The following is a 121,896-nucleotide window of genomic DNA, read 5'->3' as shown; positions in this document are numbered from 1 at the left end:
TATCCCTCCGTTAACTATTGTGTTGTCTGAACACAGTCTGCCTGTCTATCATACACCCTTAGGAGCAATTGTCCACACAAGAGATTAGCCCAGGATCCATCCTCATGGGAAGAAGCACTTTGCACCCAAAACTGTAAGCACATAAGGCTCCTTTGCTCAGCCACTGAACATGACATTTTGCTGTCCAAGACACTTTGTTGCCTGAGGTGAAGAGCAAGGTGCATCCCATTCCATGTACAAAGACTGGCAAGTGAATCTGTCTTCAACACTAATGATGGGACAGCATCTTTTACCGCACCTGAATACAGCAAGCTAACTAAGGGGCTGCAGAGCAGACCACATGACACACAGGTCTCTCCTCCAAGACCTTGCTGCTGCCTCCTAGTATCTGCAGCCTGAAATGATTGCTTTAGTCTTCTTAATGGTAGGGCCAGCCCTGGCCTTTCACCCATGTCAACAGCAGAGGATAAGGCTAGCCTGTGTAGCCCCCATACCCTCATCTCTTATTCTTTCAGAGCCTGAAAGGGTAACATATGCTGGACATCACCATTCTTTTCACTGTTTCTACAACGTGTTGGGCCTTGCCAACCTCATAGACCAGAACCTGTTTAACCTAAAAATTGTCTGTAAGTACTAGACTTTTATTTCTGCTTCTGTTGTAGTAGTTCTGGATCGATGGCCTCCTGAGCCTGTGTTCCTATGGCTACAGAGGTAAGTTAGTTGTTTCCAGAGGTGACTCTTGGTAACAGGCCAAAACAGCATTATGGACAACTGGCAGATTTAAGGCCAGGTTGGAGGAAGGGCCATCCTCTAACTCCTCAGAAGGCTGAAAAGAATATTTTCCCTACACATTATTCCCTACACATTATCACATTATTTGTTTTACTAACCAAGCACTTTAATAAGGTTAGGCTAAAGTGTTTCTTTTAAAACAAAACCTAATTATCATTTCAGATTTCTGACTCCTTGGCAATTAGATTAGATCATTATTTTCCTGTAACTGTTGCAAAGTCTGCCTTGCTGAAAATTCTACTTTTGCTTTCTGGAAATTAATCTTATTCCTCATTACTCCCAAATAGGCATAGTCCCCCTTACTCATGTTCCTCTGCAGCATTTCAACCACCCTCCTCTGTAATTAAATATTTCTAAGTGATGTCTACAATGTTGTAACCTGAGAGCCGAAAGTCCAATAAAGGTTTTAGCGAGATTGAGTGGAACAATTCTTATGGAATTTCTATCCTTGTTTCCAGAGGATACTGCCCCCATGCATCCTATGCAATGTTAGCATGGGGAGACCTGTACCAGTCAGTACCAGAAGATAAGGTTGTTAGCATGAATTTTGCACTTAAATGCAATTTCCAAATTCAAGGTTTTATAAAAAATAGGAAAAAAGAGGCTCCTCTGTGACATCCCATATTTAAAATTCTATTGAATGTTTATTGTTTATCCTGAAGTCCACATTGAACCAAAATGCATGTGAAAGTAATGATTATAATGCAGGTTAATCTTGCAGGAGTCAAGGAGACAGATATTTGGGAATTGCCTGCCTTGTTAACATTTATTGCATGCTGAAACCTCACTTAATGAAAAGAAAGAAATTAAGCGGCAGCGTTCTGTTCATTTCTGCGTGTAAAAGCAGAGGTTAGGCCCCATTGACTCTTTTGTTTGTCAGGAAATGTCTGACAGCTGTGAAAAGGTTGAAACAGTAAAGTCACCTAATTAGTAACAGGGATAAGCTGGTAATTAAGCAAAAAAAGAAAAGAAAAAGAAAGAAAAGGTTTCATTTTGTGCACAATAAAGTTGCTCAACTATCTATTACTAATCCCACTCTTTCTGGATAATATTCCAACCCAGTCCTATAGATTGAGTGACTTTCAAGCCATCTACTAGCACTGGACTCCCTCAGGAGGGTTGACTCATTACACAAGATTCCCTGGCATTAAGAATGTAGAAGGTGAATATGATACTGGCCTGGTTCAGGTGATCATATCATAGCTTAATAAGCTACTGTACTGGAACCTTTTGCCAGCCCACACAGTCTGTTTGTGCAACTGCAATTAAGCCAGGAAGTTCCTAGTTAACCACAGTTTCATATTTTGTCCACATTGGGAAGCTAGAGCAATCAGCTTCAGCACAAGTTTTGGTTTCATAACCTGGCCTGTTCTGAAAGTTTCATTTTTCAGACAATAGTTTCATTGTTCAGATGAGATGGGAAAGAAATTATGGGTAATTAAAGAGGTTTTGGTTTAATCATGGTGTGAGTGATCGGTATGCATGAGTGGGCTAAAGGCTTCATGACATTGCATATTTATCAGGGATATGGACAATGTAGGGTACCATTTCATATTTCAGTAAGTGGCTGGGAGGGGAGTGAGTGGGAATAAAGATTCAGCTATGCCTAGAGGCCAGATTTTCAACAAACATGTATTTTAAGAGCATTTGTTGTTTTCTTTTGTTGTTTGTATACCTCACACAAATCCCACTCAGGTCTTTGGATCAGGTCATAGGCCATATCCCCATGTACACTCTCGTAAGAAATAGTCACTCCATGTGTAGAACCAATGAGCTGGCCAGCCTACAGGTGAAGCCAAGGAATATAATTAATCACATGTGATGTGAAATACAGCAGCAAGCTCTTTATTTGCTCCCACCTCTCTAGCACCCTTCAGTATTCAAGATTCAGTGATGTTCATTCAAGTTTCCCTGTTAAATACTTCTACAGAAGTTAGGGTGACCATATGGAAAGGAGGACAGAGTTCCTGTATCTTTAACAGTTGTATATAAAAAGGAATTTCAGCAGGAGTCTGTTGTATGTATGCAGCACCTGTTGACATTCCCTCTTCATCACAACAGTTAAAGCTGCAGGAGCTCTGCTCAGAGTGACCAGATACAAAAGAGGGTAGGGCTCCTGCAGCTTTAACTATTGTGATGAAGTGGGCATTTCACCAGGTGCTGCATGAATACAAATGACACCTGCTGAAATTCCATTTTATATGCAACTGTTGAAGATACAGGAGCCCTCTCCTCCTTTCTGTATGATCACCCTACAGAAGTATAACCCCTTGCACTTCCAAATGGTGGGGTTTTAAGTGATGCCATCCTAAATAGCACAAACAATTCTGCAAATAAATGTATCTTTTTAAAAATATCTGGAGTGCTTTATTGCCCAATTAATAATGTTTTGGTCATGTAAATGAAGTGGCATTTCAAACTAAATGTGAATGCAGCAATGTGAGGGGGATATAACCCAAAGAGGAGATCTAACTCCCTTCACATCTGTTCTGCTATTTGTTCAATTTACATTTTTAAATTAATTCCATTATTCTTAGGAAGCCCCCACCTCCCCTCCTGTCCTTCCAACATCTGTCCTCCTGACACCTTTTGTTGATTCCGTACACAGAAAAATAAAAGCAACTTTGTGGACCAGCTGGTAGAAGAGAACTCTGTAGCCTTCCTTCTATTCCCCTGTGGGCCCCTGTGAGCGATCTTCTTTTGAAACACTAATGACATCCTCTGGGTTGCTCCAGATTCTTGATTAAACCCAGCCTTTGTAGGCAACAGCTGAAAGGGGCAACATCTTTAATAATTTCTTTAATTCGTGTTTGGTTAGGAAAGTGGAAAATCAAAGTCCACCTAGTTTTTGTTCCCTGGAGAGAGCTAAAGCTTTTAAGTGTTCACCGAAGGGAAAGAAGTAATAAATTAATCTGTATATATATTACACACACAGTATTATTTAAATCTGTAACAGGTGTCTAAAGGTTATGTGAGAGGGGCATGTCAAGAGTGGGCTATAGTTACCTATTAGACTTTATATTGTGTCTAATATAGTCTCAACAGTCATTGTATTTGATTTATGCAAATTTTGCCCTACCCTTCATCACAAGTGCTCTCAGGGCAGCTAGGAAATCCAAGTGTTCTTCTATGCCCCTTTTATCTTCACAACTACTCTTTGTGCTTAGGTCAAGAGATGGTGACTGGGCTAAATTCACCCAGTGCTGAATGAGGATCTGAACCCAAGTCTGTTCACTTGTAGTTTGGCATTCTGATCACTATACTGATGTTACATAATCCAAGCCATGGCTGAAGCAAACCATGGAAGGATGGGGGGTATTAGCATACAAAAAGAGCAGGAAAAGGATGTCCACAAGCCATGGTTTGTAAGGCACTGAATGATGTCTGCACTGGGCCAGAAACTCAAAGACATAGCATCGTGTGATTTCATTTTGGAAAGAGCGGGAAACTGAAGGATTTTATGACACAACATACTAGCTGTATTCACGTGACAGCTATGGGAAGAGCTAATATGTGAGCAACGAGAGCAGGGTGGTGCGACTGACTGTAGCTGGTTGCATCTCAACCTCTGAGCATTGGGAAAGGTCAGAGGAGTGACCTGGCTGTACTTGTGTCGGGTCCTCCATGGGAGCTACATGAATACAGCTATTCCTTCCGACCTTCACTTAACAGTGACCAGGGATTGGAGGTGTGCGGACAGGCAATTTTAGGTGCAGCCCCAGATGAGCAGTCTCATTTCCTTTCCATGTTCTAGCCCTGTATGTGGAGGGTGATGCCTGAACAGAGCTAATATTGGCCTCATTCAGAGGACACCTTAAACCACAGCTTTAACCACTGTGAATAAAGCTTTTTTGCCTTATTTACTGTGGTTAAAGCCATAGTTTAAGGAGTTTTCTGAACAGGGGCGTGGTGTTCTTGCTGGTGAATAGGTTGCATGATTCTCTTGTTGGCTTTACCACTGACTTATTATGTATCACTTGTCAAGGAAACACTTGCTCTGTTTGCTCCAAGATTTTCAACTGGCCACTTTTGCCCCAGGCTTTCAAAATTAATATGGGGGCAAATTATTATGGTACCAGTCAGATTTTTGAGAACCCTCTATTCACTGGGAGTCAGAAGTTGGAAAACATAAAGGATCCAAATGCTGACTAAAAAGTGAGAAAGCAAATCAGTCCAACCAGCAGTAATTTACAGCTCAGCCCTATGCATGATTTTATAGAGGTCATTTGAACTCTTTTCAGTGGGACTGGCTTAGTTCAATATATGTGCGCATAGGGTTGTAGCTAAGGATCTTTTCACAAAGGACTTAAATTGGCTTTGTTTGGTTGAACTGATCCATTCTGCAAATGTAAAACTAACTCTGGCTAGAAAGCACAGTTCCTATTGTGTGTCTTTATCCCTCATTAACATGTCTGAACATGGCAGATATAGGCCCTTTCTACACCTAAGGGTTATCCTAGGAAAATGGAGGGATTGTCCTTGCCTGCTCCCAGGATCCCCTGTGTGAATGCACAGGGATGATCCATGGACAATCCCAGAAAAAAAGGCAGGTGTAGAAACGACCGATAATCTGCTCAAAGGCATATTTAAAACTCAGGTGTAAAAACCCTTTAAGACAGAAGGCCTATCAACAACTGATGGGATTTGACTGGTTTTGAACATGGTAATCCAATGGTGAAGTGAAGGTTGTTGTTGAACCACTGGTTAGCTTGTTGTCTGAACCCAGGACATTTCCCACTGGTGGCTTGTTAACCATGTAGTGTGGCTTATTTTTCTTGAACAAGCCATCTTGAGAATCCAAGGTTTATTGTTGCATTGTTCAGAGTTGTTAACCAGCCACACGGCAGAGAATATCCTGGGTTCAGACAACACTAATCTATGGTTCAACAACAACACACACTCAACCACTGAATGTGGGTTAGCATGTTGTATGAACAACTCCATTACGTTGTGATTGTTCTTCAGTTCTGAAGGAAATCTTTCTAGGGAACCATGAATAGCACCAATGCAGACTCCTCTCCATTCATTTTTTTTGGGGTGGGTGGGATTTATCTTAACTAGGTAAAATGAACGTGGCATAACCTCTTCTGTCCCAATGCAATAGATGTTTTGACATATATACACACACACACACACACACACACACACACACAGAGTTGTGTGAAAAAGAAAGTACATCCTCTTGGAATTGTGTGAGTTTACATATCAGGACATAATAACAACCATCTGTTCCTTAGCAGGTCTAAAAATTAGGTAAATACAACCTCAGATGAACAACAACACATGACATATTACACCGTGTCATGATTTATTTAACAGAAATAAAGCCAAAATGGAGAAGCCATGTGTGAAAAAGTAAGTACACCCTTACTGCTTCCATAGGAATTAAGATGCTAAGTAGCAGACAGGTGCTGCTAATCAAATGCCCGTGATTAACTGATCATCAGCATGTATGACCACCTCTATAAAAGCCAAAGTTTTTTCAGTTTGCTGGTCTGGAGCATCCAGGTGTGTGTTAACACAATACCAAGGAGGAAAGACATCAGCAATGATCTTAGCGAAGCAATTGCTGCTGCCCATCAATCTGGGAAGGGTTATAAGGCCATTTCCAAACAATTTGATTTTGAAGTCCATCATTCTACAGTGAGAAAGATGATTCAAAAGTGGAAAACATTCAAAACTGTTGCCAATCTTCCCAGGAGAGGATGTCCCAGCAATATCACCCCAAGGTCAGACCATGCAATGCTCAGAGAAATGGCAAAAAACCCAAGAGTTACATCTCAGACTCTATAGGCGTCAGTGAACATGCTAAATGTTAAAGTTCATGACAGTACAATTAGAAAAAGACTGAACAAGTATGGTTTGTTTGGAAGGGTTGCCAGGAGGAAGCTTCTTTTCTCTAAAAAGAACGTGGCAGCATGGCTTAGGTTTGCAAAATTGCATCTGAACAAACCACAAGACTTCTGGAACAATGTCCTTTGGACAGACGAGACCAAAGTGGAGATGTTTGGCCATAATGCACAGCGCCACGTTTGGCAAAAAACAAACACAGGATATCAGCACAAACACCTCATACCAACTGTCAAGCATGGTGGTGGAGGGATGATGATTTGGGCTTGTTTTGCAGCCACAGGACCTGGGAACCTTGCAGTCATTGAGTCGACCATGAACTCCTCTGCATACTAAAGTATTCTAGAGTCAAATGTGAGGCCATCTATCCGACAGATAAAGCTTGGCCGAAATTGGGTCATGCAACGGGACAATGATCCCAAGCACACCAGCAAATCTACAACAGAGTGGCTGAAAAAGAAAAGAATCAAGGTGTTGCAATGGCCCAGTCAAAGTTCAGATCTCAACCCGATTGAAATGCTGTGGCGGGACCTTAAAAGAGCTGTGCATAAACAAATGCCCTCAAACCTCAATGAACTGAAGCAACATTGTAAAGAAGAGTGGGCCAAAATTCCTCCACAACGATGTGAGAGACTGATAAAGTCATACAGAAAACGATTACCAACTTATTGCTGCTAAAGGTGGTTCTACAAGCTATTGAATCAGAAGGTGTACTTACTTTTTCACACATGGCTTCTCCATTATGGCTTTATTTCTGTTAAATAAATCATGACACGGTGTAATATGTCATGTGTTGTTGTTCATTTGAGGTTGTATTTACCTAATTTTTAGACCTAATTTTTAACAGATGATTGTTATTATGTACTGATATGTAAAATCATACAATTCCAAGAGGGTGTACTTTCTTTTTCACACGACTGTATAGGAAGGAAGTGAGGCAGGTGGCTACCAGGAGGACCTTCTCTGCTGTGGCACCCCAGTTGTGGAATGAGCTTCCTAAGGAGGTTTGCTTGGCACCTACATTATATGCCTTTAGACGCCAGGTGAAGACCTTTTTATTCTCCCAGTATTTTAACAGTCTATAAATACATTTTAACTTGGTGTTTTAAATTTGTAAATTTTGCATTGCTGCTGTTTTTATCTAGTTGAGCTTTTATATTATGGTTTTATACTGTTGTTTTATACTTTGAATGGTTTAAATTTTTTGGAACCACCCAGAGAGCTCCAGCTATTGGGCAGTATAGAAATGTAATAAATAAATAAATAAATATTGTGTGCTTCTTTCCCTAATTCTGAAGGTAATTCTCCTTCAGTCTATTGCAGGGGCACAAGTAATGGTGGACCATGCTTGCACCAAGAACAAAGATCAAAGTGTGTGTGTGTTTTGTTGTTGTTTTGTTTTTGATGGTCAAGAAGGCTCTACAATGACAGGTGAAAATGAAATGGAATCTTAAAAAAGGATGAGAGGATGTGAAGAGGGTATGGTTGCTACAAGAATTAAGCTAGAATTTAGAGTTTAAAATCAGGCCATTTGCTAGGGAACTTGGGAAATGGGCATTTTGTACTTTGAATTTTGTAGCCATTATTCCGTTAAATAAATCTCTCTTAACTGTTTAACCATATATTTAGAATTTGCAGAATACTAGGGAGACAGCTAACATCATGCAAACAGACCTCTGCTTGCACAGTGACTTCTCTTCAATCTCTTCTTCTTCCCTACCTCATTCTTGTGCATCTCCTAAACTTGTTCCAGAGTTCCTGAACCCTCTGGAGCAGATCTGGGAGTGTGCAGTCGGCTGCAGGGGAGAGGGTGAATCTATTCTTCCAGCCTTGTTCAGATGATGGAAAGGAAGGATTGGATACAACCTGTGTTCAATGCATAAATGCAATAAACCAATGCAATTTAAATCAGTGATTTAAATCAGCAAGAAAAAAAGGTTGATTTAAACTTTACTCAGGGAAACAGAAACTTAAAGCTCACAACTTTTAAGAAGCAAGAGCTGGTAGTCAGGCTGCCCAGAGCTATTTTCACAAGATGAAAACTTAAAATGAATGCCCATGTTTGACTGAATTTCTTACTAATGCATGTGAGAGTGATAGAGGCATTTATTCATTTTTATGAGACTGTAAATATAGGTTTACCATGTTTATGAGTCTTAATTGTAATATCTTATTTTTGAGTAAGAAATTTAGTATTTATGATTTTAAATGCCAAAATGCGATTTACATTCAATTTTTTTAAAAAACAAGAAAACGATTTTCATCCACTGTACCATTAAGCATACTTGTTTTTATATTATATCTGTGTGTGTTATCAGAAGGCATCCCGTTTTTTCTCTCATACAAGAGGCAACAGCTTTTCTAAGATAGTATTTTCCATCTGCACTTTCTATAGTAAATATGGTAAAGCATATGCATTAAAATTATAACTTGCATACACAAACAATATTGCAGCCCATCTTAAACATCAGTCCCATGGAAGTGTTAGTGACTTAGAAGATGCACATCCATGTACATTAAAAATGTACATTCATTCTGTTCACTGGAGTCTGGATAAGCACTGTGGTGCAGATGCAAATCCTGATCTGCTGTATGTGTTTGCATGTAGCTGTATATAAGCTTACTCCTACACATGGATGGCCCTTGTTGCATCAGAGCATTTCTATTTGGAATTCTGAAATCTTGTTGCTCTCAAGTCTAGTAAGCACTTCTTTAATGATGCAAACCCATTTTAAGTAACCACCTGGCTTCTGAATAGAATTTCATTTTCATATTTTAAATGTTCTTACAAACCACAGAGGAAAAGATGACAATTTATTCCCTTTAGCAGTCCAGCCAGCTTAATGATGTCAGACTGTAATGATCTGTGCTAGAGCTGCCAAGTCCTGCTTGCATTCAAACAGGCAATGTTGAATTGTTTAACGTTATTACTGATTACTGTAACGATCATTCCATTTCTCACATTGTTTTAAGGCAGGTATGGAAGACATGCGGCTTCCATCACTTAAAACATTAACAGATCACTTCTGCAAGACGAATGGGACTTTTTAATATTCCTCTACAATGCAGGGTCTACCTTACCCTGTAAGGAGAGGCTGATGCAACATGTACATCATCAGCAATGCCCTCAATCTTCAGCAAGTCACTGCCCTCCTGCAAGTTTGGAGTGATGCGCTGGGGATTGTGGCTCTACACCAAGCTACTCACATGGTCCTGTTATCCAGTGCCTATGTTAGTTTTTCCTTACCCTGTGCCTGCTTACCCTTCCCTGTACCTGTTGGCATTCTCTTCCCCTCCTTATTGTTTTACTATGATTTTATTAGATTGTAAGCCTATGCGGCAGGGCCTTGCTATTTACTGTTTTACTCTGTACAGCACCATGTACATTGATGGTGCTATATAAATAAATAATAATAATAATAATAATAATAATAATAATAATAATAATTTTGTAGCATGGAGTGATGAAAAAGGTAGGGGCCATAGTTCAGTGACAGAATACATGCTTTGGGTGTAAAAGATTCAGTCCATGACATTTCTAGTTAAAATGTCAGGCTTGCTGCCAATTAGAGTAGATGTTACTGGGTTAAATGGACTCAGTTTCTGACTTATGTTCATTTAGTAAGTGTCGTAGTGGAAATAACCAACCAGCAAAACCAGCTTGGGTTCTCTATCTTTACACATTTTACTCTTTTTAAAAGAACTTTCACACTTATACTGTTTCAGTGACCATAAAGATGTGAAAAAACATATCTGCCAAAATAAAAGGATGTATTAAAAGGCTTTATTCACAATAGATTTTTTTTTTTACAAATATAGTTCTTAAAAATTAAACATTTTGATCTCTTATAACTTCAGAGATTTCTATAAAGGTGGAAAAAGACTAAGTGGGAAATGCACAAATTAAAATGAAACATTTTAAGTACACAAAATGACTGCATGATAAGTATACCATATCAACAAGGTGTCATTGGGGATCATAGAGCTGTCATACAACACACATGGCATTTAAATTAGTAATTTCCAAGATTTTATATATATTTGAACAACTGCATTGTGATATGCTGAAGAGCAATGGAAGTTTAGACACTGTCTAAACAGGGAGAAACTTTTAAAAAACCAAACCTGCCTTAATTTTAAATGACATCTACATTGGTCAGCATTAGCTCAGTCACCCCACAGTTATCTCCTATGAATGTCAAGGGCAACAGAGTTACTTCCAGCTTGGTTGCGTGACAATTGCTAGTCAATACAAAAAGGTAATTCTGAAACCATTTATGCTATTGTAATAAATAATTTCAGGATTGTAGGTACACCTTTTTCAAATGTTGATCTACTCTGAAGTTTTATACTTTGGTGTTTCTGTGGTAAACACAACATCACTGCTTTTGAAGATATAAAACATGTTTCTCTTATACTTTTGCAATTCTACACGGTATACAATCTTCTTGTCTACTTACATCACTTTACAAAAGGTACATTATAGTGCAGCTTGTACACACAACCTGATTACCGTATGTTATAGAACCATAGAAACTTTGTGCTCTTTCAAATAATAACACCCATGAGAAAATAACCATATGTAACTCATTGAAACATTTGTGTAGATAACTTTAAGGAGATAACACCCAGTTAAGTTGTCTCTGAATTGCCTCCATGGGGGAAAGAAAATGGCATCTCCAGTACAATTCTTGCTGCATTTATAAACTTATTTTCCCATTGTATATAGTGAGAGGTATAGATTTGTCACTGGAGAACAATATCCGTATCACACACTGAGTCAGGATTCTTCAAAATGGTAGTAGAGGCCTTGATGGGACACACACTAGACTTGCGCAACAAAAAAGGGGGCTAATCCATTTATTAGGCAATAAAATATGTCAACTGAACCTGAACCACAAATTAAGTATTATTTGTGTAATACTTAGAGTAGGGTCTGTGTGGATCATAACAAACTGTGGCAAGTTCTTGATGGTATGGGGATACCAAGTCATCTTGTCTGCCTCCTGAGGAATCTGTATAACGAACAAGTAGCAATGGTAAGAACAGACCACGGAACAATGGACTGGTTTAAGATTGGGAAAGGAGTACGGCAGGGCTGTATACTCTCACCTTAACTATTCAACTTGTACGCAGAACACATCATGCGACGAGCTGGGCTTGACGAATCCAAGGCTGGAGTTAAAATCGCAGGAAGAAACATTAACAATCTCAGATATACAGATGACACCACTTTGATGGCTGAAAGCGAGGCGGAGCTGAGGAGCCGAAGGTGAAAGAAGAAAGTGCAAAACCTGGGTTGCAGTTAAACCTCAAAAAAACCAAGATTATGGCAACCAGCTTGATTGATAACTGGCAAATAGAGGGAGAAAACATGGAGGCAGTGACAGACTTTGTATTTCTGGGCGCAAAGATTACTGCAGACGCTGACTGTAGCTAGGAAATCAGAAGACATTTACTCCTTGGGATGAGAGCAATGACAAATCTTGATAAAATAGTTAAGAGCAGAGACACCACACTGACAACAAAGGTCCGCATAGTTAAAGCAATGGTATTCCCCGTAGTAACCTATGGCTGCGAGAGCTGGACCATAAAGAAAGCTAAGCGAAGGAAGATAGATGCTTTTAAACTGTGGTGTTGGAGGAAAATTCTGAGAGTACCTTGGACTGCAAGAAGATCAAACCAGTTCATACTCCAGGAAATAAAGCCAGACTGCTCACTTGAGGGAATGGTATTAAAGGCAAAACTGAAGTACTTTGGCCACATAATGAGAAGACAGGATACCCTGGAGAAGATCCTGATGCTAGGGAAAGTGGAGGGCAAAAGGAAGAGGGGCCGACCAAGGGCAAGATGGATGGATGATATTCTGGAGGTGACAGACATGACCTCGGGGAAGCTAGGGGTGGCAACGGCCGACAGAAAGCTCTCGCGTGGGCTGGTCCATGAAGTCACGAAGAGTCGGAAGCGACTGAACGAATAAACGACAAGGGTAAAGAACTCTCTTTAAAAAGCTTTTATTGTTTTTTGGGAACAGGATGCTTAATATGTAGAGTACCCTGCTTTAGGTAATGTGGCTAGACTATTTTTTAAAATCAAACTTGGAATTCCTCGCATATGCCATTAGTCGGTTCTTAAAAATGAACCAATACATAGTTTGAGGGGTTAAATATTTCACTGAGGTTTGCTTAGTCGAACTAGACACTTTTATGCATGAAGACCTTCAACAGTTCAGATGCTAAATCCCTGCAGAACATTTCTTCAAAAGGCTACTTAATGATAAGCATACTCTTGGAATGTCCAAAAGTCTATTAAGTAAATGGACATTTTTCTCTAGAGTCTGGCCTTAAAATCAGGACATTTTTTCTGAACTAAGTATCTTTTTATAGGTACTGGTGAAGTAGGGATCTATGGAAATTTTTAAACGAAATGTTCTAGATTTATGTGCAAGGGGGAGAAGCAATTGATTAAACCAGGCTTGATACAACAAGACAACATATCCAAATGGAGGCTCGGAGGACTTCACACAGAAGGCAGAAATGGATTACTATATTAGAGAACTGAAAACCATATTTGATCAACATGGAACACTGCTATTTTTATTGGTTCAGTCTTAGGAAATAAAAACATTCAGAGAAAGCACTCCTGCCCTTTGACTGATATTTATTCCGCTTGTAGAATCTCAAACAGGGGTAGGGATATTTCATGCTCACTGGAGTGAATGGTACTAGCAGTGGGTTGAAGCAAGGAAACAACTGTTGGTGCATGGAGCTATAATGTGGAATTGTCAGACTGGTATTTTACCATGTGTTTTTAGTGGAAAGGATCTTGAGGAGAGATAAGCCATGATGGCATCATGAACTCCAACATCAATAGTAACTTCCACAGAAAGTAAACAGTGGTGCTTCATTTGAAACAATACCAAGCTTAGAAAATGGACACAAGTCATCATTGCTGAATTAAAGCTGCTATACAGATTGCAACATTCTCAAATTAAGATGTGGTTGCTCTCCAGCCAACAGCATTGCACATGATTAGTCTACAGAAGTAATTTTGAAAAGTGCATTTACCTTAAAAACAGGTTTGTCAATCAATACCAGTAGACTTATATCATGCCAAATTACAAGACGAGAAACCCTATACAGCAGTGTATATTTCGATCCTATTTCCTGAACATGTTTATGTACTGCAGATCTTTTCCTTTACTGTACAACTACAGAAGCCACTATTAATTGCTCAAAAATTTAAGGTCATTTAATTTCAAAAGTTAATCTTACTTTGATTTTAACCATAGCAGTGTTTTGTGTGATACAACAGAATATTTACTGTTGTCTGAGAAACATATTACTGCGACCAGTAGAAACTATAGTGCCTACGTGAAAATAAATATGTTAGGTATGGGTTATTTTAAAAGAGATTAAATTGAATTACATTTGGCTTTCTTTCTGTCACACTTACATAGACATAAAGAAATGAATTTGTCCCCAATGTCCCCACCAGGAAAAATAGACATTGAGATAAAGTGAGACAACACATTTCTTATCTCACAAGGAAGAGTGCAAGTAATTTTAGATTAACAATTTACCACAAAATTGTTTTTTGTGTGTGTGTGTGCCTATCAGGCTTTCAAACAGCTTTGTAATGTTTTTTTAACAAGATACATAAATGTGTAAAGAATTAAGCAAACACAAAAACACAAGAGCTCAACATATGAAAACCTTCTTTAAATTTGACGGAGTTTCTGGATAAGGATGTTAGGAAGTACGAATCCAAAATCAGAAGCTGGCACTAGCTCTAGTTAAATAAGATAAAAAGCTTGCACTGTCAGGATTATGCTTTTTATACGGCTTTTTGATGGCCAAAAGGAGCCACACCCCAATGGCATTTTGAACTATTTGAATCACAATCTTGAACAATCAAGTTATGCCTTTATAAACAGCATTAATTTATGAGCCAAATCCTACATAATAGCTGTAATCCAGAGATACAAGCATGCATGCTGGCTCTTCACTTTTTGTTCCCTTCTGATTCTTCAAGCTGCCATGCCTAATTCTTCTGAATAGCTTTGCAAATTTGGAGGGTAGGTGGGAGCAGTTTAAGTAACTTGGCATGGAGAGACACAGAAAAGGAAGCAGATGAAAACTAAGTTAAGGGAAAGAGGTTATTGCTTGGGTGTTCTCATTCAGATTGCCACATCACAGGTAATGGATTTCATTCTTATGTACTTAATGGAACCATAATGATGCAATAGAATTATAGTATGACTAATATTGTAGGGCATGGAAAAATCAATTATGTTGTGATGCAGCATTATGGAAAACTGGACAAAAACTGATGCAGATGATATACGACTGGGTTGTGTCTACGGTTGGCTCATTTTATGCACAAAAGAAGTCACTTATGTTAGCTCAAACCCATGGCTCTATATTTGAAAGCATAAACAAGTTTGCCATCGATGACCAGAATGACAGTTTTAACCTGTTTCAGATTCTTACAGGATGCCACTGTAGCTACATGGTGTACAAAGTGTGCAATATTAAAAGGACCTGTGCAGAAGACCCCTTAAACCACAGCTTTATTCACCATGGTTAAAGCCATGGTTTCATAAGATATCTTCTGAACAGGGCCAAAGGTACATGTGGATTCCTGCATTGAGCAGGGGGTTGGACTCGATGGCCTTGTAGGCCCCTTCCAACTCTGCTATTCTATGTATCTTTTAGGACTGGATAGCCAAAATAGAGTTTTAAAAGCAACTGATGTAACTTTGACCCCAATCTTTTAAATTTCTATAATAATTCTCTCTCTAACAACATGGTCAATTTCCATTCTGCTTTGTGCATGGAAGTTGTTAAAAGTGACTGATCATACAACATCACCCCGTAGATATGTTTAATTATCATTCATTAAAACCATTTTGCTCACAGAAGCATCCCAAATGGTAAGCAGGAAAAAGAACAGTTTCATGACAGAATTGGGCCAGGCCATATCAAACAACATTTCATTTGTCATTTTCATTAACAAGGGCGAGTAGAAGATTTATTTAAGCAAACCACTAAAAGCAATAGTTGTCTGTTTCATATGTCAAAAGTTGAGTAAAGAAGCTGAAATGTTAATTTCTAAACATGATACCTTTGAGACGTTATTCTCATCATACTTTCACAACATTGTTCCTGGTATCTGCCAGGTGTTCAATGGAATGTTTGAAATGGCAATAACAGAGAATTAGCTTGTCTCAATCTCTAAATAGGGTAAAAACCTATTTAGAGATGAAGGGTTTCACATATTAAATCAACCCAGCTCATATTAAACATTTACAGAAAAAAGTTTCTGCCTTCTAATGCAAACTCTGTTGAAGCTCCACTTGCACTAAGAGAGGACATTGAGAATTGCAGTTTCAAACTACATATAGGTAATGCTATGTCCAAATGGCAGCTTCTGTTTGGTGGCTGCTTGTGAAATTAAATATAGGAACAGAAAAAATTGGATATCCAAATCTACTGGTGCTTAGGTTTCATTTGCAGTTATGTTCTAAAATTGTATTAGAAAAGGTTTTCAGAATCCAGGCATTTCCTTTCAAGACAAGCCATAGTTTAACATAATGTGCACAGATAAGATGAAAATAATCTTATGTAATTTTCATAAACAGTACACCTTCTTAAATATTCAAATTACCAATTAATGATAGACCCGCATAAGAAGAGGCTGTCACAGTTAGATTTGTCTCTAGTGATCAGAGAAACCACATTAACACAGATTAAAAAAGAAAAAGCTCTTCATATTTAATTCTTTATGGCTTTTTGCAACACAGCAAAGTATTACAGCTTAAAGCAGACATCTCCTCACAGAGGAGGAAAGAATTTTGCAGTCAAAAATAAAATAAAAACCAAGTTGCATGCTGACCTCTTTGGCCAGATGCACACTGCAGCCTAATTTTTTTTAGAGATGACAAGTGACTACTATTCCTGTCAAAATTTAAATAAAATTAATTATAATTAATTAGTTTAGGTCCCTTGATAAATATTGTACAGATAGACTGCAAAAAATGGTTCAAAACTAAAAAAAAATGACAATTCTGGAATATTAATAACTATATCATGTGCCCCAAACAAAATCCAGCATTATTTTATTTGCTTTTTCTTTTTTCCTCTTCTTCTCTTGTGAGAACTGGGAGAGGGTGTGCCTCAGTGTTAAAGACCCAATGATCAAATGGAAGAAGATCATCTTCAGAGAATAATAAGTATAGGTACCTGGCAAGGAATAAAAAAAGGTATTTAACTCACCACAAAATCAGAAGGCTACACAGGAATAGTAATGGCATCCTTTGTATTTATATCTATGAAAAATAACACTATGGTGCAATGAATGTAAGAAGTAGGATGTAAAGAAATAGGCTGGTATGTTCTGGTGACAGCTGGTTGGCCACTGTGCGAACAGAGGGCTGGACAAGGTGGCCCCTTGATCTGATCCAGCACGTCTCTTATTATGTTCTTATATGGCTGCATCTACATTTTATTTCTATTTCTTTGCATCTTCAAGATCACAAAATTCCAGTGCAAAGCAGCAGAGTGCTATTCCTCCCGACTCACTATTCCTCCCACCCCCTGCCAAACAAGCTCTCCAATCCCTGTCTTTGTTTTTGAGGTCTTTTTCTGATGCCCACTGCTCCAACCCAAATGAAGATTATTAAACCATAGCTCTTTAACTTTTCAATTGAAGAATTTTAATTGCTTACTTGAGCGTTTCTGAAAGGAAGAAACTCTGCTGCACATCATCATGGCTTTGATGGTTGCTGTAAACATCCCTAACACCAGAATAGCCTCCATCTACTTTGCAATATTTCTCTAATGCCTAAATTCCAAGAGGAAAGATAGTTTGGTAAGATATAATTTTTATAAATTATCATGTCCTTCAATGTAAAATAATTCCAGCAAAGTGATAAAAATAAAAAGTCAGCATCCAACACTGTCCGCATCAAGCAGGACCCATTGCTAGTGCAACAGGAATCCAGTGGAACTCAAGTGCAACACTCATTTCCAGAATGAGGCAGGTCAGCAGAGCTTGAAGAAGGGAGCTCCTCTGCTGACCTATCCCTATTGTCATGTCTGCTCTCCTTGGGTTGGGGGAAGGTGTTTCAGGTGATCAATCAGAATCAAACTCTGAAATAGAGGAGACAGCGCCAGAAACATGCCAGATTATACTAGTGGAGGAGGCAGCTCTCACAAGCTCTTCATCAGCTGGGAATGAACTTCTTCTAGAGCTTATTTCTCCAAGGGTAAACAACATACAGTCAGTGGGAAGCAAGTATTCTTTTGAAGGGGAGGGCACAGAGAAGTTAGCTGATCCTAGAGTACGCTGCAGACTAAAACGAGCAGAGCTTAAGGAAGGTGAGAGAAAGTCGGCCCAGTTGGCATCTCCTCAGAAGCAGCATCACAACCAGTTTCTCTGAAGTTAATGCATTTTAGGAAAGGGATTTCCATTCTTCTTGAAAATACAATTGTCTCGCTTAGTTTGCATAGTTTTGCCTAGAAGAAAGTTCCTAGAGATTAGACTCCCTTCAGGTGGGAAGGGATGTTTATTTATTTATTTATTACATTTCTATACCGCCCAATAGCCGGAGCTCTCTGGGCGGTTCATAAATTTATTGCTTGAATAAAGCTTTGTAGATTACTTAGCAGTCCTCGTTATTGTCTCCCAAGAAGTCAGGAGGACTTAGGAAACATGACACCTATCCAATTTCGGAAATGAGCATTCCGCATGCTTCGAGAATTGTGTTGGAAAGTGTTAGTTCCTGTTGCACAAGCAGTGGGGTCCACTAGAGCAACAGAAACAGTGGGAACACAGCAGCAATATTGGATACTTCTCAAGTAATAAAGTTGTAATCAGAACAGCAGCAGATAAAACAGAAGGATTAAAACTAATTCTTTCAAGCAATCAAATCCAGTTGAATCAATAGAACAAGTTAATCATAACCATCTCAAGTCCCATTTGCAACTTAAGCATGATTATTTTCTCTGGATCTGCATGGTATTACCAGCTGAAATAAAATAATGGCCTAGGTAGGACTTTATTAAAAAAAAAAGCACCTGGGAGCAAGTGAGCACACATGCTGGCTTCTGCCACCTGACTGCTCCTGCTGCAAGGGGGAGGAGCTAAAACACATGGGTTTCAATTCTGGGTTGTCTCTCCCCCAACAACCCAGATTTCCCAGTTTGGACATATGCTAAACAATCCAGGGACAGAGCATCCCTAAGTTGTTTAGTCCCAGTGGAAGCAATTGTGTGGTAGAAGCTAACACATAAACAAAGTAGGAGCAAGTGAACAACAATCCTGGATTTTTAAAAAAACTCTGAGTTGTTGTGACATCCCAGCAGGGCCATCATGTAGTGGTACTTAACCACACTAGCTCCATCAAGTATATTTCCCCACACAATACCAATTACTAGTAAGTCTGTTTCTATTCACTCTTTCAATTTCATCACATTTGATGCACAAAACATGAACTACACAGTTCGATAGAACTAGTGTGTTAAACTCACTTCAGTAAAAATACAAACATGGGTAAAGAAGACAATTATGAGTGCAATCAAAAGGGTCCAGGCATGGTAGAAATGAAGTGCCAGATTGCCTGCCACTTCCCTGCCATTGAAAGCAATGTGGTGATGGTGGTGGGGAAATTAGTTACACCAGCTCCAGGGTGGCTTACAGGCCGGTGTAGTGGATGGGTTTGGGATCCAGTGGATCCGAAGCCACTCTTCCCCTGCACCCAGAACACCCTGGTTTGGGCCACCCTTGGAAGAAATCCAGTAACTTTACACTTGCGAAATTTTCTGAATCCTTTTGCTGGTAAATCTGCCTTATGATGGATTCTAATTCCCCCTCAGACAGCTGTCCAAGATGATTTAGGATTGCTCTGCATATTTATAATGCTGATTCAAGGTTGTTGAAATACTCAAGGCCATGATGAATCTTTGTAGCAACAACAGAAAGAGAAAGGCAGAGCAGACTTTAATGCAGGAACCATCAACATTTACCTACCTAAGAATGATAAAACACTGACTAGGATCTTGTCCCCACAATTAAATGAATTTGTTATTAATTATATTACCCTAGACCAGATGGGATTTATAAAAGCAAGAAAGTTAAGTGACAATATTAGGCAATTTGAATCAATAGGGGAGATGATTGTGGTACAGGGGAAATTGATATAATGTTCACCTTGCTACATGTTCATGCTCTTAATCAGAAGCAAGGAACTTTCTAGCAATACTTTTTTTTTGAGGATTTAAACTTATTTTTAGAGGAAAATGTGTGGCCTCTTGAAGTGTGATTTCAATGGTTTATTTAATCCTTAAATTGACAGCTTCAAAATAAAGAACCCTCAAATTCTGTATCTTGATTTTTCAGAGGGATACAATCCCTGCATTTAATAAACCCCGACAGAGAAACTATTCTTTTTATTACTGACATGCTTTTCAGTTCACCAACCTTTCTGACCAAGTCAAGGATACTGAAATTGTGTGGAATACTGTAACAGATCACACCCATATTTATATAAATTGGAGGAAACCAGCATCTAACTGGTTTCCAGTTAGAGCAAATGAAGGCTGAATATGTTCTTATTGAAAAAGAGTGAGGGACTGATGCATACTGAGTGTTAGCTATTTTTCAAGCAGAATTTAATAGGAGACTTGTGGAGAACTACTTGGGATACCCCCAAGGCCTATTCAAGGGGAGAATTTGTTTCTAGTTAGTATAAGATAGACAAGGAGTGCTAAAGATGAATTTAAGTCAAATCAAAGAGTTAGAAGCTATGCATGAGGACATAGTTAATGAGAAATTATTTAAAGAACTGGGTAATTATAAAACATTAGATCTGCAGAATACATATAAAATAAAAAAGTCATTAGCCTTTACTAGAAAAAAATATATTGAGAGGGGAAATAAACAAGCTGTTAGCCAATAGACTGAAAAAAGCACACACACACACACACACACACAGAGAGAGAGAGAGAGAGAGAGAGAGAGAGAGACTGATCTTGTGAATAATTCCATTAATTTTATTAGAGAGACAAAATCGAATGGTGGTGAATAATCATGTGTCTTGTGTCTTCTATAAAAGGTTACATAAGTTGGACAAACCAAATCCATCAAGAATTCAAGAATTTTTAGTCAAGTTAAATATCACATCACTGACTGAAGAAGATAGAAATGAACTAAATGCCCAGTAAAAGTCCAGGAAGTTCAAGCCCTAATGAGATCATTAAAAGCAAATAAGTCTCCAGAAAGAGGTGGACTTCTACTTGAATTTTATAAGACTTTTAAAGAACTGTTCGTAACACTATTAAAGCTGCAATCCTATGCATGCTTAACTGAGAGTAGGAACTACTGAACTGAATGGGACTTACTACTCAATAGACATGTAAAAGATTGCACCATAAAGCACCGAATAATCTTTGTAAACCACCTAGAGACCTTTGGCTATGGGGTAGGATATAAATGTAATAAATAAATAAATAAATAAATAAATAAAATAATAATAATAATGATGATGATGTTGATTTGAAGCCAGATAAAATTCTGGTTTCACAGAAAGAGGTCAATATTGTATTGGAAAAGAAGAAAGTAAAGATAGCCACTTTACAGTACTGTGACAATCTTTCTTCTTAATCAAGATTTTAGCTGCAATACTAACAACAAGATCAGAGTTGTATTAAAATATAGTATTATCAGAAGGGTTTCGTAACAGGGAAACTACTTTTAGACAATACAAGAGCATTAGAATGTAAGCCTATGAGGCAGGGTTTTGCTATTTTATTGTTTTACTCTGTACAGCACCATGTATAGTGAGGGTGCTATATAAATAAATAAATAAATAAATAATAATAGTAATTAACCTTATCAATTAGAGCTAATGGGAGATGGAGAGAGACAGACATTTTAGATGCTTAAAAAAGGTTATGGTAGGGAGGAGATATGTTTTATTTAAGATCCTAGAAGAATTTAGTTTTGGGGAGACTTTATGTTAAAGCTTTATCATCAACTACCATTAGCATCTATTGTCAGACATCAGGATTTTGGAATTACAAATGGATAGGAGATGGGCTTGTCCCCTCCTGGCCTTATTATCTGTAATTTGTATCGAACCTCTGGACATGTCTTTGAGAAGATCAGAGGATAAAAAATGAGTCAGAACAGGACACTATGAATTTTAAAATAGTTTAGATGCAACTGACATATTGTAGTCACTAATAAATCCTAGAATCAGTTCACAAGACATTAAAAAATATTAGGGTATGGAACAGTCTCAGTCAGTGAGGTATTTAGGGATTAATTTATCCCTAGTAGATCTATTAAATTTAAATTACCAATTCCTAATAGAGTAACTAAGTAAATGTACATAAAAAGGGAGAGAACTCTGAGGATGCTGTAGAGAAGTTTACTGTACAAAAGCCCACTGTACAAAAGCCCATCTAGATTCCTTTCTCTTTTTGTAAGTGTTGCTGTGAAGACCTCAGAAAGTAATTTGAGAACCTGGCAGAACATACTGCTAAGATGTACTTGGGAAAACATAAAACATAAAAGCCAAGGGTAGAGGTAATCTTATTAAAAAAAGAATTGTTTGTAATTTAAAAATTTACTATGAAATTATGTTAAAGTCATTTGCCTAATAGAAAAAACAAGAAGGAAGGACCCAAAGGCTGAAATTAGAATAGGCATGTGAAAGCATCCCAACATCAGTTTTTCCATGGTCAAATAAAGAATACTAGCTGTACCCGGCGTAACATATCTTAAAGTTTATTAATTAAATACCATCGCATTTTATTTATTTTTTCATTCAAATATTTCATTGTAAACACAACAATCTCGTTCTTCTCAGATACAACACTTAATGAGCCCAATGATTGAACTCTTGAGAGAGCAACATATAGTTGCCCGTGACTGAATACAAGTTTCAGAAGGTATAGGCAGATTCTGCCAAAAGTCTGTCCCTGTGACTTATTAATGGTCATTGAAAAGGCTAAATGTATAGGAAACCTGGAGGGCAGGGAGGTCGGGGGGAGATTAGGCTGGGGCCTGGGCTCGCAGCAGACGAGCGGCCTCTCACCTGGCCACCAAGGGCCCCGGCCGTGCCTCTCTCATGATCCGGACCCTCTCCCCAACCACCAAGGGCCCCGGCCATGCCTTGCTCATGCTCCGGACCATGGCACTGCCTCCTTCGTGGGGGGGGGGAGCGAAGAGGCAGAAAGGGGGGGTAGGATTACCTTGGAAAGCTCGGAGGAGTCGGGCGAGGGGCTTAGCAACCTGTATCAGCTGACATTACACGTTGTTACTGTTGCTTAGCAACCTGTATCAGCTGAAGCCTGTACGGAAACATACCTAAGCGTTTTATATATATAGATATGATAAGAGATCCAATCCATGTATTGAGGATGTCCTGGCAATTTTAGGATCGTTGCTATTGCCTATAATGACCTCATTGATTTAGGAGGTGATTGTAGAAAGTGAATGAATAAAGATGTAGTTTTACATGAACACCTAGTAAGAGAAGTAATCTTGTCTATCGTATATCAAAGTCACTAAGCATTCAGGGGGAGATGCACCATTTTGGTTCCAGCATTCTCACTTTAAGTTTTATTCAAAGTGCTGGTATTGACATTTAAAGCCCTAAACGGTTTGGAGCCAGGTTATTTGAAGGAACACCTCCTCCCATATGTACCTGCCTGGACCTTAAGATCATCTACAGGGGCCCTTCTCCGTGAGCCCCTACCAAAGGAAGTGAGGCAGGTGGCTACTAGAAGGAGGGCTTTCTCCGCTGTGGCACCCCGGTTGTGGAATGAGCTCCCCAGAGAGGTCCGCCTGGCACCTACACTGTACTGCTTTCGTCGCCAGCTGAAGACCTTTTTATTCTCTCAGTATTTTAACACTTAATTTTAACTTAAATTTAAATTTTACTGTTCTAATTCTGTATTTTAATCTTATATCAAATTTGTTGCGTGGTTTTATCCTGGTTGTGCTTTTTATACTGTATTTTGTAATTGTGCTTTTAACATGTTGGTTGTTTTATTATGGTTTTAACTTTTGTGAACCGCCCAGAGAGCTTCAGCTATTGGGCGGTATAAAAATGTAATAAATAAATAAATAATAAATAAGTTTTTTTAACAATAATTTGTATCCCACCTTTTACCCAATGCTGGGACTTAAAGCGGCTTTACAAAATTAAAACATATACAGTTAAAACCTATAAATAGAAATATACAAAAGTTTAAAATATAATTAAAGTACACCTCAATATTAAAACATTTAAAACATTTGAAATACATAAAATTAAAATGATTAATAATTTAAAAATTATTAGTAATTTAACAAATATTGGATTAAACTTGTACTGGCACAATAATTATAATACTACACAAGGACACAGGTCACATGCTACACCAATTCTTGGGTTGCTTATTTAACCCACGAATTGGCAGGGCTGGGTGATTGCTTGAGTAAACTCTGGGTTATTTAACCCCTAAACTACCCAGAGTTCAGGTTCAGATGTCACGATAACAAGCACATTCCTGGGTTGTCAATTACAGTTGATTGAAAGCAGAAGCAACAATTTGTTACACTTATATATACCGCCCCATAACTGAAGCTCTCTGGGTGGTTTACAAAAGTTAAAAACATAAAAATAACAGTATAAAAACAACAGTATCCATTTAAAAACAACAGTTCAGGGGATCCGTTAAAAAACAAACTTAGCGCTGTTAAATGGTGTTAAATGCCTGGGAGAAGAGAAAAGTCTCGACCTGACGCCTGAAAGATAACCGTGTTGGCACCAGGTGAGCCTCATGGGGAGATCATTCCACATGCGGACACAGCACACTCTCAACAGTCATGAGTATTGGCTATTGTGGAGAATATTCAAAATTCACATGTCCAGTAACATCTTAATTAGTTAACTTGAAGTAGGTGTAGGCCTATATTCAGCTGAAACTGTACATCCATTTAAGCAGGATATTATCTATTGCTATTACTGAATGGACATGCTTCAAAGTGAAAAAAAAATTAAGTTACACAATTTTTAAATAAAAAGCTTTTAAAGAAATAAACCTAAAATGTATTACCTCAACAGCTTCCCAGCCCCACTGCCGGTACTTTGGGTCATGAGTGAATCTCCACATATACATGTAGGTTTCTATAACTTCAGGCCGCAAAATATAGTATTTTTCATTCTGTCTGGTAGCAATTGCCTCAACTCCACCATCAAACCTGAAGGCTTCTGGTCCCAGCTTCATGCCTAGGCAGAATATTATACATCCAACAAAATCAGTGGCTGCATGAAGGACTTTCAACTATTCAACACGCAGAAGAGCCATCTTGATTTATGTGAATTATTGATATCAGCTTATTACGACAATACAGAAATGTTTTGGCATTTCTGAACTCCAACATTCAATACATGTGTTGTTATACAAAATTCCAGACCTTTGTGTAAAGGCATCAATATTTTGAAAACTATCTCAATTAAACAAAATGCACAACATTAACCATAAGTGTAGAAACAAGAAAGTTTGAAAGAATACTCTGGAACAAAGCTACTCCAAAGTTGTAAAATACTTACTTGTGCGATCATAAGACTCATGACATGTGCGGGCAATTTCAGCACCAAGTTCAATGTGACGTCCAGTTTTATCAGCTGGTGCTCCATCTGCACCCAGAACAAACATCCCTCCAGCAAAACAAGTGAGATGACCCATTTTGTGTTCAAGCAAGCCACCCTTCCACTCAGCAATGTACATCAAACCATTGCTAGATTTCCTGATCAGATGAGTCTCTATGGACTAGAAAAGTTAAAAATTGGGTATCAGTATGCAATAAACAAATACAAGAAAAATATATATCTAAATGTTTTCGTTTCTGCATAGATTTTTTCAGTATAATGTTGTATATGATTTTATGTTACTTATGCAATACATATCCATGGATAAGTAATGCTTAAAAAGCAGATGTAGAAACAATCCAAGAAACTTATTGCTGTTATGGAAACCTGCACTGCAATGATTCAACAGGATTGTAGCCCTGATATGGGCATCTAGACATTAAGGGCCCAATAACAATCCTGGGGGTGCTGCTGAGAATGCATCTTTAAAAACATTCTTATATTTCAGGTACATACCAGTTTAAGGAAAAGAAGTTGTGAGAACCTTGCCGGGAGTATAAAAATTAAGGATCTCTATGAGTTTAACAACAGGGCAAAGAGACCGCCGGTACAGTCGACCCACCCTGTTTTTTGATCTTATAAATCCAAATTTTCTAAGTCAGCAAGCCCAATAAACAAATAAGTAATGAAGATATAACCCCATCCCCAGCAGGGGTATTGTGGATTATCCTGTGTATTGTACAGAATGTCACATGGATTATTTATTTGCCTGCAGGACAGAAGTCACGGGTGTGTGCTTGGTGCAATGAGCTTCTGGCTCTCAAGGAACAAATTTATTCACTAGAGCCAAAAGAAGCTGACCTGGAGAAGTTGAGGGAGGCAGAGAGATTTGTGGACAAGACCTTCAGGGACATGATAGTGGCATCCCATTTCCAGGGTGATGGCTCTTCTGCTGTTAAGGAGAATGAGCATATCACTCTGAGGAAGGGGAAAACCACCTTCTAGAAGGGACCCTTTCCTTGGAGGATGAAGCGATAGCGGGTCACACTGAGGATATGCCTCCAGGTGTGTGGGGCTCCTAATAATGAGTCGAACATTAGAATGAGCTTCCTTCAATAAACAAAGATTATATACACCCAGACGACATTTGCGATCTTCAGAGGAGGTCTTGCTAGACATTCCAAAACGAACGGAATGTTCCCAGGAAGAACCTCAATGGTGGGCATTGTCTGTAGTACCACCCACCATCTGGAAAACCCTCCCTCGTGTGGTCTGGGAGGCTGAAAATGTAACATCCTTTAAATCTCTCCTGAAAATATAGCTTCTCACACAGGGTTTCCCTGGACTGAAATTTATTTGATTTTATATGGCATTTAGTTTTAAATCTACTCAGATACTTGTTGAATTTTTGGTTTTAATTGTGCACTGCCCAGAGATCCTTGGCTACTGGGCAGTATAAAAATGTAAATAAATAAATAGGGCTGTCAACTGATTAACTGCTGTAACCTTAAGTTTTTGCCTTGCTGGTTAAAACCGAACCTCAATAATTAACTAATTTTTCTTCTCCGAGTTCCTTTGCCAGGGAAAGCTTGTTGTGAAGAAAGGAGGTGGAGGGCCTTTTTTGTGGTGGCACCTTGTCTTTGGAATGCGTCCTCCCCCGTTGAAGCTTGACTGGCAGCATTGTTTTGCTGCAAGTTTAAAAAGCATTTGTACCTGCAATTTAAAGTGTTGTGCCGGTTTGTTTAGTTTGCTTTGCTGTTTTTATACCTTTGATTTGTTTTTGTTCTGATGTCATTTTATATGTTTATTATTTATTATATTACACGTTTGGGATTTTTTGCCTCTTGTATCCCTCCCTGATAACCTATGATGAAGGTAGGTTAAAATATTTCTATTAACTAAATCAAGCCAGAGGCTCGGATCTAATAGGCCACTGCATAAACAGGAATTTTTCAGTCTTTCTGGCAGCAGTCATCACCCCAGCTGCTTGAGGGACATTAAGAGCAGTATTACAGAGGAGTGAATGTCTGCCACAGCAAGGGCAGATTGGCCAACAACCATGTGTGCAGAAGTGCACTGCATGTGCGGTGGCCTCTTTGGAGTCTGGTCTTAGTAGATGAATCTCATTAAACTTAAGAGGTGGCAGCCTGACTTATTATGCTTTCTTTTATTTGAGAGCAAGAGCCACATTTAGTACAATATTTCAGAATATTACACGTATTTTCTTTTTGCTTATTCAATCCCCCCTCCAAGCCCTATCTTCACTGAACAGCCATAAAAATACATCTTAGACACAACAGCCAGAAAGGGCTTCATTCAAAAATAAAGATTTTCCATAGTTATTCCTCTTCCCTGTAGTGATGGGGGGGGGGGGGAGAAACAATGCTGCAAGGTCACTGCTGATATTCTGAAGAGCAAGTATTTTAACATACAAGCAATTGAAAAAGCTAAGCGTTACCATAATGTTTAAAGGCAAAATCTTAACTGACAAATTCTTCTCGCTTTCATTAAATTTACAATGTTTTCCCTTTTGCCAAGCAGCCGAGAAGACCAAGTGTCATGTTTTATTAGTACTGCAGCACTTTTGGCAGATAAATAGGCTTGAACTAACCTTACAACTCAGAGAAACTGAGAATATGACCTCTTGACAAAGGTACATAATCAATACAATGTGAAGAAAGATATAGGAGAGTCTTTTTCCAACTCCAGTCCCCGCTCAGATGCAAATGGAAGGGCTCTTTCCATCCATGGAAGACGTTTGATCCAGCAGAGGGATCTTGCTGGCAGAACGTGGGGAGCGTAATATAGCTGAATGCCTTTCCCCCAGCAGACCGTACTACTAACTCCACCACTATTTTGGAGAATACTCCAACCCTCTGAAGCAGATTTTCTGAAGGCACTCAGAGCTACCATGAAATAGGGCGGCTAGGAAAAAGTTCCCTTCCAACAATGGGAATGCCCCCTGAGTGGAACTATGCTCAGGTGATGCTGCTGCCTGCCAGTGGGAGCTAAGTCTGGAGTCAGGCTATCAATTAAAAATGTGAGATTTATAGAAAGGCATACTAACACTTGTAGATGAAGCTACGTAAAACATTTTTTTAAAAAAATATATCTTTTCTTTAGGAGCAGTTTTATATTAGATAATCTTAAGTAGATTTATGTTTCCTTTTTTACCTGAACAGCATCATAATACATTTGCTTGCCTTCTTCATCTGTCTTGTCTGACATCAACCAAGCCTTAAGCAAGTATTCATAAAAGCTATCTCCAAGCCCACCAATGGAGACATGATCTGAAAAAAGCAGCAGAAAAGCCCTTTATAGTCATTCCACCTTCAATTTAGGCATGCATACACACACCTAATTCTAAAGTAAGATAGATGAACTGCAAATAAATTTGTATAGCAAAGTCTGAAACCTTACAAAATAGTTTTAACCTTCTTTTCAGCATGAGGTGCTTCACACAAAACACTTTTTGTATGATAAGCCGATTCTGTATAAATCCAATCAGACCATGCTACTTCAAAATAGAGCACTTTGCAGGCATGAAAGAACTCCAAGTGTTTGTCCATTTATTTGAATTCTCCCTCCAGATAAGGTTCTCTCATTGGGCCAACTTGACTTGAATTAACTTATTTTATTATTTTTATGATGGTGATGTTGGTGGGAGCAACTGACAATCAAATGCAATGTATAGAGAGAGTCATCTGAGTTCAAATGGTGAACCAGACTAAATGTTCAAGTTGACTTTTTAGGCTTGATTTTAAATTCTGTGGTGTAACTTTGCAAATTGATGGTTCTTTATATTAAAAGGGGGCTAGAGTACTCATGTACCAAGTATTATTATTTTTTGGATCAAATCCTATTAGCAATAGACACACAGTATTAGCTTGACTAGGTTAAGTTGAAGATCCAATACACTATGAAGTATAAATGTAAAGTAATAACATGGAAATAAATCTTTATTAAATATTAATAGTGAAGAATTCCCATGAAATGCTATATTGCATGCATTCTGTTTTGACATTAGATATGATCAATTTTTTTAAGAGTGGAGTTCACAATGAATACAGAATCGCCTAAGCGTGATTCAAATTCCATTTCTCCCCTAGATAATAGCAGTCTTGAATTTCAAATGAGCACATTGCTTTCCTTCCCTTTTAAAAAGGTTGTACTTTAAAATAGGGATGGGGAATGTGTGTCCCTCGAGATGTCGTTGGACTGCAACTCCCATGAGACCTTACCAGCATTGTCAATTTTATGTATTTAATTAATCAATTTGTATGCTACCCAACTGGCAAATGTCCTTGGAGCAGTTTATAATAATAAAACCAAACAAAACTAACAACAGAGTAACAAAAAACACAAGAAAAGTATAAAAAAATATTAAAGATTGAAAACATTGAGGAGCTAAGAGTAAAATTAATAATCAAACAACATATTAAAGAGTAAATGCCTGCTTAAAGAGCAAGATCTTAGCACTGTGTCTAAGGCCGCAAACTTATGCAGGTTTAGTCAGAAAAAGTCCTGCAACTTGCCTGGCTGGGGAATTCTGGGAACTGTAGGTCTTTTTTCTGTCTAAACATGCATCAGCTTCTCTCTTAAACGTATACAATAGTGAGCAGTCCAGCAACATCTTGAGGGCTATACATTCTCCATCCTTGCCTTAAAAGACCCCCAAAGATGTGGACAGACATGCTTTTTTAAAAAACGCCTGGAAACCAAACACACAGATAATCTACTTTCTTTTTCCTATTAAAGGGTTCACCTTTAGAGTGTGCTTCTTTGTCCATCAGACTGTGACCTGGTATTTAGTTTTCTAAATGTTACCTTTGCTATCCTTTTCCAAAGAAATGTTCTAAATTTATTCTGTGATGGCAAGGTAGGATTATAAAGAGCTAACAAAATAGAACACTTTTTAAAAGCAAAGAAATACCTCATTAATTACGCAAGTGTCCACAATATAAAGAGGAAAGTAGCTCTCCTCAAAGGAATGAGTACGTCCTCTGTGATGGAAGGCTGATCTCTGAATAGCAGCATTTAAATGACCTTTACAGTTTCCTAAATGAATTACCTCAGAAACTCTTGACATTTGCAGACTAAATAGCACAAGCAGAGGCTCATCAATAATAAGCCTTGCTATTATATACGTTATTGGTAGAGACAAATCTAATTGACCCATGATGCTGCAAATCACTTTCAATTTACTACTGAAGTAACAAAGGCTAAATAAATGTACAGGAACAATAGCTATAAAACTAGTAGTGACCTTCAGAGATCTTATGCAGCTAATCTAGCAGAAACAGAAGATATTGCCCTGGGTTACCTGTAATGAGATCCTGGAGTATGGTTTGCGTATGGTTTGTTGTTTTGTATGAACCCTGTACTATAGTTTAACTATGGATTAACTGTGAACAACCTAGGAAGAGAACTCATGGTTTATTGTTGGGTTGTAAACTCTGGGGTGTTTGTGTTAACAACCCATAGTTAAACCATAGTGTAGGGTTTGCATGTAACAACCCATGATTCAATGACAAGCCATATTCAAATCCATTCTTTACCTATACATGCAAATCAGGTCACTGAGTTGTAGCCAAAGTTAGTTTATTTAAATCCCATTCATGTCAATGAGTATTCTAAGTAGGACTAATATTGGATGCAACCCATTGTGGCTGATGTATGAGTTTAATGATGCTTAACTTGCAGTGGTAACTTTATGGAGTATTCCATATAAGGGGATCATAACACTTCAGTGAATTTTTAAAATATCCCATCAGTATGAAAGCCTTTCTTTAGATTGGTAATATTTATTAGCAACAAATAAATACATGTGTGAAGATGTTTACTGTATTCAGAATCCTTTAAATTAAACAAATGCTTTCAAACTTTCAGAAAACAAAACTGTTAGATTTTTTGTGCTGAACATATTCAGTGTTAACATTATTTTATATAAAACACAAGCAGTGAGAGGAGAATGAAAGACCCACATTGACAACGTAACTCAAAAGACTTAATTTTTCCCCATTTGTGTGCCCCTCCCTCACATTAAAGTGATGTACTTACGTTGACCCCATTGACCACTGTTAGGATTTAGATAATTAGGGTAAAGACCTTCTGGTTTATTCAGCCGATTTAAAACTTTTCGAATGTTCATAACCTATTGCAGAAGCAAAAATGGTAACTATATTTCATTTAAATATACATATATACACAACACTTTTCAGTGTATGTTTACACTAAAATGAGAATTTATTTCTTGGGGGGAAAAAACCTCTTGTTAGGAAACAAGAGGGACCAACTTTTAAAAGACCCTTTTTTACACTGGCTTAGAACCCCCGACACCTACCCATACATTATGCTGGGGTAGTTATTGCCCAGAGCACATTTGTGGTACCAATGTAATAGCTTCTAGCTAGAATGCATACCTTTAAAAAAAAAGAAAAAAAAGGAAGCCTATTAATCATGGCTGTAGAAATAAAAATCTGATAAATGTTGGTGATATATTGAATATACCTTCTTCTGTCTGTGGAAGTAATGTTTGTGGCAATAACATTTTTACAACCCCTCCATGCAAGATAGCTGGAGCATATTTTCTCTGGCACACCAACTAAAACAGACTGTTGTGCCCCAATAGGCACTATGGAAGCCCAGCATGATTTAAGTTGGATTTCTAACTGTGAAACTGCAGACAGTTGCAGATATAAAGACTTAATGCAGACAAAAGCCACATTGCATTTTGGCATGGTTCATATAATGCTAAGCCTGATATTAGCACGACATGCTCAAGCTGGAACAAGCCTAAGTGAAGCCTCAGACTTGAATCCTCCCCCTTCTCTTCTGGGCCTGCATTCTATTCACACAGTGGTCAACCAGCTGTCAACCAGGAACCCACAAGTAGGACACAAGTGCAACAGCTCCATCCTGCCCATGTTCCCCAGCACGTGCTGTACATAGGCATACTGCCTCTCAAACTGCAGGTAGCAGATAGCACATAGAGGGAAGGGGAGAGTGTGAGAATTAAGGCTTTGCTTGAGCTTCTTCCAGCTCATGCAAATAGTGCTAAATCCTGGCTTAGTGTTACGTGCAAACTTCCTCAATGTTTCCCTTGTTTACAGTGCAAGGACAACCTAAGGTACTTAACAGAAAGCTCTTTAATCTTTCACCCAGGTGTATAATAACACTACATTTGTCAAGACTGCCACAAAGTGCAAGTTTTTTGTTCTTTCAGAATAATACATTCAGGGGAACAAAGGTTATAAGAAAAAAGAGGGTATTCCAGACTTTTGACAACCATCACTTTTCCAAAACTTTGATGTGCTACTTGCAAAACACTTATGTTAAGAATCTAACCTTTTCAGCAAACACTGGATTTCCAGACAAGTAGCTTAGATGTATAAACTCCAAATGCAGTGTTCCAAATTCTGCCAAAATACTGCTTCCCCCTGAAGCCCAGGGCCAGTTCCGACCAATGCCACTAAAAATAAGTGAGAAAAAGTTAAATGTGATTGAAATATAAAACTGTTTTAAATTCATGCACTATATAACAGCTTGACAAGAAAAGTAGAAGCACAACATGTGGTCCTTCAGATAATGTTGGACTCCAGCTCCCATCATCCCTGACTGCTGGACATGCTGGCTGGGGCTGAAGTCCAACATGATTTGGAGGGCTGTTGGACGTATTAGTCAACATGCAATAGGATCAAGACATACTAGGCAACCTCTCATTTGATTAGTTCAATATACAGTCACTGTCCATCTTGGCTTTTTCTTCCCTAGCATTGCTGTTAAATGATTAGCTAGAATGGTAATTGGTAGAGAGTACACATAGTTCAAAACCCTTAGAGGAGTTGGATTAACAAATCATTTTTCTGTGATCCTAAATACTCTCACCAATGGAGTACTATTAACTTAGATGAAGTATCTGTGACTCTAAAATAGAGCCAAAACAAAGGTAATTGTCAGCAAGAATTTAAACAAGTGGGAAACTGATTTGTGAACCACAAATCCAAATACTGAAATGCAACAGTCCGAAGGATTTGAAGCCACTTAATTGCATTTGAATTGAACCATTTTACGAACTTTCAAGTATCAGCAGATTTTCTATGTTTTTGATATTATGATCAACAAGTCTAAAAGGATTTGGCAATTTTCTGACAGCAACATTTGCAACTTAGCCAGAACTGGTAGGAAACTAGAATCATTCATTATCTTATAGAGCTGGAAGTAGACCTCTATGCTCTGTAGCAAGACTCTACTGAGATCACGTCAAAGATTCAGTTACAACGATTCTTGATAGAAACCAGGAGGCTTTTCTGGTAAAACCATAGTTGCCTTGAGACCCCACCACTATCACAGAAGGCTCTGTAGCTACTTAATTAATAAAAAAAGGTATGTAGTTAAGGATTTTGACATCAAATTAATAAAAAAAAGTAGTGGCCAGACACAATGTATCATACAATTAACCCAGACTGTCTACTAACTGTGCAGATTAATAAAAACCTTCTTCAATATGTAAGGCATGGGTGGGCAACCAGTGGCCCTCTGGATGAATTGGCCTGCAACTCCCATCATGCCTCACCATTGGCTAAGCTGGCTAGGGCAGATGGGAGTTGTAGATCAAACTTCTGGAGGGACACAAGTTGGAAACTTTATACTCCACCAATTGTAAATCTGCAACATCAATAATTTTTTTTATATTTAACCTTTAAATTCATTGATTTAACTTCGTTTGTGTTTTACACAGGAAAAGTTAAATATATCTGAACTATACAACAAAGTGTTGATTTTAAAACTTCAAAATGGAACACTGGCTTGGGAAGAGTATAGCTGATCAGTGTGAAAAAACAGTTGACTCCAATTCTCAAAAAGAGATATTAATAGAAACTGTCATTTGATATGATTAGCAATTATGAGTAACATGTTTCAGATGCAGCAAGTTTAAAAACGAGTTTCCATTTCAAATATTTGCATTTGAAACTTTGGTACGTTTTGGTGATCTGCATTCAGCACCTTTGAGAATGTTGTTCAGAGAAGACCTATTACAACCTAGGACCAACATGGGTATCTGTCTTTTTCCTCCAGTGAGGCTACTGACAATTTCAGTCAGGAAATAGCCCTGATCCAATCCCTTCCAGTTCTTTGTAAGCATTGAAAAAGACATTTGGAGATCAGTGATCCTCCTTCACATCTAGTTTTGCACTTTTAGAACTTCTCAGAGTACCACTGATGACAGTGGCATTGCTGATGCAGTTAAACACATGAATTCCAAAGTTTCTATCAATTCAGCTGTGTAGCTGAATAAAGTAAAGCAATTTAGTGTAAAATTATCATCTAAGGGTAACTCAGCTTTGATTACACACTATTCAGTTCCATTTCAATATTAGAATACTGAATTCATCTATACTGCTTTGCTACTATTGAAACGTGAGGAATATCCAATATATTGACGTTAAAGCCTCTTACATGCATCAGCAATAAAAATACTCTCTCTGTCAAGCAAATTAGATTTATCTTTCCTTCAGAGTAGCATACATTACTGCCACATGCTCTCCTGCAGGGAATTGTCTAACAGCAACAATCCTATAAAATAAGTCTAACTGAGTTCAACTGTGTTTATTCCCAAGTAAGTGTGCGAAGGATTACATCTGAAACTGTGACAGCATCCATCATCGCTATTCCCTTCTACCTTTAGTTTGGAACTTACTCCTTGTTCAACTCAGGCTGGATAAGAACATGACTCAGTTATCACATTAGTGAACTCTTGACATGTCAGTGATTTGTACAAATTTTTTGTTTTCTTCAAAGGGAGGGATTTGAAGCTAACACATGGCAGAAAACTTGTGTAGTTTTTTTTTCAGAGTGGAGAGTTCTATAAAAATGGTGTCTCTCTTCAAAATTCTAAAAACTATCATTATATACTTGGAACAGAAGAAACATTCTGGAGCAAAGAATCGACTAAACAAAAGCTTGACCTTCAGTGATGTAAGCCTGACACTACAATAAGAAAAGGAAAACAAAACTTTCTGCATAAAGCTGTTAGAAATATTTTAATTTTACATTACATTGGGATTATAGTTAACAGAATGAACTTCCAAAACAGGAAGCCACGAAAGACTGCCCAGGTCAACATGTCTCAATGCAATAATTCACAGAATGTTTTTTTAAAAAAATTTTTTTTAATGATGAATGCTATTAGTGGAAGTAATCCATAAAACCCTTTCAAAAGTTAGGTGAGAAAAAACTGAATTCAGGTTTGGGGTCTCTCAGAAATGTTTAGTATAAAATACTAGGTAAGATACTCCCCACTTTTTTTTACAATAACCGTGATATAGTCTCAGTATGTTTAGTGTGCTTATGCATTTTCATACAAGTACTGGAATTAACAGCAAGAGATCCAGGGTTGTATCCAATGGTGTCCTTCCACCGGCAGAGTAGACACTGTTGGAAGATTAAAATATGCCTTCCCACTGCAGCCCAACCTGAACCCCCCAAATCTGACCTAGGCTGGATCTACACTACTGCTTTAAAGCGCTTTATAACAGTTATAAAGCACTTTAACTGCTTTAAAGCACTATAAAACTGTTATAAAGCGCTTTAAAGCAATAGTGTAGATCCGGCCCTGGAGCAGATTGAGAGGCATGCAGGTGGCTGCAGGGGGAGGAGGGAAAGGGAAACTCCCACTGTGTGAGTGGAAGTACAATTGGATTTACTCCATAGGCTGCACATTTTCTGGGAATAAACCCCATCGAATATAGTGGGTCTTCTAAGTAAAGCATGCAGAGGATTGCACTGTTAAGTTATGTATATCTTCACCAAGTTATATATGATTCAATATTCTCTCTCAACAGAACAACGCAGTTCAACCCAAAGAAAAATGTGCAGCGCTTCATGTTTGGGATTAATTTTACTGCTTCATCAAAAGATTATTCTTTAAGATGCTAGCATCTATTTTTACTAATAGTTTGAAATAAAGATAGTGAACTAAACTATTAAAAGATGAAAATATTACAGAGACTGAGAATTGCACTTTCTTCAGATATTTTATGCTGGCAAAGTATAAGGGCTTAAGTTTAGCTTTCTGCTACAAATTACAGAAACTGTTACTGAAGGGTGTTTCAGATCATCAACTGCAGTAACTTGGTATGAAACTCATTAAATTTGGAACAGGTCCACTGGCAAATGAAAAGTTCTTAAAAATCCAACACTATATTTGCATATATTTCACACACCTTTATCTATGTTGGCCAATCAAATGACTCAATCAAATATCATAAAGAGCTTATCTAACCTGACTTCATTTGGATACTTCAAAATTATAAAAATGTATGTGCTAAGTACTGGAGTAACCCACAGAAGCAGGAATCAACAGACTAGTGTAAAAGTTCTTGCTTTAACTGATACTTCTACCAAACCATTGCAGCCTGCTGGTACAACTGAAACAGAGAACCAATCAAACTAAGATACAACTACAACACGGGCTATATACATTCCAGGAATACAGCATTCACAACACAGAAAGTTTGCTTGCTTTAAAAAAAGGGAGGGGTGTGGAAGAAGCAGAGTGATTACTTTGATTAATTACAATGCTGCAAGGCTAGCATATAGCAAAGCAAATTAGCAGCCTTCAGAGCTGCAGCATGTGGACCTCAGAGGCATTCTTAGAAAATAAAAATGAGGATTGGCTGCAACTCAGTGCTTTGTTTTGAACCATGCCGTCACCAAGGAAAAAAAAATAGATGGAGATAGTAGGGAGCATCTGGGGGGCGGGGTGGTGGCAGCAGCTAAACTGATAGTGGGGAGCAAGGAGATGGTTTGCCTGTGCAGTGAGTTTGGTTTGCCTGATTTTTTAAAAAATGTGGTATGTGTGTTTGCTGGTTTGTTTTGGTGTGGTGTATGTTTTGCCCAGAGCTGCTTTGCATGCTTTTGTGATGATGATGATGGTATGCTTGGAAGGTGTTTTTGTGTGTGGGTGTATCTCTGAGCACCACCAGATTATCATCTGTGAAATGGGTATTTTGTTGCTTTGAGGGAGCACACGCGTGATTTGGCATTTGTGGCTCAGATCCCACTTCTGCCTTGTACTACTTTCTTAGCGAAGTTATTTGTCTCTTTGCCTTCTGCAAAATGGATGTGCATTTAAGGGTGGCTTTGTGTTTTGGAACTCTGACCCTACCTTTGCCTTGTACTTAGGTCTCGTGAAAGTTAGTTTTCTTTTCACTTCATCAGTTTTTGTCGTAGGGTGTTTTATGACTGGCCATGTCTACTATGACATCCATTTGTTGAATTGGTTGGCCCACCTTCTGGCAGCCATTTTGTGAGAGCACCCACAACATGTTTCCAAATATGTCCACAAGCCCCGAAAGGTTGAAGTTACAGAACTGAAAGCATGTAAGACAATGCTGGGTAAAAAAAATAGCTTGGGGTGGTGGTGAGCAAGGTTCCAATAGTGAGGGATCAAGTGACAGTGTTGTTCCACTACAGTGCTATTGAGAAGCCTCATTGAATTCAAATAGGACTTCCTTCCTTGAAAGTGAGTATAGGATTCATTTCCTTTCCCCACGCCCATGGCTAGTGGAAATGTAATTATGCAAAGTAAATATATGAACATTTTGCAAATTTGCATTAAGATTTTACAGACCACAGAATCGTGGATTACCTTGGTGCACTAACCCAACAGCAACCATGGATTATTACAACTTTTGTTATTTTAGCACAAGGATAAAAAATTGACTGTAAGTGGATTTCACTTGTGGTATGCATGTAGTGAATACAGGCATGCCCAGTTCACACGCAGCCTGCAAAGCTGAGGTCTGAGACAAATTATTTTAATCAATCCCAACCTTTACAAAAATAAACTGCTTATGGTACAGTTTGTTTTCCCAGGTGACTCCTAGCAAAGGACTGTAAGTAGGAATTCTCAGTCTTTCTAGTTTCTAGCATAGATATTTTCATTTAGAAAGACATGAACAAAGTATAAAAGGGAGGAAATGCTTTACAGTGTGGTATTTGCACACAACATGTAAATGTGCAACAGTTCTCAGTGTTCTGTGCTCTCTTATCTCTTTCCCCTGCCTTTCCTACTCTTCTTGTGTGCTTCTGGGGAGTTGATAAGGTGGTTCCATGGAAGGCATGCCTTTTGCAGCATTGTGAGATTTAACTATCACTTACAATTGCATCTATACTCCTTTAAACCGTGAACTACAAGATCTAAATCCAAGTGAAAATCTTGTATAGAAATTATTGAGAAGATTCAAGTTTTATGTAAGAATAAGGAAGGGTGTTTGTGGAGAAGGGGCAAATCATGGCTCCTTCCCATCCATCCATCTGCTGTTGCAATACATTCCTCCACTCGCCCAATTAACTTTCTGTTAAACTAGTTCACTCTGACTGAGTTGACACTAGGGTAAGAGGTCTATCAATCACCTCAGATGTAGAGAGGATATAGTTTTTAACTCAACTTTGGCTTACTGTTCATGTTTGCTAACAAATGCGTTACGTATACAAGCGATGCATCAAATGAGCACACACATAATATGAGTAGAGTGGTACAGTCAAACAAAATGTCTTTTAAAAATATTATTATTCAATGCTTTTCAAAGTTACCACAATCACCATTTCAATTGACAAGCATTCAAGAAAAAGACAATTTAATTGCTATAAAATTCAAGTCCCAGTGTATTTTAAGCATGAATACACTTATTTAAGTAATAAGCTTATAGTTCGGTTTCTCATTAGGTAGTGTATGCCAACTTCTATAAAGCTCATGCATACATTTTACCAGCATTCGAAAGACTTACGTAGCACTGATGAATAAAAGTAAACAATACACATTTCCTATTGCTTTATACACTAAGAGTTTAATTAATCACTTCTTCCAGGTTTTAAACACACGAGGAGGGAATAAAATACAAGGAAACTGAAAGATAATATGCACAAGTGAGAACCAGTCTTAAATCAGGTCCCTTAAGAAAAAGCAGAACACTAAATCAGAAAGCTATGAATATACGAGTCTACTGTTTTATCATCCAAGTGATGATAATAAATTAGACTATCTGAAAGAGAGAAAACAGTTAGATTAATATTCCCTACAGTAGCAACTTCTGTAATTGGTTAAAATGGGATGATTCAATATCAGAACCATAGTACTGCACTATGAAGCCACTAGACTCTCCATGTAATTCACTGACCATAGTCAAGAGGATTGTCCGGGCATATGAATATACCATACTATCTCTAAATTAAGACTAGCAAAGCAAATGTTTGAGAGGCCCTGCTTCAGATGGAATATATGCTGTAAAATGCTATTCTCCAACTCCATGCAAGGGGTCAAATTAACGTTCAAACCTGAAATAGAATAGTGCCTTGAACATGTGTACCAATTTTCATTTTCAAATGTCCAAGTCAAGGAAGATAGTGTGTTACAAACAAAATACCAAATATAGACGTTTCAAACTGAAGGCCTCCACTTTGCCTAGCTGAGAAGCAGATACTGTTTACCATAACTGGCACTTTTGATATATTGGAAACTGATATTCAGAAGCAAATATCCAAAGAGCAAATTACGACTACCACTGCATGGGACAAGCTCATTTTTACAGTATATTTATGACTACTCTGTACATGGAGATCAGATGTCTGGCCTATGATGCTTGCTTCAATACAGCCTAGGGTGCTAGGAATAGGTGATGCTCACTTTGGAAATACGAGACCTTCAAGTAGCATCAATCATAAGCCTTCCTTCCTTCCCCATCCATCAGGCCATTTCCCCACCCCCAGGGGTCATGCGGGTAGCAGCAGTTCCCACAATGCAGCAGCATGTTGGATAGAAGAAGCCCACCTAGCCTCTCCTTCCTTCCCTTACAAAAAATAATAGGAGACACCGCCAGCAATCTTGACACTGTGGCATCTCCTTCAGATTGGAAAATTGAGCTGTAACTCCCATCATTTCTGGCATAAAATGCCAATGGCTAGAAATAATGGGAGTTTTAGTTCAATCTTCACAATGTATAAACACACAGTCAGTGCATCTCATTTTGCCTTTCAAAGAAACCCAGGAAAGAAGAGAGAGGCTAGGTGTCCAAATAGCCATTTGCACTGTCAGAACCACTGTCTGCCTAGCCCACCTTGTGTGTGAGTGCGTGTATAGATTTAGGGTAGGCACCCTGCTCAAGATTGGCTGTGCTGCATCCTCCTTTTCCTGGCAGTAATCTTCTCATGACACCTGTAGATGTTATAGGGAGTGATACCAAGTTCAATCAGTAGCTAAATCAAGTATCAAAAGGCAAATTAGGACACCAATTTACAGCTTGACCTTTTTTCTTTTTGCCAGAAGTAGTCACTTGGCATTTCCTTCATGCATAAACTGGCAAGATTTTTAAGCATTATCTCAGCTCTTAACACTTGTAAAGTTTTTAAGAGGGTTGATTCTGCATATGCGTGCCTTAAAAGGGACAAGGATCATAAGGTTTTATAGGCAGAAACAAGAGAGGTTTGAAATAAATGTATTTAGCCAATTTAGGATGCGAGGAGGAGGAGGACCAGTTTTTGACTAGACAGTAGTTTTAGCGCATATATCTACAAATCAATTAATGGATGGAAATATGGTCTACTGCATAATTTAGTAAATACTCCAAACTCTAGATAATCTGTTTTTTTTAAAAAATGTTTTGAACCATTATGGTAGCCAGAACACTGAAGATGTGTAAAAATGTAAAAGGGTCTGAATGAGAGGACTTGAACTGGACTAAAAATTTTAATCCATGTATTTTGTGACATTTGCGTTTATGTTGTACCCTGCCTCGATCTGGAGGGAGAGGCAGGTAACAAATAAATATATGATGATGATGTATTTTGGGGGTGGGGAGTTAAATAAAATAAAGCAAGAGATACTGGAAGAAGGCAGCACTTCAGTGAAAAGTATGGATGGAAACAGGTGAGCGAGTGACTTTCGTAGATTGGCCAGCCAACTGGATGAACTAGTATAGGGAGGGCTGGCAGTCCTATTGTACATAAAAAGTTTAGTGTTAGATAGCATAGATAAGGAAATATTAGAAGAGTTCAGGCAGAGAGATAAAAGTACAGTGTAAATGAGCACTTAGATCTTCTCTAATATATCCTGCATGCTGAAAGAGTTATTGGGTTACTCTTACCCAGTTTTGCCCTCCTGGGTACTCGGTACAGCACTTGAGGGCTGAGGAGAGGGGGTTGCCATGGTCTATAGAAATATGATGGTGGTTCTGAGGGATTTCAACTTCCATGCGAAGGCTGCTGTATCAGGAGTGGCTCGATTTCATGGCTGCTTTAACAACCATGGGGCTGTCTCAACATGTAATTGGCCCAATGCATGCAAAAGGACACACACTTAATCTGATCTTCTCGACTGGGCAGGAGGATGGTGATCTGAAAGTGGGGGAATTAATATCTATCCCCTTGTCAGGTTTAGACTCTGCAAGGGTGGGTGGGTGGGCTATTAAAGTGGTCCGCCCCCAGAGGCTAATGGACTGCAATGGATACCAGAGGTCTGGGGGATTTTCCTGCTGGTATGGCCGGTGCTCCTGTGGAAGCCCAGGTTGCTTTGTTGAATACAGAGATGACTCAGGTGGTTAACATGATCATGCCCAAGCACCCTCTCCCTCTGAGCAGAGCCCGGCCAGCTCCTTGATATACACCTGAGCTGAGGGCAATGAAGCAAGAGGAGAGATGGCTAGAACGTAGGTGAAAGCATGGGCTGAGTTTGACTGAATATGGGCTAGAGCTCACTATCGAGCCTACTCTGGCGGTGAGGGTTGCAAAGAGACAGTTCTTTTCCACCAACATTGCATCTCTAAGTGTCATCCAGCAGAGCTTTTCTGGGTGGGTTGTGGCCTGTTACATTCTGAGCCAGGGTAAGAGACAGTGGAACACTCGGTAGCACACTGTGATGAGTTTGCATGGCATTGTGAAGATAAAGTTGCTCAGATTCATCATGAATTCAACACCATGCTTAATGCAGTTCCTCCAGTAGAGACGTTCAGAGCAATGTCTGGCTCAGTTTTATTGGATGAGTTTCAGTTATTGAGGCCTGAGGATGTGGACAAGGTGACTGGCCAAGTCCGGTCGACCACCTGTGTGCTTGACCCTTGCCCTTCATGGCTAATTACATCAAATAAGGAAGGGATCACTGGCTGGGTCCAGGAAGTTGTAAATTCCTCCCTGAGAGTGATGCAGGCCTAGCCTGAAAAAGCTTAACCTGGACGGGGAGGATGTTCAATATAGGCCGGTGGCTAACATCCCCTTCCAGGCAAGGTGCTTGAGCTGGTGGTTGCAGGGCAACTCCAGGCACTCTTCAATGAAACAGATTATCTAGATCCATTTCAATTGGGCTTCTGGCCTGGTTTTGGAATGGAAACTGTCTTGGTCGCCCTGTGGGATGGCTTTTGCCAGGAGAGAGACAAGGGGAGCATGTCCCTGTTGATTTTCTTGGACCTCTCAGCATCTTTCAGTACCATCGACCATGGTATTCTTTTGAATAGGATATCTGGGTTGGGAGTTGGAGGTACTGTGTTGCAGTGGTTCTGCTCCTACTTTGATGGCTGATTCCAAAAGGTGGGGGTTGGGGAATTATTGCTCAGTGCCTTGCCAACTATGCTATGGGGTTCCACAGGGTTCTATTTTTATCCCCTATGCTGTTTAACATTTACATGAAGCTGCTGGGAGGTTATCTGGAGATGTGGGCTGAGCTGTCATCAATATACAGATGACACCCAGCTCTACCTTTCCTTTTCATCAAATTCAGGTGAGGCAGTAGCTGTTCTGAATCAGTGCCTGGGCATGGTAATGGACTGGATGATGGCCGACCAACTGAGACTCAATCTAGACAAGACGGAGGTACTGTTAGTGGGTGGTTCATCTGTCCAGCGAGGTGATGTTCAACCTGTTCTGGAGGGGGTTGCACTCACCCTAAAGGATCAGGTTCATAGTTTGGGGGATGCTCTTGGATCCAAAACTGTCACTTGAGGTGCAAGGTGGACTCAGTGGCAAGGAGCACCTTTTATCAGGGTAGGCTGATAAAACTATATTTATCCATGCTCTGATAACCTATCGTCTGGATTACTGCAATGTGCAGTAATGGGGCTGCCTTTGAAAACTGTCTGGAAACTTCAGCTTATGCAAAACAGGGCAACACATTTGTTAACAGGGACTGGCCAATGAGATCACATCACACCTGTCCTTTTCCAGCTTCACTAGCTGCCAGTCCAGGTCTGGGCCCGATTCAAAGTGCTGGTACTAACACTCAGGCTTGGGGCCAGGCTATCTGAAGGAACGCCTCCTCCCATATATGTACCTGCCCGGACCCAAAGGTCATCCTCAGGGGTCCTTCTCTGTGAACCACTGCCAAAGGAAGTGAGGCAGGTGGCTTCCAGGAGGAGGGCCTTCTCTGCTGTGGCACCTGTCTGTAGAATGAGCTCCCTAGAGAGGATTGCCTGGCTCCTATGTTATACACTTTTGGATGCGAGGTGAAGACTTTCTTATTTTCTCAGTACTTTAACAGTTTGTAATCTTCATTTTTAAAACTTTGCTGTTTTAAATTTGTATTTTAAATTTGTATTAATCTCTGCATTGCTGCTTGGTTTTATCCTGGTTGTGTTTTTATACTGTTGTTTGATTTATACTTTATATAGTCTTCATGGTTTAATTTTTGTGAACTGCCCAGAGAGCTTTGTCTATTTGGGAAGTATAGAAATGCAAAAATAAATAAATAAGAATAATATAATTATAGAGATAATGCACCCACACCCTCCTCAGCACAGCATTATGGTTCTTCAATTGATCTTTGCATGGTCCATGATAAAGGGCTTATTACAATGCATCAGTCTTTGTGAATTTTTTAAGAGAACATCTCCATGCACCCTGATAATGCTGGTTACTGTATTGTCCATTTTGCAATAACATTTTATGGTAGAATAGTGAAACTTTTCTCTAGTTACTAGCAACCTGTTTATAGCAAGTTTGTTTTATAACTCTTAGAACTTATTTTCATGACACAACATGGCAGTTTTTTTATGTTCCCAATGATGTATATATCCTAGGTTTTTTAACTGACATCCAATAAATTTTCTTTAATGCAGAAATTGCAAGAATGTTAAGTTGTGAATAGTGGATCATCTGTCATTAAACTTACAACTATGACATTATGACTAATTTATAACTGACAACTCATTCTTCCATTATATACAGTCCTCTCCACTAGATTAATCTTGACACACTAGTGTGTTTTTAATTCTATCAGATACATAATAGCAATTCTGTAGAAGACAACTACTTGACTTTTGCTTTGCTATGGAAGTTCTTGTGATAGAAATACCTTAATTTACTGTAACAGATGTCTCGTTAGATGGCAGTTATGTCACACCTTGTCTTCAGACAAACCATTTTCCATCTACATTTTCAGGATTCATGATTGTTCTATACAAGACAGCACCTTTGTTTATATTTTTCCTGCTGTCTAAAGATTCCTTCTTGTTACAAATGCATTAAAAAGGCACTGAACACACAAGGAGAAACATTAAGGTTGGTAATGAATGTTGGACAAGGAGCAGTTACTTGATTGGATCAAGCCTTAGTCATGCTTCAGTAGATCCACTGAAATCAGTGGAACCTGATCCCTTTTGATTTCAGTGCATCAACTCTAAGCATGACTAAGGCTGGAATCCACCCACTGTAATTATTTCTCTCTCAAAACTGATGCCACATGGGAGCTCTTTAGTTAATAATAAAATGCATGTAAGCAGTTGCCCCATCAAGAGTAAGAAAGAGCACACACTTCTCTGATTCTCATAACAAAAGTCCGGGCCTAATTGAATAGTTATCTTGTCAGAGTGTGGAACTGCTTTCATGAAGCATCAGCCAGCTGGGAAAGAATTTATCTTGCCAAATATGGATTAACGGTACTGATACAGATATTAAGTAGTTTGTACAATCCTTCTGGGTTGCAGAAAAACTTGAAAATAGAACAAACATAAGTGGGACCTGCACAAAATGTAGTGCAGTGTGGTCCTGTTCAGGATTCTCAGCCAGCCACGCCTTTTCCAGGGTACTCCCCCCTCCCACCACGCACCACTTAGTTAATGTTCTGTGCACACTGAACAAACTGTTTTCACTGAGCTGCACTGGAATTGTACAAGCTTTGTTTTCTACTTCTGCAAACCTTGAGATTTCCCCAAACCTGCTGATGCCTTTTTTGTTCACAGGTGTTGCTGTTTTACTACATAAAGATCCCCACAGAAAATGAGTTCACTGTTACTAAATAGAATTAACTCAATACCTGTATCAAGTGAAGCATTTGCTCTGTTTTGGCGTAAAAAGTTGCAAGCACTGTATTTGCTATAGTATAAGAGACAAAGCGGACACCTAAGACAATAAGAAGAGCCAGGCTGGATCAGACCAAGAGTCCATCTAGTTCACACAGTGGCCAACCAACTGCCCATGGGAAACCCATAAGCAGGATATGAGTGCAACAGCACCCTCCTGCCCATGTTCTCCAGCAACTGATGTTCACAGGCATATTGCCTCTGATACTGGAGGTAGCATGTAACCAGGACTAGCAGTCATCGCTTATCCATCATGAATTTGTCCAATCCCCTTTTAAATCCATTCAAACTGGTGGCCATCACTACCTATTGCGGAAGCAAATTCCAGTTTAAGTATGCGCTGGGTGAAGAAGTGCTTTTATCTGCCCTGAATCTCCCCAGGTTTTAGTATTATGAGAGAGGGAGAAAAATGTTTTCCTATCCACTTTCCTCACACCTTGTATAATTTTGTACATCTCTGTTATGTCCCTCTTACTTGCCTTTTTTCTAAGCTAAACAATCCCAACTGCTGTAATCTTCCCTCATAGCAGAGTTGCTCTAGCTCCTTCATCACTTTAATTGCGCTTTTCTGCACTTTTTCCAGCTCTACAATATTCTTTTTGAAGTGTGGTGACCAGAATTGTACAGAGTAGTCTAAGTGTGGTCGAACCATAGATTCGTATAAGGGGAGTATGATCTTGGTGGTTTTATTTTCAAATCCCTTTCTAATTATACCTAACATGGAATCTGCTTTTTTCACAGCCACCACACATTTGGTTGACATTTTCATCAGGCTGACCAACACAACCCCAAGTTCTCTTTCTTGGTTAGTCATAAGAGTGCAAGTGTGTGTAACACACCTATACAACCTAGTTAATTCATCTAATATTTGTCAATGAAGTCAGTACAGGAAGTGAGTCAGAAATATAATGAAAATACCCCCAATTTTAATAAGTCCCAGTGTGAATTTCAGGAAGATTAACATTCAACCTAGAATACTGTTGGCTTGGCTAGCTTTACTACCTCCTTGTAGGTCAGAGGTGGGCAACTTGTGGCCAACAATTCCCATTACTTCTCACCAGTGGTCATGCTGGCTAAAGCTGATGGGAAATGTAGGCCAAAACATCCGGAGAGCCACAAGTCACCCACCCCTATTGCAGATATTCAGAACAGAATTTAAAAGAGCAGGCTGGCGGAGTGTCTGCAACTTATAAGGGAAAAGGAAAGACACTGATATTGATTCACAGAATCCAGGAATCTAAATGGTGAGACAATATGGTAAAGTTTGCCCAGTTATCCAGCACAAACTGTAAAGGACAAACAGAAACTATTTCTTTCACAACTGGTATATTTTTTACCTTTTGATATTTAACAATGCCCAAGGAATTCCTGTGGGAGTATTAAAGGCTGGAAGCAACTTCTCTCCTAGTTCCACTGCTTTTTTCCGAAATATCTGTAAGTTAAGATAAGCAAGAGGCATGAGATAGAGGGAACAAGGAAAACTAAGTTTCTAATTCAACCAGGAGCTATGAATTGAGCTCTGTTCAGAAATATCATTAAACTGCCAAACCATGGTATGTAGGATTTGGAATGTACTGCAGGCTCATGTTCTCCTTCTTTCCCTCCTGAGTACCAATTCTTTAATTCTTTAGCCACAGCTTTCCTAATTTCAGCTGACAGGGCAAACCTAAGCTTTATAATCATTGGCTGGAACACTAGAAAAATATTTCCTTCAAAGAGAGCAAGGAGGTATAATACTGCCTGCACATTTGCTACAGGCTCCATAATCGAGAGCGTTAGAAGCTTTCTTTTTTAAAATGAAAGTTGAACATTCTGGAAAATGACCTGGAAACAGAAATACTGCCCTTGTCCATCAGCTAATGGTCAATAGTGGTGTGCACTCCGCCCTGGAATTATGTGGTAACCGCAAACATCCTCAGAGCATTCCATCTTCCAGAGCAGAGATTGGCCGCTTCCAAACCCACTGATTAATATCAGAGCAGAGATGCGCCCAATCAGTGCTTCTAAAGTCTCTGCAATTATTTGACCGTGTATGTGTGTGTGTGTCTGAATTAAATATCTCCATATTTGGAAGATGGTGAGTGGGGTAGAATGATACTGACATCTGTGACTAACCAATTAGGAATTGCCACAGTGCTGTCTGTGACCATGTTCTGTTCTCCTCCAATCGCAGTGTTTGGGGGAGGGAATTTTCTCGTGGTCCTTTATTCCATGCACTCACTGCTGTTCTTGGTCTTGCAGTGTTCGTTAGGGTCAGAGAGAGAGATTATTTTATTTATTTATTACATTTTTATACCGCCCAATAGCTGAAGCTCTCTGCACACACAGCTATCTTTGCACACACAGTGCAGAGTGAGATGGGGGCATTCGTTTGCAAACAGATTTAGAGGAGAGAGAGACAGAGAAAGATCTACAACATCTCGAGATGACTTTCTTTGTAGAGAGAGGAGAAAGAGAGGCAAGAGTTCCACCTGTTCCACCCCCACTGTGTGCACATGTGCCTGCCTGTTCTGTTAAAGCTTTTTCCTTCAATGTGCCTGCCCATTCCTCCTTGCAGGGCTGGGTTGCATGATTATTATTATTTCCCCTTAATGGTTTGATGTGCTGTAGCTCTCCTTCTTCAAAGTTGAGCTTTCCCTGCAGCACTGGGCTTCAAAGTTACAAGTGTCTTCTTCTTGTACTTGTATATTTGTGTGTTTTAGGGTTGTGTAGTGCACACAAGCAGTACATAATTAATAAAGCGCACTTTGACAACGTTCCATGAGGCATGGGAAACACTGACTGCTGCTGCTGTTGTGCTGGTTCTGGCCGTGAGGGGAGACGGAGTGTAGGGCTTGTTGATTTGTTGCGCCTTTCTGCTTGGACTTATGGAAGTCAGCCACAGTGTGAAAGTGCTGCTGGGCTGGCATCATCAGTGAGTAAGCTTCTACACCTGAGTCAGGCATGCTGTTTATTTCTCAGTTAAACTATTACTCCTATTGGCTGGCTGGGCTTCTAGTGCAGGCTGGGGGTCGTCGTCATCCTCCTGCCGTGTAGGGAAGTTGCCTTGACTTACTCCAATGTGCCCGACCGACAGTGGGGGAGGGGTGCCTCCTCCTCTCTGAGGTTGGGCAAACTGTGTGCTGCTGTTGTGGCATTTATTAATATATTTACTTTATTATTGCACTAAGTGCTTTCCCGCTGCTTCATTTCCCTCCCCCCTGTGAGAGGTGTGTGAGAGAAGACATTTGAGTTCAGACTTAAAAAAAATCCCTATAAATCACTGAATACAGGGATCTGCTCTAAAATTGGCATGCCTAAAGCCCTCTTTAAAAGCTGTCACAGTGCCAGTTTTCATGTGTTTACCTTTAAAACTGAGGGAGCTGTAAGCACTTCTGTTAATACTGGTTACCCAAATACGGAATGGTTCTTCGCTGGGTAACTCGATGAGGCGGAGAGAGGGACACACCCCAGAAATCGAGGCAAAGAAACACCTCTATGGATTTCCAGATCTAATTTCGAGGCAGAGAAGACTCACTTTGCACACCCCTAATGCCAAACACTTTTATTCCAACTGAACAAAAGTTGCAGGTTCAATAAAACAAAAGTTGTATTTTCTTTGGTTTTCAATAAGCTTGTAAGGTAAGTCATTAATGTTGAAATAAAATGTTCTGAACCACTGTACCTTTTAAGCAACAATTCAGTTCAGTATATACGTGTTAAAAGTTAATTGGAACATCACTTTCCTATTCTTCTCTCTGGCAGGTGGTTAAAGTAATTTATTTTATCAGCGAGAGACACTAGAAGATATATTTTTAAAGTCAAATTATATTTAGGTCGAATCAGATTACGTAACCATTTCAGAGATTCTAATAAAACATGGCTACAATATAGATGATCACATAATAATACAATGGGTGAAGCTTAATGAGAATTTGCTGTGGAACCAGAAGACTGGACTGTATGTGTGTGTGTGGGGTGAAGGGCAGTGTTCAGAGAGGAAAAACAAGAGGTAAGGAGGCTGTCAGTTGCAGAAACCCGATAGGAAGTGCTGATGTCACCACAGGCAGGAGGGCATCTACAACATTTTACAATACTTTTAGTATGCTCTTAGGATGTTTAACAATGTATACTATGTTTTTAATCAGTATTTTATGTATTTTATACTTACTGTTGTTCCCTGCCTCAATCAAAATGGAGAGGCGAGTAAGAAATTATTATTATTATTATTATTATTATTATTATTATTATTACATCTGGATTCAATCGCTTATGAGGTAATATATTCGAGTACAACATGTGGTGTTCATTTTAGGCAGCATGATACAGAAGATATATACTTCACTTAACCCACCCTACACAATATCTCTCAAAGAAAAGCAGAACAAATGCCTAATTTATCCTTTCATGTACTGTGCATTTAAAAATAGTAGAGGGAGAGAAAGAAAACGGAGATGTTCTCCTTCCAAAGTTCCCATCATAATTCATGTATTCATTATGGGGGATAGAATGTTTTCCCTTAGCCCTCCTCATTTCCTTGTTCCCTAACTTAGCACCCTTTCTGCAATTGTTCAGCTGTGGTGGCTGGCTCATGAGGGAAACTTCCCCATCTCCTGAGTATCAGATTGTCAAATCTGCTTCTATATGTTTGGTTAAGGGGAGGGGGGAAGGAGCAACCAATGAACTGAAGGGAGAAACAGAAGGGGTGGTGGAGTGGAAAAGCAAATAAGTGAAAGACTAGTGTATTCAGGTGAAAGGGACCATAAGCTTGATGCGCTTCTGCATCAGAGGTAAAAAACGTGAAGGGAAACCAGGGGAAAAAATTACGTGTGATGGGGCTCATACACATAGGTTACGGAGCAGCCACATGGACCAGTAAAGATATGCACATTTCAAAGCAGAGAAGTGATGGGGACTGGTAAAGAGTGTGCATTTCAAGACAGAGCAGGGAGTGAGAGAGATCAGTAACAATACACAAATTTCAAGGCAAACAAGCGGGGAAGATTAGAAAATATATACAAATTTCAAGGCAAGACCAGTGAAGAGGATCAGTAGATATATATGAAAATTTCATAAAAGACCAGTAAAGTGGAGGGGGAAATTAAGCAAATTTCATAGCAGCAAACTTCTGAATGTGTGCACTTGCACAAGACCTCCCCACTTATTTTTTTCTTTTAAAGTTAAAGAACGTGTTTGGGGACACTCTCTGGTGTCAATTCTTCTCGATTTTTAGGAGCACTGGAAAGAGGGCACTGACAAAGAATGAGGGAGGATGGAGGTGTTACTAGTGAGATCACAAGGAATGGCAGTACTTTCACTGTTCTTGCTGGGGCTCTAGCTATTCCCAACAACCCACAAACTTGATGGGTTTGGACATCAGAATAAGCCACCCTGAACAAGCCACGGGTTCTCATGGTGGCCTGTTCACAGAAAATAATCCACAATTAAAAAAAACTGTTTCTAGTTCAGACGTTAGGTGACAACCCAAAGGTGACAACCCACCATGGTGTACTGTGTTGGGTGAGCTAAGTCTTTGTCTTTAAATAATTTTACAGCTTTCGGTAAATATCCAAGATGCAAGATCTAACATTTTATCTCAAGACTGCCATTTCTTTAGGAAAATTCTTTTAGTCCAGATTATGCTCAGAGCTGAATGAAGTTTAAAGACAACATATTCAACAGGTCTATTTGCTTCCTCAGATTTCCAGTATTATTCACTATTTATTAACTCTTTTGGCCAATACAGGCTATGAGCTTCTCCACAATTTTTATTTTAAATAACACTGTTTCCCACTTCCTTTTTTGTTCTGGGATTGCAATCGGCTCATTATATGGGCGGCCATGGGGCTTGGATTGAATACTTCCTATCGCTGCATCCTCCATTCAAGTCAACAAAATACTTCCTATCGCTGCATCCTCCATTCAAGTCAACAAAACAGTGCCATCTAGTGGTGGAATCATAGCAAAATGTCACCTTTACACAGGGCAGATTTTATGGACTTTTTTTTTTTTTAAAAAAAGTTGATTATCTCTGTTTTCTGACAGCTGGATAAGCACAGGAGATCTCTTGGTTGTTGATGACATCATGTAACCGACCTGCAAACTTTCATGAGTGGCCAGTCACTAGTGTGCTAGAAATCACTTACTTAGAGACGCCTTACAGCTAGTTCTTAAATAATCCTCTCGTCTCCATGAATCTATGTACTATGCAGAGTTAACACACACTTTTGCATGACAAGATGACAAAGGTTATCTTTCTTCACTTGTTAATTAAGTTGTTAATTCTATTTGTGGAGCCAGAGTTTAATAGAGAGTTGGTTCTCTTTTCAGACCACACTTGTGCACAAATGACACAAAGACATGTATTGGTAATCAGTCAATATTTTAAAATTCCTATGGATGTATTCGTAAACTTAAACTAATATTCCCAGAGAACACTATTCCACCACCATTTTGTGTGTCCCCTCATGAGCATCCTGATTCAAAAGATGACACTTTGTCTAGTATAGAAAGGATCTAATAAATGAGGCAAATAGCATTTAAAAGTTTTCTTCCAACCCCTGGATGGTAGGCAAATTGTGGCTCTCCAGAAGTTTTGGCCTGCAACTCCCATCATCCCTAGCAAGCATAGGCAATGATCAGGGATAACAGGAGCTGTAGTTCAAAACTTCTGGAGGATTCTTGGCTGGGGAACGCTGTTCTGTACACAAAAACTGTTAAACGTTCAATCTTCTTCAGATTCCTAATCTAATCAAAGCAACATATCAGCTATTGATGGTCTATAGAAGACACATAGATTAAAAGTCTTTTACAACATGGGCAGGGAACTCTTTTGGCTAATTTATAGTCACTCTTGCAGAACTTTGTACTTTAACCTCTAACTCTGTAGTATAATTAGTTTCCATGTATTCTTACCTCTTCTCCAGAAAGATAGTATGCTGAAAGCAGGCCACCAACAAAACGGATATTCACTTCAAAAACAGAAACTTCTGCATTCTAGGAATACAAATACATTTTAAGTTTTAAGATAATTTTTCAACACTGAAAGGTTAAAAAAGGCAACAGTGGTATCCAATAGCTTTTATTACTTCTGATATATCTTTCTTAAGCTTATGTTATAAAAGATACTGTGTTTTATTATTACAATTATTGTGACAACCTTGGACTTTATCAAAGAAATGAGCTAGTCACTGTGAACTTTTCCTTTCCTCTCAGATGCTAAGCCATCCAAGGATTTATGCAGTAATTTTTGCTCAGTTGCACATCAACTTCAAGCTTCAAAATGCAATATGAAAACGTTTCTATTCAGAAGCAGAATTTTAAGAAAGCTTCAGAATATCAGGGGTATCAACAAACTTAATCACACATACACTGACCCTCTGGCTTTTCACCATCTAAAAACAATTTTTAAGAGCATAACAATACATTTAAGAAAGATGTCTCCCGAGGCTCTAGATGAAGTGAATCTCTTACTTAAATGAGTAATCTTTCAATCAAATAATTTGAAACTGGTAGTATCATGATTAATGCTCTGATTTTTTTTTAAAAAAATCCAAGTGTAGAACTATTGCTAGAAGCTCTGCATGTGATAATGCTAGAAGCTCTATAAGTGATAATGGTACAATCCAAATAATAACATTTTGAAAAGTTGTTTCTACAATGACTTTGTAGGAAGAAACCCCCTACTAGATTCAACCCTGTTTCTATAAATTGCAACTACTCACATGGTTTGATAGCATTAATGAGGTATGTAGAGAGCTTAGGCTATTAGGTGGTATAGAAATGTAACAAATACATAAATATGTGTGATTTTTTACATTATTCACATTTTTTAAAAAAGCATGGTTACGTGGACAACGTTTTGAAAGAAAACAAGCTGTGTGGGGCTCTGCTCCAGAATGTGTTCAAGATCTGGATTAGAGGCTCTGCACCCATTTTTGGTTTCTAGCAAACTGCCTTTATTATTATTATTATTATTATTATTATTATTATTATTATTTATTTATATAGCACCATCAATGTACATGGTGCTGTACAGAGTAAAACAGTAAATAGCAAGACCCTGCCGCATAGGCTTAGTGAACTGGCAACTGAACTCTATGCTGTAAAGAGAGATGCTTTTCTTTCTCATACATTAAATGAGTACTGAATTACTCAACTATCAAACCAACTGAGGATTCTATCATTTTAAATTTCAGCTCCACATAAACCTTCCAGTAGATTTGCTGAGGCTAACCATTGTATAAACCACAGCTCTTGCAGAGTATGTTATACAATCCACTAAGGCATGTGGAACAAATGAAGCAAGAGATTGTATTCAGTGTAGATTTGAAAGCTCTATCTTTAATAGGATAGTTATCCTTAAGCTCATTATGGCAAGCTAGCATCACCCTGGGAAAGCATGTGGATGAGAGAGATTTGAAGAGCAGCTGAAGAGGCTTTACCTTACTTCTAGGAAGCCAGTCTGCATCAGACAAGGGAGTGGAGGTGGGTGAAGAGAATGAGGAATCTATTGAACACTATCAGATTTCCTTACAAGCAGATAATGTACTGAGTCTCAGAAGGCAAAGTGTTTTAAAATTTTAAATTTTGTATACTCGTTTTTATCTCAATTTTAGAATTTCTGTAAACTGCCCAGAGAGCTCTGGCTATGGGGGCGGTACATAAGTGTAATAAATAAATAAATAAAGTCTTTCTGAAAAAAAGCACTTTAAATATTCTCTCTCTAGCTGAACAAGTTTGAGCAAGCTATAACTATCTAGCCTACATAACATGTAAAAAGTATCTGTCAACACAGTCAATCAATATGCCCTATAAAGAAAAAAGCTAAAATGCACAACCCTGGGGTCATGGATTTTAAGACTAGTTGTGGTATGACCACCACCACCATTTTCACTCTCAACTACACATTCCTGTATCAAATATAGCATTGACAGGAAAGAGAAAGGCCATAAGAGAGTATTTGGGTAAAAGCTGGAGGAGGAGCAGGTCACAAATCAGCAGGCTGCAGTGAAGCCTGTAGAGCCTCATGACACTCACCCATGAATTGGTAAAGTTGCAGGGCAAGCATTTTTTTTTAGCTGCTGGGATTTGGATTCTCTCCTCCAGCCAACCCAGCACTGGCTGCCACTACTGGCATCTGCCCACCAGTCAAGCTTGTGTTTGTCTGCAATCACATGTGTATGGTCATGGGCACTAGTAATGGAACAAATGTAATGTTTTTCTCATGGCAATTCTCTGTCCCAAAAAGGCTTCTCTTGCTGTCTTCTTCTTAGCACCCTTGGATTCTGGCTGTTCATTAGACATTTTCTTTTTGGGATCAGCATTCATCATATTCCTTCACACTGGGATTTTCTAGGTTTGCTTCAAGCTGCCTCACGAATTTCAATAAAATGAAAACAAAACAGTTTGTTTGCTTAAGAAGAACCTTTGGCTTTTTGTGAACTGTGGGAACAGATTTTGAACCAATGCTCAGCTAAGTGTGTATTTTTATTTAAGCCCTTAATTTGCTGGGTGACGGGACGGACCTATGTAACTAGTAAAAATCACCATGTTTACATACATCTTGCAAGACTGGAAACATACATGAAAGAGATCACAGAACCACTAATAGCAGACAAAGAAACAATCCAGAATATGGGACTGAAAATTAAGCTGATTACCAGCACACAAGCTTTAATAGCATGCTTTTTTGCATCCATTTCTGTTACAGCTATTACTGTTCCAAACGCATTGCAAAAAGATAAGATTTTTTAAAAACACGCATACGTGTAATAAAAAATGTGAGAATTGCCAACTTCAAGCAAATCCGGAAACATTTCTATGAAGCTATTTCAACAACTGCTCAGGGAATGTTTTATTAACTTCATCTTTGTTTTGCTTAAAATCAGATAATTTAATGGGCCTGAGCCCTAAACCCTTGTTCACTCTCTGAAGATGGTATCCTTGGCTAATTTTGAGCTGAGCCCACCAAATGTAATGGCCATAGTACTGATTATATAGACAGAGGACCAATTTAGATGATTGAAAACATGGGACAGCTGTTCAAGGCTATCATATGGTAACTGTAACAGGTAGTGTAGCCTTCAACCACATAATTAAAGCCCAGGATTGGCACCCTGCCACAGCTGCTTAGCAATCTGGAGAAGCAGAGGGACAATAGTCCTAGTCTTAAATACATGTTGGAGGCTATAGCTGAGAATCTATAGCTGATGTCTTTAAGTAGCTATCACATTGCTCTTGGTTGTCCAAATCTATCCTACCTTCTAGCTAACATCATGGCTATTTTTCAATGTATCCTGAAGTTCATATAATAGAAATGGAAAGAGTCCACAATTACCCAAGGAGTTTGTCCTCTCCTCTTGACTTCCACTGAGACTGACTTCCATTTAGAGTAAAATAAAATAAAACTCTCAAATTGAAGTGAATTAAGGTGTTCTGTCTGCCTTCTACAACTAGATTTGAAGCATCATCACACAAGGGAAATCACATTTCCTTACTGTCACTTCTCTGCCCCCGCTTTTGTCCTTCAATACTTTCTCTTTCCTCCCGGAGAGGAAAGAGGAAGTAAACACAGACCACGTGGCCCATTCTGGGGCCATTTTTATCATGCTGTTTTTCCTGCACACAGCAGGAGATTGAGGCACATTCCATATTAAAAAAAGAAGTTGGATTAAAAGGGGTCTATTTTGAGATGGAAAAATGAGCTGAAGGAGCAGGAGGCACGAAGGAGGCAGACATCATTGTCTAAAGGACGCGCAAACATCCGTAAGTGGACAGTAGTGAGTGATAAAACGCTCGTCTGATGATGCCCTTGGACTGCAATTCTATGCACTTACTTGGGAGTAAATCCCATTAAACTCAGTGGTACTTCTGAGTAGAGAAATATGGGATTGCACTGTTAAGCATATAAAGATTTCTGGACAACAGTTCGGTCATTATAAATTCTAATTCTACAGTGATATGACAAGCAATATCTTGGCAAAACAATTTATCTTTCCACAAAACATTATGGAGGAAACAGATGAATGAAGAAAGGTGATGCCAGTTGCGTCAATGAGATTTCCTGCCATTTGAATTGCAACATGTTTAAAAAGATTGTGGTAGAAAACTTCTTTATGACTTTTGCAAGGATAGACTGAAACTTTAACAATAATGAAGTGATCATTAGTTGCTGCCTTGGTCTAACAACAACAAAATATTGTTCATATCCTAGCTTTATATTCACTGCCTTTCTCCAGCCCCATGAAAAAACAACCTCATGGCATTTCTGTGCTACAGCTCTTGGGAGAGAGATAATTTTGAAGGCCTTTAAAAATACATTTCTATATCATTGATAATAAAAACACAATTTCCAAGTTTTTTTAAAAACCTCAAAATACACATTTCTGCACAATTACCTATATTTGTTTCAATACCTGAAAAGCATTTGGTATTCTAAATAGGTAGTCAAAAACGTCATGAAATAAGTCTTCTGTGTTACCTAGTTAAGGATTTAAAGTTTAATTATCCACGTCACATGAAGAGAAAGAGAAAAAAGACATAAAGCGAAGGCCAGTTAGATGTTAGAATGAAGCTTGTCTGTTCCTTCTGAGAAGACCGTTCAAGGTATCTGAACCTTCTTTAAATCATAGCAGTACATTGCCCCTATGCAAGTTGCATGAAAGTTTAATACTCACTACATTGAAATCTAGATTTTTCTCCACCCATTCTTTGGCTTCTTTGAAGTCATCTTTCATTTCCATGATATATAGTGTATCCAAGGCATCGACAATTGTTGCTCCTTGAATGTTTCCTGAAAACAACCATTAAGATAATTACTGATGAGATTCCTTGCAGCTATATCTGCAAATATTGACTAAGTAGGCAATCGTTCTAGCAACTTTTTTGTGAACCGCCCAGAGAGCTCTGGCTATTGGGCGGTATAGAAATGTAATAAATAAATAAATAAATAAAACTTCCATGCTTCTCAATCTGGAACATTATATACAATTGAGTTATATTATGAAAGGAAATTCAAATTCTTTAAAAGTTATTAGACTATTTTGCTTGCTTTATAGAACACTGTCCAGTGCTCTATTAAGCTGAATTGGAGATCTGGTGCATTTTGCAATTTCTTGTATCACACTCACTTTTGTGCTTTGCTACAGCTGCATACATTTGTGAGACTTAATTTTTCATCAATAAGCCTGCAAATCAACCAGTTTACAGATAATCAAATGCTTCATTTTGAAGAAAGCTTTCAATTAAAGTAGAATTTCCTGACTAAAAAGGGTTAACCTACGTGGTAGAGAATATTTGGGATCCTTACATATATTGTTTACAGCATCTTTCAGTCCTATATTGCCTAAATCATACCACATTATTCAGAGCCCTCTCCAATTCCCTTCTATGAGAGGACTATATTTGTTCACACTCTGCACTGCTCAAGTCATCATATTAATTTTGTATTATGTATCTCAGTTCTACTCTCCTGTCTGTCATGTCTTATTTTGTATGTAAATACGTTATGGTTTTTTATTCGACCATGATGGGGCGGCTAGCTGTGTAAGTAAAATAAAAGATGATGCAGCATTCTATTTCTGAATCACATCATTCATTCTTGCTCTTGCTAATTTGTCCTCCAAGAGATCACTCAACAACATAAGGCTGAATTTATTGAATACATTTCTATATACTTATTAATGTGTACCAATTATCCATTAACTACTTATGTTTATATGTGAACTGCTTAGGGATTTTATTATATTTAGTGGTATCTAAATATCAGATGATTAATAATAATAATATGTCCTACCCATGCTCAACACTGACTATTTATACAAACAGTTATGAAATACCTTGCTGACAAAGTACACATATTAAGAAGTCCAGAAAATGTGAATGCTGCATTTCTGGAAGCACCAATGACTTACATTGGATGCCAATTGGCAATTGTGAAAATTATGCAAAAGTCTTGAAACAAAGTCACAGTAATCAACATAAATGACCTTTCTATTCAACCAATAATAAAATAGAAATATCGGACTATTCCAGAGATGCCCTATCCAAACATACTGCTTTTTCTCCACTCACTGGGTACTGAAAGTTAAAGTGAAGGGACACATCCTACGTTAAGAAAGTTTTAAAAGTTAAAGAAAGGTTACTCTGAACCTGGATAAATAAAAATTAGCTGAACTCACAAGTACTCAATTTTAATTGGCAAGCAATTCCAACATTTGCCTACAGCAGAGCTGTATGCTCTAATAAGTTTGGCAACCGTAAACTCTTAAATGAGATCAGAAGACAAGAATTGAGATTAGTGCACATTATTTATTTGCTCAAAGTGCTGCCATTCCAGTAAAACCAGATGCCGTTTATTATGGATGTTATGTGAACCTGTGATTTTATTCTGCTATGCTGGCTTAAGGCTGGAATCCTAAATACATGTACCAAGGGGTAACTGCCACTGACTTCCAAGCAAACATGGATTGGACTGATCTGCATGTCCAAGTGGAAGGTAATGTATCACCAAGTTAAACAAACATGCTATTTGTTTTTCCATATTAAATTAAATGGCTTGCAGTCAAGTAGTGGGAACTGGGAAAATGCATCATCAGGTGGTACAATTCACAAAGGTTTAACAAGTTTATGCTAGTTATCCTATGAAGGCAAATACCATTTGTCTCTATTTCACTCATTCACATACGACTTATATAATATTCTTCTTTGAAACAAACTAAGAAAAGTCCTCTAACAGACAAATACGCTACTTGACATAGCACCAATTACAGGACAAAACAGAGTAATCCAATTTAAAATGAACATAGCAAAAAATAGGATAACATTATTTGATTTACCAATAAATCCTGGGACTAGTAAAGCTGCCAGAAGCAAGTGTTATTGGATTTAAAATAGTTTATCTTATTAAATCAGCACAAGCTATAAATACAAACTTCAGTTTATGGCTCCAGCAAGACGATTCAACTACTAAAGTAGCCTATTTCTTAATCATCTATAAAAGCAGGACATACAGAGTAGTGATGTTGAGCTTCTGTTGAAGAGCTTCAGGTCATATAAGCATTAAGTATGTCATGCTGAGTAGAAACTATGAATCTGCCCTGAGCTTAGCCTTTCAAATAGTTATTGAAGGGCGGCCATCCTGACTCATTCCTGACCCTCCATGTCTGCTGCCACAATGGTCTGTGAACACTCCCTTGCATAGAGGAAAAAGAAAAGCTGTATTTATTTGGCTGTGTAAGAAGCACTGTCTGAAAGGAGAGAGAAGGAAGAGAGACATAGCCAGCAATCAGGACTGTGCAGTACAATGCTATAGAGAGTGGCATGAACAGAGCAAGTAGGTAGACATCAGTGGGAGGGGAGATTAGGCATGTGCATTTCCCGCAAATATGGTTGGCTGGGTGACCTGTTATTTGTAACAGACTAGTAGCAGATTGCAAGGCTGTCAAAGAAAATGCAATTTAATTTCATGGTCTTGCAAGGAAGTAGAAACAGGCAGGCTGTGTCCAGTGATCTGCAGTTTACACATTGGCCAATTTGCACAAAATAATAAGCCAGAATTCCAGCTTAACATGAACGAGCTGTGTGCTGGTGCATGCAGCCTATTTGCTCCTGCTTTGCTCCTCCCCTCTAGAGTGACTGTTAAAGAAATAAAATGTAGGTTGTTTAAGTATGTTTTCTCAACCAGGGCTCCTGGCTTATTGCTCCAAATCAAGCCAGGAATCTTAAACCAGAATAAACCCTAGTTTGTGATCCTGGCTTGTGAAGGGAGCAACAAGCCAGGATCACTGGCTTGGACATCATGCCAAACAAACCATTTCTGGTTTGCTTAGCAGCTATGTTATTGGGAAGGAGCAGAATATGAGAGAATTGACTGTGCGCATCAGCATAGAGGTTGTTCTCGAGAAGTGAATTGTTTCACATAAACCATCAAATCTACTTAGATTTCAGAGAAACACACATACAGTTTTGTTGCTGCTTATTTCTGCGAGTTCTATTTCCTGCCATCCCTGTCTCCTATACTTACCCTTGCCTTCATCCCATTGCTCTTTCCCTACCTCCTGCTCAGTATGCCTCACATACTCCTTCTGTTTTCTCTTCCTTGCAAGCTCCTTTCTGTCCTTCCAGCTCTCCCATGACCCACAATACTCTTCTCACGCTAACCCTCATTGCCCCTGTCTCTTGCTGCCCTCTAAACCCTCCTCTTGCCAAGGGCCACTGAAGGCTGTACCCTCTGCCTCTATGAAGAGCATCATAGCAAGGGAGGACCAACCTGGCCTTTGTATCAGCCAGAGAAGGAGCAGCAGCAGGGAGCTTTCTTTCTTTCTCACTGCCAGACAGAACACCTACTGGAACTGAGACCATCCTGGCCTCATCCACTTGCTAGAGAAGGAGCTGCTGCTCCAATACTTGCTTTCCTCCTCCCATTCCCTATTCCTTTTGTATCATATCTATTAGGTTGGGAGCCTGAGGGCAGGGAATGAACAGTGCTTAGAAAATTGTAGGTGCTTTTAAAGTATTAAATAACAACAACAACCCTCAATGGGGCATATTGCTGAATAAACATACTATTAAAATCTGAATAATGTAAGGAATAGTATGCAATTAAATTGTCTTGTTAAAATATTTACAAGTATTCCAAGGAAAATAATTTCCAAGTAAAGCTTTGAAGTTGTTTGTATATGATATTTAAATAACACTAACTGCACTTTATTGAACCCCCTCGCCCCCAAATTAAATAATTAACTCCAACTACTTTTGGATATTAGAAAAAATGTTCAGATATTTATACATCATATAAAATTAACGTGACATGCATTTAGTAAACATAACTTTAAAACTCAGTCAAATAATTCTGTGTTTCCATAATTCAAAGGAAACTGCAGGCCTTTACTTAGTCAAAATGGCACCACCCATCCACAAGAGGGAGACAGAAGATTTGCAGAGGTACACAAAATATTGAAAGAAAAAAATGTAAAAAGGAAAAAAACAAAAACTGCCCAATGGAGGCTGCGCATACTGAGTAGACATGGAATGCTGACTGTTGCGGGAGTGGGGCAAAAAGCAGAAAACCAGGCTGGTAGTGGATCAAAGTGTCCTGGAAGAAAGCATGTATTTATTTATTTTATTTATTTTATGTATGGCTTGAACCCTGAACAGAAGCACTCCACACTAACATTCTGCTGCAGGACTCACTTGTAAACATGCTAGAATCAGACCCCAATTGATTTGGGGCAGCAGCAAGTTTTCTGGAAAACTTGCATCACTGTTGAAGGCAAAGGGAGCAAGAGGAAGTGTGTTACAGTGACCACTCTGGAAGCTTGCTTCAGCTGAACAATCTTCTTGCCTCTTCATCCCACTGTTTTCTCCCTACCGCCTCCAGCTCTCTCCTTTTCCTACAACCCCTGCTTGTGGGCAACAGGCACACTCAGCCAATCTAACCCTCAAATTAAACTGGTCATCAACATATTCATGCTAGGCAGAGGGAAGTAAGAGGCAGGCTGCCTGTTTTCCTTCAACCAGCAGAACGCTCTTCCTTGGTAAGCAGACACTGTTCTGCTGCTGTTTGGGGGTGTCCATGGGCAGTTAGTTCAACCCCCTGTGACTTTTCTGCAAAATATGGGACTCTCTACCATCAGTGGTTTAGAATCAAGGATGTGTACAAAAGTTATTTATATTGAACATTGTCTCCTGACCCAGGTTTTAAAGTCTGCTCCTGGAATATGGATTATACACCTCCCCCGTCCAACCCATTTACTAGTGTGGTATTTTGGACACCATTTCCTAAGTTATTTCATGCTTTGGAGTGTCAAAATAATCTAGTCAGTACACCAATGCAAGTAAACCACAATAAAACTTGTGTTTTCCACAAAAAATGGATTTTAAAATGCTTAAAATTTGGAATATATTTTTGGCACTGCCCCAAGTAAACCTGTTGTAGTTTTGCTATAAAATTACTGTTTTGTTTTTGAAATTAAGGAGTGGCAAGTTAAGAAATGAAAATGCTTCCTTTGGGCCTGTTCAGACAACACAGTAAGCCATGCTTAGGCTGCTAACCCTTTTGCAACAAATAGTGAGCATGTTTAAATCATGGTTATGTAACCACCATGGTTAGGATTGGTACACACAACATGCTAAACCATAGTGTTTAACTAAAAAATGTTTAACCACCGTAGCTTAGCGTGTCGTCTGAACAGGGTCAATGTGTACTACCAAGATGACAAGCTATGTTTATATGTAGTGTGAGCAGGATCCACCCAGAAAGATGGAAAGGAAAATAGACTTGGAGGGTTTGAAGTATGATGAGCCTCTACTATACCCTACAAATGACACAGCTACTATGAGTGCTCTGATACTATCTCACAGCATAGTTAGGCTTGTCCATGAAAGAGGCTGGCAGTAAGTAAACTCCTGCAGTTATACAAGGATAAACATTGAGTCAGCAAGAACGTGGTGCTGCACCTGCTGTTCCTATGCCATTAAACCTTTCCTTGACTGCATTTGTTTAGTTTGCAATTGTTGCCAAAAATGAATAATTATTAATGTGCACCAAGGACAATGTATCCAAGGCCCCACAGAAAAGCTGACATTTCCTTTCTAACCTTGACATTTCTGACCACAGTTCTAAAAAAAAGAAAAAGAAAAAAGGAGGCGTGGGAGGAAAGGAAGCAACCTTTAATTCCTAATCCAAAGAGCCATCCACCAAAATTTATCTCTACTAATCATCATATTTATCTAAAGAGAATGAGGATATGAAGTTATTATCAGAAATGGCCTTTCGTTAGAGGGAATTTTTCTGTGTCTCACTCAAAGCTTGTCTAGATATTTCAGAGATGATATGATGTCACCAGTTTTCCTGTTCTCACAACTAATGAAGTGGAACAAGGGTAAGGTAATCTGAAGCATGACAACACCATGAAAAGTATCTTAACCCTCAACATTTTAGGGGAGGTTACACAGGGTTGCTGTTTTTGACAGTAGCCTTGTGTTAGTCAACGATTTTATTTATTTGTTTTATTACATTCACATTCCATCTTTCCTTGAAGCTCAAGACATCGATCATCTTATACATTTTATCCTCATATTGGTAGTGATATAGGTTACGCTGAGAGACCACAACTGACCCAAGGTGACCAAGCTAGAATTTGAACCTGGGTCTCCCTAATCTTACTCTAATATTTTAGCTCATGGGTGGCAGAAGCAAGACTGGGATATACTGGTAGATTGGAGTGATCAGCAAGGATTTGTGACTCCCAGTTGCTTAATGATAGCAACAAAATGACCTGGTTTGCATGACGCAACAGCCTACTATAAAGTTTCATTATCAGGCTTTTTGGATATTATTAATCTTCACCAGTTTACTTATTCCAATTGTGTCGTTGTTTTTATTCCTTAAACAACCCCTGCCGCATGGATTTGCAGTTACAGGAAGCCAGATTCTGGCTGCACATCAGGAAAAACTTCCTGACTGTTAGAGCAGTACGACAATGGAACCAGTTACCTAGGGATGTTGTGGGCTCTCCAACACTAGAGGCCTTCAAGAGGCAGCTGGACAACCATCTGTCAGGCATGCTTTAGGGTGGATTCCTGCATTGAGCAGGGGGTTGGACTCGATGGCCTTATAGGCCCCTTCCAACTCTACTATTCTATGACATGACAAGCTATGGCAAGCCGGGTGCTCATATGGTGACATGTAAAAATGGCACCCCTGGGAATCTCGCATGACACAATAGCCCCCTTGGGTAAACTAACCGATTGTGGGCTGTCATTATGTGCAAACAGGCCCACTGACTCTCCCTCCTAAATTATACTGCTGAAATGAAGAAAGGTTGTGGTAACAGGAATGGGTTTCTATGTGGAGGTACTGTGAGTTCCATCCAGTTCTGATACTTAAAACCAATTCCTGGGATGAGCGCTGTATAATTTTAAGTTTATTTCTACTGCACCAGGCTCCAGCTGGTGGATGTTAGGGTTCTAGTAAAAAGAAATAATGAACTATTTTGGCTCTCTACTTTTCTCCCTAGTGGCTAAAATGAGATTTTCAAGACTATGTGACACAAAAAGATGCTGAGTTTATTACTTCAGATTTTGGGGTGGTTGAAGAAGCAGATGAGATGACACAAAAGCTAGGATTCTACTATTGTAAGGGCAAAAGAGAAATGACTAAAGGAGAAAAAAATCCACAATGTTAGCCTATTTCATTGATGTTCATGAAATTCTACCATTTAATAAGGGTCTCTTAAATAGTCAAGATGTTTCATTGAGAAACACTACTGGCACAGTTGATGATGAAGAAAGAAAGAATGTAATTAAATTACTCCAACTGTAAAAGCTAGAAGGCATTCAAGATGCCATTCTATGTGGAGACAGTATATATATTTTAGAGGGTGTTTACAATTTGACAGATTCCATGCTCAAAATACGTTATTTTTATAGTTTTAAGTGATAAGTTTTAGTTGAACTTTTAAGCCACTCAAGGGCTATGGAATCAAGTTCATGAGACAAAAACCCCAAACAAAGAGCGCAAGACAGCAGCATTCTTCTAGTATTATAGATATGGTATGCCCTGTAAATGGGTGACAAGGCATGCTTTGGTTATTTGCAATAATCGCCCATTTAAAGAAAGCACATGTCACAACAGCTGGTTAAGAGCACACATGCTCCTAATGTAATCTCTAACCCAAGAGCAGCAAATCAGCTGATGTCACTAAGCACAAAAGCACATATTACTTACCAAATAAATTGCTTGAGTGTCCTTGTTTCGATATGGGTTTCAGTTCATTTAATCCCCATGCGTAATGTTTATAATTATCCCAGGCATGTTTCATCATCTGGTGGGAAATGAAAGCAGGATTATATTGTTGATTTAGCAAGAAACTATGGTAAATACTAACAGAAAATATACTGTACACCAAGGATCAATGTGTTTAATTCAATGGTTAATTAAACCCATATCGTATTGTAGACATAATACTTTAACATTAAGCATTATTAATAGCAACATCATGTAGCTGTTGTGGTGTTTTAGTTATAGCAGGGAGCCTGTTTTTATTCAATTCTATTCCCTGTTGTTAATTAGGAATTTGCAGTGCACACCCATTAATTCTCATTAAGAAGTTTAGCTAAAAGACTATTAATCCAATTAAGAATTTCTCCTTAAGACGACAAGACTTCTGAAGCCATGATACTACAGCCAAGTTTAGAGATGTTATTCACATAAAATATGTTTGTAAAGTTTGGCAGAAACTGCAATTTGGTTGAAAGCTAGGTGCTTGAAGGAATTTGGTTACGTGAAAGGAAGTTTAATAAAAACACTGAGGCACTCGGGACAGAATATGCCCATTAAAAGTATGGCAGCTTAACCTCTGGATTGTCTTCACACACCAGAAAGTTCTGGAGACTTTTATAATAGTATTAAAGTAGAAGCAGCCAAGAGCTATATACCTTCTAACATTTTATAGCTGAAATACCCTCATTTTTCCAAGCTGCCACTCACAAATGTCTCCCAACTTGCCTGCCACTGCTGCCGTTAAGTAACAATTGAGTAAATGTATCCCATTCAATTAGACTTTGTAAAAGTCTGGGTCAATTTCCCCCCCATCCCCAGAGAAACCAATTTTGTTCTGCAAAAAGAAACCAATGCTAACCCCATAGCAAACAATCTTTCCTTCACCAGACTGATGTGATCTGATGTGACCAAATACAAGTTCCAAAATGCCTCCTTGAATTACACTGCCTGCCTTGAAGAGATTCTTGTCCCAGATATAGATTGAATATTGTGCCACTGCCTTTGAAAGGTGGACTTTGATGCAAAACAAAAAACAAAGCCATCCTGAAACAGATGCTCTTCATATTTTCTAAAAGCAGAAGTTCCCTGGAAACGGTTGACTGCCATGTGATTGCCATCCTGCTCACCCATTCAAAACAGGGGAACACACTGCCATATGATTCCTAAATTTCTGGTCTGGTAAACTGATAATGGAGGAAGGAAGAGCTGCTTGGCCACACAGTTGATAGACATGCCTTTGTGTTGTTTATTACTCTCCAAAGTTAGCTAGTTCCCCCCACTTCAGGCAGAGTTCTTACTAGGCTATTGTGACCCATGGGAGAATGTGATAACATTTAACTGATTATATGATTTTAGGAGACATGTTGCTCACCCCCCCTTTTTTGATCACTCTGGAAATAAATTGGGATTTTGGATTTCAAGTGCTTGTATCAATCACTTGAACAGCTTTGAAGGACTTTTTGAATTTTTAATATGTACCCCTCAAATTCCCATTTAGCCACCACTCCCTCTTCCCTGCTACTCTCTCCATCCCCCTCCCAACACCAAATATAATATACCTTGAGTGGGTGGGGGTGGGGCAGCAGGGACTAAGAGCCACCTGCAACACAGGAAACGCTGTGAGGTCTCATCCCCAGAAGCAAATAATAATAAAAAAAACATCATGCATGACTTGCCACTGTGCAGGAGGTCCCATGAGGCCCCTTCTGTATTGAGGGAGTTCTCAGTCACCTGCCACTGCCTATCCTTGTTAACACAGCACAAGTCTATACCATGCATATATCCCTGGGTCATCTCTAGGTTGTCCCTGTGCGTCCAGGGGATCCCAGGGTCAATCGGGGACGACCAGAGACTTTCCCTGGAATAACTGGGACCACGGATTTCCTGGTTTTTCTGTGGTCCCAGGACAACCCTGAGGTCTGCGGCTGGTGTGTCCTGGCCTCCCGGGTCCTCAAATAGGCACAGAGCTGCACAGGGTGTCTCCATGCCCATGGGGGTGGAGGAGCAGCAATTTCACCATCCCTGGTATGGTGGTGAGGAGGGGTTTCTTACTTTTTTGTCATGCGACCGGCTCCTCTTCAACAACAAAAAATGGTGCCCGCGACTTCCCTCTTCCCTTCTGGGATGTCGCATGGCCATATAGATGCTGGGGGAGGATCACGGAAGCAAGTAAGTCCGCGATCCTCCCCCTCCCTCCTGCTACACCCCTAGGTGTACATGAGCCCACAGACTCACTAGTACTGTGTGTACATATGCAATGAATAACATGGGTCTAAGGAGGCTGTTAACCAGAGCTGTTGTGCACATACAGCAAATTTAGGCACTATTCTCTTATGAATGAGGAATACGGTAGCTACTTTTGTATTGGGGAAATTAGCTCAAACACTCATTCAAAGCCTAAAAGCACAGTCTTTGTTACAGTTTTTACTTCTCAAAACACAAGCATCTACATCTGTTACAGAACAGAAAAAATGTTGGTTAATGTAACCGCCCCCTTGCACATGGACCAGTATACTCATTCTAATAAGCCTAACTAGAAAAGGTTGAGGAAGATGGAAATTGATGAAATTAGCATTTGCCAAATAAGCAAGGAAATGAAGGAGCAGGGAATGTGAAGGCTTTGCAACCAAGGGAGTCTCTACCCTTGTATTCCAATGGTGGACTACAAGGGTAGAGACTGATAGATTTAGGAGAAAAGAAAAAGAAATTCAACAAGGGAACTTGTAATTACCTGTATTCCGAGGAAGGGGGATTCTGAAGGACCTCACTTCCAAACTATGTTCTATGGGTCATGTATCTCTGTGGTAGTTCAGAGCCTTAACAGCATTCCTGGCAGATTTTCAGACTGTGCCTTCCGGAATGAAAATGGATTCTTGAGCCAAGGTGTCAGGGTAATGCCAATTAATCCATAGTGCACAATGCATGTGTCAGAGAGCCAGCACACCTAAAGCTCTTCTGAGACACCACTCCTCCAAAATCAGGATTTTTCCTTTTGGGGATGGGGGGTGGACTGATAGAGAAGGAAGCAGCAGAGGCTGGATGCAAGCCCCAATTTAAGGTAGGGCTGGAAGAGACTGTGCCTGCCTTGAATTGGAGTCACTCTAAAAATGTGAGCCTTCCTCGCTTGAGAAGTGTCCCCATTTCAAATATGTACCTGAACCTTAAATTTTAGGCTAGGCTTTACTGCTTGCACTCCGCAATGCAGGTGCAATGTGTAAAAGATGCACTTATGCAGACAAATGCAAATACCTACCAGTGGAGGTGGAGACATGACTAACTTTTGCTTCTATCTAAGTCTAGAACACTCAGTGTAACTGACCTATCTAAGATGGGACATGCAATAGTTAAGGTACCAAATAAGAGAACAACTAAATGATCAGCTACATTTCCCCAAACCAGATCTACTCTCCCTTCATTCCCAGAACTATTTGGTCTAGTGCAGGGGTGCACAACCTTTTCGTTGGGTGTCTGCTGGGGTGCTGGAGGTTGCCACACTCACTGTCTGGGCCACTGGGGGATGAAGGCTGCAGCCTACTTCCCTGCCCCCCACCAATCTGATCACTGTTTTACCATGTTTATCAGACTATCAGAAGTAAAACAGTGGTCCCAACAGTGCACCTTTCTGGTACTGTATTTTTCCAGCAGCAGAAGCAAAAGATCTTGGGGGGCTGCCAGACAGGGCTTCAGCAGCTGTGCTTTTTGTACCCCTAGTCTAGTGCCTCCTCAGTTTAGCTAAAAGCATCTTAAAGGTAGCATCAGAATATCTTCATAAAGAAACTGTTTCAAGATAGCTTCATCTTAGAAAGGTGTCAAATTTATTAAAAGTTCCTTCCCAAATCCAAGTCTAAACTTGCATACTCACAGGGTTCTTGAAGGAATAACATTTTATATTTATAAGCATGACAACTTTCAACTTACAGAAGTTTCCCTCCTTCGAGTCTGGCTGGTAAAAGCTATAGTATGTGAAACAGGTTAAAAAACTATGCTTTGTAATACAAGATGGCAATGATCATCCAGCTCTAGGGAAGATAGTTGGACATACATATACAATATCCCGATAAACACTCTATTATAATATGGCTGTGTTTTGTGAATATTCCATATTCCTTCATTTTAAAATTGTATGTCAGTAAAATATCTTTATGAAATGCTTGACTTATTTACAAGATCCAGAAAGGCAGTTGTCTATTGTAGTTTAAACAGCTAAAACCTACTCATTTATTATGGCTTAATCCATCATGGACGTTGGCTACAAGCTTATGCCAGAATAAATGTGTTAGTCTTTAAGGTGCCACAAGACTTTTTGTTGTTTTACCTACTACAAAATAATTCTAGTTTATGAATGCAAATCTTCTATCATAATCTCCTGAAACATATTAGACCTGGACCACATATGGGTTAAGCATCCCCATGTTAATTGAATTCTTGGCCCCTATTATGGTACCAGCTGTTCGAAGTTGTGGGCCAACTTTATACCTGTCAAATAGAAAACAGATTGCGATAAACTCTGCACATATGCTAATGGACAAGTATCAGATGGCAATATGATAAATAATTTTGAGGCTGGGTTCGGATGATCAGCAGAGAAAAGAACCTACAGCAGCAACCCCCGCATGCTGCTTGCATAGCCACCATTTCCTTAATTACCCTCTGTATGGGTTGCCGTGTCTTCCAAACCCAGTGTGTATGGGGCAGCTCCCAAACCACCTCACAAACCTTATTGTGGGGGTTATGGGGTAGTTTGGAAGCCACCACACTGGATTTGGTGACATAGCAACACATGTTGCTGCAAAAATAATTAAGGAAATGGCACATGCATGAGTGGTACACATGGACAGGGAAAAGAAGCCACAGTAGTTTCTTTTCCTCCACTGATCATCCAAATCTAGTCACTGGGTTCATACAACATAACATGCCATCCTCAGGATTGAGTGTGGGTTGTTGCTGAACCATGGGTTCTTGTGTTGTGGGAACCTAGCTGTGCTAACAAACCATGTGCTTTGTCCCACAGTTCACAACCCAATAACAAACCATATGTTCTTTTTGTGGTTTGTTAGTACAACTGGGTTCACACTACAAAATAACCCACAGTTCAACTGCAACCCACACTCAAGCTTGAGTATGGGTTGCCATGTTGTGTGAACCCAGCCACTGACTACAACAATTCATCAACTCCTTTGCTTTTGGGGAGGCCACCTATTAAAAATGGTGGTTCAGCATAGCTATCAATTATATATGTAAAGACACTCAAATTGGAGTGCTTCCACTGCCATCTGAAAGCTAAGTGACAGGGAAGGTAGTCTATGTGTGCACACAAAGCAGGTAGGTATAGTCAGGCTACAAAATCTCTGCTCTTTTTTTCTTTTTTGAAAAAAGAGGCATTTTCACAGTAGATTAACTGGAATGTAAGGTTAAGAGTGGGGGCATTTCAGCTCAGCCGAAATCAGAATATAAAATACAGTCTTTGGCTCTAATAGTGAAGTATAACTGATTTTTAAAATAAAAAGTTTAAGGTAGATCATTAAAAAAACCGCAACAAGGAGGAAATTTGTAGACATCAAACAAGCTGCAAGCATATTACCACTACTCAGCTTTACATTGGATAGTAGTAAAGCACTTCACTAAGTTGTAGATGTCTGCCTTTCCTTCTTAGCCAGATGCCAGAATCATGAAAAAAATAGTGTAAAATACCTAACAATAAAATCTACTTTTCAATACTGTGGGGACCTCTTCTCCAACCTCTCAGAAAATCATGTTAATATAAAAGTACTATTCTTAAAAAAATAAAATCAAAATTAAATCAGAATACTGAGAAAAAAAAACCCTGTCTTAAGAGACAAGATGCTCAAGCTAAGATACCTGGACATGAGACTTTTTGGAACCATATGTTAGATGTTCTAAGCTTGGAGGGAGAGTGGGCTATTATTGTTAGGCACATAAAAGAATAAATGCTCTTGTATAAAAATCAATGGAGGCAAGCATTAGATTCACCATCAATTAATTCTTTTTAAGGAAGTACTCTAGTTTGCCTTTATAATCCAAGGCACACACACACACACACACACACACACACACACACACACACACACACACAGAGGCCAGAGCTACACGGGTTAAATCCCGGGGTGATCCCCGGGATCGTACCTGTGCGTCCACATGACATACAGGGGATCTGAGGATCAGGGAGGGATTACCCCTCCCTTGCCCCGGGATCTCGCCCTACCCTTTAGGCCTGTTTTTTCTGTGGTCTTGGGCTTAGCTCGAGACCACGGAATGTGTGGCCGGGCACTGCAGTTTGTCCGGGCTCTTCGCAATTCCTCACGAGGAGCTGGAACCCGTGCACGGGGCGCAGCACTCCTCAGGAGCTCTGCGTCCATCGGGGTGGGTGGGGGTGGGGTGAGCAGGGAAAGTAATTATTTTTTAAAAAAATCACTCACTTTTTGCTCACAAGCGTTCATGCGCTGCTGGCCCTTTAACCAAAAAAAAAAAAAAAAAAAAAAGGCAGCCGCGACGCCTCTCCGTCTGAGGTTGTCACGCGCTGCGTGCGGATTGAGGGGGAGATCTTGCAATGAAAAAATTGCGAGATCTTCACTCCTCCATCCCACTAGACCACTAGGTCTACCTAAGGCCAGAAAGAGAGACAGAGACTCTCAGAAATATTAATAGAAATGAACTTAAAGCGATCCATTCTTTAACTGGCTATCTGAACAGGTTATAGCTCTCCTCTCGAGACAACCACACAAAGTTCTATCAAATAATGTTCCATGGTTTTATAATGCTATCTTCTCAGCGATGGCACAGCTTTTGGGCTACTGAATATATGGTAGCTTTAAGATAGTGCATAACTTAATATACACAGCAAGATGTTTTTGATGACACTTCACCCCTAAGCTGGTGTAAAGCAGCAGAAGCCGCTGGTCTCATATACTTCTGATTTGCCTCTTTCCTCACTGCAAAAGGCAGTGAATGCATATGCTGAGAGAAACATGTTTTTTTGTGGGTTGCCAGTGGCTGAGTCCATCAGCTTTTGCACCATCATGAATAGAAGAAAGCACATTGCAAGATATGCCCTGCAGAAGACATCGGCTGTGTTCCAGATATGATCACAGAGGTTAATAAAACTTTAGATTATTGAATAGCGCATTCAAAAATTAATTTGATATTGGTATTGGTATAACAACCATGGATTTATTTTCGAATGAAAATCTAAAGATCTAATACTCTACTAGCATAACCATATCATGATTTGATCTGGGAACTTTCTGTGCAATTCTAATTTATCAGCAGGATTTGCACACTACTTGGAATTATTTAGCAATTTGAGAAATAATTCAAATAATTATATAGGTCTCAAGGAGGAAATATTTATTACCAGTGTAAATGTGTTAATTATAATGTTAAATTAAGAAACTGATGTTAATATTGAAACTTTACTTTTAATCTTGAAAACCTACACATGGAGTGCATTTCTCAAAGCTGCAGATGGGTGGAGAACGAGAACCACATAAGCAAGCTCTACTCTTTTGTACAACAAAACTAGCAACACTGTATTTTAATAATTATTCATCAGTTATCCATTACAGAGCTAAAAAGCAGTGTGTCAGGAAACAATTTAAGCACAAGCATGTGGATTTTAGTCAGTGAAATACTAAAACATTGTCAATTGCCTAATGTAATCTTTTACTTTCTGTAATTGTGCTCTAAGCCTGCCAGACTCTATCTTATAATAGAGTTCTTCTGCCTTAAATAATCTAAGATGCTATATGGAGTTCAAAACAGTATTGCAATTCTTGACCATAAAAGCCACTTCTAGGGTGGAAGGGGGAAAACAGCCAGTTAAGAAAAGAAATCCAAGAAACATGTGCAGCATAATTCTATATATGCATGTACAGAAATACGTTCCAATGAATACAATGGGGCTTTTGTCCAACTAAGTGTATATAAGATAATCTAAAAGAAGTGTATATAAGATAATCTAAAAGAAACGTTGCAGACACTGATGTTAGATATTAGTACACTTTTCCTGAGCAGTTGTATTCCTAGACATTAATGCAATTAAAAGCAATGACATGTTATGATTAGACGGTTCCAATAAATCATTAGGAATCATGTAATCAAACTGGGATCTAATTAACTTTTTGTCATGTGACAATAGTAAACCTGCTCAAACCATGTAAAATCGATTTTGCTCTGATCATAACTCATTTCACTTACTATAAAGTTAAGAGCACTGTGTAATTGTTATTAGAGTTCCATTAGCTTTACTTTTCTCAAGAACGAATTAAAAAAATTCTATTTGTAATTCTAAGCATATGAGATGAACAGCTTAGTAAAAAAAAATTAAAGTTTTAATTCCCAAAATTTTAATCCTTAGAAAGCAAGTTTAAAGAATTTTGCTTTGCTGTCACTTATGATGAAAAATAATAATACTTCAGTTACATCATTGCATGCATGACACACATGTTGTCTTAACATGTATGTCATGGGTTACTCCACGCATACATGGTGGAGTAACCCATTCCACCAACTTCACTAAGATTGCCCATTAATGTTTATCAAACGTTTGCATTCTTGTGCCATATGAATAGCTAAATAACATTTCTCTAGTAAGTTTTGATTTTGCTGTCAGCTGCACTTACCTATGTTTCAAAAGACACATTCTGCCACTTTGCTCTTTGACTACATTTTATTCACCTTGACTAGGAAGTCCCATTGAATTCAGTGAAGACTTCCAAGTAAAGATAGACAGAGACACTTTCATCATGGCTTCAGTCCAGCTGCATAATTTCTAGTGCATATACTTTATATATGGAAGAGCGGTTACAAAAACCCTAACACTTAATAGTGCTAGTAAGATGCAGCAGGAAACAGAAAGTTGCTTCTGAAGCAATCCATATTATAAGCAACTTTTTTTTTTTGCTAAAGCTTAACAAAGCTCATAAAAACAAATTACAATAAACAGCATGCTGACCAACAATTTAAAATGTATACTAGTTTCATACCACTGAATCCTAGAACAAATTTACAAGAGTTGAAAGGAAAGCGACAGGTTGCAGGAAATGTTGAAGACAACCTACGTCAGCCTTCTCTAGCCTGATGCTTTTCAGAGGTTTTGAGTTACGGGCTCTATCTAGCATGTCCAATAGTCAGGAATGCTGGGAGCTGAAGTCCAAACCATCTGGAGAACACCAGATTAAAGAAAGCTTATCTATATGACATCTAGGACCATGATTTTGTTTGCAGAACATTAAACAGATTTCAAAACACAATACAATACTTGGACAGAATATCGATGCCACAGAAGAAAGAAGAATCTTTACTGAAGAAAACAAAATAGAAAAGTACTAAGAGTCAGGCTCTGAAAAGAAAGAATAATAACTATGTAGGTTATTTGCAAATATGGTAAGTTAGCATCAAAGCACAGGAAGGGTTTTTTGTTGTTGTTTATTCGTTCAGTCGTTTCCGACTCTTCGTGACTTCATGGACCAGCCCACGCCAGAGCTTTCTGGTGTATAGATAGGCTTTCCTATTTTGAGAGAGATGTATATTACCATGAATAGTTAAGGTAATATTACAACTGTTACAAAGTTGTAAACCATAGAAAAACACTGTGCTTGTTGCACAATTTACTAGACTACAAACTTGAGATACTTATGATTACTGAGGACCCTGTGATTTCAGTTGATTTATTTTTCCAAGTAGGTATTCATTTTATTTGTACCCTCACTTTCAACCGAAAAATGGCACTGAAGATGGTACATGTAAGATTTCAGTCTAAGCATATACTTACTGCAAAATGTCCTATTAAGTTCAGTGGTACTTTCAACTAGAGATGACGGGGACTGAACTTGGGATCTTCCTGCACACAAAACATGTGTTCTATCACAGAATTTTCTACATTTCTAGCCCTCACAGTCCAGTTTTAGGATTGGCCCATTAGGAAGTTATTCTATAGTACTATTTTTGAGATCATCTAATAAAGCATAGTCATCCAAACCATCCAGCTAATGAATAGTTTAAGTGTATAAATGAATTTGCATGGAGTCATAAGTAAAACTATGCTAGACATCATTTTAAACATTAAAAAATATTTCCCATTTTTTCTAGTAAGCCTGTGCTGACAAAAGTAGCAAAGTATTAAGAAGAAAAAGAAAGGCTACCCAGCAAAAAATCGGTTAACAAGTTAAACATTCTGCAGAAGATCACTACTACAAGACATCAGATAGATTTGTGTGTATGCTAGTCTATTATAATACACCGTTCTGCATGTACGCTAGTCTATTATAATACAGTTAGAAGATCATCAGAACTACGTGATGTGATAACATAAATATGTTAATCTGTCCTCCTTCTATCAACTCTGCTCCACAGTTTGTTTGTTTGCTCTAGAGCAATACTGAAAATTCAAGGGGTACAAAACAGTACATTCCTCCATAGGTGATTCTATTATCCTACACCCTCACAGAACTCAGTGGGAATTTATGAGTAAAGATGAACAGAATGTAGTAAGGTGAGCGGCTTAGAAGGCAGGCAGAGGCAAATTAACAACACCCTAGGAAGGATACACCTGGTGGAAACTCTTGTTACTGAAATTTAACAGATATGACAATCCATGGTCAACAGTGTAAACAATAATTACAATGCAATTTTATGTCACTGTTGTCTCTTTCCACACCCTTCTTATCCTGTTTTCCCACTAAATGCAAACATAATAATGACAGTACTGCATGCCTGCAGAGTATCTAATTGGAGACATGATCCTAGCAGTTGGTCTAAAGAGGGTTGATAATTACAGATGAAGAATGATGCAGAGCATAGTATCAGGACACTTGTGAACACATTCCTGAGATGGTGCTGACTTGTGAACTGATGACAGCTTAGAACTCAGCACCATCACAGGGATGTTTTTGTTCATCTTACACAAAATCTAGCCAAAGGTGAACAAAAACATTAAATAGAAACACCAAAACACAATATGTATGACATTCTGCATCACTGGTGGTATCCTCTTTGATACTGACTCCAAAAGCTTTGGAAGTAGAATTACATCCATTTCACTAATCACTTGAAATAGAAGCCTGAACAGCTACTTTGCCCTTATCACACAAAAAAAGACCACAGGTAAAAAAAAATCACAGACCAATGAAACCAGACTCTTGTAATTACAAGCCTGATGTGTCAGCCAAATAGTAAAGAGATAACAGTAACAGCTTTTTATCTTAAATTGGATTAGATTATTTACTGAGTGATTCAACCCAATAAAGTAACCAAGTGTAGAGACTGGGAAGTTCAAGTTATTCAATATTGAAGAAACTTAAAAACTTTAGCAGACAACAACACACAACTAGGGATGGGCTGCACCAACCACTGTTGCATTTAGTCAGACCTTTTCATCAGATCTATTTAATACTGTCAAATTGTAAAGTCCCACATCCCAGGAAGGCAGAGACCAGAGTTATGTACATTTAATCTCCTTAAATTACACAATTTTGTAGATACTCAATGATAGCCAGCCTCTCAATAACAGTCAGTTCTAAATGCTAGGTGTGTTTACTTTGGATTTCACCCAATCAATCTACCCTACAACTATTTTTTTTAAAAAAAGAATCACTATGAATAAAGTGGTATTTAAGAGAACATATGCATTTAACTCACTGTATTAGTTACCAAGCTGTGTTAAGTACAACTTAGCCCACTAATCAGAAGTTTTGTCTTCTTGCGCATTTTGTGGTCCACAACACACATTAAACAATTCTTACGTGCAAATCACTTCCAAGCACAGTTGGTGTGCAGCAATTCTACACCATGCATAGCATTGTCACATTCACAGTGTATGTGTGTTTCATATTAATTCCTAAATACATGCAGAACCTGCATTACATATTAGGACCACTTTTCAACTGTCATCAAATTTTAGAAGTTTAGCAACACCCTAATGAGCACCACTGTGTTAACCATAAAGCATGATGTTTAAGTGGTCTAGAGATAGTTCCACCATAAATTCTGTAACATACAGATTCACTTACAGTGGTGAGTAAAATGCTTACTACCTTTCTCCAAACAGTAGGAAAATATTACCCATGTGAAAAACGTCCAGTACTACCAAGGGATGAGCAGGAGGAACTCCCCACCCCAAAATATTGTAAGCTAAGCAGATGAGGAAAGGCACAACAGTTGAACACAATCCTAGCCATAAGCCAGCTGGAAAGTTCCTTAAGTTATTAAAATTCTTTAGGGTGGGTTTGCTACTTAAATTAAAAAATAGTAGTTTAATTTTAATTTTGTTAGTTTTGACTTGAAAAATTAAATAAATTTAATTTAGAGAGTTACATAATGTAGATGTCTTTAGTTGACAAAATTACATAACTTGCCCAGTATTTATTCACCATCTTGCTACATTTTGCTTTTGAGCACTGAAATCTTAAGTAGCACTTGGACAGAAATATTACCTAGACCACCATCATCCCGTCTGCACATCTTGAGACTAATACAAAATTCAAGGCAACTGAATAGAAAGACTATCTTTCTACCTTTCCTCTACCTGGGTTTGACAATGCAAGTTAGAGGGGAGACATCACTGTCACTACTACGTTTATCATCCTTTCCATAGTTGTGATTCCCAAACTCTAGAGCTTAGGCAGAAGTAAACCGTAATTTGCCTCCATTACAGACAAACCTTGGAGAAAGCTCTCAAATATAGAGCTGGGTCAGTTCGCTTTTTAAAAGGCTGCCCATACTGTCAGCTCTACGAAGACCTTGGCATATTAGCAGTGACACGTGTCCTTTCCTCTTCCGCATTAAAAGTTCTTGCTTACGGACCCGGTCACAGAACCGCACCCGGGAACGACGACAGTGAAATCACTGCGGGAAAGAATATTGGGGAGGGGAAGGGAATATCGTGAAGGTCACTGCCAACACGGTAAGAAAAAAGGCACGTTGGGGGAGACACACAAAAGCCACGGGGTGACTGGAAGATCGTGGGAAAGAAAGGAACGAGGTGGGGACGGTAGTCACCCACCTCTTTGATCTTGGCTCTTTTCTGCCGGATGACGGGGTCCGCCGGTTCCGCTCCCACGGCTCCGATGGGTTTGCGAAATGGCAAGTCAGGCAAGCCGGGGCCCGCCGACTCCCTCCTGCCCAACTTGTCTTGGAGGAGTAACTTCGCCTTGTCCTGGTGGATGTCTCTGCGGATCTCCTCGGGCAGCTTCTGCAGGGTTTCCTTCGCCTCCCGCAAAGCTCGTTCGTGGTCCTCGCGGATCTTGGCTAAGTTCTCCGCTGCTTCTTCTGCAGCGCCGGCCCCGACTCCATAGCCGGTGCTGCTGCTGCTGCTGCCCGCTCCCTGTGGCTGCGGTGCGCGCTGATCCCCCTGCGCGGGAGCCGGCGGCTGCTGCTGCTGCTGCTGCAGGGTGGTCGAGTGGAAGAAGACGCCGCTGAGGAGCTTGGGCGAGTCGGGCAGGAAGAAGATGGCCCCGAAGCAGAGCGTGATGAAGGCGCTAAACACTAGCAGCAGCACGAACTTCTCCGTCAGGCGGAAGGCGCCGCTGGGGCCGGGGACCTTTCTGCCTCCGGGCCCGCCCAAGGGCCCCCCGCCTAAAGAGCCGCCCAAAGCGCTCGGGCCCGCGGGACTACCGAAGAGCGGCAACAGGCTGACGGCGGGCATGGCCTCCCCGGGAGATCAGCTCCCCCTACAGGCCGAACAGGGCCACGGGGCAACAGCCCGGGCGGCCCGTTCGCGAGGCTCCCCGGCAACAGCCGCCACAGCCGCCACTACCACAGCCAGAGCGGGCCGACGGCGGGACCAGCCCGCGTTTCCTGTGCCCGGGCAACGGCAGCAGCGACGGCGGAAACTTTCCTCGTCCTCTTCAGCGGCAGGAAGTTTTCTCGGCGGAGAGTCCCTGCCGCCGCCGCCGCCTCCTTGGCGGGAGTTCTTGGCTCACTTGAGGCCCGTGGCTGAGCAGCTGCCTGAGGAGGAAAGCCCGCCAAGATGGGTTACGGGCACCGGCTCTGTCAGCTCCGGCCGCCGCTGCTCCTCCGGCTGCTGTTACTGCCCATATTGGCGCCGCCGCTGCTGGCGACCGAGAACCCGCCGCCTCTGCTGCTCTTCTTACAATAGGCGCCCAGCCCGTTGAGAGGAGCGGCACTTTCTTCTTCTGCGAGGCGCCGCCTGGCACTCCCAAGCGGAGGACAACTGCTTACTCGAGCACGGAGTGCGGAACTGAGAGAACCTCTAGAGTAGCGAGACTAGAGGGGGCGAAGGCGAGGCCCCGCTCCACGGGGAAGGGGCGGGCTGAGCCAATCACAGAGCAGGCGGGGCTGGGAGGAGGAGGGGGGCCGTTACTGGAAAGAAAGAGCAGTGGGCGGGGCATTCGGGAGGGAGGAGGGCGCGGATTGTTATCGTTGGAAATAACGGACGGGACTCGGCGGCGTGGGCGCGTGAACGTGTAGACGGACTGAGCGGCAGCAGCCCAGTTCCAAGCGCGCAGGCATATGATGGGCGCGTATTAGATGGCGTCGGCGGTCCCCTGCTGGTATGTGACGCCACTCACGCAGGATTAAGGGCACACATTTATACATCAACCTTCCCCAACCTGGTGCTCTCCAGATGTGTTGGGCTACAACTCCTATTGTCCCAAGTACGCTATGCTGGCTGGGGAAGTTGCCAGCTGTAGTCCCAACACACCTGGACCAGAGGGCACCAGGCTGGGGCCGGTATCTGGGAGGAAGCCCTATTGAAAGCCATAGGGATGTTCTTAAAGCTCCATCCCACGAGCGTTTTATTGCACGCTCATTACTGGGCACTCACGGAGTTTGCTCTGGTCCCTCACATGACATCGGCTGCCTCTCCTTCTGCCCCTTCTGGCCTTCTTTGTGCAACAACAACAAAAACCTCATTAAGTCTGATTTTTTTTAAACACAGAATTGCTGCTCTCTCCTGCTATGTGCAGGAGAAGCAGCGCCATTAGAACAGCGGACTCAATGGGCCTCCTGCTCCTTCTGTACTTCCTCTTTTGAAAGAGGAAGTAACTGAGGAATGAAAACAAGGCTGGAGAAGTGAAAGTAGGGAGCCTGTTAATCCCCAGTGTGATGGAGCTCTTAGTAGTCACGTTGTAAGTCCTCTTACCCGTAGGTTCATTAGCCCCGGTCCGAAGTATGTTTTTCACCGGTAACCTCAGTGAAGTCAATGGGGCTTACTCCTCAGTAAACAGGGATGGAATTGCAGCCTAACATTCCCCTATAGACCTCGGGGGAACTTAACATTTAAGATTGGGTTGTCAAAATCGTAGACTAGAATTCTCCCTTAGGCTATGAAGCACTGATAATTTATTTATTACATTTATATACCACCCCCATAGCTAGAGCTCTCTGGGCGGTTTACAGAAATTCTAAAATTGAGATAAAAACGAGTATACAAAATTTAAAATTCTAAAATAAAGTGTGTGTGTTTATATGTATTTATTTTATTTTAGCAACACTGTGATAAGTTTGTTTATTTATTTATTTATTTAAAACATTTATATCCCGCCCTATATCATTAAGATTGCAGAGTGGCGTACAGATAAAAGCATACAGTATAAAACAATAAATATGCACAGTTAAAAACAAACCATGAACCAAGTTAAAACAATATATAATTTAAAAGCAGTAAAAACAGTTAAAACAATGTGCCAGTGATTCTAACCATCAAAGTCTTTGTTAAAAAGCCATGTTTTTACTTGGCGTCAAAATGAAATCAGTGTTGGTGCCAATTGGGCCTCCAAGGGGAGGGAATTCCACAGTCGGGATGCCACAACAGAGAAAGCCCTCTGCCTTGTCCCATCATAACGTATATGTTGCGTTGGTGGGATGTGGAGAAGGGCTCCTCCAACAGATCTCCGGTTTCGGGCAGGCATATATAAGTTTATGAACAAAGATAAATAAAATATGTGATCCAATACAAGATGTAAACAAACAAACAAACAGATCTTTACATTATTAGGAAGTGCCACTGGGGCTTATTTTGTCCTGTCCACTTACCTGGGAGAAAGTAGAACTGAGATCTGCGGAAATATGCATAGGATCTGACTGCACCTAAGGAGTACAGACACCTCATTGAATTTGATGGGGGTTACTTCTTCTGTTCTGAGTAAAGATTATTAGGACTGCACCTTAGAACTGAGTTGAAATGTGATGTCAGAGGTGCAGGATTCTTTCACCATCTGAACTATGCTACTGGGAGCTGAAGCTGCCAAAATTCCCTCATTTGCATAGCTATACAGGAGCTTGGCCCTCTGTTTGTTGGATTTATAGGCTGCCTCATCCCAAGGCCTTTGGGCAAGTATCAATATGCTAATTATTCTACATGATCCTGCACATCCCTCACCACCAACAGCCTGCTTGAATGGTTTATTTAATTTTTTTTTAAAAAAAAATCTTGCACCACTTCTAGGAAAGATACAGCCCTGAGTCAGACTTCAGGGGAAAAGGATTCCGAAGCTGAGGGGCAGCCACCAAGAACATTTCTCTGATTGTCTTTGTGGGCATGATTTGGCACAATCCTATGAACATTTAGACAGAAAAACATCTTACACGCCTCAGCATTTCCCAGTCAGCCAAGATACTGGGAATTGTAGGACTTTTTTTCCAGTCTAAGCATGCATAGGATTGCACCTTTAAAGCAAGGGGAGTTGGGTATCTAAAAGTAAAAATAGAAGCCCATCCTCTAGATCCCACCAGGCCACAATGTACACCTTCCATGTTTAGCGAATCCTGCCACTCAGGGCAGAACTACATATCACTAAGCTTGCATCTGCAGAGGTAGTGGGATGTGGGGATGTCACAGTCTGGCATTTGTAAGGCAAATTGGTAAACTCTTCCCCTGCCCATTTAATCTTCCCTCCAAATGATCATTTGTAGGTTGTTTTCCTGAGGGGTTGGGGAAAACTGGGTTAAAAGCAATAGGAGGTATTTCCTGGGAGATTAGAGTGCCAAATTTTAAAATCAAAATTTCTATGGGTTCTGGATGTTGGAGCCTGTATTAATTCCAGGGGTGATGCTGGAAGAGGAGCCCAGTAGTTTCTGGAGAGCCAGAGAGTAGAGCCCAGAGTGAAAGCTGTGATATTTCTGGTGTTAAAGAAAATGGAGGGGGAAACAGCTTTCTCCCCCCTTTTTTTATCAAGCAGAAATTCAAATTTGAAAGGCCCTGTCAGTTCCCCACCCCCCCAACCCCTAGTTGGTTGGCAATGGGGGTGACAGGTGGGGAAAGAGCCCTCTTACCAATGCCATCCCATTATGGAATTTCGTCCCTAGAGAGGCTTAACTGGCACTTTCTTCGTCATCTTTTTCAGCATTAACTGAAGTCCTTTTAATTTTCCCTGGCTTTTAAACTGTGATCTTTTGAATCCTCTGAATTGTAGGTCTACTGCATTCTTTCAGTAATGTTATGTATTTCTTTATGCTGTTTTATTCTTTGCTGCTAAGAATTTTAAGCTGGAATTTGTGTTTTTATGGCATTTAAACCACACGGAGAACGCTATTACTGGGTGGCACGTAAATGCTAGGAGTGTGCAAAGTGGGTTTTCTCTGCCTCAAAATTCGAGCCAGAGCTCTGTTGAGGTTATTCTCTGCCCTGATTTTGGAATGGCTCTCCTTACTTCACCCCGTCAGATTAGCCGTCGGAGAACTGCCATTTTCGGATAACCACTCTAGTCAGTGGAAATTAATCAAATGCTTACAGCTCCCTCATTTTTAAAGATAATGAAGCTTGGCATGGTAATAGCTGCTAATAGGTCTTTAGACATGCTAAGTTTGGAGTAGATCTCTTCAAACCTTGATTTTTGAGGATTTTTTAAAATGTTTGTGGTTTAAACTTTTTTTTAAAAAAAACCTGTCAGTTTTAAAGATAAAGAGATGAAACAAACATGGTACGATGATAGTTGTTAAGTAGGGCTTTAGGCATGCCAAGTTTGTAGCAGATTCATTCATGTCTTGATGTTTTAGGAATTTTTAATTTTTCAAACCATTATCCCCCTTAAACAGACACACACACACACTAATCCACCCCTGCACATTTATGGAAGGACAGCGCTGTGGCAATTCCTAATTGGTTAGTCACAGATGTCAATATCAAAGCTCCCCTCAGCCCACTCAATGTCTTCCAGATATGGAGAGCTAGGCACCAAGATTCCCAACAAGTTTCATAATGGAGAGCTGAAGATTTCGTTCTGGTATATGTACTGATCTAGTTCCCGACTTGTGAGTTCTTAATGTATGTTAATGTGATTTTTCTATATTATCCACTTTTAACTTACTTAACTTATTTATTTTAGCTTATCTTTTTATTTGTTTTTATTATGTCAAATTGTGATGGCTTATCGCTTTTAGCAATAAAGATTTCATTCATTCATTTGAGACACCCCCACCACCCCAGCATTGATGCCTGAAAAACAGTCGGATAATTTCAGAGACGTTAGAAGCTCCAATTGGGCACGTCTCTGCTCTGATATGGGTTTGGAAATGGCCAATCTTTGCTCTGGAAGATCAAATGCTCCGTGAATGTTTGCGGTTACCAGATAATTCTGGGGCGGAGAATACACCCTTAGTAAATTCTGCTATTAATAAAATAAATTATACTCACTAAAACCTTTGAAGATAATCTGTGGTCATTGTACATAATGGGCTGCAGTTGGAATGTGGATTGGGTGACCGACCTAATCAAAAGGTGCCCAAAATTTCTGAGTTGTCATCAAGGAGAACCTGGCATGGCTGTCTGGTCAACCTGATTTAGCAAAACTATGCCCCTCCTGGAGGAGGCTATTAATGGCTACTAGTCCTGAAGGTTATGTGCTACCTCCAGTATCAGAGGCAGTAAGCTTATATAAACCAGTTGCTGAGGAACATGGGTGAATGGGTGGGTGCTGTTACACCATCTCCTGCTTGTGAGTCTCTGGTCATCAGCTAGTTGGCCACTGTGTGAACAGAGTGCTGGAGTAGATGGACCCTTGGTCTGATGCAGCATGGCTCTTCTTATATTCTTGAAGCTTTCAAGCAAATGTATGCAGCTGTCAGAGTTGATCATATTGTGCACACCCAATCTGAACGAAGGCACACTTGTTGGCACTCGTAGGCATGGCCTCTGCCATGGTGTACCTCTATATCACTTTAAGGGAGGGGGTCTGTGCACCCAGAGTGGTTTGTTTATGCATGCCAACTTTCAGGTGTCTAGATCTCATGATTTTGGTGCTATGATGCTGGTGAATGGAGACACATTTATTCTTATAGATTGTACTCTGCTGCTCAACAGTTGTGGTGCTCTGCTCTGTTTGTCAGATAAACCATAAACCCGTTTAGGGACAATGATCTCAAGAGCCCTCAAAGAATTCTCCAGAGAGACTAGGAGGTCTTTGGGTGAATTTTTTTCTAGACAAGGTGGTCTGTGGTTTGGAATGGGATTGTGAATGGTGCAAGTGGGGTTCAGCCAGAACACTTCAAAGTTCCTAAAGAAAAATAAATAAGGTTTCCTAGACAGAAAAGCTCGGGAAGTACTTTGGAATAAAGATTAGTTAGGCATTATCTGATACATTGTAAAAGAAAACATTAATTGAATGGAACCAATTTTTTTAAAATTAAAAGTGCACGCTGAGCAATGAGTCAACATTTTACCAAACTTAGGAAGATAAGTTTTTCTGTAAGAAGTTATGTAAAGCCACTCATTTATTGTACATGGCTGTATGCCCAAAGCCCATTTTTGCCAAGCAGTAAATTATACGGTGGTGGTATAATGAACACAGAAATGAAAGGAACAGCTATAAAATGGTTTAACAATAGCCTGCGAAGTCTCTGACATTAAACCACATTTATGGTACAGTTGCTCCAGAACATCTCTTGTGACTCCATGCAGCTATTTTTCAGCATGTGATGAAGAAAGCATGTGGTGAGGAATGTAAAAGAAAATCAGAATCTTATAGTAATTCCAATCTTTTTTAAAAATAGGGATAGCATGGGGTTTTCAATGAAGATTTATTGCTGACTCCTTGGGACAACAGAAAAGCGTTATCAGCTCTTAACACAATTATCCAAGTGAATAATGAATATATCCCCCTTTGGCTAGTGATTCATTGTACTGTGGATCCCAGTTTAAGTTTGCTTAGATCTTTGTGGACCACCACATTTTCTCATGTGATGGCCACAATATAAGGGGCTGCTAGGAAGGTCTCTGAAGTAGAACTGAATTTGTTTTATAATCTGATGAAGCCATACTGGATACATGGAAGCAGGAAGCCTTGCTTGGTTTGTGCATGGTCATCTCCAATACTATTAGTTCTATTTCAGCATTTATCCCTGCTTGGTCTGGAAAGACCAGCATGGTCCTGCATTATTTACTTTTAATCTTGGAGCTTTACTTGAAAGTACCCTGTGGATCACAAGTGGTCCTCAAACCACACTTTACGAATTACTGCCCAAGATGCTTAGGAAATCTAGATCCTAATGGAATGGAGTTTTTCAAGCCAACTCAGGCCATGGTTAGACAAGGCCTATATCCTGGGATCATCCCGGGACCATCCCTGTACATCCAAATGACACACAGAGGATACTGGGAACAGGCAGGGACAACCCCTCCATTTGCCTGGGATAATCCTTAGGTCTAGCTAAGGCCTCAGATTTTGTTAAGTATCCGACTATTGGTGGTATGCTGCGCTATGCCTTGGTTGATACATTCTAAACTTTAAAAATCTGCTCGTGTCCTCCGTTTTATCTTTAGTAATTATTGCTCATTTCCCTCTTCTTTTAACCATGAAATTCCTTGAATGTGTATTCTATGCCTGCTGTTTTTTTGTTTGTTTGCTTTTCTTGATAGTTTCCAATATGGCTTCACCAATTAAATACTCGGGAAATTGCTCACCAAAGTTTCAAATGATCTTTTCCTGGCTGAAAGTAAGTCTTTCCGGATGATAACTTCTATACTGACTGCAATATGTAGTTGATGGAAAATCACAATTCTCCTACCAGATAATGCTTTTAATTCAAATCACTGTGTGGAATGTGGGGTATATAAATGTTATACATCTTTCTCTCTCCCTCTCCCATTCTCTCTTTCTCTAGCATCTATATAGCTGTGAGTTGCAGCTTGTAGTGAAAAATTCTACCAAGGGGGCTTCATCACTCTTTGCAGACAAATGGTGGCCCAAGCTAGAAAGTCATGTCAGTTTCACCTTCAGTGGTGGTGTTTTGTCTTTGTTGCTTTGATGTGTAAAGCTCTATATTTATTTTTATGAAAAGGAATGAAAATCAAGAGGATGACTTATCTCGCAATTGCTTCGCCCATGTCTTGTTTATACAATTCAGTAATGTGAGTGACAGGATAGTATGAGGGATTGTAGTGAACAACTCCCCGTTGCCAGCCCAGCAAATTTGCCATGATAACACATACACACACACTGGTGGTAGAGGGGGAAAGGGGGCAATACCTGTGTAATTCCCCTATCCCATCCTCATCAGTCTTCCATGTCTGAAACAGCTACCACTGTGAATGGTATTTCCTGGGCAGAGGTTGACAGTGGTTATACCTAATTAATAGTATAAGTTGAAAATGTGGGGTTGTCTCTGTATTTTTCCTGAGTCTCCAATAAGGGAAGGCTGGCAACCATGGCAATAATTGAGAAGAAGCAAGACAGCCAAGCATTGTTTTCATTTTGTTCATATAAGGAATTCATGAGATTCAAGAGCTATATCAGATGCAACCTGGTTTGTCAGATCCAGGGTTGAATTTGTAGAGTAGGTGGGTCCTTTGAGAATTTCACTGGCTCTCTGCCACTCTCCAATCCATCTTCAAGTTTCTAGTCCTTAAATCACACCACATTGCCTATTTCTGTCTTCACACTTTTCCTTGCATTCCTCGTGCTGCACCAACTCATCTGTTATCGCCACCCCTTTCCCCTGTCTGCTGTCTGAGAGTCTACTGCTACACTATTTCCTCTCACATCCTTCCCATCTCTGTTTGTGAAGCAGCTTCCCCCTCTACTATCTACATAATGTTGGAACTGAGCCAAAAAGGACTTCCACAGTCCTGTTCAAAAACAACAAAAAAGGCCCTCCGTACACACACACATTTGAGAGTTTGTGGGGAGCAGCATCAGAACTATGAAGTTTTGCTCATCTAATCTAGGAGGATGTAGCAATTGTACCTGCACCCACTTTCCTCTGCAGTTGATGTGCATTTTGTCCCCCTGTCCATACAGAGTGAGGGCAATGCAGTATAGGAAACATTGTCTTCATTCTTAATTTGCTATGTGTAATCTATCAATGTTGATTCAAAATCTGATTAGCTATTTGGCATTGAGACATCATCACATTCACAGTATAGTCCTTCACTGGCCAAGAGTACATTCTAAAGAAAAAGAGGAAGATGCAGAATTAAAAAAAAAGAAAAAAAGAAAAGTATCGAAGCAGCTGCCCAGAGTGTCAAATAAGACTGGGTAAAAAAGTTGAATTCTTGGTGATCTTTGTGGGAACATTTTTGGCTTTCAAAAAGTCCCTTTTTTCTTACAAAATTGTTTTCCCAATAAACATTCAACACAGTTCTCCATAAAATGCATGTCTTCAATAAAGCTGCTTTCAAACACATCTTATCTGCAGCTTTGTTATTAGCAGTGGACTGTACCCTGCTTCTTTCCATTGCTCAATATATCACCTCTCCCTACAGTTCACCCCTTCGTTGTTTACTTGTGCTTTATTCAGTGCCCAGCAAACTATTGACAATAAGACATGTTAAATGATAGAGGTACTAGATTCAGCAAGGTTTTAAAACTAGATTTTTAGTAGAGACTTCTGCCTTTTGATTCCTTTGAATTGAAAGAACCATTTCCCAACAATTTGCTGAAATGCTGTTAAGTAATATCAAGTTGAACTCTGAACCTCTGTGTTGAGATACAGAAGCAGTGCAGTCTTTACATCTATTGTGCAACCAGGTATCAAAGCCACATTTCATTCTGTTTCTTTGATCTGGCTTTTAATCCTTGCCTCCCCCAAACACCCCCCCCCCCTTTCATGTATACTTGGTGCAGCATTTCAAAATGAATTGAACTTTATAGGTGATTTTGCTACAAATAAAAGAGCAATAAAGGGACTAATTAGAGGAAACAGTAGTAAATTACCCTTGCTGACGTGTTATCTCCACTAAATCTAATATAGATATATGGCAGCCTTACCGAACCTGGTGCCCTCCAGATTATTTGGACATGAACTCCCATCAAACCCAGCCAGCATTGATAGTGGCTAGGAATGCTGGGAGTTGTAGTACAAAAAGATTTGGAAGGCACTAGGTTGGGGACTGCTGACATAGGGGATCAGAATACATTTCTAGACTATGATTCAACATTCATGCCTCTGAATAAAACATTTTAGTTACTAGGTTTAGCTGATAATTTCCCTCTCTTTTTCTTCTGTTTTGTTCCTTAAATAGGATTCAAAGTGCTTGTTGCCTGTCCTTTAATATATCTTTATATCAGAAATAAATGTAACCCAGAAAGAATGTTGCAATATGACACATGGCTCAGTCACATCTACATTGGCCAATTGTAATGACCTCTACGTGGGGCTGCCTTGGAAAAATCTCTGAAAACTTCAGTTGATCCAGAATGAAGCAGCCAAGATTTTAGTAGGTGCTCATGTGTGGGAACATATCACACCTACACCAGCTGCACTGGTTGCCAGTTCGTTGGCAGGCACAAGATGCTGGTGATTACTTTTAAAGTCCTGAATGGCTTAGATCCAGGCCTCCTAAAGGATTTTCTTCTCTTGTGCCATCCTTAGCACTCCCTAAGAACTGTAGGGCTTCTTCTCTGCATCCTGTCCCCCAGCTATGGCTGAGGCTAGATTGTCGGGACACCTGGGAGGCCCTTCTCTCTGGCTGTGAACCAAATCTGGCCTGCCTTATGCCATATATTTAAGACTTTTAGCAATGCAGATTTGCTTTTAAGTTGCCAGATCAGGCTTTTAATAGACAATCCCAATATTTTACTTGTTTTTATCTGTTGCTAGTTGTCCCCCACCCACCTGTTGCCACTACTGTTTCAATTGTTTTCATGGTATAGTGTTAATTTATTTTTAAATGATGTAAATTGCCCTCAGAACCCCTTTATTCCCCTAAGAAAGGATGGGATACACATTCAGAACATAAGAAGAGCCATGCTGGATCAGACCAAGGGTCCATCTAGTCCCACACTATGTTCACACAGTGGCCAACCATTTTTGTGAACCGCCAAGAGAGCTTCAGCTATTGGGTGATATAAAAATGAAATAAATAAACAAACCACTTGTCAACAGGGATCCACAAACAGGACATGGTGTAGCAGCACCCTCCCACCCATGTTCCCCAGCAACTAGTGTAGATACAGATATAAATACGCTCTATTTATATCTGTATCTACACCAGTAAGTGGGCATAGAGGAATGAATTCCAGATATCCTCCACAATATTCCAGCTTTGACAGCCAGGCTGTTAATGGGGTTGGGGGAATTTATGGGGTTGTATCTAGTGTTGGCTTTGCATCAGCAGAAAACACTTCCATTTGTTCAAGGTGAGGCACCCAATTTTCACCAATGCCACCTATCCACTGAATTAGTATTAAATGTCATAGTGGAAGCAAGACTTGTTGCAAGAAAACTCCTTGAAATAAACGTACCAATGTTACGCTAGCAGGATTTTTTTTTTTTTTACAAGAGTTGGTGTTCTCCTAGTGATTACACAAGCAGCATAAGCAACACCTTGGCTAGTGAAATTATCCAACATTGTGTGTAACCATTTGTGGAACTGGTTGTGCTGCAACAGTTTATGCAACAGCTTACAGCTTGGATTGCGCAAATGCAATCCAAGTACTTGATTTGACAGTTGCACAAGGATAAAAACGGGGTTTCCACAAGTGGAAGATTTGCACTAGTGGAAATACACCACTGGATACAACCCGGGGAGGGGGGGATGTAAGTATGTCTCTTACTGAAACCACTGTTCTGGACTGCAGTTTGTTTCTGGACTAATTCAAAATACTGTTGTTGACCTTTAAAGCCCATCATGCTTTGAGACCACCTTCTTGGGTAAGAGTCTGCTTGTCTATCTTAAACATCCCTTGTGGTACATCTACTTAGAACTGGGGAAATGACCTTCCCTGTTGCTGTGCCCGGGTTTTTTTATTTTATTTATTTATTTAAGGATTTTTATGCCGCCATTCAGCCAAAAAAGGCTCTCATGGCGGCTTACAAAAGTATTTCTTGACAGTCCCTGCCCACAGGCTTACAATCTAAAAGACATGACACAAAAGGAAAGGGGATTGGGAGGGAGGAGGAGGAGGAGGGGGAAAAGGAAAGCAAATTCAGGCACTACAATCTTAGTTGCAAAGTTCAGCAGTTACAGGTGACAGCAGGAGGGAGGGGGCTCTCAGCTGGAGCTGGACCCAGGCACGGTGGAGAGGTGCCTGGCTGCTGCTTCCTCCCTCACTGGTGGCCTCTGCAGAGACAGTTGGTAGCAGGAGGGAGGGGGCTCTGAGCTGGAGCTGGACCCAGGCACGGTGGAGAGGTGCCCGGCTGCTGCTTCCTCCCTCACTGGTGGCCTCTGCAGAGACAGTTGGTAGCAGGAGGGAGGGGGCTCTCAACTGGAGCTGGACCCAGGCACGGTGGAGAGGTGCCCGGCTGCTGCTTCCTCCCTCACTGGTGGCCTCTGCAGAGACAGTTGGTAGCAGGAGGGAGGGGGCTCTCAGGTTCTTGAGGGAGCTGCATCTTGCACCTTCTTGAAAGACTTTCCACTGTGTTGTTAATACCTTCTTTTTCAAGAGGGCTTTTTGGCCACAGCTGAACTGCTTTTAAGTTGCTGGAAACTGTTTTAGTGAAACTGGTTTTAGCAGCTGCTTTTATTCTCCATTTTTAAAATCGAAATGTCTTTTAGTGTTTTGTTTTCATTATTACATTGAATTGATGTTATAATTTTGTTATTAGCCAACTTGAGCAGTGCTGAAGAAACGTGGAAAAGAGATGGTTTAAACCAACCAAACTCTGGCCTTAGCTAGACCTACCTTTTATTCCATGACAGAGCAGGGAAGATTCCGCCATGTCATTATCGCAAGATCCCTCCTCCATTTACACGTGAGGCGTGAAGAACTCAGGAGGAGAGGTGTTACGCCCGTCATTTTTTTAAAGCAACAGGAGTGCTCGAGCGCCGAAAGGTAAGTTTTTTTAAAAAAAATAATTTAATTTCCCCACTCCCCTCTACCCCCGATGGGCGCAGAGCTGGGTTAACCTACGGCAATGGGCCACACATTCCGTAGTTTCGGGCTCAGCCCGGGACTGCGGAAAAACCGGGCCCAAAGTGTAGGGCTCTATCCCTGGCCCTCCTTGATCGCGGGATTCCCTGTGTGTCATTTGGACACACAGGGACGATCCCGGGGTTTGCCCTGGGATAAAGCCCTGTCTAGCTAAGGCCTCTATCTCCCTTCAGCAGTGAGATCTCAGGATCGTACAATGGACCAAGCATAAGTCGAAAAGCAGCATTGCTGCTTTTCACTGCCATTGCCTCAATGGGAGATTATTTGAGAACTGTGTGTAAAGCTGCTTTGAGTTCTTTTAGAGAAAGAGTGCCATGCACATGTAATAAATAATTAAAAGAAATTGAAGCAATATTGTACCCTGCTCTTCAGTTTGAAAGCTCTCAGACTGGCTGATCTTTATTATTTATTTACTGTACTTTTAAACCGCCCAATAACTTATTTTCTCTGGGTGGTGTGAAATGCATTAAAAAGCACACAGGACAAACATCAAAACAAAAAAAAAAATGAAAACAGTGCAGAATAAAACCCAAGATAAAACCAGCAGTGGAAAAGATTACAAAAAAAAAAAGTTCCAAAATTGCCTGGGGTGTTCTTGTGGTGCCAGAAAGACCGTAATGTAGGCACCAGGTGAGCCTTTCTGTGGAGAACATTCCATAAATGGGTGCTGCTCTTTGTGGAAAGACCCTCCGTCTTGCAGCCACCTGTCTGATAGAAAAACACAGTTAAAATGCACACGCATGCACACACACACACAGCAAGAGCAAGAGCAAATAGAACGACTGAATGTACATCAGGTAAATCACAGACCTAAACCTAACAACTCTAAAAAAAATCAGTCCAGTAGTAACTGCTGAGTACATGAGTAAGCAGAGATTGAACACAGATTCAAGTTCAACTCTTGATTGAAACAAAATTGTGGTTTTGGTAGGGATGAGTAGATGTTGAGCTATTAATGAGCCAGGAGAATCCATACCAGTTGGGAGTGGTGAATCTCATTTGCAAATGTATCCTTCAACTGGAACCTGTTGCATTTAGCAGACCTTACTTCCAATGCATTTTGGTGTTACTTGTAAGCCGCTCTGGTAGGATTTGTATCCTGGAAGGCAGGATTATAATTATTGATAATTATTAATTATTGATAATTATAATCAATATTATACATTTAAAAAATCTCTAAACCACACTGACCCAGTAAGGTTGCAGGAGATAGTTCTGTTGCTGGTGTCGTAGTCTCTTTCTGCTGGAGGCTATGGGAGTTACATAAGCTTTGTTGAACTCAAAGGGACTTTTTTCTGAATAGACATGGATAGGATTGTGCTGTATATCCTGTAAGTCACCTGTTCTTGTCTATCACTGTGTATAAGGAAGTGAAGTAGCATATCTTTAGCTTACTCTCTGAGAATTTCACCAGGTTCTCAATATATACAAATGACACCTGCTGAAATACCCTTTTCTATGCAACTGTAAAGATACAGGAGCCCTGTCCTCCTTTTCATATGGTCACCCTAGCTTATGAAGTACATGCACATGACCATAGTACTGCATAAATGTCTGCATATTTATGAATTACGTATGTATTTCGTGTTCTTACAACTTATTTTTTTCTATTTGTTGCACATGACATTTTAAAAACTTTTAACCAAACTTTGGAGCTGTCTTGATGTTGTCTTTGCCCTGGGGTGGCTCCAAATCCGTGCTGTGTCAGTTAGATGACGCAGCTGCAGATTCAAACCACCCCGGGGCAAAGAGGCACAGATGCGTGGGACTTACCCTGACTTTTCCAGCCAGAGCTAGATCAGCCTGGTTCTTTTGCTGGTCTGTCCTTACTCAGAGTCACTCTGGAGGTGTTCCCAAGCAGAAGATGACCTCCTATTGGTTGCCAGAAGCTGGAGGAGGAGGGCCCAGGCCCGGTGAGCCTAATGGCCACTGGAAAGGTCACGCTGTCTTCCTTCCTTAGAACAACTGTCTTTCACTTACAACTCACTTTTTAGCATGTTACACCTGAAGTCACACCCATTCTAATAAGCAATAAGTATGATGGTAGAAAAAAGCATTTTCTGATATAAGTCAGCCCTGCACTTTTTAAAAATGGATGGCGCCTGTCTAGCATTGCTGCAGGGATCAACATATCCTTTGCTTTTATTTATTATATATTTATAATACTTCTATGCTATTTAGGGTACACTCCAGACAGAAAAAGTCCTACAACACCCAGTATTCCCCAGCCGACAAGGCTGTCTGGGAAGTGCTAGAAGTTGTAGGACTTCTTTCTGTCTAAATATGCATAGGAAAGGAAAGGAACCTCTCATGCAAAGCACTTGAGTCATTCCTGACTTCTAGAGGGACGCCTGCTTTCACTGACGTTTTCTTGGCAGACTTTGTAGCGGGGTGGTTTGCCATTGCCTTCCCCAGTCGCGGTTACCTTTCCCCCAGTTAGCTGGGTACTCATTTTACCGACCTCGGAAGGATGGAAGGCTGAGTCGACCTGAGCCGGCTGCCTGAGAACCAGCTTCCACTGGGATCAAACTCACGCCGTGGGGAGAGTTTCGGCTGCAGTAACTGCTGCTTACCACTCTGCGCCACACGAGGCTCTCAATATAATATAATAACATTAAGTGGTATACCCTAAAATGCATGTATAATACAATAAAATATGATACATAATAGTTTACATTTTTTCCTGCAAAGACAACAATAAAACAGGACAGCACCAGGTCCCAGAGAAAACGCATGTAAACAAATATGTTTTCACAACGTGTTTGAAGCATGCCACAGTTTCTGCCTCTCAAACCACATGTGGGAAGTGTACCAACTCTCCCCTCAAAAGTTAGAAAATTAGTTTGGAAATCTTTAACAGCCCTTGCAATTTGACTCACTTTTGATACTCACTTATAATAGGTCAGTTTTGTTCTGCAGTCCTCAGTCTAGGCCCATGAATTTCAGTTAGTGAAATCACTCATGAGATGGCAGTTCTCAGGGGGTCGACTGCCACTGGTTGATTAATGCAGCTGGGATTGTCTGTTCAGGCCACCTTGTTATGAATATTTGTTTCTTTCCAAATGAAACCAAGGGCTTTTGCTCAGTTTTTTAGCCCTAGTTTTCTAGACTGATGGTGCTTTCTCAATTGGTTTATTCTGTTGGCTTATATTTTAATAGAAGAAACATGGTGGGGAACAAAAATCTGGAATCATCTGGACTTGTCCTCTCCTGGAATTACCCTGTTTAACTGAGCCCAAATCTTTGACAGGAACAGTTCTGGAGGGAATAGCCATGTTAGTCTAATGGGAGGGGGGAATAAACCAACTACAGATTCCTGTGGTAACTTGAAAGACATTAATGGTGGTATCAGTTTGCATGGGACAGCCCTACAGATTTTTTGTTAGTTTCACATGTATTCTACTATTCTCAGTGGGGCCTACCTCAGGTGAGTGTGCATAGGATTGCAGCCTAACGAGAGAGATTTTTAAATATGTTCAGAGGTATATAAATTATCATTGTTGTCATCAAATGTTTACAACATGGAAGAAAGGTTTTGGGCTTTCCCAGATGTAGGTTTTGAATTTTATAACACATACAATAATCACACTACACCAGGTTCTTTTATTTATTTATTTATTTATTTATTTGAATTTTATAACACATACAATAATCACACTACACCAGATATAGGTTTTCACAGAGCAAAAAAATAACAAGCAACTAAGGGATGATATTGCATCCAGAACCCGATGTTAACCAGAAACTGTTAACTCTCTGTATAAACTGGGAGAGTGGGATACTATTGATAAGAAAACAAAAACAAACAAAAATATTGTTAGTAGATCTGGAATGAAAAATTGGTTATTCCTAAATCCTGTTGAAGATAGGGAGGCTATGAAAGTGGAAAAAGAGCATGATAACCATTTATGAATGAAAACTGGGGAGATGCATCCTTGAATACGCCAAAGAACAGCCCAGTGAACCCTGGTGTTTCATACCCCATTCATTCCAATGGAGCTTCTGCAGCAGAAGCCCCAGGCAATTTCTACTGAAATCGTTGAAAAGTACATGGCAGCAGTGCTTGTGGAGAGTACCCCTTTTCCCTAGCTAGGAAGATTTGTTTTCAGAATTAGGGGATCTGACTTGAGCTGTCAATGATGAATAGAATTAACTCTGGAATCTGAAAGTATGTCCACACCAGGGAATTTGAAGCATCCCCCAGTTGGAAAAGTAATAAAATATTCACAGAAAATGTAATGAAAAGGCTGCATAATTTTACATAATCATAACACTAAGGAGCAGACAACTTGCTTAGTTCAGAAAGTGTTGCTATTTCTTCTCCAGGAACATTGACATTTAACTGCAGATTCTGTGTTTTTACAGCATATTTTTATTGTGTTATCTTGGTAAGTGCTTCTTGAAACTTATGCTGTCTAGTAGTTCACATCACTCTTGTAACATCTGTGCAACCTGGAAGTAGCAATGAGTCCTGCTAACTATTTCCCACAGGGGTTAAAACAACAACAACTGCAGCAAACATTTTTTATTGAATATATTTAGTGAGGGTGATCTTTCTAAAGGGAAGCAAATAGACATTTGTTAACTTGATGCCTTTTGTTGGTGTGTGTATCACCCAAAGACTTCCTGAGTGAATGTCTGTAAACTACTGTGGTTACTTTGGATGGACTATTGCAGGGACAGGAACGTCTTTTAGCCCAAAGGCCAAATTCACTTTCAAAGAAGCTTTTGAAGGCCACATTCCAGTGGTGGTGGTTGGGGCGGGGGGCGCAGAAGGCATAGAAATCAGGGTCAAGTACAAATGGGGGGTGGGGCCAAAATACGAAAAAAAATCATATTGCAGCTTAAAGCTCTAATGCTAGTAACTAAGCCTTAGGAGACGCATTTCAACGTTTTAGAATGAGGGAAAATTGTACAAATCTGGACACCCCCCAATGACTGGTAGATGGGCTAAAGGTTTGGGGCAAGGGTAAGGGGGTGTCACATTCTGGGACTGGAGTACTCAACCTTTTGGGACCTGTGGGCTCATTTGGGAATTGCCAAATGTTCCCATGGGCCCAAATAGGTTTCCTATATCTGACTTAAGGTCATCCCCAAAATGGATCCTTCCACTGTTAAACAATTAATTGCTTCCTTGTTTTCACTGCCACTGAGAATTTGGCCCATGGAATTTTGATGTCAGCAAATATTTAAGATAAAATTGAGCTGTCCTTCTTGGTAGGCTGGCCAGTAAAGGAATAATCATTTGATGATGATCTCCAACATAAAAATTACTGAACAGAAGAACGTGTTCCACAGCTTCCATCTCCTTGTTATTACTAGGACAAACCCTGAAGGGCAGGGGAACACCAGCATATCATCAAAGCATTTGAGAAGGTAAAGGTATTATATTTGGCCAAATTAAAAGCCATATATTTAACTACATGCAGGTCCCCAAAATAGGCAGCTAACTGAGGGTGCTTCCAGACTTAGGGCTCCTAATGCTAACATTCAAAAGGTATTGTGCAGCTATTCTGTTTTTTCTTTCTTAATAGAATGTTTTCTGGGAAGAAATATGATGGAAGAGGCAGTGAGAAAGCATGAGAAGGCTACAAATGGAAGACAACCACATCTGGACTCTCCATCCACCCCACCCCCACCCCAGTAAAATTCCATGAACTAAGCAGGGCAATGGCTCAATGAAAGCCTTATCTGGAAGCACCCTGAAAAGATTTTTTGCAGGAAATGCCTAACGAATATGGTGTTCATGCCAGAACAGGAAAGTTATGAAACGAAATGTCACAGAGTCTTCGCTTTATGAGGGATAACACAGAGTCCAATCTCATTTGAACAAGGAAGGGAAGTGAAAAGCCAATGAAGTGAGCTATTTGGGCAACAGCCTTCATCCAGGCTCTACCATAGCTATCAACAGGAAGAGATTTTAACGCACTTCTCCTATTTAAAGAAAAAAGAGTGAGAGCCTGGGCTCATTTTTATGGAGCAGTAGGGTTCAACTTTGTTTTTCTCCCCCATTTAGCAGAAATAATCTGCTGCTAGCCACCTAATTTTGCTTTCTGCTAGGCTCCCTCAGTGGTTAAAATGACAGCACAGTACATTTTCCTAATGTGTTTTGTCAAAGTAGCAATTTGGTAATAGTATCACATGAAAAGTAGAAAATGACACAAAATGTTTGTGTTTCGTATTGCTCTTTAAAATGACCCCAGTCCTTTTCAGCATAAGTGACTGACAATTACTTGGCAGATAACCCATGCAGACACCAACCTTGAAGAATTAGAGGTAATCTGTTCCACGGATGAAGTGTTCTTGAACAATTTCTCTGAAGAATTGCACACAAAAGTGCTTTCCTCTGGCATCACTCATGCATGCCCTCTTGTTCCACTCTCTAGCTGTGGGACAAATGTGATGCTATAGTCAATGTGAAAGCGGGGAAGGGGGGGAATAAACTAGTTTATACCTACATTCCATTACATCCTTTTATAGGATACTATTGTCCGGGGCATGGGCAGTAAGGCCTCAAAATGGACAGCAGTAGAACCCCCAACCAAGTCAGGCAGGGCCTGAGGCAAAGGGCAAGGTCCAGAAGCAAGCAAGGTTCAGAGTCCAAAGGCAGAACAGAGTCCAAGCAGGGCTGGAGGCAAAAGGCATGGTCCAGAGACAAGCAGGGCAAAAGGCACAGTCAGGCAAGGACAGAACTCACAAGGACTCAGGAATGGACTACAGTAGACCATATTGCTCTGGCAAAGGCTGCAGTGGAAATGCAGTTCTTATATAGCCCTTCCCTGGCTGCTCCCAGCTGGTTTTCATCAGCCCATCTAGGAGTGCTTGCTGCTATGGGCCTGGGCCTTGCAACTACTCTGCAGCTGGCAAGGTGCACTGCAGCTGCCAGGTGCTGCTGCAGGACAGATCCTGATAGCTATAGTGTAATACATCAATGGAACTAATTTTAATTTTAGGATAACTGATGGTCAAGTTCAGGCCAGCACCAATATGCTGACCACACCAGCCATGTATTGTGGTATTCCGGACTGGTGTCAAGGGTAGGCATGTTTGGGCACTTCCTAAGGGCCCATGCCCCCATCAGAGGCCCATTGACAGCAGTCTCTGGCGTTGCTTTTCCTCTTCACCTGCCTCTTGCTCTGGGCCAGACAACAGTGGTGGTGAGAGGCACACTGTCTGCTTGTTCACTGGCTCTGCCTGGCAAGCAAGCAAGTGGTAGTAATGATGACAAAAAGCAATAGCTGGTGGCAATGGGCCTGAGAAGGTAGGCTCACTGAAGGAGGTGGACAATTGAGGATGCCTTGCCCAAGGGCCCTCAGAGACCTGGAGCTGGCATTAGTGGGATCCCACATTGCTTGACAACTCCTCCCCCCCCCCCCCCGTTTTCACAGAGGTAAGTTGGCATTTAGCATTTATACAACTCATTGAAAAAGTACTTCATATCGGTTACCACAAGGCATGTTAGGAGTATTATCCCAATTTTGCAGGTGGAGGGCTAAGACTGAGATCCTCACCTAGGTGGCAGAGACAAAACTCAAACCAGTGATTTTCTTACTTGTAAATGCCAGTTCCTTAAGGGCTTGGGACGTGAGCCGTTTAAAGTGGGAGGGGCACAGAATGGAGAGAGAGGAGAGTGGAATAAAAATTTGAAATGACTGATGGTGCTGGAGAAGAAGAAGGAAAAGGGAGAGAAATTTTGGTGAGGAAGAAAAAGAGACAGCAGGAGTACAAGTATGAAGAAGGGCAGCTGAGAAGGAATTCTGGGGAAGGCAGTGGTGTGGTGAAGAAGAGATGAGGCAGATAGAGCAGCCTTCAGTCAGAAAGGAAGATTGAACCTCTGTAACAGACACTTTAGGTCTCTCTCTGTGTGTAAGTAAGTTTGAATGTGCTGAGACTGGTCAAAGACTTAAGTGGAGGAAAGAATTTATGTTTCCCTGCATAGGGTGGCCATGAGTCCTTTAAAACAACAACAACCCAACAACGGTCAGTTCTCAATTTCAAAGGTTGTCAGAGGGCACTCCTTATTTTGAAGGGCTGTCTAGTCCAGGTACAATTTAAAGATAAAGAAACATCAGGAGGAAGACCTGGGCCTTAAAGATGTTCAGCAATAGTACATTGAGCAGGGCACACAAGTCACCTGGTTAGTCTTCCACACTGGTGAGATGTACTGTATTTCTATTTAAATTATAATTATTTCTACATTTGCATCTACATATCTTAGAATATCCACATTTTATGCAAATAGGTTTTTTTTGGCCACCCTATCCCTGCCCCATTATTGCAGCTAACCTTTTTTTTCTCTCTTTTTTTTTAAAAAAAGCCTTTGTAGCGAATCCCTGGGTGTCCTTTGGCATCACAAAAGGCTTTGGTATAGCAGCCAGGTATTTCCATAGGAGGCACCAACTGTGGGTTTTTTGAACACTGGTGAGCTGAGTTGTTGCTTATTCAACAAGCCATGGTTAAGCTATGGCTTAACATTATGTTTGAACCAGAAGATGTCTAAGTTAAACATCCACATTGGTTTGGATACTCATAATTATTGAAAATAGGTATTTTTTCATGGCATATTTTAAGCCAAACACCCATCACCCCACTGTAAGAACAAAAAACGAAGAAGCATTTTTTTCACATCACTTTTGAAAGCAACCTAAGTGGTAGCTGCACGCTGGATGACAGCATAAGTGTAAGTGGTTTCAGACTTACTGCCTCTGTGGCTTAGTAACCATTATTTCATTAAGCTACTACAGCTTCCTTTCAAAAAGACAGAAGTATAAAAATGGAGCAATAAACATTACATTCACACTTACACAAGTTGTTAAAAATGATGAACTGACAGAAATCCTTTCATTTGTATTTATTTTTGAGACAGTAAAGCAAAGCTTTTTAGATGAAATGTTAATATTCTTGTTGTTTATGACTACAGAAATGACTGTAGGTGTTATATTTTTTATAGCATGTCATTTTCTCTCTCCTCTTTGGCCATGCAGCTGATTCATGCAGTATTGTAAATGGCAGCATGATTATGTAAAAATATATGAACCTGAAGCATTTAATTTTATTTATCTTTCACTGTATTTGGAATCTTCATTATTTTGGAAATAAATGGCATCAGCTTGACTTGTTACACGATAGACCAAAATGTAAAGTCATTGTTAATGAAGCCATGCATTTATTTTTAACAGCATTTCTAGAAACATAAAAGATTTTTAGGCAATGGAATGATATTATAGTAGGCTGTCCAATACTACGCCAATGTTTTCTTAATAATGATGAAATATTAGCCTTTTCGGACAGTTTACCCTGCAATTTTCAGGTTCCTACCATGAAATAAACTATGAGTTGGATCCATGCCTACTCATGCTTAGAGAAGACCCATTGAAATCAATGAGACAATTTAGCCATGACTCACATAAGTCCTGTCAATTTTAATGGGTCTTCAGGTTTGCGGGATCTCCTCCTCCTCCTCCTCCTCTAGAAATAGGGTGCTCGAAGAGCACATAGAAGTAAATTGATCGAAACAGCCATGGTGCAGACTAACTCCGTTTGGCTGTCCATGGACTCCATCTTCTCCACAAAGATCACAACGACCCAAACAGGGAATTCTGGGATTTGAGGAATTTAAAAAGGGGGGGGAGCAAGGGAGAACATCACAAGCATCCCCCAAAGCCAGCCCCTAAGAAACACCCACTTGGGACGGAAGGGACAGAAGTGTGAACCGCTCTGACGAAACGAAAGAAAAGGCGCATGAGGCAGTTAAGAAAGAGGCGCCTCATTTAGGTACGTACTTAAAAAAGGTGCACTGAATCGCCTTCACAACGATGTGTAGATCTGCCCCATATGAAAAGGAGGACAGGGCTCCTGTATCTTTAACAGTTGTATTGAAAAGGGAATTTCAGCAGCTGTCATTTGTATATATGGAGAACCTGGTGAAATTTCCTCTTCATCGCAACAGTTAAAGCTGCAGGTGCCCTGCCCTCTTTTAAATCTGGTCACTCTAATATAGCTCCTGCACTTTAACTGTTGTGATGAAGAGGGAATTTCACCAGGTTCTCCATATATATAAAATTACACCTGCTGAAATTCCCTTTTCTATGCAACTGTTAGATACAGGAGCCCTGTCCTACTTTTCATATGGTCACCCTACTAGAAAGCATAGATCAACCGTTGAGAACTGGGTGCAAAAGAAATACACATTCCTATGCATGTTCAGACAAAAAAAGGCCTACAATTGTAGGATTTTTGTGTGTGTAAACATGCAGAGATTTGCGCCATTAGACTTGGTTTACACTTAACAGCCTATGGATGGTTTAACCATGGGTTGTTGGTGGAATGAGCAAGGGGTTGTTGTAGGGTTAAACTGTTGTTTAACCCTACAACAACCCAGAGTTCTGGGTTCAGAGTTCACACCATGGGGCATTTCTGTGTTATTGATGAAAGCTGATTGAAACTGGAAGCGATGAGTGTGCAGGAATTAGTGTGCTTGCTCTCTTGCTTGTGGTCCCACCGATTCATGGGTTAAATAAGCCATGAATTGGCATTATGTGCAAAACAACTCTTAGAATTCAAGAATTCTGAGACCAGAAAACTTGTTTGGAGTTCCAGAACTGAGTGGAACACATACTGTATTCACACAAAAATGCACTCCTGGTTACTGCAAGCTTCCTTTATTCCAACAGTAGAGTTTATGGTAGATTGGGTTGAGTCATCTTGTTGGTGCTATTCTTTTTTCATTTTCCTAGTCAGTCAGTCCCCCCCCCCCCCAGTGTGTGAATATTGAGCATTTTACAATCACTGGTATTTTCTTTAAATAACAGTTGTTAAATATTTGTTGTATTGAGCAATTGCTTAAATAAATATTTGGGTGTGTGTGTGTTAAGGCAGAAAAATGAAGAGAATAAGAGAGAAATGCTGTGTTTAGTTTCCAAGCAACATATGGTGATATATTCAGAAAAATCATTTAATACCATATTCATACTAGAAGTCAATCATGGGCAAACTCATCTTTTTCACTGATGGCTATTGCCTGGACATATTACAAAATGCCGTCAACATAAATGGGTTGCTGCAGAAAGTTAGTTAATATAGCATTCCCTAAAAATCATAGTTGAACAACCTTATTGTTATATATTAGCAGAGTTCGATGGGTAACTTGTGGCCATCCACATATTTTGGTATACACTTCCCATCCATCCCCATCATTGGCTATGATGGCTAGAGCTGATGAGAGTTGTAGGCCAGAACATCTGGTGGGACACAAGTTGCCACCCCTGAAGTACAAAGACAACAGAACTACTACAAGACATATAGCTGGTTTAGATGTTTATCATGTTGAGAATGAGCTGGAGTAAGCATGGGGCTTGTGTGCTCTGTCTCTCCTCCTCCAGCATGGCCTCAAGACTGGAAGCTTTTGCTTCTGTTTTTGATAAATCACAGCTTGTCATTTTGTCCAAACCTGATAAAGTTAATCATTTATTTATTTATTTATTTTATTAATTACATTTCTATACCGCCCAATAGCCGGAGCTGTCTGGGCGGTTCACAAAAATTCATAACTTTGGTTAGTTTGAAAAAAGCCAATGCCAAACCATGGATTATGAAGCTGTCTTTTATTTTAACAAAACATAGTTAAGATTAACTACAGTTTAGGGTTCTGATGTAACAGTATATGCTGATTAATCAAAAGTGGAAGGAAAATTTTCTGAAATCCTCCTTATAGCTGCTCCAGACGAGGAGGGCAAGGGACAGTGGACGAGCCCATGGTTTATTGTGATGTCTGCACTGACGCAAAGGAAAACTACATATATTTAGTCTGATTTATGATCTTTTTAGTATTGCAGGATATGTGGTACAGTGAACATTGAATCTGTGCCAAAGCAATTATTGGATGGCCTTACCACACACCCTGGTCATTGATCACTACTCGGCCCACTTTCAAAAGTTTTGCATAGAAATGTGCAAAACATGGAGGAGAAATTTTGTTTGGAAAACTTTTACCAACCAAAAGAATGATTTTCTATGGGGGAAAACAGGCTTTACAGGTTTCAGCTGATTCCTTTTGCCTTGATAAACTTGGTAGTATTGTAAACTGATTGCTTAAATTATAGAGGCCCCACATGTATGTTTCTCACAGTGATAATTCATCATGGGTTTTATAGTCTTAGGCTTCAGAAACACTTAGTAGTTCTTGTGCATGTGGGTTTACATGGTGCATGAAATTCACCATTGAACAAGCAGACTTTTGTTTGCACAATATGGCTTTCCTTCCCACCGCTGCAGTCCCGCACGTAGCCCTCCAGAGCAGGATTTGAGGGTGCATGGGGGCTTTAGGGGGGAGTGTTCTGATGGCGGAGGCATTTCTGTTGGCAGGATGAGTTAATTGCATACAGCCTGTGGAGGAATGAATACATGACTTTTCAATTCACTCAGGGTTTGTTTTATTCTCATGTACATACGGACCCTCACCCATTGTGGAAGTGAGGTGCTGGCCATTATAAAATCTTTAGCTTTTATTGATAGCAGAAACTGGTAAAACAGGGACTTATTACCATATTAGGAAAATTAATAAGTTACCTATTAGTTGAAAAACAATCTCAATGTGCATGTCTCTTTTCTGTGCGAGCTGGCTAAAAGTATTATGAACTCAGCCTTCAGGATTAGAAGCCTGTGTTCTGTAACTTCTAGATAACAAGTTGCTGATCATGCCTCTCTTTTACTTTCACTCTCTTTTACTCTCTTTTACTTTTTACACAGAGCTCCATTATAATTTCACATACATAGTTCCACACAAAACTCCATTTTGAATTTCTCTCACAATGCAATACAGACTCCATCTTAGATTTCTTTTAAGTACAACACAGACTCCATTTTTAAGTTTTCACTCACACACCCAATATGAAATTGGTTTGAAAGGGTCAGCACATATCAAAAATAAAACTGTGAACCTACAAAATGCTCTTTGGGGGGGGGGTGCTGGTGCTAAAAACAATAGAGCACTAATGGGATGAACTTAAGTGCAGCCAATCCTCCAGAAGCAACATGGATCTTGGTACACTTCCCTGCTTTAAAAGAAATCCAAGTTTCAGGATGAATTTTAATATGGGTGGAGTTCCAGACACAGTATTGATTCCCCCCACCCCATGCAAATCAGCAGATCATATGCATGATTATTCCACTGGATGCAACGTTTTCCATTTCTTAGTAAATACATAAGGTAAGTTAATAAACAAGCTGAGCTGCACAATTAATCAAAGTAGGCAAGTTACCATAAAATAAAACAATTTGTTTCATGCTGTGTGCACAATATGCCAGGCACAATGCAAACAAAACTGATAGTTCAAATCTAGTTGTGAAGAGCTCAGAAATGATGCTGTTCATTTCTATATCACCGTGCTATAGGAAAGTAATTGTGTTGCTGTTTTTCAGTTGTTTCTACAAACATATTAAGCCATTTGTAACATAGTCATTACTGCGGCTTCAGAACACCATGGCTTTCCCCATGCTAAGTCCTTTTATTGGCTTTCCTTCAACTTTTCCTGCAAAACTATGCTTTCATACTGCTTGACAAATCCCAAAGGAAGAGTGGAGGAAACTAAATTTTCACGAGTTGCTACTCCCATATACAAGTAATTTCTTGGGTCGACTATGCTTAGGATGTGTTCTGTTTTAAAGACACTGGCATTGGCTGTCAATGAAAGACACAGGGAATAATGGGCTCCTCTTGATTATTTTAGAGGCTTGAGGGAAATTAATTAATTTAGAAACAATTCACAGATATGCCAGGTAACAACATTATTGAATAGGATTTCTAGTTAGCCTACTCATGCTGCTGTTTAGCCATGTTTCCTCTTACATAGCTTGTAAAAGGAAAACACATCTTAATAGGGTTTTGGTGACACAAGCAATGTTAATACAGTTATTAAAGGTGCAATCCTATGCCCATCTAAAGAGAAAAAGTCTTACAGCTCCCAACACCCCCCAGCCAGGGTGGCTGGGAAATACTGGGAGTTGTAGGATGTTTTTCTGACTGAACCGGCGTAGGATTGCACCTTAAAACATTTTTATTCCACTTTTCAGCTGCAAAGCTTCCCAGAGTGGCTCATAGTCCAATAAAAACACAAGACAGTTTCTGCCCTCAGATTTACAATTTAAAAGACATGACACAGAAGGGAAAAGGGAGGGGAGGCAGGAGGAACAAAGCAAAGTTGGGTGCCAATTCTTAAAATGACAGTGATAACAATTTCGTAATTAGTTGGCTCATTGGTTGAAGCACATCCATTTGTAATGCTCACCTTTGCAGTGAGCCTGGATCGATGTACTATGAATTTGCTATTTAGTTTGGAATTGATTGCAAGCTTTGGATCATGTGCAGTAAGTAGTACATAGAGTCCCCCTTTGCATGTTCAGTCATCCTACCACCTATTCCGCCCTCTCCTCACAAAACAAAACTGACTTGAAGCAGTCTCCTTAGCTGCTTCACTTGTTATTGCCACCACTGGCACCCTGGCTGTGCAAGGAGGAAGACTCTGCAGGTTCATCTTCATACCAGCGATTGGCGACAGCGAGTAAACATCATATGACATCATCATTACACAGGCAACCCAACCAATCAGAAAGAAGGCATAACGTGGTGATACATGCCATCATGCCACACTATGTGATTCCAAACTGCAGCTCCCAAAATGCAACTTAATATTGCACATCGCAATAACCTGTATACAGGGAATGACATTTTGTATTAAAGGAGAACTCTCGTCTGAGCTCATGGGGACAAATCCATTACTTTCCAAGTAAATAATGAATTCTCTCTGCGTAAGGCTACCCATCTCTAGTTTAAATGTGGTCCAGATGGAGCTATATCATCTCAGAATGAATTGGGGGTGGGGGAGATGCTAGAAGCCTTCTTCCTGACGTGTAGGCTTCCCATGTCTAAGGATATTATTTCACCAAGGAGTCTGGGAGTGGCAGGAGAGAAGGTCTTCTGGGTAATGGTTGTCAGCCTAGTTTTGGCTGACTGAAGTAAATTCTTCCCAGAGGACTTGAGTGTGCAGGGCGGATTGTACCAGAGAAGGCAATCCTACAGGTAACTTGGACCCAAACCATGCAGGGCTTTCAAGGTAATAACCCACACTTTATACTTTGCCTGGAAACTAATTGGCAGACGGTGAAGTGATTTTAAAGTTGGTGCAGCATTCTGGTCCAGCTAGTCTAGCATTCTGTTTACACAGTGGACAACCACCCACTCATGTGAAACCACAAGCCGGACATGAGTGCAGCTACACCCTCCTGCCCATGCCCCCAGCAACTGGTGTACATACGTTCTGTATTTACTGAATGGGAGAATTTTGGTGTTCCCCTAAGTTATCAGTTCACCATTGTGAACTTTTAGTTTGTTAGCGTTTGTAATCTCATCCTCCCCCCCAAATAGCAATTGGCTGTCTGGGCTCCACCATGTCCCATCTAGTTAAAAAATTGGCCATGTGAAAGTTCTGTATCAGGAAACACTATATGATGGGCCACCATCATAAGTAAGTATAGAAGAAAGATCTGACACAGTCTATGCCTACAGTATATAGTAGCAGAGGTTTATTTCCCCCTGCATGTCCAGTCTTGACTCCCAGGTGTATATGATTTTATTCCGCATATCACACCCACCCACACCCACATGTTCACATTAGTGTTTAAACAGGGTGACCATATTTGGGAAACCAAAAAAGAGGACACCTAGTGTGTGTGTGTGGGGGAAGCAGCTTTCTGAGTCCTGCAGAAAGTACGTTATTCCCCCGCCACCTTAAAGAACCCGATTGGAGTGGAGGAGGGGAAAGGATTTCATTCTGTACCACCACCATCCACTCCAATTGGGGCCTTTTCTATAATGTCCACGAATGACCCACTTTCCCCTTTAAGACCTCAATTGGAGCTCGGGGTGGGAGAATGATGTGCCTCAAGAAAGCATGTCATTCCCTCCTGCCATGCTAATGGCAGCCTTAAAGGGGAAGGTGTGTCATTCCAGGACATTATTGAAAATTATAGAAAATCCCCCCTGACACCATGGAAAGAACAAAAACCAGGACAAATCCGGGGAAATCCTGACAGTTGGTCACCCTAGTTTAAAACAGAAAATGCTTTATGACAGTGGTGGTGGTGGGGAAATGTTTTTCTCTTACCAGAAGCCACATTGAGGTATGGTGTGTTTTTTTTTGGCGGGGGGCAGGGTAATCTGTTAGAGGTAGCATGCCAGTGGAGGGCAGAACAAGAGTTAAAGGTGGGCCTCTGCGGCTCATTGTTGCCTAAGGTCTTAACTGATTGGTTGCAGAGGGCTTTTGAAATTAGTCCGAGGGCCATGGATTGCCTATCCCCGTTTCATGTGAATGCTTCTATGTGTGAATGACCAGCAAGATTTCCTCTGAAGATCTTACATGTCTCCTGGATATATACAAGGGAAGGTGGTCTGCTAGGTATCCCAGCCTCAAGTTGTTTAGTAGGGCTGTGCTCCGCTTCTCTTTGGTTCTTAGAAGCGATAGCAAAGTGGGGAGCTTTGCCTCCATTATAGGCAGAGGAGAAGCGAGTCGGGGGCTAGCGAAGCATAGCAAAGAGAAGTGACCACAAGTGAATCAATCTGCTTTTCGCGAAGTGCTCTGCCCGCCATTTTGGATATTTTTCTCCCATAGGATTGCATTGCGGAAAAGATTAACATATAACTTTTTTGTTTTGAAACCCACATCGCTGAAACTTACTGTGCTTAGAGAGTGGTAGTTGGGGGTCATTTGTGGAGATGTTCGGACATTTTTGGCCTGCGGTTTGCTTGCTATTAATTTGTTTAGAATGACTAAAAGCAGGAGGGGGTAAGGTTTTTTTTGTTAAGTATATGAAAAGAAATACTTGCTTAGTCATTAAAATTGTGTGTGTATGGCTATCTCAGGGTTAAACAGAGAAAGTCTATCTGTGGGCAATTACCTTGAGATAGAGGCTGTTCTGGGAACCTTGCCAAGATTCTAAGTTAGCCTCATCACAGCTGTATGTAATGTAGATAAGAATTGTGTAAGATGTGTATATAGTTTCTCACTTGTGTAAAATGGAACTGATCACTGCTCTATGATCACTGCTCTCTGTGTATGCCTCAGTGTGCTGATCTGAACTGATCTGAATTGAACTGCACAGAAGCCTGAAGGAAATAAACCAGCTCTGCTGTGTAAGACCTGCGTGATGTGTGTTTGTTTCTGAGCACAAACAGAGTTCCAGAGAGAGAAAAGTTCTGGCACAATAACCCAACATTTTTGAAGTGATGAGAGGCAGGTTCAACTCCCAATCATGATCACCTGATGAAGCATCCTCCAATCCCAATGTTGGAGGGGGGGGGGAGAATAAGCAAAACAGGATACTTAGTAATTTGGGTTTACTTTTCTTTCTTTGTCTGAACAGACTTTTCCCAGTATTTTTTGAAACAGGAGCCCCACGAAACGCACAAAAACAACCTTAAATCATATACTACTAAATAAATAACAGATAGGAAACACAGCACCGCTACCCACTCTAACCTTGATGAACAATTGAATAGATGTGGTGCAAGGGGATGATGTCCATAGGGCATGTGGACGTGCCCAGTGCACACTCCTACCCTTGGAGGGTCGTCAGAACCCTCCAAAGGTTAGCCATTGGAGAAGCCAAGGAGCACCACGAGTTGAAGTGTGATGCAGCTTCTCAAAGATTGATACCTAGACAGGAGCAGTCAAATTGGCACAACAGTTCCCCATCCCCCTGGGCACGTCCACTTTCCACTTACTGGTAAAAGACAGACATAGCCTTTTAAAACAATTCTTCTTGTTGTGATTCAGCAACACTGCTGCTTTTAATTCCACACTTCCTGTGTTTGTTTGTTTATTTATTTATTTATTTATTTATTTATTAAATTTATATACCACCCCATAGCCCAAACTCTCCTGGCTTTCCCTCTTCAGTGAAGTCAGGCAGGCTTTCATTGTGGTTCAACTTCTTATTGTTGTTGTGATTATTATCAATAATATTATTAATATTAGTACTGCTATTATTAACATTATTATTATTGTTGTTGTTTAATAATGGCTGTGATCACAGTGCAGTCAATCAACTCTGAAGCAAGTATCACAAAGCTTTACTCTTATCTTCCTAGCCCCCTATTAGTTATGGGATGCAAAAGAAAAGGCATCTCTCTGTGCTGTTCCCGCCTCACAGGGACGGTTTGAAGCAATACTTGGCTCACTTACTTGTGCCCCCCAGAAATGTCTGCAGCATGCCTGCCTTCCCGCCTCTGCCTGGGTGCTGTTGTTGTGGGGTATCTGCTGGGACTTACTTCCCCATATTTATTTATTGCATTTCTATACTGCCCAATAGCCAAAGCTCTCTGGGCGGGTTACAAAACTATGGCATAGTCGTACATCTCTGCCTGCCTCTCTGCCCTCCTGGTGCCTGGGAGATGTAATAGATAATGGGCTTTGTGGTTCAACCCCACAAGCCTCTGGCATGCTTGCTCCCAGTGCTACACTATGGAACGCCTCTCCCGACATGAACCTACCCGTACACTGCGCTCAACATCTAAGGTCCTCCTCCGAGTGCCTACTCCGAGGGAAGCTCGGAGGATGGCAACAAGGGAGAGGGCCTTTTCAGTGGTTGCCCCCCGACTGTGGAATGATCTTCCCGATGAGGCTCGCCTGGCGCCAATGTTGTTATCTTTTTGGCGCCTTTCTCTTCTCCCAGGCATTTTAACAGCATTTAACAACATTAAGTTTGTTTTTAATGGACCCCAGAATTGTTGTTTTTAAATGGATACTGTTGTTTTTATACTGTTTTTATGTTTTTTTAAATTTTTGTATACTCTTAATGTTTACTATTTTTAATTGTAAACCGCCCAGAGAACTGGGGCTGTGGGGCGGTATATAAATGTAATAAAATAAATAAATAAATAATACAAGGGCATGCTGCCTGTCCTCCTCTGTGCCCGTCCCACAGGGATGGTTTGTGCATGTCTTGCTTTGACTCAGGGTATCCTTCCTTGTGATAAAAGGCAGCTGCATTGCACGCTCACCCTGTTTAAGATTTCTTGGTGTGTGTGTGTGCATTTTTGAAGTGTTTCATCTGAGATGAAGATCCTTATTTAGAAAAAATCTTTATTCCCCCAAATCATCTGTCCTATTGATTGCTATGGGCAAGCGCTTTGCAATGGATCCCTATGGTTTCTCTATGGAGAATTCTGTGTTATTATTGATTGCCATGGGCAAGCGCTTTGCAATGGATCCTTATGGGCAGGAAAGATGTTGGAGCTATTAGCGTGCTTAAAACGAAAAAAAAAATCGCCAAAAAATAGGACATGCTCAGATTTGCTTGAAACATGCCATGAATGTGGATCTAGATGGCATTGCTTGCTTGCTTGATTGATTACATTTTATACTGCCCAATAGCTGAAGCTCTCTGTGAGGGTGCCCATTTGCAAGTTTGAATCTGTAAAAATGTCAGAGTAAATCCAATTTTGAAAATGGGGTGTAGGTTTTTCAAAAACTCCCCTAAAATCAGCAGAGGCTCGGATTTGCTTCCAACAGGGCATGAAGGTGGATACATGGATAAGCTCTCATGGTGCTGATTTTGCGGTTTCTAACATGAAAACTGACAGAGTTCTCAAAAGGGGTGTGAATTGGGGTTAGGGGGTGATGTTTAAAATAATAATAAAAAAAACCCGCCAAAAATCAGGGCTTGCTCAGATTTGTGTGAAACATGCCATGAATGTGGATCCAGGTGGCATCTGTGAGGGTCCCATTTGCAAGTTTGAATCTGTAAAAATGTTGGAGTAAATCACATTTCTGAAAATGGGGTGTAGGGTTTTCAAAAAGTCCCCCAAAATCAGGTCATGCTTGGATTTGCTTGGAGCTTGGCATGAATGTGGATACATGGATAAACTCTCATGGTGCCAATTTTGAGGTTTGTAACGTTAACAGTAAAAAAGTTATAGGCGTTTGAATTTCAATGCAAGTCCATGGAGGGGGGGGAAACGGAGCTCTAATCCGGATCCAGATCTCCGCAGCAGAGCGGAGCGGACCATAGGCGGATTGACACGGGGTGGAGCGGACCCAGTCTGTAAGTTGCAGATCAGGATCCAGAATGGATTGGGAGTGTGTGTCCTTGCACAGCCCTATTGTTTAGGGCTTTATATAAGGAAAATGGAAACGAAAAAGGCCAACATAGTACAATATTACGATGTTATAAGTACAATATTAATCACAAGCTCACTGGCTGATATTGAGAAGGAAAAGTTCTGTTTGTTTAATCTTCCTTATATCGCCAAGCTGTTGAGCGGACATGCTTTTAAATCTTTCTCACATCCATAGTGGGTGGGGGAAGGCTGTTAAATAAAAGTAATGGACCATTATGGAACAGAGCAAACCAATGCAAAACATTGTGAAGTGATGTGGACACTATTTCATATTAATCTTCAACAACACAGGACGCAATACAGACTGTGGGCACATCTACACCAAGCAGGATATTCCACTATGAAAGTGGTATATAAAAGGCAGGAGCTACACTACTGCTGTATAGCGGTATTGAAGTGCACTGACAACTGTTGGGGCTCATTGACACATACCATATACTACTTTCATATCACTATATCCTGCTTGGTGTGGCTCCTGCCTTTTATATACTGCTTTCATAGTGCAATATCCTGCTTGGTGTAGATAAGCCCTGTGACAGCTCAATGCTGAGGCCTGTTGGTGGGTTAAAACTTATGAAGGAAATCAAATCCTTTCCTCAGCACTGCTATGAAGTCGCTTGGCTGAGGGCCTCGGATGTTTGGTACTGATACGGAAAATGCAAATAGCATTTTAGCCTGCTCCTGCCTCTTGCAAGCCTCAGATCTTAAAGATTTTTTCCAACCTGAAGAGTCCAACTGTAATTAATAGTACTTCTAATATATTCTTTTTCTACTTAACAGTGTGCAGCAGATAACAGTAGTTAAATGTTATCAACTTTCCCATTAGCATGTTCGTTAATACTACCGGCAGTACTGTGACTGGAACAGCTGTACAACTTTTGCTGGCTGCTGTCTTCTGTGTCACTGTTTTAAGGATAGATTTGTCTAAAAATTTACCCAAACACTGTCCGCTTGAGCTGACGTGAAATTATTGTACTTAGATTTATTCTCAAGTTCAGTGCAATGTTAATGTAATGTTTTCAAAGTGTCATTCCATTCTGAAAGGCAGCTATTAAAAGAATAGTCACTATCTTCCTCTTATAATATCTGCTCCCTGTTTGCATTAAGAGTCAGGTTTGCTGAATTTCTTTTTAGTGACAAAATGTCCACTTTTATTGCTTTTTAATTCAGTTGGTGATGCAGAGCCAAATACAGCAAGGAGAATGAGCAAGATTCTATTAGCACTTGTGCAGCCATAAAGTTGATTAAGCTTCATGGCATTTATGCAGACACACACGCTATTGTAAATGAGGGCCAAATGTTGTCTGCGGAGTCTTAGCTAATGGCAGTGATGGAAGAACAAAAAATGAACATATTTCTCAGAAGGATTGCAGAAGGGTAGTGGTTAGTACTGGGATTCCCAATATGATGTCTGTAGGTACCAATGTTCCTACATGCACCTTTCTTGGTGCCTGCCAAGATCCTACCCTCCTGTTTCTGTAGAATTTATAAAGTTTTGTATTTTTCTAAAAAATTAACTGGGAGTCCAGTGCCCGCCAGTGCTGCAACATCTTTGTTTCCAAGAATGCATCCCAGCCTCAGCTCTATTTCATATTTTGGTTCATGGGCAAGCTCCTTTTCTTTTAGCCTCATGAGTTTGCCTCCTGGGAAATGGGTATTTTGTGGCTGGCTGCACCCACTATGGCACCCATGGGCAAGCAACCCCTCATGACACCCACTTTGTGAGAGTGTGCACAACACCTTAACATTCCAAATGTGCCCACTGGCCTAAAAAGGCTGGGGTCAAGCTTTGTGTTTGTGCAAAGCAGGTCATGGAATATTCTTTGATCCCCTCTACCTACTGCAGCCCTCCATGTGATGTCCCATACTATTCTGGAGCAGCTTGTATGTGTGTGTGTGTGGGGGGGGCAGGGGCGGGATTCACACAAATTGGATGCCCCAAAAGCAGAAGTTCATTTTGCCAATGGGAACCACCACTTTTTAGGGAGCTCCCAGGCCCCACCTTGACAGCAGCCATCATCGCCGTGAAGCCTCGGGCTCTTGCATTGGCGCTCCTTCCCGGTATGTGTATGTTGGTGCTGCCACTGCTAGGCAGAACACCGGGGAGGGGGGAGGAAAGGGGCAGCCAGCTCTCATCCCTCTGACGTGCCTTTGGCTACCCCTTTTATGTCCCCCCCCATTTTTGTTTTTTTAATCTGTAGATGTGCACAGGCGCCTCCTCACATGCCCATTGTTTATTTATTGCATTTGCATAATGCCCAATAGCCAAAGCTCTCTGGGCGGTTCACAAAAATTAAAACCATTCAAAATATAAAACATACAGTATAAAAGCATGATATAAAATACAATATAAAAGCACAACCAGGATAAAATCAGGAGCAGAGCAGAAATATACAAATTTAAAACACAAATTTAAAACAGCAAGGTTAAAATAAAATTTATAGTCTGTTAAATTGCTGAGAGAATAAAAAGGTCTTCACCTAGTGTCTGAAAGAAAATAGTGTAGGTGCCAGGCGAACCTCCTCAGAGAGCTCTTTCCACAGCCGGGGTGCCATAGCAGAGAAGGCCCTCCTCCTAGTAGCCGCCTGTCTCACTTCCTTTGGCAGGGGCTCACGGAGAAGGACCCCTGAGAATGACCTTAGGGTCTGGGTAAGTGCATATGGCAGGAGGCGTTTCTTCAGATAGCCTGGCCCCAAGCCATTTAAGGCTTTAAATGTTAATACCAGCACTTTGAATCAGGCCTGGACCTGGACTGGCAGCCAATGAAGCTGGAAAAGGACTGGCATGAAGTGGTCTCATTGGCCAGTCTCTGTTAGTAAACGTGTTGCCCTGTTTTCTACCAGTTGAAATTTCTGGACCATTTTCAAAGGCAGCCCCACGTATAACACATCGCAGTAACTCAAACAAGACATTATGAGAGCATGGATAACTGTAGTTAGGCTATCTCTGTCCAGATAAGGGTGCAGTTGGTATATCAGCCTAAGCTGATAAAAGGTGTTCTTTGCCACTGAGTTCACCTGTGCCTCAAGTGACAGTTCTGGATCCAAAAGCACCCCCAAACTATGAACCCGCTCCTTTAGGGGGAGTGCAACCCTGTCCAAACCAGGGAGGCGGCGGCGCTGTGCTTGTGCATGGGCCACCTGCACCTCCTTGCATCCCTGTTTGTTTTTACCTTTTGGGGGCTTCTCCCAGCGGTCATTCAGGCCCACCCTTTCCCCCTGTCTGGCCAGATGGCGACCAATCAAAGTTTACCATCTCCAAAGCAGCTCCAAGAGAAAAAAGTCACGGTAAGTGCCTGACTTAATCATGTTCAGTTGAACATGCTTACAGAGCTCCTGGGATTGGGAAGTGAATGGTTGGAATACAGTGGTGGAAAATGTTTTGTGGATATAGTTACTTAAATGCACAGGAAGGAAGGAAGGAAGGAAGGGCATGTTGACATCCTTCTCTGTGGTGCTACATTAAAGTAAACATAGCAGTTGCTAGTCATCAAGCTAAAAATCTTCCATTTGGCCCAAAGAAAATGACAAATCAATATGAAAACAATGCCCTATGCAGTAAAAGCAGCAGATGCTCTCAATTACAGCCAACAATTACCATAGAGGGGAAAGCTGCAGCACTACTTAACCAACACGAAATAAGCTGTAAAAACTTCATGACCTAATAGTGCTTTCTTATAAGCCCGCAAATGGTTTCCTCAACCTGGCATAATGTACTTATAAATATGTATGTAATCTCAAAGGTGATTTAATAATGATAGTCATTTAAAATAAAATAATAATAATAATAATAAAAAAGCCACCGTGACGATGATAAATCACCCTGTTACAGTCTTGAAGCAGTTGTTGCTTTGTGCAATGGAGACAACAGATATTCATGACCAAGGCTGACACAGCAGAGAGATAAAAGCCATTTTTGGAGGGTGGGATAAAGGGTTACTGAAATCTGCTCCTGCCTGCCTGTGGCAGCTGAAATTAAGAACACCGTTTGCAAGCTGCTTCTGTGTAATTTTCTCAGATTCCATAATTCTGGTCCATAGGAACAGAAGCAATATTCACAAACAAGCCATTTCTGTCGGGACAAAAGCACAGAAATGGTGACTAATGGAACATGCAAAGCCTGGTGCTATGGATTCAAGACAATTCTAGATGGCAACAATGCATTGGATTTGGGCATTACAAATGTGTCCTGCCTTTTCCAATAATTTTTGTAAGCCGTGAATATCCCAGTTTGAAAGAACTGTTCTGTGGATTCCTGTCTGTTGTGTATACAAGATTTTGCAAATCCCACTGAAAGAAGGGGTTTATATTTCCCTTTTTTATATAAGTGCCACAGGTCAGTTAACTTTCTTTTCAGAGACCCATGTCTTTCAAAGCATTGTTTTTTTCCTTTTCTCACAATGCAGGAAGAGAGTCTCAGAACAAATCATTTGCAAGCTTCCAAGTGTTGCTTTGTATACACACCCACCCAATGTGCTAAGTATCCCTTTTTGAATGTGCAAATGAGTTCAGATCTTGAGGTCTCATTTTGGTAACACATGTAAACATGCAACTCAAAACAGCCCTGAGTTTTGTTTTGTTCTTCTTCAGGCATGTTCTAGCAAAAGGCTAGAAATGACCCATTTAGATGTGCGAGTGCTTCTGTAGTGCCAAGCAGCAGGGATAGAAAAACAGTGACATGGAGCATGAGAAATTGCAGCATATGGTGGTTGCAGGGAAAGGCCTGCAAGGGTTCCTCCTACATCGTTCAGCCCATTGCAAGGTGATATGTGCTGCACAGGATCCAGCAGCAGACACCCATTTGCTGTGAAATGCTACAAGGCCATCATCTGCATATGAGTGGGTCAGTGGGCCCACTGTTTGCTTGCCATGGACCAATGCCGCTGGGAATTGGAAGGGTCTTTCCTCCAGCCACAATGCAAAAATAGTTGCATTAGCTCACCTTCAGGGCCAATTAGCATACTGTCAGGGGTGCATCATCCCATATGTGCCTTCCCATTGCCTGAAATCAGCTTGGGCATCTCTCCTCTCAATCACCTGCAGAGAAGTATGCATAGTGCTTGAATGAGGCATTTTCAAGTGATGGTGCTACAGTATTCATAGAATCAGAAAGCTGGAAGGGACCTCAGGGATCATCTAGTCCAACCTTCCTGCTCAATGCTGGCTGTGCACTGCAGGGTGCAACTAAAGCATCCCTGACAGGTGTCCATCCAGCTTCTGCTTCAATACCTCCAGCAAAGGAGGAGCAGCCTTTCTAGGAAGTCACACTCTATGTAGTTTCTATTTACAGGTGTCATACTTTTTTTTATTCTCCAGGTTTTAAATTGTTTGCAGTTTTGTTTTATGTTTCAATGGGCTGGCTAAATATAAGTGGTTTTTTTAATGTTTTAGATAATGATATTGGGTTTTATGACTTTTGGTGTGCTTTATACTTTTCTATTTTGCAAATCACATTGCGGTTTTTGTGTTTTTAAAAAAAGATAAAGTGGTCAATGCATTTTCTAAATAAAAATAAAAATATAGTGGACTTTAGATTACAGTAATCTGAAATAGTGAGAGTAATTGCCTAGGTCAGGGGAGATCTACCTTCAAATCCAATGGAAGCTGGTGCTTCTAATGTCAGTGGGTGGTGAATCTGCTCTCAGTTTCAGTTCAGCACCTTGGATAGCTCCTTTAGAGTTCTGACTGAAAGCCACAGCCGATTCAAGCAGTGACATTGTAGCCACCGACCTCCACTGTTCAAATCCCACTCAGCCCTGTAGCTCCCTGGGTGTTCTTAGGTGACTCAGTGACCTGGTTTGCGTGTCACAACAAACAGGTGTTTTTTGTTTTTTGTTTAAATGAACAGGAGCAAGTGAGCATGCTGGCTCCCAGCTGCCTGATTTCTCCCTCAGGACTAAACAACCAAAGAACACTCTGTCCATGACTTTTTTTTTTTTTTTACCATAATGCCTGAACTGGTTGTTTAGCATGACATCCAAACCAGGAATTCTGGGTTTTCTCCTTGTTTTAAAACTGCTCTTCTCTTAAGTTTTTGCTGTTTTTTCCCCATGGTAGCAGATTTCTCTTCCATTTCAGATGACTCGTAGTCAGGGACTTCCAATTTTTACTAGTCAGAGACAGTAGCAGAGTCAGAAGCTTTTACTTCAACTTCCCCCCCCCTCTCATTTGCTTTAAACAGTTTTGGTCACCACTTTCCAATAGTGGCAAAAATCCTCCCTCATAAATTGCCATTGTGTGCCACAGTGAATGTGCTGGAAAAAAAATCTCCTTAGAATGTTTGTAACAGCCCTTAGAAAAACAGCAACACACTGGCACTAAAATTAGAGAAATATTTTTCTTCTTCTTTGTCCATCTGCTTACATGGACCAGTTCCCTGACCTTCACCAGTTCCATCACTTGGTAGACTTGTGTGAATTCACTCTATTTAAAAAATCAATTTGTAAATCTCATTACCTTGCCTATTATTATTAATTTGTATAATAATGAGAGTTTCTAGAGGCTATTGTCATAGTCTGAACAGTAGTTGCAAGTAGATAGAAGCTGGTCATTTCCCAACAAAGAACGTAAGGTTTATTAATTTAAGGACTCATTGGGGGAGGAAAACACACACACACACACACACACACACACACACACACACACAGTGTCAGAAACATTTAGGAGAGCTGAGGAGGGTAAATACTAATCTTCTCAGCTTGTAGAATCCTTATCATCAAGGCTTGTATTTTATTTTTCCTGAAAGGCATGTTTCTATCTTCCTTGATGGCTCAAAAACCTGGGGGCGTTTAGTGCTAAATTCTCAGAATAGGGTGGTTTGATTTCCTATCTGTTCTGGGTAAGCCCTCTGTAGTTCTATGAACATTTCTACATTAAGAGGAAATTGCGTTGTTCCGGGGCTTTGTGCTTCCTGTTTCTTTGGTGTGATTGCCATGGGCTGCATTATATGGGCAGAGAGGGATGTCCATGTGCTTTGAATTGAATGCTCCCCCTCCCTTCACTTCTATCAAGACACTGCCATCTAGTGATGGAAGATCCTGCTTTCCCCTGGATATTACCACATTAAATGTTTTTTTAAAAAAATAGCGGGATTTCCAGGAGATTCGGTGGGAGACGTCTTGGTTGTTGACAATGTCATGTAATGGACCTGAAAACTTCTGCGAGTGGCCAATCACAAGTATCCAATAAATTGTTCATTTAGAGGAGCCCTATGTTCCTTCCCATTTGAAGTAAACTGGCAGAGAAAGTCCAAGGAGCAAAACAAAGAAAATGGATGATGAGCGAATTCTGGGGATGTGTTTCATGAATATTATCCCCTGCTCTGAAATGTGCTTGCCCCGTTTTGGTGATTTTTTCAACCCTTTGCAAAACGGTGCAGAACATTTCTCAAGAGAGTCTGTGTATCGGGAACAGAGAATACATTTATATTCCTGAGGCAAATCCATTGTTCCCTAGTTCCAATCCAGTTGCACTTTGTTGGCTTAAGCTGGTGCAGAATGTGGGTGGGTTCAAATAGTTATAAGTTTTACATATAACTTTTCACCTCTCCTGTCATGACTACCACCATTCCTGTGGTATTGCCAATGTAAAAAAAAAAAAAAAAGGGGTTGTGACTTTTGGGAATGGACTTTTGGGAATTTCCAATCCCAGTTATATTTTGATCCAAGAAGCCCATGGCTTTTAAAATTGGAAGTGGATTTTACAGACTCCTGAACTTTGATTCCAAGCCCAGACCTGGAGAACTTTGCCGACAACTCTAATAGGAAGTCAAGGAGCATCAGCCTGGTTGCCCGGGCAACAGGGATCTATTCTCTTAGACATCCCCCCTCACCTTGAGAAGGAGAATGATAGAAGGATTTTGTTTGCCCTTACTATGACATTGTCATGTAGCCAAATATGATTAGCTGCCTGATACCATAAAGCAGCCGTCCTGAACCTGCTGCCCACTTGAATGGCTGGACAACAACTCCAGGCATGGCTGCCATAAAGTCATCATGTTCACTACATGATCACTGATTGACTGAGATTGCCCAGTTAAGCTATTCCAGCTAAACCCCATTGCATTTTATGGGGCTTATTGCCAAGTAAGTGGGTCCAGGTTTGCTGTCTAAAGTTCTCAGTTTATTGACTCCCTCCTCACTCATAATAGCACTGCTCCTTTCCCTCATCCTACCTCCCAAATGTGCCTAATCTCTGAGTTGAAAGTGATTCTCCAGGTGTGAGAGGCTTACTTCATATTCTGCAGCCATACAGCTGTTGATGTGCATGCTGTGGCTTTTCTGAAGGCTGCCAGTTATGGAAAAGGCAATTTTCTTCATCTTCTTTAATTGAAAAGGAGCCTAACCATAGAACCTGGCATATATTTTTCAGAAGAGTTACTGCTGCTAATCCCTGCCCTGCTGACCTGCATCAGTAGGTGACTGGCTTGTTGTGTTTTGGAAAGCCACATGAAACTTAGCTAGTGCCCTATAAGTACATACAAGGATTACAAGATTTGTTCTTTGATTTAACACATCTTTCTTGTATCACATCCTGTGTTAACAGCTTCTGCTGCTTGGATTAGACTGGCCGTGCATTCAAGTTTGTTGCACTGATATTTGTTATTCTAAATGAATAAATAGCAATGTTTTGCCTTCCAAAGGTGCTAGTTTAGAAGATAATTAAATGAGCCTCTTTTGTATAGCTGGGAATATTGTCAAATGAAGGGGACAGTTTACACAATTAAGTTGGAGTCGAGCAGGAGATATAATGTCTTCACTATTTTCCTAGTAATTAAAATTTAAATACCAGCTAGGGCTATGATGCTCTTGTAATCCTTAAAATTGTGTTTTATCTTGACAAATTTCTAATTTTAATGCTGATGAATGTCTCTCATCAAACACAATACACCTCAATGACAATTTCCCCAGACATTGAGAAACAAAACCTTACATTTTCAAGTTGAAAATATGCCATGTGCATCTCAATATGTTGCTAAAAATGTGCGGAGTATCAGTGACTTTTTGTTTGCAACTTTATGTCAGAATGTCTGCCTAGTACAATATCACTGTAAAACTATTTTCCTCTATTAATGCCATTATATGAGATTTATATATTATAAAGGTCCGCCTGGTGCCTACACTGTACTCCTTTCGTCGCCAGTTGAAGACTTTTTTTTATTCTCTCAATATTTTAACACTTAATTTTAATTTAAATTTAAATTTTACTGTTCTAACGCTGTATTTTAATCTTATATCAATTCTTGCTGCGTGGTTTTATCCTGGTTGTGCTTTTCGTACTGTATTTTGTATTTGTGTTTTTAAACTGTTGGTTGTTTTATTGTGGTTTTAATTTTTGTGAACCGCCCAGAAAGCTTCGGCTATTGGGCGGTATAAAAATGTAATAAATAAATAAATAAATAAATAAATGGCCTACTGAGCTGCTGCAGTATTCTTCCCAGTAAAGGGGCTTAGCCATTTAAGTTTGCCATGGTTGCCTTGATAATTTCTTGGCAAGGTTGTATGTGGGGATGGCAATGTGCCCTACTTTGCAGGGACTGCCCTCTTTTTGAAGGGCTGCCCAGTCCAAGACTGGTTAAAGATAAAGAACCATATGAACCCACAGGAAGGGAGACCAGGGGGCTTGAAGTTCCCCATCATCCCTGTGTGTCCACATGACTCACAGGGGATCCCGGGGATCAGGGAGGGATCATCCCTCCCTTGCCTCAGGATAGAGCACTCCCCTTTGGGCGCAGTTTTGACTCAGCTCCACACGGTTACTCACATGGAGCCAGGAGCTGCGCATGGGGTGCAGCGCTCCTCAGGAGTGCTGCACCCATCGGGGGTAGGGTGGGGGGGAGTGGGGAAATGATTTTTTTTTTTAAAAAAAAGCACCTACCTTTAGCGCACGAGCATTCGTGTGCTCCTCTTCCTTTAAAAATAAAAAATGGCGGGCGCGACGCCTCTCTTCCTGAGGTCGTCGCCCCTCGCATGTAAACGGAGGAGGGATCTCACATTAATCGCAACACAAGATCTTCCCTCCTTCGTTGTGGACTATCAG

At 40.2% G+C, this 121,896-nt stretch overlaps 1 protein-coding gene across 1 annotated transcript; it reads right to left on the bottom strand.

Moving 5' to 3' along the window:
• Window positions 1-10,404: 10,404 nt before the first annotated feature.
• On the bottom strand, window positions 10,405-79,122 carry MAN1A1 (mannosidase alpha class 1A member 1). Its single transcript, XM_063124730.1, has 12 exons — window positions 78,417-79,122; window positions 65,345-65,441; window positions 57,291-57,406; window positions 52,528-52,608; window positions 46,971-47,065; window positions 32,636-32,759; window positions 31,349-31,442; window positions 28,463-28,578; window positions 25,250-25,469; window positions 24,753-24,925; window positions 17,372-17,487; window positions 10,405-16,886 (listed from the first exon to the last, which is right to left on the bottom strand). Exons 1-12 carry the CDS (start codon window positions 79,056-79,058, stop codon window positions 16,763-16,765), a joined length of 1,998 nt encoding a protein of 665 aa, XP_062980800.1. The 5' UTR covers window positions 79,059-79,122; the 3' UTR covers window positions 10,405-16,762.
• Window positions 79,123-121,896: the final 42,774 nt, after the last annotated feature.

Source organism: Elgaria multicarinata, chromosome 4, assembly GCF_023053635.1.
Source record: "Elgaria multicarinata webbii isolate HBS135686 ecotype San Diego chromosome 4, rElgMul1.1.pri, whole genome shotgun sequence".
NCBI classification, from domain to species: Eukaryota; Metazoa; Chordata; class Lepidosauria; order Squamata; family Anguidae; genus Elgaria; species Elgaria multicarinata.
The sequence above is the reverse complement of the archived record's forward strand: the minus strand, read 5'-3'. Positions and strand labels throughout refer to the sequence as shown.

Bases quoted from the DNA above. Each gene is read 5' to 3' on its own strand.
- MAN1A1 (XM_063124730.1), bottom strand. From the start codon at position 79,058: ATGCCCGCCGTCAGCCTGTTGCCGCTCTTCGGTAGTCCCGCGGGCCCG. The intron at 25,470-28,462 runs GTAAAAAAGGAA...TAACTTTTCTAG, and splicing joins TGTATTATGATGCTGTTCAG to TCCATAGAGACTCATCTGAT. The intron at 16,887-17,371 runs GTAAGCAATTAA...ATTCCTTGCCAG, and splicing joins TTCCTTTCAGAAACGCTCAA to GTACCTATACTTATTATTCT.